Below are 135,969 nucleotides of genomic sequence, written 5' to 3' on the forward strand. Positions count from 1 at the left end.
TCAGACCCTCCCGCCCCACCCCTCCACCACCTGCTATTCTCTGCCCTCCCCCAATCAGCACCTCCAGACACTGAAGGGCTAATGCTGGGGTAGCAGAGGTGGGGCTCTAGGGTCATGAGGCTAAAGATAACCTTTAGCCCTAGCATGTCCAGGGAGGCCATGGGCAGATCCCTGAGCGCAGTCCCCCACCCCTATGTGCAGCCCTAACGTTCAAGGACATGGCCTCTGGCCTCCAGTGCCTTACCTTGGGGGGTAGTGGAGGAGGCATGTCCTCAGCAGGGGCGGGGCTGGAACACAAAGATGGGTCAGAGGGGTTAGGGAAGCCAGATGTGAGGGGGTGCAGGCCTGGGACTGGGGCAATATCCTTGGGTCAGGTTCCCACTGGGATTCCAGCATTCCTCAGAGACCTGATGCACAGACCACGGTGGAGTGAGTGAACCAGAGCACCCTGAAGCTGACCCAGGTCCTGGGGAGAGACGGGGCCTGGGCTGTGACTGGGGCTCAGGGTCTGGCTTTTGGGAAATTTTTAGGACAAAGGTCCAGGCTGAAGTTGAGCAAGAACAGTGGAGGATAAGGGCCCCAAAGTTCGGGTCAGAGGTCAGAAGAATATTCAAGAAAAGTTTGAGACTGGGGTGCCGCTGAAGTCCAGGGCTGAGGAAGAGGCAAGAAAAGGCCTGTGGCTAGGGTAGAATAGTCTAGAAGATTTTGGAAGAATCTGGGACACACCCGTGGTGAGTGCAGGTGGATGCTAGAAGTTGTGGGTCAGATCAAAGGCCATGTAAGAAGCGGAAAGAAAGTGTAAATACTGCATTTGGGTTTGGACTGGGATCCAAGGTTGGAGGAAAAGGGTGGAGGATGAGGTCAGCTTGGGTACCAGGGCTGCAGAGCAGAGAAGGTGGGAGGCAGAAGCATTGAAGGAGATGGGTTCAAGGTGGGGGTTGAGCCTGGGGAGCTGGGTGGGGGCCTCTCTTACATGTCCACGTCGTCATAGTCGTCGTCCGACTCAGACAGGTCCCTCCTAGGAAGTGACTAGCATGAGCTTCCAGGGGTGGCTTGCGCCATCCCAGCCCCATCCCCACCCAGGGTCCCCCTCACCTGGAGCTGCCGCTTTGGAAATCTGCAGGGGGCTGAAGGTCAGCCTGTGGGATGGGCACAGGGTCAGGCTGGCCTGCGGGGAGCGGCAGGAGAAGGGTGTGGGGAAAAGGAAGGGGGTCTCTCACCGTGTGGGTTAGGGGTCTGGTCTCCAGGCCTTGGAGTTTCCTGAACTCCATGTGCCGCCCTGTGTTGGGGGAGGGAGAGGAAGGATATCACCAGTTGGGAGCTGGGGGCTGTGAGAAGGATTTGGGCATTGGGGTCCATCTTTAGGATTGGGGGTCTTGGTTTGGGGATGTCAAAGTTTGGCACCAGGGAGATGGGACCAAAAGCGACTCCAAACAATCTGATTTCAGGGTCCACAAGAGTGGCCCAAGTCCTGACCCAGATTTCTAAGTTCAAACTTCCACTTTCTTTTTGTTTATTGTAAAGGCAGGCAGAGAAGTCTTGCACCTTCTGGTTCTCTTTCCCAGATGCCTGCAAGAGCTGGGGCTGGGCTGGCTGCAAGGAAGTGAGAACTTGATCTGGGTCTCCCATATGGGTGGCAGGCATCGAAGGGCTTCAGCTGCTACTGCCTCCCTTCAGCAGCTGGCATTGGAAGCAGCGCTAGGGCTGGCATCCACTCACCTACCCACAGAGGAGGCGTCTGAGGCCTCATGGGGGTGTGTGTGTATGAGGGGTTGGGTCTCTGGTCATTTTGTAGGCACTCTGGAACCTCATGGTGTGAGAGCTGGGATGACGGGTCTTTCTGGTTATTACAGGTCCTGGGGGTCCCCCACCTCAAGTCTTCTCTACTCACGAGAACAGTCTGCGTCTGGAATCCCCAGAGAGCTGGAGCGGTGGGTGGATCGGATCCGCCGTGGGATGGCTGGGGGCATCTGGGCAGAGGGGACAATCATAGGGCGCACAGCCCCCTAATTCTCACACCCCGTTCTCCCCGTTGCCCTCCATGCGCTCGGCGGTGTGCCAAGCACGCGGCCTTGGCGTCTCTCAGGCCAGGGCGAGGGGGCGCTGTCAGCCAAGGCTCACCTCGGGCTCGTCGTCCTCACTCTCACCCCCCAGCGGCCCCTTCCCGGGGTTCCTCAACTTGTCCAGAAGGTCTAGGATGAGGGCTCTGCTCAGCCCAGGCTGGGACACCATCTGATGCTGCAGGAGGAAGGGTGCTGAGTGAGCCGGGGCCGAAGCCCGTGGAGACCATGATTGCTGAGATGTTCTGGAGGATTCCAAGGAGGCGGGGTGGGGGGCAGGGGGCAGGGGAGTTTGGGGGATCTAGCGGGGACTTGTAAGTTCCAGCAGCTCAGGGGAACTGGGAAATCTGAGGGGACAGATCCCAGGCACTGCCAAGGACATAGCTCTGCAGAATGGCACCCCAAGATGACAGAACCCCAGAGGGCTTCTGCCCAGGAAACACTCACAGTGAGCATCTTGGCAGCACTGGGCCGTTTCTTGGGGCTCTTGGTGAGCGTGACCTTGATGAAGTTGTGGAAGGCGGCCGACCTTGGGGATGAGGGCATGAGGGGTCAGGCACCGCCCTGGCTCTGCCCCAGCCTTCTCCATCCCCCTGCACCCCTCTCCCCTCTCTTACCATTTGCCCTTCTCTTTCAGCCGAGGAGGCTGGTAGCCACTCTTGGTCATGAGGAAGAGGACTCTGGGATGCAGGGAAGGAAGTCAGGGCTCAGCACCCCCTACCATGGCTTTATGGGGAGTGGGGAGAGACAGCAGTGGAAGGATGCATTCCCCCAGGGAAGCCATGCACGGGAAGGCTCAGAAGGGGAGTTCATGAGTTGGGGGTTTCCAGTGGGGGGGGAGCTGAAGGGAGGTTTTTTTTTTTTTGCTGGTGGCTCCTGAGGGCTGGGCAGGGTCTCTGGGCAGCCCCCATCATCATCATCACCACACCTGCCTACCTGAGGGGGTGCACATCAAACAGAGGGGGCTGGAGCTCAGCCAGCTCAATGGCTGTGATGCCCAGAGACCAGATGTCACACAGCTCGTTATAGCCCCCCTTCAGGGCCACGGCGGCCACTTCCGGAGCCATCCTGGCGGGTGGAGGAAGAGGAGGCAGAGACCCTCAGAGAGCCAGCGGTGGCACAGGGTGAGGGAGGGGAAGTGGTGGGGCAGGGGACTATGTGCTGGAGAAGGACACTGAGGCAGGAACTAGTGAGGGACAGAAATAAGCAAGATGGTAGGAGGGAGGGAAATAAGAAGGGTTGGAGTCCAGAAGAGAGCCGTGCCAGGTAGAGAGACAGGCCATGGGACAGCTGGAGAGGCCCACTGGGAAGGTAGGATTGAGTCAGGGACCTGTGTGGGAAACCCACTGACTCCCACCGTACTCCCCCACCCCCAGCCACCCGCCTAATGCCCCTCACCAATAGGGTGTCCCGATGAAAGAGAGCCGTCTGGCCAGTGTCGCCCCGATCTGGGCAGAGATCCCAAAGTCCGCTGCAGGCCAGCAGAGGGAGAGAGGGAGAGAGTTAGTGACCTGGGGTCCCCTCTGTCAGCCTCCCCTGACCACCCCCAGCCACCTCCCCCGCCAGCCACGCTCACCCACTCACCCAGTCGGACCTCCCCAGCGTCATTGATAAGAATGTTGGCTCCCTAGGAACACGGGAGGGGCTTGAGCGGCAGACTCTCCTCTGTGGCCCCCTACAGTGTATCCTGACCCCCTGAGTCTCGTAGATGGATGGTGTCACCCCAATGAGTGTCCCAGCCCCCAGCGGCACCCCTGCCCCATCCCCACCTTGATGTCTCGATGGATCTTCTTCTGTGAGTGTAGATAGGCCAGTCCCTGGGGAGAGGGCAGGCGAGGGGACTGTGAGGGCTGAGCAGGGACGGGGGGCATGGGGTGGCAGGATGGGGACTGCAGGGGGGTTCTGACTCCACCCACCTCGCCCTCTAGGCCTCTCCTTACCTGCAGCACCTCCCGGCAGACATAGCTGATCTGAAGCTCTGACAGGGAACCCGTCACTGCAAAAGGGGTGTGTGTTGGGGGAGGGCCTTGACCCCCACCCATGGGTGCCTTCCGGGGAGCACAGAACAGGTCGGGTTGGGGGCAAGGGGAGATGCAGTGGCCATGCAGGGAAGCAGGCTGGAGGGGACAGTCCCTCAGGAGGCAGGGACTGTGTGCCAGGCACAGGTGACACAGTGGTGACACCCAGGCCTTTGGGGGGAGCACCGTCCAGGGATAGAACAGGTGGGTGGGGGTGGGGGAGGAGGGCAGGCAGCAGGCAAGACAGTGAGGGCACCGCATCACATGCAAGGTGCTCAGAAATAGAAGGAAAAAAGGCAGACAAGACAACAGGAAGTATGTGTGGGAAGGGTTACAGCACTTGCCACAGTTGGTCAGCAATGGCTATTCTAAGGGCTCAGCAGCCGTGTGGACCCAAGGCCTGGCCCTGGGATGGGATGGGAACGAGGGTAGAACAGGAACAGCCAGCTCAGGGGCGGGACGGAAAGCAGTAGAGTGCAAGGAGGGAGAGAGGAAGATGGTGGGAGGTGAGCTTGACCAGCCTGCGTAGGCTCAGACCTCCCCCACCAAGTGTGGAACACACGTGGTGAGGGGTGGGGGCTTCTCATGGGTTGGCTCAGGGGTGATGAGACTGTACCAAGAGAGGGCAGAGAAGGGGGACAGTTCCCAACTGTGGCAGACATGCTGTGAGGAGACAGCAGGGAGGGAACAACCCAGACAGACAGAAAGGGGGCAGAGACAGACCCACGAAGGGAGGTGGCCAGAGACACCCACCCCCTGCCAAGAACGGGACAAGCAGGCTAATCAAGAGATCAGGTCCAGAAAACGCAGGCCCACTGAGACATCCAAGAAAAGGCAGAGACATGAGGACCAAGCCGGAGGGTGGGGAGGGGGTGAGGGATAGGGGGCACCACCTGCAGAGTGACTGAGACTGGATAGGTTGTGGGAAGGCTGGTGGACCAGGCCTGGGAGCTCAGCACCAGAGAACAGCTTCCTTGTTTGAAAGGCCCATCAGAAAAATAGCTCCCACAGACAAACCCAGTGAGGTGGGGAGAGGTGTGGATATGAGGGGTGGGGAGGCGTCCAGCCCCCCTCCACCCCCTCCTCTAACCTTGGTAGATGTCCTGGAGTGAACCAGCTCCGCAGAATTCCATGCAAATCCAGAGCTTCTGCAGCCTGCAAGGGGTCACGGTCATGATCACTAACAGCAGCAAGAAGGTGGGGGTTCCAGGGAAGCTCCAGCTGGCTGTCCTGACCTAGTTCAGTGAGAGCCTCCACACCCACACCCAGGCACTGTCTCTCTCCCTCCCCTGGCCCACCCAAAGCGGCTGCTTCCATTCCCATTTCACAGAAGTAGAAGTTCAGAAAGGAAATTGTGCTCACGGGCCGCCTGACTTAAACCTAGGTTTTGGGGGTGTGGGACTCAGGCCGCAACCCCACTGCTATCTCATGCACACAAGACTGTGGAAGTATGGAGGAGGCAGGGGTGGGAGGAGGGCCCAGGGTGCTCTGCCTGGGGACCCCTGAAGTGTCTTGGGACATCTGGAATGTTAATCTGTCAAGGGACTTTGAGTGTTCCCAATATAAAGAGCCAGACGGTGCAATGGACAGAATGGCGAGGCCTGAGTCATTGGGGGAGCTGACTTGTGAGCGGGTTACTCTAAGACATCAACTGGGAGAGCCTGTTCTGGACTGGGGTACTCTGGTCAGAAAAGTGGGGTTCGGGAGTAGAGGAGTGCCCCAGATAAAGATGGGAGGTGCAGGATGAGCGATTAGGTCAGCAGGTGCTCCTCCACCCCCAGCCCTGGGCAATGAGAAGCCCAGCTCAGGGCGAAGGCTGAGGCGCGTCACCAGAGATAACTGCCATGGTAGGCCACGATGTTGGCGTGCCGGCAAGTCTTCAACATGAGGATTTCCTTCTGGAGGGTGGAGACATCATCGTCTGCAAATGGTGGTGGGGAGAGAAAGGCGGCTCTAAGGAACGCAGATGGAGGAGTCGGCCCGTGTGTGTGTGTGTGTGTGTGTGTGTGTAAGGGGCTGGGCAGCAGGGAGGGGGTCCCAGGCCCCTAGGCTCACCAGGCTCCATCTTCACCATCTTCAAGGCCACCACATCCCCTGACACCTTGTCCCGGGCCTTGTAAAGGGGAGGATTACGGTCGGAGGGGTTCCAGTTGTTCCCAGCATCCCTGAGCCAAGGCCGAGCCCTGGGACCCTCCAGCACCCCCTTGCTTGCTGGAGGCCTCACCGCCCCATCCCCGTCAAAGAACACAAGTTTCAGGGCAACGATCCGCGGAGGGGGGCTTCCTCACCTTGAAGACTTCCCCATAGGTGCCGCCACCCAGCCGGTGAAGCAGGTCGTAGTGGTCCCGGGGGTCCCTGTTGAAGATGTCGGGGTCCACGAGGTCCATCCCTGGGGGGCTGGAGCTGGGCCTGTGCCCAGGGGCCAGCAGGGCCTCAAGGCTCCAGCGCTGGCACCTCCCTCCCTCCCCACAAGCCCTGCACCCGCCTGCCTGTCTCTGTGGGCTGTGGCCTCCCCCTTCCCCACTCTCGCTTCCTGCCCCAGCTGCAAGCCTGGGCAAACGGCTCCACCCCCTGTCCCCAGGGCTCCCAAGGCCTGTGAAGAGCAGCCTGCCTAGGGACCCAGGGGACCCCTCCCTCTCTGGACACCCCCATGGCTCCGGACTAGACTAAATGAGATGCAAATGACCTTCATTGTAATCGGGTGGGGTGCACCCTAGTCCGCCCTTCCCCTGGTTCTGGACTGGTGGTGGAGTGTGTCTGGGGTTACAAGTCATGGTTGAACCTCTGCTGGGTGCTTAGAGGTGCCAAGTCTGGCTGTGGATGCCTGTGCTGTAGAGCTAGGCCTGCTCCCCTGGGGTGCAGAGTTAGACATGTGCATGCCTGGAGACCTATGTGCACGCGTGGATGTCCCCACGTGAGTAGCCACACGTGTGTATTCACGCGTGCAGTGTACAGTCTTGAATAACTGGAGACACCCTCAGAGAGGCAGAGTCCAGGAACCCCTGACCCCAGTCGCTTTGTGCATCCCCCTTCCCCTATTTCTGAAGCTGAGATGGAAGGTGGGGCCCAGGGCTCAGAACTTGAAATGGAGACTCTCAGGAGTCCAGGCTTGGGATTCGACCACGACCCAAAGGGAGAACTGCTACGTGCGTTCCGGCACAGCTCAGTGGGCTTACGATCGCGCGCGGGATGACGTGCACGCCCTCCAGCAGGGCGGGCTCGGGCCGCGTCCCCGGGAACTCATGCACGCGCGCCCGCGCGCCCGCGCGCCCGCGCCCCAGGCGAGCGAAGTCCGGGAAAAGCTTAGCTCCGCCCCTCCTCGCTTCACACAACGCGGCTGCGCCCTGGGGGAAGCTGAGTTTATTTTCTCGCTGCCCGCCCGGCTCGGGTAGAGCGAATGCGCAGGCGCCCAGAAGGCCTGCTGGAGGGCGGAGCGGGGAATAAATCACGTGGCAGCAAGAAAGCGTGGCTGCTCACGCCGGCGCCTGGCTTTTTGTAGCGTTTCAATACGTATTTCCGTTTCCGCCGCTTCCTTCTCTTCTGGTCTTGGGAGACCTCCTCCATTGAGCGTTTGAAAGTACCGGGTCCGGTGGCCGTGGTGGTGGTGAAGGCGGCGGGCGCCATGGCGATGTTTGAGCAGATGAGAGCGAACGTGGGCAAGTTGCTCAAGGGGATCGACAGGTGTGAGCTCGGCCGGACGCCGCCGGGTGGCCGGGGTGGGTGCCGGCCGCAGGGGCTGGGAAGCTGGCGGCAGGGGACGGCGTCCCGGGCCGGAGCTGGGGGTGAGGGGACTGTATGGAGCTGGGGTGAGGGGGCAGTGTCCCGGGCCGGAGCTGGGGATCAGGAGGTAGAGCCCCAGTCCGGAGCTGGGGTCAGAGCACTGGACGGAGCTGGGGTGAGGGGGCGGTGTCCCAGGCCGGAGCTGGGGATCAGGAGGTAGAGCCCCAGTCCGGAGCTGGGGTCAGTGGACTGGACGGAGCTGGGGTGAGGGGGCGGTGTCCCAGGCCGGAGCTGGGGGTCAGAGCACTGGACGGAGCTGGGGTGAGGGGGCGGTGTCCCAGGCCGGAGCTGGGGGTCAGAGCACTGGACGGAGCTGGGGTGAGGGGGCGGTGTCCTGGGCCGGAGCCCTGGCCCGAATGATGCTCGAAGCACAGGCTTGGCCCTTGTGTCCCGGGCGTGGGAAGGAGGGAAGCGCCGGTCCGTGTGCGGCCAGGTCCCCATGACGTGGTTACTGGGCTGCCCCTGCGGTGTGATCACCCTGGCTCGACCCTCTGCCAGGTACAATCCCGAGAACCTGGCCACCCTGGAGCGCTACGTGGAGACACAGGCCAAGGAGAACGCCTACGACCTGGAGGCCAATCTCGCCGTCCTGAAGCTGTGAGTATTTGGCCATGTCCACACCGGGACCCCAGAGCAGGAGGGGAGCTGTGGGGACTTTGGCTGTGTGAGGCTAGGAGGCTGAAGAAGGAGGAAGGGGGGATGGTTTTTATGTAGGGGTGCAGCGGGTTCGTTAACCTGTGATGCCAGCATCCTACATGAGCACTGCTTGGAGCCCCAGAAGCTGCACTTGGGGTGCAACTCCCTGCTGATAAACCTGGGAAAGCAGTGGGAGGTGTGGCACATGGTCGCCCACATGGGACACCCAGATGTTCTTCCAGGATCCTGGTTTTCAGTCCAGCCCAGCTGTGACTATCGCAGCCATTTGGTGAGTGAATTAGCAAAGGAAAGATCTCACTCTGTCTCTTCTTAGCCTCTGCTTTTCTTTTCTTTTTTTCTCTCTTTTTTTTTAAGATTTATTTATTTTTATTGGAAAGGCAGATATACAGAGAGTAAGAGAGATAGAGAGGAAGTTCTTTCATCCCATGATTCACTCCCCAAGCGGCTGCAACATCTGGAGCGGAGCCAATCCGAAGCCAGGAGCTTTTTCCAGGTCTCCCATGTGGTTGCAGGGTCCCAAGGCTTTGGGTCGTCCTCGACTGCCCCCCCCCCGTCCCCAGGCCACAAGCAGGGAGCTGGATGGGTGGGAAGTGAAGCTGTTGAGCCTAAAATCGGTGCCCATATGGGATCCCAGCGCGTTGAAAGTGAGGACTTTAAGCACTACTCTGTTCAGCCAGGCCTGCCTCTGCTTTTCAAATAAAAACTGTTGAAGATTCAGTAGCTACAAATGTGTGAGCAGGTTAGTGCATGAAGCTGATATGTAGTTTAGCAGAAATGCAGTCTGCAGTCTTGCTCTGCTGGCCTGGCTCTGTGCTCACCAGCCACGCACCCATCCGCTTGCTCTGAACTTGACCCCATGAATTCCTCTGCCATGTCACCCTCACCCCTGGTTTTGTGAAGTCAATATTACTATTTTTTAAGGCAGAGAGAGTTCCCGTTCACTCATGGACTCCTGGATGTCCCTGGCCCCTGGGCCTGGGGAATTCACTGTAGGACTGCCTGGTGGGCGACACAGGCCCATCACTGGAGCCAAGGATATGGCAGGCGGGGAGGCGGTCAGGAGCTGGAGGGTGGCAGCAGGGCCAGGCCCGTGTGGCCTTGGGGAGCCTGCCGGACCAAGCAGCTGTCGTTGCCGTGTGCAGTGCCCACTGTGCGGCTGTGTCTTTCCCAGCTGTCCTGTGGGTGGCCTTTGGGTTTCTCCCGCCTCAGATCTGTCTTGACCAGTGGTCTGCTGTATGTTTTTTGCGTGTGTGAGGCGGGGATCTGTGTGTGGACAAGCAGGTTGTCACTCTTGGGGACTGCTTACCACCTGTTGGCCACTGTGCCCGAAACTTCCTCTTTTTTTTTTTTCTTTTCTTTTAAGACACAGACGGCAGGATAGGGTCTTTTTTTTTTTTTTTTTTTTTTTTAATTGTAAAGTCAGATCCATAGAGAGGAGGAGAGACAGAGAGGAAGATCTTGCGTCCACTGATTCACCTCCCACGTGGCTGCAACGGCCAGAGCTGAGCCGATCCAAAGCCAGGAGCCAAGAACTTCCTCCACGTCTCCCATGTGGGTGCAGGGTCCCAAGGCTTTGGGCCGTCCTCCACTGCTTTCCCAGGCCACAAGCAGGGAGCTGGATGGGAAGCGGGACCACTGGGATACAAACTGGTACCCATATGGGATGCTAGTGTGTGCAAGGTAAGGACTTTTAGCCACTATGCTATCGCGCCGGGCCCCATAAGCTTCATCTTAAGTGGCTTCATCACCGTGTCACCCCGTGGCGCCATGTGGCAGTGATTCTTGTTGGCGAGAGAAGCAGCTGAGGCACCGAGAACTGCTGAGAATCATGCACAGTGTCGGGGCAGGGATGTTGACACCCAGGCAGGCTCACCCCCCTACTGTGAGCCTTGACCACAGGCTTGTGTGCCTGTCCTCCAGGGTGGCGGTGACAAGGTTTAACCCATCTCCTTGAGTAGAGCAGGACCCCGGAGGTTAGGGTGACACACCCCAAAGGGATTGTGGTGAGGCTGGAGACAGCCAAGCTCCCCACTGCTGCAGTGCGCCATCTGCCTGTACCTGCGGGTGCTCTTATTGCCATGTTTCATTTGCATGCCAGGTATCAGTTCAACCCAGCCTTCTTCCAGACCACGGTCACAGCCCAGATCCTGCTGAAGGCCCTCACCAACTTGCCCCACACTGACTTCACCCTGTGCAAGTGCATGATCGACCAGGCCCATGTATCCTTTCTGCTCGGGGCTGGGGCAGGGGGCAGTGGATGGGGGTGCTGAGAGCTCCCCAAGCAGGCGGTTCACTGCCCTTGTATGCCATGTGCCTGTTCTGGGCTTCTAGAGAGCTGACCCCTGCCCTCATGGACCCCTCACAGGAAAGCCACGACAGGCCTCCCACCAGTGATAACCCAGAATGGTGGGGACTGGGATGGGAGGGGCCTGGAGAACATATGTCAGCCTGCCTGGATGTTTCTGGAAGGCTTCCCGGGGAGGGAGTATCTATAAGATGAGTGCTTGGATACAGGGGCAGGTCAGAGGGATGCAGAGTCTGGGAACAGAGTCTGACCTTAGCTGTTGCTCAGAGGCAACGCCGCAGGTTTAGGGTGTGCTGGGGTGAGGTGGGCAGAGCATTTAACATAGAAGTGGCCAGATCTCTGAATGCTGCAGAGCCCCAGAAATTGTTAGTGGTGTGGGCATTCAGAGTAGATTTGTGCTTTAGAAAGAAGCCCCTGATGGTTCCTGCAGAGAATAGCAGGTGACAGGGTTAAGTGATGATTCTACCAGCCAGGCCCTTCGTTCACTCAGCTGCTTTGCTGGGGTGGACCTGGTGCTTGGCGGGCTGAGCATGCAGCCTTGAGTCACCTGGTCGCCCCAGTGGCACCAGACAGCAGTGTAGGTGGGCCCACGTGCCGAAGCTGTGTGTCCTTAACACTCGGCTCCTAGCAAGAAGAGCGGCCGATCCGGCAGATCCTGTACCTTGGAGACCTGCTGGAGACCTGTCACTTCCAGGCCTTCTGGGTAATGTCCCTCAGGGCTGGGGCCGTGACAGGGGGTCTGGGGTTTGGACAGCAGCTGCTGGGCTCTGGGCAGCAGTGTGCCAAGAGCAGGGGTGGTGAGCACTTTCTGGCAGCCCACTGGCCGCAGGGTCAGGGTGGTCATGGGCCCCCGTGTCCCAGCCTCTGACTGCAGCCTCCTTCAGCTGGTGGGACAAGGCCTGGCCCTCCGCCTCCTTGTTCCTCAGCACCCAGCTCCCCCAAACTCCCCTGGCTGTGTGGTCAGGTGGGGCCCACTTGGTTGGTGTCTGCTTTCCCAGTGACCATGTCTCGTTTCTGGGCCCTGCTTCCCACCCTGTCCTAATCTTTAGGTGGTGGTGGGGAAGCTGTAGAGGAAAACCTCCCACGCCACAGCCCCTCTCTGTCCTCTGCGTGACCTGGCTCACTCCCGTCATGCCCTGGACCACATCTCTATCTGTTTTCATCTACTTGAAAGGCAGAGTGATAGAGAGAGGTGATCCTCTGACCTCTGGCTCACTCCCCAAATGTCCACAGTGCCTGGGCCGGGCCAGGCTGAGACCAAGAGCCTGGACCTCGATCCGGGTCTCCCGCAGGGTGGTGGGGCCCAAGCGTTTGGTCGTTTGCTGCCTCCCAGGATGCATGATCAGGAGGTGCGGTGGCAGCAGCAGCAGCTGTCTAAACAGAGTAGCCAGGCCTGGAACCTGCGCTCGTGTCCAGTGCTGGCTGAGCGCACCAGGCCTAGTTGCTTGTAGCTGCTGTTCTCAGCGCCGTTCACACCCCTGTGTCATATGTGTGACCCTGGCTGTTGCCCTTGCAGCAAGCCCTGGAAGAGAACATGGACCTCCTGGAAGGAATCACCGGTTTCGAAGACTCTGTCCGCAAATGTGAGTCCTCGGGCTCCCTGAGGATGTGGGCAAGGAGCGGGGCTGGCAGCAGGGCCCCAGGGCAACCCCTCACCAGCTTTGTCTCCAACCACAGTCATCTGCCACGTCGTGGGCATCACTTATCAGCACATTGACCGCTGGCTGCTGTCCGAGATGCTCGGGGACCTGAATGGTAAGCCTCCTGTGTGTGTGGTTGGGGTGGTCAGGGGAGGCTGAGCCTACGTCAGCTCGGTTTTGAAGAATGGGGACTGATGCAGCTGCTTGCTGTCGGTCCCTGACTGGCTGTTGTGGACACAGGAAACATGATGGTGAGTGGTGACAGGATGGCATGGATTTGTCCTCCTGGGACTGGGCTGTGGGAACTTGCCTGGGACATGCTGTGAGCCACACTGTCCTGGAGGGGGCAGCCTTGAGCAGGTGGCCCAGGAAGCTAGAGTGGCTTACAGGCTGAGCTGACCTGTTCACCTGGCAGGCAGATGGGCAGGCAGATGTGGGGTCAAAGCCCACAGCAGCTGGGGCTGGGTCAATCCAAAACTGGTTGCTGGGAATTCAGTTTGGGTCTCCACACTGGTGGCAGGGACCTGAGTGTCTGAGCCATCGTTTGCCTCCCACGTTGTATGTGAGCAGGGAGCTGAATCAGCAGTGGAGTGGATGGAGCTCAGACCAGGCCCTGCTGGGGGATGTGTGCACCCGAGCTCCCTCCCTCTCGCCTTTCACACAGGTGGTTTTGTGTGTGTTGCTTTCAGTGGGTGCCACCTGCTGTTGAACATTGTGTTGGGTTTTGCACCTGTTTGGCAGTTTTTTAAAGATTTACTTATTTGAAGAAAGACACAGTGAGAGGGAGAGAGAGAAACTTCCAACTGCAGGTTCACTCCCCGCATGTCTGCAGTGGCCAGCTCTGGGCCCTGCCAAAGCCAACAGCCAGGATCTTCGCCCAGGTCTCCCACACAGGAAACAGGGCCCAAGCACTTGGGCCATCTTCTGATGCCCAAATGGGATCCCAGTGCTTGGAACATACTGCACGGGGGAGGGGTGCTTTCAAAGTGACCATTGACATTCTCATTAACTTTTTTTTTTGCAAAAAGGGTTTTTGTTGGTGATGGTGATGATGACATTGCAATCACCCAACCATTTCACATGGTTTGTGGGCGGGGGGGGGGGGACCAATCAGTGATTAGTGAATGCAAAGCAGGACTTGAACTGGGAGAGGAGAGATTCAAAATGAATGAAAGGACTGAAGCTTGGTGAGGGTGCCGGGTCAGGACAGCAACGCTGCAGGGCGCCCTCTGGCGGCTGCCTGGAGAATGAGCCAGGGCCTGAGCTGCACTGGGAGGTCTCCATGGGACCCTGTGGGATGGGGCTGACCACGGCCGTGTCCCCCGCAGACAGTCAGCTGAAAATGTGGATGAGTAAATATGGCTGGAGTGCCGACGAATCGGGCCAGATCTTCATCTGCAGCCAGGAGGAGAGCATCAAGCCCAAGAACATCGTGGAGAAGATAGACTTTGACAGTAAGTGGACGGGGTGCGAGGTCCGGGGATGGGGGTCTGGAGGCTAGGGTGGGCTGGGCGTGCTAAGGGAGTACGTCTCCTCCAGGAACCTCGTGGGCCGGGGCTCCATCCTGCTGCGTTCCCTACCCTCACCCGTGGGGTTGGCTTAGCTGGTGGAACTCTCACTTCCCTGTGTGCGTCCCCATCTCATGGATGGGAGACAGCAACAGCAATGACGACACACACAGCCATTCTGACGCTCACGTCCTTGGATCTCACGTCACACACGTGAGGCAGATGCTTCCACCGTCAGTCACTAACAGGAGGTGTTTCCGCTTATGGGAAAATGTGATCAGGAGACACGTTTGTTTCACAGAAGAAAAAGTTTGCCATTTATGTGGTGTTTTCATAATACACATTTTCCCTGAACATTTTTGTTTGCTTTCAAATTTGAAAAGCAGAAAGACAAAGAGCTCCTGTCCGCTGAGTCATTTCCCAGACATGCCCCCTGACGTCTGGTGTTAGACCAGACCAAAACTGGAAGCTGAAAACCACAGTGGGATGGGGGTGCAAGGGACCCAAGACTTTGCTGCCACCCTGGCACAGAAGGCAGCTGGGCCTGGAGCCTGGCACCATGCTGTGGAGGATGCGGGCACCTTCAGAGGCAACTCAGCCAGTGTGAGAGGCACCTGTGTACCGCCCCACCCCCATGCGCTTGTGCCTTCATGTAGGTCATGTGATACCCACCCCATGAGCTGCCCATGTGAAGGGAGCAGGGCCACAGCTCGGAACGTGTTCACTGTTAGACCCTCGTGTGGACATGCGTTGCCCTGACATAGCCCGCCTGATGGCTCAACAGAAAGCGAAGTGGACTTTGAGCTTGCATGCTGACTCCCCCTCTGCTGCAGGCGGGGGTGTCTGGGGGGAGAATGGGGTCCCCCAGCCATGAAGTTGTGTAACCATGGTGGGCCATTTTTTTTGGAGGCGGGTGGGGGGGGTGGAGTGTTTTATTTTTTGGGAAGGCAGATTTGCAAAGAGGAGAGACAGAAAAAAGATCTTTGATCCGCTGGTTCACACTATTATGTGGCCACAATGGCCAGAACAGAGCCGATCCAAAGCCAGGAGCCAGGAACTTTTTCCTGGTCTCCCACACGGGTGCAGGATCCCAAGGCCTTGGGCCATCCTTGACTGCTTTCCCAGGCTACAGGCAGGGAGCTGGATAGGAAGTGGAGATGAAACTGGTACCCATATGGGGCGCCGTGCTTGAGGGTGGAGGATTAGCCAGTCAGGCCACAGCACCAGTCCCGAGCCTGGTGTTTGATAGGAGCTGGGGCCACGCTGGGTTGTCTGGGAGAACCTGAGCTGAGGGGGCTGCAGAGGTGGGCCGCTGCCAGTGCTGTGAGCGACAGATGGTGCACACTGTCATGCTGTTGTGTCCTCACCGCCCTCTCTGGCCTGGGACACCCACATCAACTTGGAGTTTCCGGATTCAAGTCCCACCTGTGCTTTGGAGCCAGCTGCTTCCCGAGGCACACCTGGAAAACACTGATGACATGCTCGCTTCGGGTCCCTGTGACCCACATGGGAGAGCAGATGGCGCTTGCGGCTCCTGAGCTCTGTGCAGCCTCTGTGGAGGACGTAGCTGATGGAAGAACTTCCCCGTTCTCTGTTACTCTGCTTTGCAAGTCAATGGAAAACATGAGCAGACCCTGCTGAATGATAGCAGGAGGCGTGGTGAGCGTAGCGTGGACCCACCGTGGCACCTGGAAGAAGCTCCAGGGAGATGTGATATGAGCTGCCCAGGGTCACTCTGCCAGCGGCTGTAGGACAGCCATGTGAACTGCAGTGCCAGGGTGCCTGTTGTCTCCAGCTGCTCAGCCGGGTTGCAGTGTGCCCTCCTGGACTTGCCACAGCACACCTCATATCTCCCTCTCTTTTCCACAGGCGTGTCCAGCATCATGGCCTCCTCCCAGTGACTGGCAGCCCCTAATAAAGACCTGTCGACTTAGCCCTGCTGTGGCCTCCTCCCTGTTGGCATCTTCCGGAGGGAGCAGCTCTGGTTAACCCCCTCCACGACCCCCCCATGGGACTTCCTCCTTTTTTCTCTTCCTTTGGACTTCCTGCCCTGCCCTGTTCTGCCCTGCCCTGCCCTGCCCCCTCCTTCCTGGCCCTGCCCTGTTGGGGAGGGCAGTGGTGAGTCAGCAAGGAGGAGCGGGCTAGGAAGGGAAACCTGGCTGGGCTCCCCTGCCTCGCCCCACCACGCCTGTAGGCCCCAGGACGGGGAGGCCTCAGCTCTGCCAGCCGAGTCTCCCACCAGGGCCCCCTGTCCTTGGCTTGTGGAGGGCACAGGCTCAAGGTTGCAAGCCCAGCCTCCCCTACTGACTCTGGGGTTTAATAGAGGGACCTTGCCTGCAAGAGGGAATTACACCTCTTAAGCCGAGGGGGGAGGTCCCTCCTGCCCAAGGCCCAGCTCAGTGGCCCCCAGGTATGTGTGGCCAGCCAAGCACCCTGACTTTCATAGCTGGACCCCAAAGGATTGGTTGGAGGCCTTCTGACCAAGTGACCTGGGAGCCTGCTGTGTGCAGTGGCAGGGCTTGGGGACCACAGGGGGTGAGTACCTCAGCGCGACCCCAGGCACTTCCTGCTCATCCTGCAGAGGGGGTGCCCTCCTGCCCCAGTCACCCCACATTCCTCAGGAGCCAGGGTGGGGCACACGAGCTTTGCCCTGGTTGCCAAGGCCATGAAGGGCCAGAACTAGGAAGTATCCCAGGCCTGGGGACACAACAGCAGGTCCTGCTGCACTAGGCTGGGGGTTGGGATGGGAGCTGTTGGATTAGTTGGAGGCTCTCCTGTGGGTGGAGACAGCTTTCTTCTCAACCGGCAGATACCCTTCAGGCTGACACAACCTGTACAACTAGCTGTGGCTGCTTAGCAGGGGACTGGGAAAATGACCTGGAACAACTAGCCAGGTCCTAGTGGAGGCCCTCCATGGGAGTGACAGGAACCCAAGCACATGCTAGAGCTAGGAGGCAGAGCCAGAGAAGCTGGGCACTGCAATGTAGGGCAGGCTAGGGCGGGCTAACCACTTCACCGAAAGGCCCAGGGCTGGGGAGAGAGCAGACGGAGCCCCTGGCTGGGGAGAGGAACTGCGCCTGCCTGCATCCACCTCGAAAGCGCGGAGTTAGCCCTGGCAGACATCAGCCCGGCACTTGTGTGTCAGAAGTAATCACGCAGTTGAGGCAGCCTCCATGTCCCAGCCTGGTGGTGCCTGCTACTCCAACTGCTCGCGTAGGTACCGCCAGACATCGCCAGTGTCTCCACCTTCCTACCGGGACACAGCGCTGGGCATGCCCAAGCACTGCTGACATCAGAACCCAGCGTTGAGGCGATTCTGCCTGAAGGTTTGAAGGCTGCAAGGCATCGCCAACCTGAACTGGGCTGCAGTCCAGCCCTGGACCCCTTCTGCTGCCGCCGCACCCTTCAGCTGTCCCTGCACTGCACCAAGGGCTGCCTGGAGGGACCTCACAGCTGACCAAGGAAGACTTTCCCATTTTTTCCTACATTTATTTGAAAGGTGGAATTAGAGGAGAGATCTGTTCACTGCTTCACTCCCCGGATGCCTGCCATGGCCCAGGCTAGACTGACCCGAAGCCAGGTGCTTCATCTGGACCCCAAGCACGGGGTCACCCCAGGAGTGTGACAGCAGGGAGCTGGATCAGAAGTGGAGCAGTGGGACTCTTTAAAGACAGGTTTTTTTCTCCACTGGTTCACCCCCACCACTTGCCCTCAACAGTCAGGGCTGGGCCAGATCAGGCTGGGAGCCAGTGGCTGGCAGGGACTAACTAGTGCCACCACTGCTGCCTCCCAGGGTGTGTATTGCAAAGGTAGAGGCAGAAGCTGGGCCAGGCACCCCGATAGGGTGTGGGGGTGTGCCAGGCAGTGCCTAGTCTCTGCCAAACTGCTGCCCCCCTCTGAGGGAGTCCTGAATTGGAACCTGCACTTCATCTTGAGCCTTTGTTCTGGGCGGTTTCTCAGTGCCCACCAGGCTCAGAAAGGTTTAGTCAGCTGACTGGTCTCCAAGGCAGGCCGCAGGGGCTGTGGTCAGTGCTGGCATCCCATATTACCTGGGTCTTGTCTCCCTAAGCCCTTCCTGTCTCATCAAGTCCTCATAGTTCTTGGAACTCACCTAGAAGTCATGTTCGACCTGGCACGGTAGCCTAATGGCTCAAGTCCTTGTTTTGCATGTCAGCATCCCATGTGGGCGCCGGTTCCAATCCCGGCAGCTCCACTTCCCATCCAGCTCCCTGCTTGTGGCCTGGGAAAGCAGTCGAGGACGGCCCAAAGCCTTGGGACCCTGCACCCACATGGGAGACTCAGAAGAAGTTCCTGGTTCCTGGCTTTGGATCAGCTCAGCTCTGACCATTGCAGCCACCCGGGGAGTGAATCAGTGGACGCAAGATCTTCCTCTCTGTCTCTCCTTGTCTCTGTAGATCTGACTTTCCAATTAAAAAAAAAAAAAAAACTTAAAAAAAATCATCATGTTAATCCTATAAGCTCCACTTTCCCAGATCTTCCTGGTTCTCCCCCTTTAACAGGACCCTGGTCCAGTCTGGCCTCACTTAGACCAGAGCAGCAGCTTCCTCCGCCTTCTGTGTCACCAGAGGGAAGCTGCAAACCCCTGACTCACACCACCTCACCCCAGAAAATCACACCTTCACTTCCCATTGTGTGTACATAGAATTGAGATTTCTTCCATACGGCCTTGTCATGTGAAAGATATCTTCAGTCTGCTGGGTCACTCCCCAAACACACAACAGCTGAGGCTGGGGCTGGCTTGAAGCCACCTGCATGATGGACCTGAGGACGTGAGCCATCGCCAGCTGCCCTTCAGGGTGTGCATTAGCAGGAAGCTGGATCTGAGGCAGGGACCCAGGCTCTCCAATATGGGATGTGGGCATCCCCAGCAAGACTAGCTATGGTGCCAGGTGCCCACCTCCACCCAGTATGTGTTAGAGCTGCTTCATTTCCTCTGCAGTGGAGACGTGAGGCCACAACAGTGACCCCCCACAAAACCCCCCCGGCATGGGCCTTTATTAAGGACGAGACATACAAGAGGCATCGTGCATAAATCTGTGAAATGATGCTAAGGAGGGGTTTATCAGAAGCCCCTGCTTGCCACACCTGCCTGCCAACACCACAGTGCCCAGGATCCCATTCAGAGTGCTTCTCTTCCAATCCAGCTTCCTGCTAAGGCACCTCTGGGATACAGTGACAATGGATCAAGTGCTTGTGTGCTTGCACCCTCATGGAGACCTCAATGGCTCCTGGCTTCACCCTGGCCCAGCCTTTGCTGTTGCAAGCGTTTGGAGAGTGGATCAGCAGCCAGAAGGTCCCTCACCTCCTCTGAGCACTGATGGGAAGCGTAATGTGGACCAAAATGGAGCAGGGCGGGGTGGGGTGCAACCTGAATTATGGCCCGAGTGGGGCCATGGGGACTGGGTTTTTGGGCAGAGTGGCCATTCAGGGGGTCGTGGAGCACCAGGACCTTGAGCCTGGAGCTTGCTGTGTTCGAAGGGACAGTGTGGAGGTCAGTGAGTGAGAAGAGTGGGGGAGCTGTGAAGGAACTGAGGACCACAGCAGGAAGATCTGGGTCTGCCTGAACCCCCAAGACCCTAGGCTGCTCAAATGCTGGACTGCAGGCCGGCGTTGTGGCGTGGTGTGTGAAGGGGCTGCCTGACGTGCAGCTGGTGTCCCATATGGGCGCGAGTTTGAGTCTCAGCTGCTCCATTTCTTTTCTTTCTTTTTTTAAGATTGTTATTGCAAACTCAGTTATACAGAGAGGAGGAGAGACAGAGAGGAAGATCTTCCCACTGATGATTCACTTCCCTAGTGCTGCGCCGATCCCAAGCCAGGAGCCAGGAACTTCCTCTAGGTCTCCCACATGGGTGCAGGGTCCCAAGGCTCTGGGCCATCCTCCACTGCTTTCCCATGCCACCAGCAGGGAGCTGGATGGGAAGTGGAGCAGCTGCGATACAAACTGGTAGCCGTATGGGATGCTGCCACGTTCAAGGCGAGGACTTTAGCTGCTAGGCTACCACACCGGGCCCAAAAATATTTTTTTAAATATTGATTTATTGGGGAGGGGGGAGAAGAGATTTTTTTTGTTGTTGGAAAGTCAGATTTACAGAGGATGAGAGACAGAGAGGAATATCTTCTTTCTGCTGATTCACTCCCCAAAGTGGCTGCAAACAGCCAGAGTTGAACTGATCTGAAGCTAGGAGCTTCTTCTGGGTGTCCCAAGTGGGTGCAGGGTCTCAAGTCCTCGACAGCTTTCCCATGCAGGGAAGCTGGATGGGAGGTGGAACCCCTGGGACACGAACTGGCACCCATATGGGATGCTGGCACATGCAAGGCGAGAACTTTAAGTACTAGGCTACCGTGCCCATAAAAGAAATTTTGAAGAAAGCAAGTTGGGCTGGGCCAGGCTGGAGTGACAATTCCATCTGGGATGGAGGGACGTGAGGCATTCCTGGCTCCCAGTGACTTCTCACGGGAAGACCTGCAAGGCCCAAGGTGGGCCAGGGCAGTGTGGGCGGACCCGGCCCCCAACAATGGTTTGTGTACATGTAGGTACAGTAGGTGCTCAAGATGTGTGTATGGGGGTGTTTGGTATAGTGCCCACCCCAAGCGCAGGGCTCCTCTGCCTTGTGGTGCAGCTCCCTGCTCGTGAGCACGCTGGGAATTAGCAGGTGACTCTCGAAGTCCTTGGGACCCGGTGCCCACGTGGGAGACCTGGATGCAGCTCCAGGCTCCTGGCTTCCCCCTGGCCCAGCCCTGGCTGTGCGGTCATCTGGGGAAAGTGAATCAGTGGGTGGAAGAGCCCCTCTCCCTGCCTCCTAATGAAAATGGAAATAAAGAAGGGATTTTAAAAGACAAACTTCAAACATCCCCTACCTCCCCAGCCAGCATCACCTTGGAGCCTGTGCTGGGTATTTTATTTCTATTTCAGTTTACACTTGGCTTTCCCCCATAATCCCAGAATTTTCTTTCTTTATTATTTTTTTGCCATTTATGTTTATTTGAAAGACATATTTTTACTGAGCGAGGAAATACAAAAAGCGATCTTCCATCCACTGATTCACTCCACATATGGCTGCAACAGCTGGAACTGAGCCAATCCGAAGCCAGGAGCCAGGAACTTCTTTGGGTCTCCCACGTGGGCACAGGGTTCCAAGGACTTGAGCCATCCTCTACTGCCCTCGCAGGTCACAAGCATAGAGCTGGATCCATCCGGGTTCGAACCGGTTGGTATGATGGAATGTCGGCTTTTGCAGGTGGAGGTTTAGCCTGTTAGGTCCCCGCTCCGGGTCCTGGAGTATACATACTTTTTAGAATTCTGTTGTCTTTCTTTCTTTCCTTTTTTCTTTCCATCCAATGGAGAGAACCCGCGTCATGAATCATTCATTACTCTGGCTCCGCCCACGCGCGAGGACGGGCGCGTTCACGCGAGGAGGGCGCGCGGCTCGTCCACGAGATACACGGGGGCGCGGACTTGCAGGTTCTGCGCAGGCGCCAGGAGGCGCAGGGACTCGGGAGCGCGCGTGGGAGGGCGGCGGCGGCGGCGCTGCGTGCAGGCGTGGCGGGCAGTGCGCAGGCGCGGGGCCGAGAGCGGGCTGAAGCTGCTGAAGCGGCGGCAGCGGCGGCTCCAGCAGAGGGGCGGGAGCTGAGGCGGGCGCGGACGGGCTGGTGGGCGAGCAAGAGGCCGGCGGAATGGTGGACTACCACGCGGCGAACCAGTCGTACCAGTACGGCCCCAGCAGCGCGGGCAATGGCGCTGGCGGCGGGGGTAGCATGGGCGACTACATGGCCCAGGAGGACGACTGGGACCGGGACCTGCTGTTGGACCCGGCCTGGGAGAAGCAGCAGCGCAAGGTGCGCGGCCCGCGGGCCGGACGGGCTGGAGGGGGCTCTCCCGAGGGCGCCGGGAAGGACGGTGGAGACCCCGAAGGGGAAGGGAGCGCGTGCGATGGGGAATCGGCGGTGGTGCTGGGGTGTGGGGGGCAGTCCTGAGACAGAATTGGCGGGCCCGGGATGGGGGAGGGAGCCCTGGAAAGGGAACGGCAGAGCTTGCGGAAGGAATTGGAAGCTGAAAGCCAGGATTGTGCGAGTCTAAAGAAAGGGATCGGGAAGGCTGGGGCCGGGTGCTGGGGGGAGGCTGAAATGCAATTAAGGGCTGAGGCCGGGGTTGCAGGGTCAGAACGCCTGGGGAGTGCTGAGCGGGTTGTCCAGGGAGGGCATTCGTGGGCCACGGTGAAATTGGGGGCCTGGGGGGTTACGGCATGGAGGGGTTTACTTGCAGTGCAGAAAGGCCCGGAGGAAGATGTGCAGTCTGGGGAGGGTGAGGATGGAGTCGGGGTGCCAAGGGAGGGATTGTAGGGTCTGGGGAGGGGTGGGAGGGCCGGGGAGGCTGGTAGCAGGAAAGGGCTGAGATGTGTGAGGACAAGGGGTTCAGGGCGTGGGTTAGGGGATGCTGTGGCACGGTTAGGGGCAGGAGAGCACCAGGTGTGACCGGGGGTGGGAGTTAGGCACCTGTGATTGGAAGGAGGTGAGGTGAATTTGAGCAGAGAGGAGGAAGAGGAATTGGCAAGTGCTGCAGAAGCCCACGGGAGGGAGGGGGGGTTCGGAGGCTGTTGGGGAGTATATAGAAGGAGCAGTGGGAGGTCGGGGGAGCCCAGGGCTGTGTAGCCTGGCAAAGGTGACGGAGCTGGAATGGCTGGGGTGGGAGAAGGGTAGCTTAGGAGGGGTCCCAGAAAAAGGGTGAGCAGATGGCTGAGGGGATTTGGGAAGGGGCCTAAAGGGTGTCTGTGTTCCTGTGGCCCTTGGGGTGTTGGGACCCCAGAGTGGAAGGGAGATAAGATAGAGTGGGAGGCCTAGGGGAGGTGCTGGGGGGTAGGGTGTGTGTAGGAAGGGAGGCTCTGAGGGGGCCCAGCGAGGGCGAGGCGGAAGGTGCAGGTGGTTAGCATTTTGGAGTGCTGGACTTTCTCCCCAGGTCTGTTACTGACCAACCCTGTGGCCTTGGCCCAGACCCTTTGCACATACATGGGGTTGGGCTGTGGAGAGCAGCCCCAAGGACTTGGGAGAGGGAGTCTGACGAGGCTTTTCAGGGCCGACTGGGTGAGGGGTTGGCGCCGTCAGAGTGGAGCTTGACTCGGTGCTGCCCACGGGCAGCCCGATGTTCAGCCGAGTAGCTGTTCTAGGCAGCCGAGGTGGGGCCTGGCTTAACCTTGGGGGGAATGAGCAGCTGCAGTTTCCTCTTCGGTTGTCGCTGGAGGGGCAGCGGCTTGGCGGGGAGGGGTCCTGGGGCTGGGCTACCTGACAACAGTTGGTTTTTTAAGGGGGTCCTGGGGAGGTCCCGACTCTAACTCCACAGGAATTTACTGCCTGAGGCCGTGCCAGGCTGGAAAAGGTTGGGGTTGCCAGGAGACTTTGGAGGGTTGGGAGGGGGAATGGGGCAGCCGCTTGGTCTGTGATGATGCCTGCAGTGCTGGGGCAGGGACCCCTTCCGGCCAGCCGATGAAGTCGGGGGATCTCCTTGCCCTTCCTGTCCTCTGCCCCTCCCCAAGTGACTCCTGCTAGCTCATTTCCACTCCCTTCTGGCTGTTGGGTGTGGACAGTTCTGCAGTTATAGTCTCCTTTGCCTGTAGGGCAAGGCTGGGGCACCACCATTCAGGGTCTGGGTGGAACCAGGACGCACAGGAACCTTGCGTGTGTCATGTTCCCAGCTGTCAGCGCCTCCCCTCAGGGCAGGGTGGGTGAGGTGGAGGGCAGGGGCAGCCCACAGGGTCCCACCTCTCACTTCTCAGCAGGTACCAGCCTCTCAAACGTCCTGCTTTCTACCTGCTCCTACAAATATTTACACTTGGCCATGTTTGGGGAAACGAATGACTTCACCTCTGCGCCCTTTCCTGTCATAGGGGAGGGATGGAAAGGAGTATAGGAGTGTGTTCTCACCAGACACACACGCTACACACACGCATACCCACAGCCTGGGCTCTTTCCCTGGAGCAGTGGTTCCATTAGTGAGTGACCGGTTGTGTCCCCGTATCCCCCAGGCCAGCCCGTGGCACAGGGCTAGTGTCTAGTACATCTGTGAGTGTCTCCTGAATGGCTGTAGGTGCTAAAGGTGGCCTCCAGTGCCCCTGGGAGCAAAGCCAGGATTGTACCTGTTCGGCTGGGGGATGTGTATGTGGTATGTGTCCCACTTTGACCTGGAAGCCCTTTGCTCTGATGCTTGGGGACCCCCTGTGACCCAGGCATTATTGAATAACTAGTTTATGCAACACATTTTTTTTTTCCATGGGAAGCCTTGAAGTGTACTCTGGGAGGGTGGCCCAGGACCAGGCTGCTGTTGGAGTGAATTCTGGAGCCATTCTAACTGGAGGCTGCCGTCCCCTCCTTGCTGGTGTCTGAAGGGGCCCCAGATGGCCCTGCCACTGCCTGCCTCTCCCAGAGCTTGCAGAGTGAGAGGACACACTTGTTAAGCCCGCGTGTTTGCTGGGCCTCTGGTTCAGACTACGACCTTTGGTTCAGGGTGTATTGGTTGTGAGTTAAATATTTGAAAGTTCTGATGGTGCTATGGTGGTGTTTTTTTTCTGTTTGTTTTTTAAGGCTAATGATGGAGGCCCCCCAAATAGCCATCTGTTATTTTCTGCTATTGTTCTAATTGCTTGCCCCTTAGGATCTGGCTAGACTAACAGATCTTTAGCAGTTTTCAAAATTGAAGAATGTACTTCCCTGCCCGCCCCCCCCACCGCAGCCAAAAAAAAAAAAAAAAAAAAAAGCAAAATATAAAGGTAACCAAACCGAACTGTCACCCAGAAATAAGCTTGTAGCTCTCTGAGGGGGCAGGTAGACTGGGGGGAAGAGGGTAGGGAAGCCTGCTGGTGTGCTTTGTGGATGACTGGTTGGTGCCAGCAAGTGGCGCCGGCCACTCTGCCTAATCTTGGGCGGGCTAGGGTGTGGGCGTAGGGTTTGCCCTCTGCCTTTGGAAACAGGCAGCCTGGTTCCGGGCCCACACAGAGGAGGCCGCTTTGACAGTGAGAGCTGACTCACCCTCCAGTTGGACCCAGAGGCTCCCATGTAACGGCAGCCAATGGCTTGGCCTTAAGTGAGTGTGGAGAAAGTGTTGCAGGAAAACAAGCCAGGGCTGTGTCTAATACCCAGGTGCTGTTACAGTCTGAAGAAGTGGGGGAGGGAAGCTGGTTCAGGTGTGGCCTGGTCCTCTCAGGTGTCCCCCCCCAACCAGATGGCCAGGGAGGAAGGGCAGGCCTGGATGCTAGATTGGGGCCGGGGTGGGGGGCAGGCAGGCACACCTAGCCCCATAGCCTCCTTCCGTGGAGTTCACCAAGTGCGTGGTGTGTGTTACCCGGAAGCAGGGAGGATGAGCCAGATGTGAATTGATTTGGGAAGGAAGGCCCAAAGATGGTTGAGAGGCTTCTGCTCGGCGGAGTCACAGTACGCTGGGAATAGAACAAGCCTCTGATTGGGTCCTAGGGTTCCTTTGCTGTTGCCCTGACTTTTCTGTAGGGGAGAAATAATTAGGGATTAGCTGTTGGCTGCAGTAGCACTTGGCCATTCAGGAGTTCGGAATAGCTGACATTTCCCATTTATCGCCTCTTGGACGTCGAGCCTGGCTGTCAGCATTAGCCTTCATTCCTTCACTCACTGGTGTCCGTGTAGGTCACACTTGGATCGTTTCCCTTAGTCCTTCCGCTGCTGCCTTTATTTTTACGTTTAGTTTACAGAAAAACAAAAACAAAACCGCTGCTCATGTTACTGGCAGTTTTTTCCTTTCCTTTCCTTTTTTTTTCATGGAAATAAGAGGCAGGTGATAGCAAGTTGGTAACTCAATGTGGTAACTGAGGTGGGACAGAAGTGTGTACTTGAGCCAGATACAAACACCATCATCTGTTGGAAGTTTGAAAGAAGTCTTTATGCTTTGGGTGGGTCCGGTGCTCCAGATTCTGTCTCCTCTTGCATGGCTTGAAGCTTTGAAACATCAAAGGAGTTACAAGGAAGCTGAATTTTATAGTGTTGGCAGTGTTGGCGCCAGAATTTGTTATAAAGTATTTGAAAGTAGCACAAGTATCACTTTTCTTCAAGAAATTTTGTAAGTTACATTGTAGCCGCTATCCCAGACATCCAGGAGTGTAATGGTTCAGTGAGTCAAAGGGAAACAGAACCATTCTAAATTCTAGGGCTGTTAAAGGTGGAATCTTACTGTTGGGGGTGGTGCTAACTTGCTCGGACCGTGGAGAGAGGTATTCCCTTGGAATATACACGTGAAGTCCTCACTGTTTGGGTCACTCGGAGAGTCCGGTGGCCATTCTCGGAGATGTGATTTGCTGGAGTGTTCTGTAAAAGCCAGTGGACTAGATTTGCTTGGCCTTTGACGTTTGCCACCTGTTGCTGTGTTGGCTTCTGCCTTCCCCCGCCCCACCCCAAGAGCAAAGACTTGGGATTTCGCAGCCAGAGCAGGCTCCCTGCACTTGTCTCTAATTATTCCACACTCACCACACTTTTCTACCCTTAACACCTTTCTTAAGTCAGTTTACATTTTTGTTTTCAAAGGGAAATGGATAGGAGTATGGTGAATGGTAAATCCTGCTTCTCTGGCCATAAATGGAAGAAAACCACCAAAGTAAACACATTAGAGGCAAAATGGTGGAGCTGGGATCTGGCAGGGTGCTGTTGGCCTGAGGCCTGCCCCTTCTGTGACTGACAGGTGTAGGTGAGGCGCCGAAGACCTCGCCAAGACTTCTCTTTGAAGTCTTTTGTTTACAAGAGAATCAAAGGGAATAACCTTCATTGCTGCCTTAATTCAAGGTTTAATGCAAGGTGTGGATAATTCTTAAACTCTCCCCTGTGGCTGGAAAAAAAAAAAAAACCCTCTTTTGACCTTGACACTTTCTAGCCGGGAACACGTGTTCCTCCTTGCTTTGTGGCTTTGTGCTGTGGCATTGAGTTGACATATCGCTCAGGACTGGTTGAAGCCTGATGCCCCCCCCCTTTTTTTTTCTTTAAAGAGATTTGAAAGTGTTGTAGAGATGGAAGGAAAAGGAAAGTTCTTTTCATGCACCAGTTCGCTCTCCACGTGCCACAGTTGGCCTGGGCTGGCCCAGGAACCTGGAACTCCCTCCTGAGTAGCCAGGGGCCCAGGTACTTGGGTCATCTTTCTGCTGCTTTTCCCAGGTGCATTAGCAGGGAACTAGATTGGAAGTGGAGCATTGGAGCTGGAATTGGCACATGCTTGGGATGCTTCTGTCGGGGAAGAGCCCCCACGTGTTTGGTCTAGTGGTTAAGATGCCCACCCAGTAGCAGAATAGCCGGATTCAAAGCCTGACTGCTCCAGCTTCCCGCTGTTGTAGACCCTGGGAGGCAGTGGAGACAGTGCAGCGGATTGGCTCCCTGTAATGCAACTGGGAGACCTAGCCTGAGTCCCCAGCCCTGCGCTGTGGGGCTTTGGGGAGTGAGCCAGCAGACGGGAGGACGCTGCTGAGGCTAGTTCACTCCTTCCCTCCCTCTGAATTTCAAAAACAAAAACCAGCGCCTGTTTTTTTTTTTTTAATGAAGCCAGGCATGTTGTAAATATAGCAATTGTGGGTTTATTTCTTGCTCTGTTTAAGGCCCCAGTTTTCTTACACAAACAGGGCTCCATGGATAAAGCACCCTGCTACCCCCTGTCTGGGCACTTGAACCCTGGGTTCTGAAAGAAAAGTGGTACCCTCCTACTGAATTAAGAAAGGCTTATTTAAATGTTTTCCTTCCTAAGGTGAACAGACCCAGGGCTTTGTCCGCCAGCGGCCTGGGCCTCCCCCCAAGTGGTTGGAAGTGGCAGTTACAGCCCTGCTGAGCGCAGTGAAGTCGACTTGGGAAATAGTGTTGCCGGTGTTGCAATGATTGAATGGGATGAGAAAACATGCACAGCACAATGGCATTTGTGTCTTCGGCTTCAGGCAGGAATAAAGAAGACATTGTGGTTTGTTTTAGGCTTTTTTTAAAGGCCACCCGCACACCCCCCCAACCCCGGCAGAGGTGTGGGGCTGAGTGATGGCGCTTGCTGCTTTTAGAGTGGGTTTCTCTTTTCTTCCCCCCCACCCCTGCTTCCTGCAGGGAAGTGAGTGGAGACCCTGTGGAAGGCAGGTAGGCACACCTTTCTCCAGCTCCTGTACCTGAAGGTCTTGGAATCTCCAAGAAGTATAAGGTAGTTGCCACATGTTTTAGTAACTCCGGTTCCTGTTTGAAAGAATGTCTTAATTTGGAAGAATGTCTTAATCACCGCGTGCTAGAGAGAGCTGCATTGTCCCTGCCTGCCTCGCTTCCGTCTGTCTGTCTTGGTGGAGAAGGCCAGTTTGAGGTTAGGAGAGAGATCGTGGAAGGAACTTGCCCATGATTCAGCACCCAGTCACGCTGTGGAGTGGCGTGGCTCGAGAGCGTGTGGGTCCACTGCTTGCCTCAGCGGGGGCTGGCTTTCCCAAGCTGGAGGCGACCCCAGCCGACGCTCCACAGCGAACACGTCAGTGCCCCAGGATCTGGCCACCCTGGCTGGGTGGGTGTGGAGAGGGTTGAGTTGATGTCACCGCGGAGAGCCAACTGCTTTACTGTTTTGGGGCAGTGCCGCCACCCCAGAGGCAGCACTGCTGGTGGACGCTGGTGCTCCTGGGCAGGAGGAAGCAGCCAGGTGTCCCTCAGGGGGAGCTATGGGCCACTGTGGCCACGTGGGTAGGGTGCCTCTCTCCTAGCCTTAAGAGTTGGGACCAGTCTGGTGAGGAAGGGAGTGCGGGTGTGCTTGAGAGGGGGAGCAGAAAAAGGAGAGAACTTGTGAAAGGCTGAGCATCCCCCCCCTTGGCATTGTGGCCGGGAAGTTGCTCTCTGTCTCCACATTTTGAGCCAGAATCTCAGCTATGTGACTTCTTAATAGCAGGGCCCGAGGCGCCTGCATCTTTTTGCCTGCTTCTGCAAACAAAACGAACTCAGGTTTCCAGGGAGTTCCATGCACAAGTAACATTAAAAAAAAAAAATCCATGTCCTTCCTGCCCACTTCCTGCTGCACACCCCCTTGAGAAGGTGAGTGTGGTCACATCCCACTCTGTGCCTCCTGGAAACTGTTACAGAGCGCTTCCCTGGCTCTCACTGTCATGGCTTGCGTTTGGAGGGTTGTTTCGTTTTAAGATTTGTGATCTTTTAGTCTGGGCCTCTGAAATTCAAAATGTCTGGGAGCAGTGGACTTGCCGGGCTGGTTCCGGGACTGTTTGTAGAAATGGCCCCTTCTGAACTAACCACTCATGATTCAGGTTTCCACGTCCTGGAAGGCAGCCAGGTGGTCAACGGCACCGCCAAGCAGTGGCTTTTTTTTTTTTAATCACTTGAGCTGCACTGACTGGTAGGGTCTGACATTGTAGTAGGAGGTGCGTTAGCCCCCCTCACCCTCTCCCAGGTCTGCTGGTGTGTGGGGCGGAGGAGGGTGGTGGTGTGGGGGTTGCCATCTCGGCTGGTTTAGGCTTTTAACTCCTCTTTCCTTTTGCTCTGTTACCTTCCTTTAGCTCCCTGAGGAGGGACAACCTGTGGAGAATCTGTAGGGATGATTTGTCCCTGAGTCAGGGCCCCAGGCTGCTGCTGGGAAGGGAACAGCCTGAGGGATGGTACACAGCTTTAACTGTAAAAGTGGCAGACCTGGAGTAGCTACCTTTGACTTGAGAAAGTTCTGGGCCTGTTTCATAAACAAACTCAAAAGCAGTTCTTTGCCAAATACGGCCTGCTCTCGGGCTGTGGGGTTAGTCTGGGAGACAACTTTTCTTGCCTAAGAATAAATACATGTTCCTATCAAACATTCCCTGCATAGTTGAAACATGAGACTGTGAGCGGTTCAGGCTCCGAGGGCTCAGTTTGGTCAGGGAGTGAGGGTCTTTGGGGCCAGCCAGTGGCCACTACAGAAGTCAGGTGACCTGGCCTCAAGTTATCCTCCGTCTGTTCTACACGTTCTTGATTTGCTTGCAGGCTTCTGGGAGAGACAGACAGTATGGATAGTATCGTGTGTGGGAGATGCGGTGATAACATCCTGCATTTTGTGCTGTGGCAGGCTCCTCTTCGAGCCTTTCACGTGGATTGATATGTGTATGCCCGGGAGGCAGTTGGCGTTCTTACAGAGGACAGGTGCAGACCTGGGTCCCTGGACGTTGAAGCCACTAGCCTGGGTGGTACTTTCAAGATTTGTGGCTTTCAAGTTCCCACTCTTCATTTCCACACTATTGCTGTAGGCACGAGGCTGGGGCTGGTTTTATGGGAGAGGGAACAGCACAGGTGTTTCGGGGGCATGGAATAGTCCCAGCAGAGGTGGCTTTTGGCTGTTCCCGGAAGAATGAGAAAGTGAGACCAGGGCTGTTCGAAGCAGAGGGAACCCATGTGTGATGGCCTTGAGGAGTAGAGAGGCCAGAGTGGCAGAGCAGGGTGTGAGGGAGAGGGGCGCCAGGGTGGTCTGGGGTCAGCGGGTGCCACCAGGTGCTGGCTCCCTTCCTGCCAGGGTCCCTGGACAGGCCTGGGAACAAACCAGTGATCTCCATGCAGCAGGCACCTGTGTCTGATGAGCACGTTGGCAACTTCCTAGGCTGGCGTTGGTTGGCACTGTGTGTTGAGTTGACTTTGGCTTTGTCATGTGGTTCTCCTGGAAAACTGAATGGTTACCATGTGGACACAGTCCACTCTCTTCTTGTCCCGTTGAGAGGCCACTTCTACCTTGGGGAATGTGGGATGCCTCTTGACAGAATGTGCACCTGTGTGCGTGTGTGTGTGTGTGTGTGTGTGTGATTGCCCTCTTTGAGGTCAGAAGCCAGGAAGCCTAACTTTGAGCTGGCTCTGGGTCCACTCCTCCACCCTCAGTGTTTCCTCCTGGTCTCCCTCAGTTTGGTGGGGTCAGAGTAAGTTCTGGCTCGGACAAGAACATACAGCAGTCTTTAGGTTTCCTGTCTGGGCCTCTTGGCTTGCTGTATACGCACCCCTCCTCCTCTCCGGAGATCGCCCCAGGAATACCCCTCTAGCTCCTTGGATTCAAGGCTCCCCGCGTGGAGGCAAGCTTGTCAGACTTGTTGTGTAGCTTTTACCCAGGGAGGGAGGAGCAGCAAAAGTGGTAGAAAGTTCTGCTGGTCTGACGCTCCTGTCCCGCCCGCACAACACCCAGGGAGAGGTTGAGCAAAGCGGCCACCACAAACGTGGGCTGTGGTGCTCTCTGCCCCACCCTGTCCTGGATGGAACCATAGCAGAAACCTCTGCTGACAGAATGGGGGTGTCAAGGATGTGGAAGTGTGCTGGAATGGCACCTCTAGCCCAGCCATCAAATAGAAGGCCGCACTTCCATTCTGGCTGCACGCTCACACAGACTTGTTAAATCATTTAAGTAGCCTTATGTAGGGGGATGGGGAAGGAGACAGGTGTGTGTGTGTGTGTCCCCATAGGGGATACAGAAATAAACCACCACCCCCCCCCTTTTTTTTTTTTTTAAGATTTTTTGGGCCGATGGGATGACCTAATGGCTAAAGTTCTCACCTTGAACGGCGCTGGGATCCCATATGGGCGCCGGTTCTAATCCCAGCAGCTCCACTTCCCACCCAGCTTCCTGTTTGTGGCCTGGTGCAGTCGAGAATGGCCAAAAGTCTTGGGACCCTGCACCCGTGTGGAAGACCTGGAGGAGGTTCCTGGCTCTTGGCTTCGGATTGGCACAGCACCAGACGTTGTGGTCACTTGGGGAGTGAATCATCAGATGGAAGATCTTTCTGTCTCCTCCTCTCTTGAAAAAAAAAAAACTTTAAAATCTTTTTTTTTTTAAAAGATTTCTTTTTATTGGAAAGGCAGATTTATAGAGAGGAGGAGCCAGAGATCCTCCATCCACTGGCTCAATCCCCAAATGGCCATGATGGCTGGAGCTGAACTGAGCTGAGTGACCTGAAGCCAGGAGCCTCTTCTGGGTTTCCCACGTTGGGCGCAAGATCCCAAGTATTTGGGCCATCTTCCTCTGCCTTCCCAGGCCATAGGCAGGAAGCTAGATGAGAAATGGAGCAGCCAGGGCATATGGGATAACGACGCTGGTGGTTGGAGGATTAGGCAATTGTTGAGCCACTGTGTACCCCCACTCCAGACTCTCTCTTTTTAAAACTAATTCAGAGTGGGAAGAAACTCTAACGAATGGAGCGATGTGCTGGGCGTAGTTTGGAATGCATGTAAGCTTCCCTGGTGGGTGGCGCATTGTGCTTTAGCACTGCACTGAACCTGCTCCAAGTTGTTTAGCTACCTATAGAGAGGTCTTCTGGGGTGGGGGTGGGAGAGCACTGAGCCACCTCTTTCTGTGCCATGGTCAGGTTTGGAAGATCCTTTTGCACAGTCGCCAGCGATCGCCACTCAGGTCACAGCATCAGGGGCCGCCGACCAGAGTGGGTCTGCGTTTTGTAGCCAGCCGGCTTCTCATGTAACCTGAGTTGAGGCTTCGTGGGCCTGGGAGTCCGGCGCTCAGGTGGAAACATGACCGCCAGGGCCAGCCAGCAGCCCTCACGGGGGCCCCTCTGCCAAGCGGTGCTCCATCCTGAGCCTTCGGGGGGATGAGAGAAACTGGAGACCCGGCCCATGCTCTTGGGGAGCTCACTGCATAGCTGGGGGGAGAGCAGAACCGCAGGAGACCTCAGGAGGCTCCCCGCGCCCGGGCGGCGGGGCCGATCATGGAAACGTTCATAAAGGAGGTGAGTGTGCAGGAGGGGCATGGTGGGCAGCTGTGCCCTGGACAGTCCCCCCACCCCACCCCGCCGCCAGCTGCCGCTTTCCGGTGGACCTGCTGGCCCCCACTCCAAGGAGCACCATCTCTTGGGAGTTTCAGGTTTGAGGGGTAACTGAGCTGAGTCTAGGAACCCCGGGTTCTGGGGCCAGATCCATTTACGGGTCCTGCACGGTGTCACTGCTGTGGTGGCTGGGCCAGACTCTCTTCTCCCCTGGGGTGGGCGGTGGGGGAGCTCTACTCTCCTTTGCATTGAGGGACGTGTGCTTTCAGTGGGTGACGGGACGTCTTTTCACAATAAGAAGGTTTTGTGCAGGTTTTGGAAACAGGCACAGAGATTCTCCGTTTTGTCCATGTGTCCCCCCAGTCTTCGCACCCCAACAGCCTCCGCATGTGTCTTAGGCTGCATGTTGGCCCCTAGATCTGCAGCCACTGCACACCAGGCCTAGCTTTTCTGTCCTGGGTCACAGACATAAACGGGGCCTTACTCCTACAGCCGGCCGGCTGGCAGGCCCGCTCGTGCATACCGGCTGCCTTCTGCCTGGAAGTTTATTGCCTGCCAAGCCTGGCTTCCAGGTGCTAGCCTTTAAACAAATGCCTTAGCCTTGGCTTGGGGAACTTACGAGTGGAAATACTCCAGCATGTTGACTCATTCAGATACCTAGAGCCATATGTGTAACTGGAAGACTGCAGAACTCTGGATCCACACTCCCCAAACTGACACACTAGAGCCGCGGAGATCCCAAGGGTGAGATCGGGGGTCGGGGACGGGCAGCCTGATCAGCCGGCACCTCTTGGTGTAGACACATGGCGGTGATGGCGGAAGTTGTGTGAGACTCAGCCCTTGCCTGGGACGGTTTGCCCCGAGAGGTTTGCTAGTGCTGGTGAGGGTGGCCAGTGCCTCCTGGGCCAAGCGGGAAGCTGAAGCACCACAGCCGTGGGCTGTTGGCCCTACTGATTGCCAGTCTCTTTTCCACCTCATGAAGGTTTCCGGAAGGTGGCAGTCGGCCTACCTTCAGTGTTGTAGGGGCACTAAAGAGGTGGATACCCTTTGAGCACCTGAGACCCATCGCTTGTGCTTAGGGCCTATGTTACTTTGCCCCCATCTGAGAGCAGTTTCTGGGGAAGATGTTGCTGGATCATTCGCACCAGATCTTCCTTCACTCCCCCCCAGTGGCAGGTGCTCTGCTGTGGCTTAACATGGCTTAGTCGCCAGCATCCGGCCCACCCACCATATGATAGGAGGTGTCTCAGATGTCACTGGGACCCAGGCTGTCTCGCCTGGCCACGGCAGCTGCAGCCTGGGAGGTGACAAGGGCGCCTGTGGAGGGCTGCTTTCAACACTGGCATTCCCAGGCTTGGTAGCGGTGGCAGAATCAGAGCGGCAAGAGGTGTGGCACTGAAAGGGGGCCCAGGCGGAAGCATGACCTCTGGAGGGAGGCAACCTCGGGCTTGCCATCCCTTCTTGGCCACATGAGCCTGGACAAGGGTCCTACTGAAAGGAGCACCCCACAGGGTGATTTGTGGACCCAAAGGAGATGAACTGTGTGTAGGATACACCTGGCACACAGCGTGGTGCATGGTGTAAATGCTAAACAGTTATTTCTGTGACTCCCTGACCTGTGTCCAGACGGGGTCTGCTGCCTGAGTCCCCCCCATCAGAGGAGCTGACAGGGCCTGCTGCCCTGTGGAAAACACGTGCCGGCTTTCCTGACATTCCAGGCCCTGGGGAGCAAGCCCAGCCTAGCCAGCAGCTTCAAAGAGCATCCTCTGGCAAGTGGCAGCCTGTGCTGGAGCTGTGAGTGACACAGTGTAGTGTCTCCTGGCCTCCTTAGAGGCCATCTGGGCCTCATTATCTAGGAGGTGGCTTCTTGTTTCCGAGTGTGGGGCCCTGAAAAGCTTCGTGTCTGGATGAGCCGTGAGCGGTGCCAGGAGAGCTCTCTCAGTGGCTCGGCTTGCTTTTCAAGTGTGCTGTCAGGGAGTCCCCGTCCTTGCGTCTGCTTTCCCATAAAGCAAAAAAAACAACAAAATAAAACTCCATCAACTTGAGTCCAAATCAGCGCACAGCCTAGTTGGGTGCCTTCTCTTCCAGTTGGTAAGTGAGAGTGGAGACCTTTGATGCTTCCCACGGATGACTCCCCCCAAAACAACCACCCAGAAGCGCTGTCCAGGGCAACGGGGGGTTGGTGCGAGGTGTGTGGAGCCAGGCTGACATGAGCGGACTTCCCATAGTGATTCTCACGCCTGCTTCCATCCTCTTGTCCTCCTTCCTCACAAGTTCCCCCCCCTTTCCTGGGGTCACTTCCTGATGCCATTCCTCAACTTAGCCCCGGTCCCCCCCACCCCCAAGCAATCAAATCCACAGCCTAATAAGGCAAAAGAATGAGGAGAATGTCCGCCTCCCAGCCTCTCCCCTAACAGGGAGCAAGCCCACAGCAAATTTGGAAAATGTTACAAGGGAGTGACAACTGACTGGGAGCTGGTGGGGGGGTGTTGGGGATGTGGAGGGGGATGGCACAGCCATTTTCAGGAGCTCCAGTCATTGGCAAGCAGATGGGACCCTGAGGGAGGGCCACCCGGTGTGCATTTTCCAAATCGGGCTGTTGACACCCTTCTAAGCACAAAAAAAAAAGTGCATGGGAAGTGAGTGGCTGAGTCAGCTGCACCTCCAGTTGTGGGATTTGCATGCCAGGAGAACAGGGAGTCCAGACACACCGCGTCCGCCTGCCATGGGAGCCGCGGGCTCACACAGATCCCCCACGTCAGTCACCACGGGCCCCGTGCAAATCCATACGCTTCCGGCCTCCGAGATGAGCTGTATTCTTTCCCTTGACTGTGTCAGGGTTCAGTTAACCCGGGTGTTAATTAAAACTTGTCACCATTTAAAACAGGACCCCCCAGAAGCCTGTCACCCTCCTACATCACTGTCCCAGACAGATCAGCCCTCTCTGAAGCTGGTTCCATTCTGCACTGGGGGTGGGGTGAGGGCGGGGAGCTGGTGCTGGCTGGGCTAAGCCTGCGTGTGTGTGTGTGTGTGTGTGTGTGTGTGTGTGTATGTATGTATGAGAGATGGTATTATGGCTGCCTGGGCCCAGCATGTGTGTGCTCAGTATGTGTGTGGCATGGTATGCTGGCTGGGCTAAGCCTGTGTGTGTGTGTGTGTGGCATGGTGTGGTGGCTGCCTGGGCCCAGCCTCTGTGTGTGTGTGGGGGGCAGGCAGGTATGGTGTGGTGGCTGCCTGGGCCCAGCCTCTGTGTCTGTGGTGTGGCATGGCGTGCTGACTGCCTGATCCCAGCCTGCTTTGCTCTGGAAGGTCAGGCTTGGTAATTAACCTGAGCACTTGGGGGAGGGTGTGAAGGAGAAGGTACGAAGTCTGGGGATGTGCCCAGGCTTTCAAATTGCTAATTATCAGCAAGCATGAGGTCATCTGTAAATACATCTAATTCTTTAGCTTGTAATTAAGGTGCTCATTAAAAGTGCTGGAAAGTTGTGTTTTATTTTTTTTAAACAGAGAAAAACACAAAAAGCCTTTGTTTCACCCTGACAGGATGGCTTGCAGCCGCTGGAGGACTCCCTGCACAGGACTAGCTTCCTGTCTTAGGAGCCTGTGCAGGAAATTCACTGCAAACAATATTGGTGACCCTGCCAAAGAGGCAAGCCTGGGGTGATGTCATGGCCCGGAGCGGTCCGGCCAAGCCTCTGGCCTTGGTGGAGGGGGAGTTGGTGGAGTTAGGAAGTGTTTGTGTGTGTGTCTGTGCCGCGGTCTCCAGGGGAGGCAAATCCAGCAGCAAGCCCAGCCCTAAGAGATCACAAGGTGTTGGGGGGTTGGAGTGTGAGAGCAAATCTTGAGCACGTTCTTAGCTGGACCCAACCTCCCTTGTTTTTCTGAGTTAAAAATCCTCTCTTACTATTTGTTGCCTTGCCAAATTCTGCTTTTTGCAAGATGACCATTTCTGAGCCTTTTCTCCCCATTTAGTGCTGGTGCCTGGTTGTCACAGCGTGGCGTGTGCGACCCCGGGGGCCGCATGAAAAGTGAGGCACGAGGTGTGGAGACTGGCACCCGTGACTAGTTGGATGGAGCTGTGGCTGCTAGGCAGAGTGTGTGGGAAACGACCCTTGCTTGGCCAGGGAGGTGGCTCCTGGAAGCTCTTCATCTTCCCTCATACCTCCAGGAACTGTCTGGAGCACCTCTGAAAGAAGGGCAGACTTCGCTGCTTGTCATTTTTCCACTGGCTGGAAGTCGAACAGAGAGGCATAAACACAGTCTTAAAATGAAAGCAACAAAAATAAACTCAAAGCAGCCCAGCGTGCAGACACGAATGCAAACTATGCAGGCTGGCTTGCTATTTATACGGCAGAAGGCTGTCATCCGATCCAGCCTTGTGTCTTTGGAGGTGCCTCTCCTCTTCCTTCGAATTCCAAATAAACCACGAGCGATTACTCAGATGGGCTTGTAATGTGGTGTCCTGTTTCATGCTTTGCACGGTGCCGGTCCCTGATGCAACCAGTGGCGTCTGAAATGCTAATGCAGGGTCCCAAGGCAGTGCTCCCTGCGCCCCTCCATTGCTTCAGAAGGAAGTGAGAGGATTAAACAGGAGCACCGTGCAAGTTTCCTGTTGTCTACATCCTGTGATGGTTTAATAGATATGTTTTAAAATTCAGCTGATGTGTATTTAGGTCAGACGAGTAAGAGAAAACCGTCCCAGCCCCTGTCTGTGCACAGTTGCTTTCTGGGAGGGAAGCTGGATGGTGAATTCCGTGGTGGAAGTGAGCCCAGTGCAGGGGTGACACATGGAGGTGGGTGTTGCCTGTGGTGGATCGCTGACCAACTGGCCCACGTAGACCCCACTGGCCCACGTAGACCCCACTGACTCTAGCTCCCTGGGCTTGGAAACGAGCGTTCCAACGTGCTGGATAGGGGTGCTTCCAAAAGGTCACAGAAAAAACTGATCAAGAGACAAGTTTGTTTTGTTAAAAATTTAGAGGGGGCGGGCCTGGCGGTGTGGCCTAGCAGCTAAAGTCCTTACCTTGAAAGCCCCAGGATCCCATATGGGCGCCGGTTCTAATCCCGGCAGCTCCACTTCCCATCCAGCTCCCTGCTTGTGGCCTGGGAAAGCAGTCGAGGACGGCCCAATGCATTGGGACCCTGCACCCAGAAGAGGTTCCTGGTTCCGGGCTTCGGATCAGCGTGCACCGGCCTGTTGCGGCTCACTTGGGGAGTGAAACATCGGATGGAAGATCTTCCTCTCTGTCTCTCCTTCTCTCTGTATATCCGGCTTTCCAATAATAATAAAATCTTTTAAAAAAAAAAATTTAGAGGAGGGCCTGCTGTGGTGGCCTGGTGGCTCGGGTCCTCGCCTTGCCTGCCCTGGGATCCTATGTGGGTGCCGGTTTGTGTTCCAGCTGCTCTGCTTCCCTTCCAGCTCCTGCTTGTGGTCTGGGGAAGGCAGTTGAGCACGGACCCAGAGCCTTAGGACCCTGCACCCGCATGGGAGACCTGGAGGAGGCTCCTGGCTCTAGTTGCGACCACTTGGGAAATGGACCAGTGATGGATTATCTGTCTCTGTTTATCCTTCTCTTCTCTCTGTGGGACTGGCTTTCCAATGAAAGTAGATAAATCTTTATATATGTATATATTAAAAAATTTAGGGGGAGAGGTGGTGCCCAGTGCATTAGCCTGGTGGCTCAATCCTCGCCTTGCATGCTTTGGGGTCCCATATGGGCACTGGTTTGTTCACTGGCTGCTTCACTTCCTTTCAAGCTCCCTGCTTATGGCCTGGAAAAGCAGTAAGGACGGCCTAAAGCCTTGGGATCCTGCACCGATGTGGGAGACCTGGAGGAGACTCTTGGCTCCTGGCTTCAGATTGGGTCAGCTCCAGCTGTTGTAGGCACTTGGAGAGTTAACCAACAGACTGAAGATCTGTGTCTCCTCTGTATATCTGACTTTCCAATAAAAATAAATAAATCTTAAAAAAATAGTTTTAAACCCAGGCCCAGCTTTTTCATAATATGTGCTTCTGTATGCATGATTTTCAAAAATTTTTTGCACCAAAATCTCTCTGGAGTTTTTTTGTCAGTAGGCTTTTGGAGTTCCCTCGTTTGTGTCTGAGAGCTTGGTTATTCCAGGCTTACTGCCCTCCAAATCGCCCTCTAGGAGACACTGGGCTATTGGTTCGAGGTTTGCGATGTTACAGGCTGCCCAGGGCTGGGGGTGTCGGTCACCTTGGGATCTAGCCCTTTGTCAGCCCTGCCCCTACACTCCCGTCACTGGCTGAGGACAACTTGCTGGAAAAGACTGACACATCCAGGGGTGGGGAGGGGGCTTGAAGGCAACATCTCCCAGCCAAATAAACCAGAGTTTGCTGGTGTCCCCCTAAGTCAGTGACATTTCAGATTTCCTCATAGGAGAGGATTTGGTGGCCCAGCTGGGCCTGCAGTGGGTGGAGTAGGAGAGGGACTTGTGCGCTATTTTGACTTAGGTTGTGTGTCCTCCTGTGTGTTAGGGTGCCGGGGAGGAGCTGCTGCCAACGGTAGTGGGTGCTGGGTGGCAAAAGCCACAGCCACTGCCTAAGAAGGAGGTTGCCTGCCCCAGGTTTGCTGGGGCTGTTGCTTGTTTCAGGCACTGCCTTGGTGCCGCAGGACCCATAGTCTGTGTGGTAACCACCAGGAAACGGAACCCAGTGGCCCCAGGAAGTTGGTAAAGCAATTACCATGTCTTGACAAACTGGTAACTGTGCTAGGGCTGACAACTTCCTGACCTTGGCCCTGGAATTCAAGGATAGCGTCCCTTGGAATACTGGCTTGCTGGCTTCACAAGCTGAAGGCTCCTTGGGCAGCTTGAGGCAAGAATTTGGGGAGAGGCAGTGACAGCCAGAATGTGCTCAATGTATGGAAACTCTGGGGCTTTTCTGATCTGCAGTGGAACTGGCTGTTGATGAGGCGCTCCAGCTGGGAAGTGTTGGCAGCCAAAGGGGGTTGCTTCTGGTGTTGCTCACATTCTCCTGACCACTCCTTTCTCTTCCACTGGCCCATCCGGGTCTCCTCACCCACCATTTGGAACTGGTGTCTGCTAGGTTCCTGGGAAACTCTTGTTTCCCCTCGTGGGACTTGGCGGGGGTCACAGTGCTCAGCACAGGAGCATTGAGGGGGGCAGGGGAACCCCTGGAGGCTGATCCGGGGCAGCTCCTTCCTGGTGGGTCCGCTTTTCTCAGGGAGGGAGGTCCTGTCATTGCTGTGTCATTGTCGTGGTCGTCGGAATGGATGTGAGGGCTCTTGCTCCTCTCTGCCCCACCCTCGGGGCTCCGGACTAGGGTCCTAGGTCACCAAGGACTGGGTGAGGTAGCTTGGGGAGGGACGAGGGCAGCCTCTGCTTGGCAGCAGCTGATTGGCCACCCAGGTGGCAATGGGGACTTCATGTTAAAAGAATTTGGAATTCTGGAATTTTTCCGAGAACAGTTAATTCAACCTAAAAGCAACAAAACCAAAACCCCTGTAGGCCATGCAGAATGGGACCTGTGTGGCGCCAAGAACTGCCCGTTTGTGAGCTCTGACCTTATGTAGCTTGGTCCCGCCTCTCCAGTCTCTTTCCTGTTGACTGGCACTTAAGCCTCTTACTAGGAGGGAGCGAATCCAGTGGTCTGTGGTTGCTTAGCAACAGCACTGGCGGGGGGGGGGTGACCGGGGTGAAAGGCAGCAAGGAGTCTGCCTTCTGTCCTCTGGACTCTGCCCCCTTTCCCATTCAGATTTGACTCGTATCTGGCTCTCTGCATATTTCTGTGAGCAAAAACAGTGGCAAGTTTTCTGTTTGCTTTAGTTAGAAAGCCTGAAGCGCTACTTAGCTATAGAGGCAGCTGTTCTGTACACACGATAGTAACCCAGTGAGCAGAGCCCACCCTTCCCCCCCACCCTTGGAAAAGAACTGCCAGTCACAGTTGGCATTCTGGAGCAGGTGTGCACAAAGACTTTAGGACTGGTCACTGCAGTGTGACTTCTGGACAGTACTGGCCATCAGAAGAGCCCGCAGCGCTTGTTACTGGTGAGAGTCCATGGACTCCAGGAAAGTGGGTTAGAGTCGTCATACTATATGTTGGTTAACTTGGGGCAAAAAAGTAAACACTTGTTCCTGAGAAATTCACTGTCTCCCCCTCTCCCCAGTCTCTAATGGAGTCCCCTGGTGATTGGATTAATAGCCCTTCCGTCCTTATCAAGCTTTGCATTTGGAACCGTATATCTGGGAAAAGCCAGGAAACTCCCCCGAAGGCAGTGCCCTCCTCGGGAACCTGTCTGTGCTCTGTTGCCGCCACACTGCTTTGAGAATTTCCTGGCTCGATTGTTTTCTCAAGCTGGCCTTGAGTCCTTCGGGGTTTTATTCGTGTGCCTTGAAATAGCTGGAGGAAAAATGGTTGTTTCTCATTGCTTCTCTGTGGAGGGAGAGGGTGTCCGACCCAGAAGCACAGCTGGGCCAAGGAGACCTACCTGGCCCCAGCACCATCTTGCTGCTCCAAGCTGAAGAATTGTTTCATTTGTTTGAAAGGCAGAGTTACAAAATATAGATTCTGTCTGTTGGTTCACTCCCAAATGGCTGCATCAGGTAGGTGTGGGTGAGGCCAAAGTCAAGAGCCAGGAGTTTCCTCTGAGTCTCGCACTTGGGCCATCTTCCCCTGCTTTCTGAGGAGTGTTACTAGGGGCTGGATCACAAGGGCAGCAACCAGGACTTGAACCGGCTCCCATATGAGAGGCCAGCATTGTGGGTGATATCTCAACCCATTATACCACAATGCTGGCCCCTGATCTGTGTCTATTTGGGGGCGGGGTGTAAATTAGGAATGAATGGAGAAAGAAACTATGAATTGTGGAGAGGAGAGAGAGAAAACAACAGATTGATAAGGAAGACAGCTGTGCTCTTTTTTTTTTTTTTAAGATTTATTTATTTTTATTACAAGTCGGATCTACAGAGAGGAGAGACAGAGAGGAAGATCTTCCATCCGATGTTTCACTCCCCAAGTGACTGCAGCGGCCGGTGCTGCTCCGATCCAAAGCTGGGAACCAGGAACCTCTTCCGGGTCTCCCACGCGGGTGCAGGGTCCCAAGGCTTTGGGCCGTCCTCGACTGCCTTCCCAGGCCACAAGCAGGGAGCTGGATGGGAAGTGGAGCTGCCGGGATTGGAACCGGCGCCCATATGGGATCCCGGGGCTTTCAAGGCGAGGACTTTAGCTGCTAGGCTACGCCGCCAGGCCTGACAGCTGTGCTCTTGAAATCATCTGGTGGGTGATGGTCCCATTTTGCACGGCTTACAGGGTTTTTTTTTGTTTTGTTGTTTTTAAGTTGAATTCATTGTCCCCAGAAAACTCCTGATTTCTAGCTTGTTGTAAAGTGAAGCCTGGTGGATGGAGGGACTGGAGTTGCCCGTTCAGTGTGTATCAGGTGTTTCTCCGGGGTAAAGGGATAATGAATACAGTCCTTGCAGTCCTGGTGAAACCTACAGCCTGGTGAGAAAGCCCAGTGAAAATCTCCAATACATGGTGCGTCCTCAACTGTGGTCATTTCTGAAGAACCTGCTGTCGCTCAGTGGGGGATGTCAGGAAAGGCCTTCCTCTGGTAGTGATTGCAGGGTGAGAAAGAGCCAGCATGGGAGAAGGGAGAGAGTTCCAGGCAAATGTTGTTTCCACCAACATTTTTGTGTGCCAGGCACCGGGAGATTGAGCAGTGAGAAAAGGCGGCAGACCCATGGCGGACCCGTTGAGTAGATCCCCACCACGGAAGGCTGCCTCTCTCGACGCAGGGACAGATGTCGGCACTTGCCACCTATTTTTTCAGCTTAGCTCCACCTTGCAGAGCAGGAATTGGGATTCCAAGAGGCCACCTGACGTGCCTCAGGCCACCTGGCTGGTCAGCTGACAATCGTGGGCTCATCTTTTAGATTCTGTCTCCGCAAAGGCAGCCTATGACTCTCCTCCCCTCTGTTCACACTGCTGCTGTTGGGACCCGGGGGTTCATGTTGCTCTCTTGGCTTCAGGCGCGGGGTGACCTTGGGTCCTGCAGATGGTGTATGGAGCGAGGAGGGAGGCGGTGCTGCCTGGGCCTCAGGTGTTACCTTTTGCCCTCGGCCCCTGAGACTGAATGACATCCCAGGGCTTGAGATTGGAGAGCTGCATGGCTCTCCCGGCAAGCCTTCTGGGTTGAGTCTGCCTATATATGGCCAAAGGCAGGTGATGCCAGTTGTTTTCTGTGTTGCTGGTGGGAGGCGCCCGGCCACATTCCTTTGCAGACAAGCACAAACTAGATGTTTTTGAGATGGAAGATCTTAAACGCAGCCAAGGAATTAATCCTGGTCTGAAAAACATATGGCGGGAAGTACAGCCCACCTGGCTCTGGGTGTGCCTTGTCAGCTCAGTCGCTTTTTCAAATAAGCCTGGAAATCGGTCTCTGGAAACAGGGATCAACTCTCTAGCTGTGCTCTTGAAGGCTGACCACAGAGGCCTCCGCCTATCAGCAGGGCCCAAGTCCGTGTTGCAATCGCGCGCACTTTGGTTGATGAGGTGCTGAGCTGAGGTTTCGGCCCCTGTCACAGGGTTGGCTAGTGAGAGGTGAGCTGTGGCACAGTGCCCCAGCTGGGGCGGCTGTCACTCAGCCAGGAAGACTCATGTCCATCAGGGCCCTGCCACTCAGCGCCCCCAAACACTGCAGGCTCTGATTCTTAACTTGGGATTGCCCGGATTTGGAGCCCTAACAAGGGGGCAGTCGGGACCAGGCCATCTTCCTTCCCCTAGGAGAACTCAACCACAGAACAAAGGCTGTGGGACAGCCTCGAGTTGGCCACATTTGAGCCCAGCTGCTCTCCGAGGGTCCGCCAGTGCTGTAGCCGCTTCCTCGGCTGGTGCTGAAAGGGAACCTTGGAAGTAAGAGTCCTTGTTCCCAGTCATCCCAGACCCTGGGGTGGTTGCAGTCCCTGGGGGTTAGAGGCCATGCCCTGGTGTTTCTGGACAGGAAGGCTGAGCCAAGAGATGGGGCATCTCATCTGGCAGGTTACAGCAGACCCTTCTGAGGGAGGCTGGGGGCACCCCGCTGTCCAGGCATAGAGGCTCCGTAGGAGGTCTGCGTCCTGTGTAACAGAGACCTCCGCCTCCTTCCGTCTGGGCAGCCTTTCTCAGGGTCTCGGGACCGGATGTGGAAGGTAAACAGGCAGCCTTTGCTCTTTGCACAGAAGGCCTGAGTTGTAGCTTTTCATCTCAGGAAGCCCCAAGGTCCCAGTGGGTCATTGTCCATTAGCAAGCTCACAGCCAGTGCCCTGTTCCTGGGGGCCAGGCACCCTGCTCCTTAGAGTCTCACTCAGTGCCAGGCCCTGTTCCTGCCCTCTCTGGTCACAGTCGCTGTGTCCCAGGCTCTGCCGCCCACCATGTCCTGTTCCTTCACACAGATCCTCATCCCTGCTGTCTCCCACTCTGGATTAGCCTGTGTTCGTTCTTCCTTTTGGTGCCCTCACTGTGGTAGACTGATTGTGGCTATCCTGTGGTCACACTGTCGTCCTCTCCACTTCTCCTCCGTCTGATCCTGCTTCACCCTTCATGACATCCAGGCGGCTCTGAGGGCCGTGAGAGAGCCGAGGCCGTTTTGTCTGCTGGGCCTTCCCCACCCCGTAGGTGCTCCATACATAGAAGTGGACTGAGCGGAGGAAGGCTGAGCCACCCGCCCGTCAGCCGTCAGCCGGAGCAGACCTGCCGGTCACTCACATGGCCAAGTGTGAGTGTCTGGGCAGCTGCTGTGCCTGGCGTTTGGGACTCCATGCGCCAGGAAAGGGGGCGTCATCCCTGGGGACAGCAGCTGTCCCAGCTGAGCTCTCCATGTGGCCCTCTGACTGGGAGACACGGCGGGCAGCTCTTGGAGCTGGCAGAGGAGGGACACATCCCCATGACCTGAGGTGCCAGGAGAGGGGCTCATGGTCATGGCTGTGTGGCTCAGCCAGGTGTTCTGTGCATTTACAGGTCTGGGCTGTGGGGGCAGGAAGGCCCTACCCTCAACAGTGTGGCTGAAAGAACAGGCCTGTTTTAGACTTTCTCTTTTCATACAGAAATTGCTACTGCTAAGTAAAGTTACATAGCAAGAGGGATGGTTTTGGAAAGTGTTCTGCTTCTAAGGATAATGAAAAGCTCAAACCACCCGGTGCCTCCCCGGAACCTGGCTCCCCATTGTCCGTGTTCCTTCCCGGGCTGAACCCTGAGGCAAGCAGGAGTGGCCAGGGCTGCTCATTTGTTACGGAGCCTTGGCAGAGAAATGAGGACCAGCGAAGTCCAAGGGGGAAAAAAGGGGTACATGGAGTGCTGGAGCAGAATCTGATAGCTCCTGGCCCCCGTCGGGCCATGGGACCCAGAACGGCACAGCCACCCCTTCCCTCACTGCCGTCTGACTTGGGCCTGAGCTTTGTCTGCCTTGTCTCGCCACACCTGCTCCCCTGTCAGGGGTGACCGCTTCGTGCTCGCCGGAGTCCTTGCCCCTGGGACCTTCACTCCTCTGTTTGGGAGACAAAACCTGAGACTGTTTCCCCTTTCAAATACAACCTTGTTCTGCAGGGGAGGAGCTGAGCAAGAAAGAGCTGGCTTGTTCCCATGAAGGTAGTGGGTGTGCTCCAATACGCCTCCAAACAGGGCCCTGTGTTGCCGGGTAATGCAAGAAGGGATGTGGTGGGAGGGTGGGAGAGTCCAGCTTTTACCTTGGAGCTTTGGAGTCTTTGTCTTGGAGGCAAATGGAATGGTGCCGTGCGGCCTACGGGCTGGGCCGTGTCCTGGGAAAAGGACTGTTTGGGCAGTGGCTTGGGGACTCTTGAGAGATGGTGTAGCCTCCACCTGCCCCTGCGTGCCTGCCTTCAGAGAGCTCCAGGGTGGCCCTCCTCCCCATGCTGCTCGCTGTCTGACGCACTGCCTGCCCACATCACCCTGAAGGCCTCAGGCCTCGGTGTGAAGGTCTCTATGTGCTTTACTACCGTCTGTTACCCGTGATACTTCTGACCTTGCCCTGAGAGCAAAGCAGAAACTGCCCCTGGCTTCCCCAGTGTGACAGTCCTGCCCGTTTCTCCAACTCCTCCTGCTCATCCCTGTGTCTTTGAATCTCTTCCCTCACGGGGCAGTTTTGCAGTGCACCTGCTTCCCAGACGAGCATATCCAACTCCCCTTGGTCCTAAGTCTTTCAGCTGGGGATGCCACCCACATCCAGTCCTGATCTACTCGCCTCTCTCCCTTGTGGGACTTACTTCCTGGAGGAAACTTGTCTTCACCCTCCATACCCTACCACCATGTCCCCAGTGCCAGTGCTATGCCTGATCCATAGCCGGTGCCCAGGGCAGGTTTGAGTGAGGGAAAGAGCATGTGTGTTTGATCAAATGACTGGGCTTTAGCCTGTGCCTGTATGCCTGGTGGTCATCTGTGTGTTAGCAGGTCCCTCTTCTGGGGCTGCATGCTCAGGCTTGATGTCACCCTGGCCACAGGTCACCTCCTGAGCCTGGCCCTGTGGCGGGCACCAGGCCATCTTCTCCCCGGAGCCTGTTCATCCTCCTCTGACCCCGGGCAGACTGTGGAGGTGGCTGCCAACCACTGTGGCTGTTTGACTTTAAACTGGGGACTTAATGCACTCTGTGAGGATGGCTGATGGACAGGACGTGCTCTGGCGTTGGCCATTGCCGTTATCTGTGTCCAGCGCTCCTGCAGTGTGGCCGCCTGCCTGACTTGGCTGTTTGTTTGGTCTCAGTGACCTCTCGGTTATTGTTTTTCTTAGACTTATGTCGTCATCAGGTTGCTGTGAGAAACCTGTCCCATGCCCCACTGTCCAGAAAAGCAATCATTGAGCTCTTGTGCCCCAACTGGTACCGCCGTCCCCTGCTGCTTCCTTGGGGGCCCCTGGACGTGTGTGCTCATGTAGATCTTGTCCTTGCTGGCCTGCCGTGTAGACATCCTTACAGGGCACCGCCTGTTGGCATGGCGCTCCTCTTTCAAGGCAGGGATCGAGTGTCACCTGTCCTCACTGTCCTGACCCCGCGTCACCCCACCCTGGATGACTCCTGTGTCCCTCTCCTCCCAGCCTGTCTCCTCCCCAAGGGCAGCGCTGTGTGTGCTGCCTACACTCTGGGTTGTGGTCCTCTCTTCACCTTTGTCCCCTGAGGTGGGAAGCTCCTGGAAGGCGGGTTTCAGCTTAGCAGCTGTGTACTTTAAAAAGCTCCTCCCCCACCTGTCATTTAAGAGCGCCTGGTGCTGAGAGACTAGCTCCCACTGACAGGATGATGACCTCCGTTGGCACCTCTGCAGTGGAACCAGGTGGCTTTCTTCTTGGTCTCCCCATCTGTGTCGGGTTTCATCTGTGGGCACCGGGCCAGGCAGTGGGAATGCAGTGACATTTGTCCTCGGGGAGGTTGAGATGCGTCTTCCCTCTGTTGTTGCCCCTTAAGAAAGGAGCAGGCCCCAGCTGGCTGTGACTGGCACAAGTGTGGTGTGGGCCCCACTGCCCACCACCCACAGAGCAGTGCGGCTCAGAGGCACACAGGGGAGGCCCCTTGTTAGTCATCCTCGGCTCTCTCCAGGGGGCTTCGGGGGCTCCTCAGAAGGGGCCACATCCATTTGGAATGGATTTGGCGTGGAAAGTTGAAGATTTAAAGCAGATTTTTCTCAACATAGCAATTGCCTCTCAAATGGAGTCTGTTGGCTCTGCCAACAGAGATAGGTTAGCTGTTGGGCTGAAATCCAAGAACAGGACCCTCATCCTCATCGGCCCCCCCCCCCCCCCAGGGCAGAGCACCTTCAGGCGCCTCCTGGAGCGACGCCCACGCCTCCAGTGAAGGTGGCATCCCACCACTGCCACCTTCGTGTGAGGTCTGTGTGTCCCTGAGGCGGATGGCAGGGCCTTGCCCTGGACGCAGCTGTCTGCCATTTGATGCTGGGGACCTAATGGCTGGAGGTGACAGTCTGTGGTGGGGAGACTGTTCCTTCATGGCATGGCCTAGATCTGCCTTCCCTGCTGGGACCCTGCACGAGGCCAGCGTCCCATGCTCCCCACGGCCACAGTGTGAGGTGTCCTCACATGGTCCATTTGATTGTGCTGTGCCCACCTTGCCCCAGCCCAGCCCAACCATACCTCTGGCCCATCGTCCTGTTGCGCCCGGCACTGCCTCACCTCTTTGCTGCTGAATAATTGCCGCTGGCTAGAGTGCAGGCTTCCTGCAGGCAGGAACGTGTATCCCTGTTTTAACACTGTGCTCAGAAAAATAGGAGACATGTGGCGGATGCCCGGTAGAGTTTTCATTGGAACGGATGATGTGGGAGTGGCTCAGGTGGAGGATCCTCCGCATTGGGGAGCCTCGAGGCCAGGCTGGGATGGGTGTGGACGTATGCGTATGCCCTGGTCTCTGGTTCCCCTGGTCTCTGGTTCCACGCAGGCCTGGTGTGCTCCCCTGCTGGCCCGAGAGGCCCTTCCAGCCTGGCCCTTGCCTCCCTGCTCTCAGGCTCCTCAGGGGCAGGGCTCCCGGAACCCGGGCAGGACTTGGTGTTCAGCTTAGCCTGAAATCAATTTCTAGGCCCTGCCTTGAATCAGGCCTCCTGCCATGGGTGGGAAGGAATGATACAGGCACTCTGCCTCTGGGCCCCCCACCCCTCCTCGGAAAAGCACACAGTGGTGGTCAGGCAGCACCTTTGTTTTCTGAGTCACCAGGCATGAATTGTTATTTCCTATACTCTGAGAGCGGCCCTTTCGGGCGTCTCCCAGTCACAGGCCGGGAAGTGATTTGATATCGGGTCAGCTAACGCGCTGTACGCTGTATACTGTCGTGTTGGAATCTGTCATTGTACCCATATAAGGCAAACTCCTTGGGTCACTTTTTACCTTGGCAGAATCCCAGGAATGTCAAGGTAAGCAGGCCACCTCAGCATAGCTGATTCTCACCCGGTCACCTGACGTGCCCTCCCCCGTGACTCAGCCTCACTGGAGCCCGTCCCAGGCCTCCTGCGGCTCCCCAGGGTTCCTGGCACCCCCAGGAGCCTCCGTCAGGTGTGTCTCCTGGGCCTGCCCTGGCCAGCAGTGGACTGGGAGGGCAACTCTGGGGAGGTTGGTTGGCGGACCGCAGCTCTGTCAGTTAGCAGCCCTGTGCTATCAGACAGGTCACTCCAGGGTGTAGAGCCTTGTCTGTAAAACTAGAGCATGCAGGGTAAACCCTGGCTCACCGTGTGTGCTCCTAAAGGTGGATGGTTTGTGCAGTTTTTTTTTTTTTTTAGATTTATTCGTTTTATTACAGCCAGATATACACAGAGGAGGAGAGACAGGAAGATCTTCCGTCCGATGATTCACTCCCCAAGTGAGCCGCAACAGGCCGATGCGCGCTGATCCGAAGCCGGAAACCTGGAACCTCTTCCGGGTCTCCCACGCGGGTGCAGTGTCCCAATGCATTGGGCCGTCCTCAACTGCTTTCCCAGGCCACAAGCAGGGAGCTGGATGGGAAGTGGAACTGCCAGGATCAGAACCAGCGCCCATATGGGATCCTGGGGCGTTCAAGGCGAGGACTTTAACCGCTCGGCCACGCCGCCGGGCCCTGGTTTGTGCAGTTCTTTTGGAGTAAGCCTTTCCCCAGCTGGCTGGAGAAGCACCTCTTGCGTCCTCTGGTTAGGGCTGAGTGCCCTGGTGGCTTCAGTGAAGTGGCACCCAAAGTCCTCCTTGTCGTCCCCCCCACCCCGGGCTGTCATGAGAGTACTCAGGATGGGAGAGATACCACCCCCACCCCTAGAGGATCCCTCCCCTTCTCACTGCTGCCTCATCCCCTCCACCTGCCAGCCACCCAGGACAGGCCACTCCTCCATAGCTCCAGGGCCTAGAGCCAGTGCACCACGAGCCCTTTCCCCTCTGACGTCACACTGCCGCTGGAGACAGCCACCCCTAGGATGCTGTGTGGTTTGGCCAGGTCTTAGCCCCAGCCCCAGGCAGGCTTGTGGGTGGGGCAGGCCGGGTGAGCGTCTAACACTGTCGCCCTCCCTGGGCAAACGGTTTCACCATTTTTAATGGAGCAATTATGAGTCACAGGTTTCAGTCTCTCTGGCTGGGGCCTCCCAATCCTGTAATTACTCTTTAGCCTCAGAACCTTGTTCTTTTTTTCTTTTTCTTTTTTGAGCCTCCAACACACAGGGGTGACCATGTCGTGTGTACAAAGGGTCTGAGATAGGCTGAAGATGGGAAAAAAGGCCTCCTCAGTTCAGTGTCTTTTTCCCAACCGAATCTTCGCTCCATGGCACCCCAGTGCCAGGGACTTGAGCCAGGGCCAACTCATGGCAGGCGGAGGGCACATAGAGAGCGCCCAGCAGCTCCCGTCATTTCTGGGCAGACTGTAGGCTCCACCGCCTGGCAGCTCAGGTCTGGGCACCTCCCAGATGGACTGATGGCTTCATTCACTTTGCCAGGCCAGGACCCACCAAGCCCTGCTAGGTGCCAGCCCAAAGGGAGCCATGCTGAGCCTTGGCAAAGGGCAGCTTGGCTGAGGACTGTTGCCCTGTTCTCCGTTAAGAACTCAGGGGAATCAGCTAGACAGAAAAGTGCCCCCCATGGTCCCTCAGCGGTGCCCTGATCCTGTAAAGACCTGAAGAGCGACAGCGGCTCATGTCTGAGCACTGCCCACGCATCCCCTGAGTGGGCTGGGAGCACATTTTTCCAGCTTCCTTGACTCTGCCTCCCCCAACTCAACTCCTCAGTCTGCTTTCTTGGGGCAGGAGCAGGCCCTGACCTGGCCACTTGGACTAGGCCATTGAGTCAGAACTCCCTGCAACAGGAAGAGGATTGGAAGGAGTTTAGTTGTCAAACACAAAACCCCCTAGTGCTTTGAAAGATCGTGCCTAGCCCAAGCTGGGCTGGCTCACTCTCACACCAGCAGGGAACAAGGGAGTACAGGGAGACAACACAGGTGTTAGCCGTCCTCTGCGTGTCCCAGCCCATGGTACTCCACCCCTCAGGAGGTCTGCTGGGCAGCTGGGGTGTGTAGAATGAGCACTTGCCTACTGAGCGCCCCGTCCGCTTCTTTGTTGTCAAATGCCAGTCTGGAAGATCAAATCCTTGGGCAGATTTGTTCAAAGTGAAAGGTTCATTCTGAACTATGGCGCCTGCTGAGAGTTCTGGCTGCCCAGCGTTAAGGTCGGAATTGGCTATCTCCTGGAAGGATCAAAGTTTAAGCCAGGCGATCTTTAATCTCCCACTCACGAAACCCGAGCTCCTGAGCTCGGCTGTGAGCACTGCAGGTAAATGAGGTGTTTGTAGTTCACACCGGCCTGTTCTCTGGGGTAAAGGGCCCAGCGCGCCCGATCATTTCCCAGCAGGATGCCAGGTGGGGCCAGCGGAGGTGGAGGACAGGACCTCGGCTCCGGAGCTGTCCTCATTTAGAAATCGCCTTTTGGGAGTGGAAGTTTCCTCATGTAAAGAGTGGCTGTCAAGATGCAGGCCTCACGCGTCTCCTCTTCCTGCCACTTGGCTCTGTGTAGAGGGCCAAGTGCCCCTCCGCCCTCCACCGTCTTCCTGTGCAAGTGGGCTCCGTGGGAGCAGCCGGCTCTCTGGAGTGTAATCCGAGCAGTGTGGGTGGGTTGGTTGGTGGTTTGGTTTTCCATGTGTAGGATGGTTCTGGAAAAGTCTGAAGACAGAGACTGGCTCCAATCGGCGCCACCCAGCCCTGAGCTGAGCACCCGGTGCCCTACTGGAGTTTAGCTACAGTCCGACACATGCAGTGGCAAGGCCTCTATAGTTGACCTGAGCTTCAGGAATCGGATCTATTCACCTTGTGGGGATGGTGAAGCAATTGGAGGTTAAGCGCAGGCACAACTGGGGAGTCACTCGTGAAAATGAAAGCAGTCCTTCACCTCACACTGTGTAAAAACCACCTCCAAAGAGGTGGATGACCAGAGTGTTAGAGCTAAAACTGTGGGAATGCTGCCTGGCGCGATAGTGTAGTGGTTGAGGTGCTCGCCTTGAACGCACCGGGATCCCATATGGGCGCCGGTTCTAATCCCGGCGGCCCTGCTTCCCATCCGGCTCCCTGCTTGTGGCCTGGGACAGCAGTTGAGGAAGGCCCAAAGCCTTGGGACCCTGCACCCGTGCGGAAGACCCAGAAGAGCTCCTGGCTCCTGGCTTCGAATTGGCACAGCTCCAGCTGTTGCGCGCTCACTTGGGGAGTGAATCATTGGATGGAAGATCTTCCTCTCTGTCTCTCTCCTCCTCTCTGTATATCTATCTGCCTTTCCAATTTAAAAAAAAATGAGAATGCATAGGAGAAAACCCAGGTACACATCTTCTTGACGCTGCCTCAGACAATGATTTTATGGGTCATGACAGCAAAAGCAGAAGCTACCAACGGAAGAGACTTCATCAAAATTCAGAGTGATTTTGCCTCAGAGGACACTTAAAATTCACAGGAATATTTGCGAATTGTCTTAGCTATTCTAGTATCCCCAAAATATAAAGAGCTGTTACACCCAATAATAAAAAAAATTACCCAATTAAAAATTGGCCAAAGAGTCTAAATAAAGGTTTTTCTTGCAAAGATAAACCAGTGGAGGACAGACTTCTGACAGGATGCTTCTTCAGTCCCTAGAGCAAATCCAGATGTTACTACACGCGCAGTTTAGTAAAAGCCGTAAGGTGGTACCCGGTGCTGCCAGGGCCATGGAAACGAGTCTCCCCATCGGTGGCGAAAATGCCTCTTAGGGAAATAGTCTGGGAGTTCTTCAGATTAACTATACAATTACTCTGGGACCCACCAGTTCCACTTCTAGGTTCGTACCCAAGGCAATTGAAAGCATATCCACACAAAACTTGTACATGAGTGATTTATAGCAGCAGTGTTCCTAATAGCCAAAAATGGAAGCAGCTAAGAGATCCATCCGCTGGCAAATGGAGGGATCAAAATTATTGTAGCCATACAGTGGATTAGTATTCAGCCATACAGAAGCTCCATGTCCTGTTGTATGCTACAGTGTGGGTGACCTTGAAGACCTGCCCAGTGACGGGAGCCAGACTGGGAGGGCATGGAGGGTGTGAGTCCATGTATACGGAATGTCTACACGGCACTATAGAGATAGGACATAGGTGAGTGGCTGCTTACAATGTTGGATGGAAATGTTCAGGAATTTAAATTAGTTGATGACAATTAGTAGGAGTTTGTAAGTATATTAAAACTTGGTTTCACATTTTGGCAGGGGGAATTTAAGATTTATTTTTATTGGAAAGGCAGGATTACAGAAAGATCTTCCGTCCACTGGATCACTCCCCAATTGGCTGTAATGACTAGAGCTAAACTGATCTGAAGCAGGAGCCTGGAGCTTCCTCCAGATCTCTCACATGGTCCATCCTCTGCTGCCTTCCCAGGCCATAACAGGAAGCTGGATCAGAAGTGGAGCAGCCAAGACGTGAACCAGTGCCCATATGGAACATTGGTGCCAGAGGCAGAAGCCTAGCCTAGTGTGCCATGGTGTTGGTCCCCAAACTGTATTTTTTTTAAAAGATTTATTTATTTTTATTGCAAAGTCAGATATACAGAGAGGAGGAGAAATAGAGGAAGATCTTCGTCTGATGCTTCACTCCCCAAGTGACCGTGCTCACTTCGGCAGCACATATACTTCCCAAGTGACCACAGTAGCCAGTGTTGCACCGATCCGAAGCCAGGAGCCAGGAGTTCTTCTGGGTCTCCCACACGGGTGCAGGGCGCCAAGGCTTTGGGTCGTCCTCAACTGCTTTCCCAGGCCACAAGCAGGGAGCTGGATGGGAAGTGGAACTGCAGGGATCAGAACCGGCGCCCATATGGGATCCCGGTGCGTTCAAGGTGAGGACTTTAGCCGCTAGGCCACCGCACTCGGGTCCCCAAATTGTATTGAATGGAAGCACAGGCCTACCCATAAGGTAGCGGCTCTGCTGCCTTGTGTTGGTGTCCCTCACTGTAAACAAGTTATCTCACAACATAGTGTGCGTGGCTGGGAGCTTCCTGTCATTCGGTACTGTTATGACCAGCTTAGCTTCACAGGCTTCCAGTTGCCTCTAGCCTTCAGTACACGGCTGTAGCTCGGTAGCAGTAGGTTCTCCCGTGTAGCCCAGGTGTGTGACCGCTGTGTGGTATCTGTGTGAAAGTCACCTGGCAATGGCTTTCTCCCAGTGGATCCCTGTCATTATTTATTATCTTACAAGGAAACTCCCAGGTAATTCTAAGGCACAGCCAGGGCTGAAGGATCTCTAGGAGCCCGCAGAACCCAATCTGGTCCTTGCTGGTCAGGTGGCAAGGCCAGAGGAGAGGAGATGAGGGGAGCGGCTTCTGTTGCGCACTTCCTGCCAGGCAGATGTGCCCAGCCGTCAGATGCTGTCCTGTGGCATTCTCGGAGCACACGCATTCTCATCTACTAGGGCACAGAGAGGGCGGCTCCCCAAGGCCACACACACGCCAGGACCATGGCTGGTGCTGATCCAGCTGTGGAGCTCTTGTCCTGGAGTGCCAAGCTTTGCCCAGCACCCTATGTGCACTGGTGTCTGGAGGGTTCGGCCCTGCTCCTGGCAGCCTTCGCAGGCCTGAGGAGGGCTCCCTTTTTGTGCTGCGGGGCAAGGTCCCCCTTGGCTTGTCTTGTGAAAGTCTACAGTCTGTGATTTCTTTGTGAATGTCTAAAGGCAAGGTAGCTTTTGTCTTTTAAGTAATGATCCTTGCTGATACAGAGTGGAGTTAGAAACCAGAGAGCCCTAACTTCCTTCTAGGCTTCTGAGAACCTGCTGTGTTCACATAGCACTCCAGGTACGGTGTCCTGGAGCAGAACGGCCCTCTGGTGGAGCATCTGGCACTCTTAGCGGGGAACAGGTTCCGAACAGAGAACAGTTTCTGAGAGTAGAGTGTGATATGGGCGAAACAGTGGTACAGTGAGAGCCTGGTGGATGTGGTGGAGTCTAGGCAAGGCCTTCTGGGTAAGGGGGATGGCAATTGAGGCAAGTCCTGGGTGATGAGAGAGCCGTGGAGGAACAGGAGAGACGGAGTACAGCCCACACCAGCCTTCATAGCAACATGAATGCTCACTGCCGCCTCACGGGGGGCTTGGTTGAGGCCAGAGCCTCTGCTGCTGGGAGGGTGGCCAGACACGCAGAGCCTTTGGAATGCCTGCAACTCCATTCTGCGGTATTTATACCTCTCCTCCAACCAGGAAGTCCGAGATTTTTCCTGCAGGCTGAGAAAAGTCCGAATAAGGCAAGCTCAGACCAGGCCACGAACAGCATTCCATGTTTCACTGTAATTGCTTTCAAATTGGGCTGTGTCGTCATGGGGCAGGCACACACAGCGTGGTCACCGTGCCCCCTGGCCAGGGGTGGGTCCTAGCTGGGCACAACACTGTGTCTTCCAGCCGCAGGAGTAGCTGATGACCTATGCCGTACCATGCTGTGCTGGGGGACTGGGGGGGGTGCTATCTCCTGTACCCCACTTGTCTGATTTGGGGCCATGTCAGCCTGATCTGACACCTTCTCTCTGCCTGGGCCCTGGGTTTTGCCTCCTAGAGTCCGCTGTTGGCGATGGATTGGCACAGCCGCTCGCCCAGGTGGAGCTCACAAGCTGTTCTAAAGCATCACACTCCCCGTGCTAGAGCAACGGCCTCCTTGCCTGGGCAACTGGTAACCCAGATTCCAGCAGGCCTGGGTTGCCAGGCCCTGAAAGCGCCTTTATAGTCAGTGTTGAAGCCCAGGGTCCCGGGAGCAGTCTCTGCTTTCAGGAACTGAAAAGATGCCCCACTGGGGCTCGGCCTTGCCCGCGGCCTAGCAGCAGCCTGGGCGATGGACGATAAGGGCGGACTCCCGCTCCAGGAATAAGTAGCTGTCCCTCCCCTGTGTCTGAGCTCCGGACACCCTTCCCGAGGACCTGTGGAGGCAGGAGCCATGGGCAGCATCAGAGGCCACAGCAGGCAAGGTGGGAGTTCAGGAGGCGGGACGGCGCCCCAGCGGAGCAGCAAACCTGACACGGTATTTCAGAGGCGAAGCTTGGAAATGCCCAGGACTCCAGGAAGCTCCGTGGGCCCCGGGGAGGCTGGCTATGGCCGACTTTAGCCAGCCCTGGGCCTTGTACTGCAGGGTCAGCTATTGGCCTTGGTGTCCTGCACAGGGGTGGGCAGCCTGGGACAGCTACAGCTCCTCCTGGAATCTTGCTGAGTGTGGAGCCAGTGGGATCCACAGACCAATTCTGCTCGGTTCTGAGCTTCTTGGATTCACCCCTGCGACCCCGGCAGTCCTAATAGGAAATTGGGAGCAAAGGGAAGGTGGGCCTTTGCAGTGGGGCAGCAGCCTGGCCTAGCACCCTGCTTCTTTGCTGCCCAGCACTGCTCATTGCCATGCTGAGTGGTCACCCAGTAGCCCCTGGGCACTGCCCCGGAGTTGGGGAGGCGGTTCTACCTCTGTGGGTTGGAGGAGGGGCCCTGATGAATGGCTCGTTAAAGTCCCACTGCTGCCACATTCCCAGATGCTTAGGTCACCTCTCAAACAATGTCTGTCATTCATGCAACCCAGCCTCCCCACATCCTGGCTGCTGGGAGGGTCCCTGTGACACAGGAAGTACTTTATGACCAGCCATGCCAGGCCCCTTCCCGCAACACACAGCAACAAAGCGGGGATAGCCCTTTTGTCCCTGAGCCTCTCCTGCCCCAGGTGACCCCGACTGAAGATGAGCCACAAGGTCTCTTTCCCTTTCCAACCACTCTCCCTGGTCCCATCACGCCCTGTGCCACTATGGCAACCAGTGAACACTCCAGCGAGCGCCTGCAAGCAAGGGCAGTCACTGGCTCTTCTCTGTTCATACCTTTCCTCTCCACCCCACCCCCCAGATAGGTGCAGGATCCCTTCAGGGGGGCAGCAGTAGGCAGGCCAGGAACTTGGGGTACAGCTGGGGCCTTTGATGGTTCTTGTTTTCTGCCTGGGCATCATGGAGTGTAGGTTCACTGAGTGTTGGTTGTGTAACCCTGCCAAGTTGTATATCTGCTCCCTGCCTCAGTGTCCTGGTCTTGGGTGGGAGGTTTCAGAGGGACCAAGGGGTGCAGAGCTGGCAGCTGCCATGGAAGCATCTTTAGTGTGTGTGTATTTGTGTCCGTCCGCCGCCTCCTCGATACTGGACAGGCGAGTGCATCGAATGCCTTTCAGGTGAGGTGCTGGGCATACAGCCACACGCAGCTGCTGGTCAGAGTTGAGATGAACCCTTTCTTCTTTGCCGTCGCCCATAACTGGTTTCTCCCAGATGATGTCGAGGCATTGAGTTGGCATTTTCTGGGCGGGACTGGCATCCCGACTGCCAGACCCAGACTTGGACCCTGCGTGCGCCTTCCTCTTCCTGCCAGAGGGAACCACTTCCTTTCGGGCTCTTTCCTCCACAGTCTTCCCGCTCATCACGCCTTTCCCCTAAGCATGCTTCTGTGCCCTCCCTGCCTCTCCCCAGCCGGGCTGGCCCTCCTGCGAGAGGGGAAAGGCCCCCATGCGCTCATCTCACTGGCATCTCTGTCACACAGCACCCAGGAACCCCTGGCTTGGAGTCCCACTTAGTGACAGGACGGAAGCTCCTGTCACCACGTCTCTGAAGGGTTGAGTTAGTGACTGCTTGTCAGATGAGAGTGGACTGGCCTCGGGTTGTCACTCAGCAGGCACTTGTTGAGGGAGTGACTGTGTCCCCAGCCCGGAGTGACCAGGACATCAGGGAGCAGTGGGGCCTGGTCTGTAACAAAAGATTTCTGCTGGTGGAAGGGGTGTGAAGGGGTGCTGGAGGCCTCTGTGTGAACCCCTATAGGGCACGTTTTAGTCTAGGCCAGGATGGCAAAGGAAATACTTAGGCGGAGTGTTATTTTGGGAGCAAATAGAGCAAACTGAATTCTTGCTGCATGAAGGGTTGGCCATCCGCGGGTAACTTGTCTGCACGAGTGGCCCCCTCATCTTGCGTGTTTTCTGTGCCCCTGCTTGGGGCCTTGTGCGTGTCTGGGGTGTCTGCTCACCTTCTAGGAAGGGAAGACCAGACTGACCCAGGCATGGGGTTCCCCAGCCTTACGTCATGTGGAGACCAGGCTGAGATGGGCATGCTCCCAGGCACCTGCTCTGTGTTCAGTGTGGGGCTCTGTCTGCCTCCAGTCAGTGAGACAGCACATGGCATAGTTACCGTTTATTTAAAAATAGGCCTGCCTTTGACACATACGTAACGCCAAGCACTCACGGTGTGCTGGGCGCAGTGCTGAGTGATTTACCAGCACCCTTTTGTTTAATCCTCATCTTAAGAGGAGAGATTATGATCCCCATGCATCACCCAGGGAGTCAGGGCTTGCTGCTTGTCTGAGGCCATGGCTGATGCTGGAGGTAGCCAAGGTGGAACTCGCACCCGGCTCTCTGTGACTCCCCCCGCCCCACGCACACGGGCCAGGGCTCCCATTTGCGACCCAGAGAAGGTGTGCAAAGGTTGGACGTGGGTTTGGAAGGGAGCTAGTACTGTGGCCACCGTGTGAACAGATGGGACTGGGCGAGGTTCCTTAGGAGCCTCCACAGGCCCAAGTTGGTTGTGTGGTCTGCAGAGGGTCTCCTATGATGCCATGTTCTGTCCAAACCACTGGGCAGGCTGAGGGGCTGTTCCTGTGTCTGCTGAGGATTGGGTGGGAAGCAGCAGCGTGTGTGTGAGTGTGAGAGATGTTTTAAATGCATTTCCCACCTTCAGCTTAATCTTCCAGAACAACTGCAGGAGGAAGGATCTGATATGCTCATTGGACAGAAAGGAAACAGGCTTCAGTAAGCAAAGTCAGCTGGTTGGAAACAGCGAGTGAGCCAAGGAGCTGCTTCTCAGAACTGGGTTCATGCACCTACAGAGCGTGCAGGAATTGTCCCCGCTGGCCAAAGCAAAGAGGGCGCCTATAGGACGTGTGTCCAGCCCTCCTGCACACCAGGGACCCAGCTCCGGGTCCTCAGCAGCACCGGAACTGCCCTCTGCCTCAGGTTGTGAGCTGTGGCTTGGCCACTTCCTGCCTGGCCCAGACTGCTGCACCCCTTTGGGCCAAGGAGGTGGACTGTGCTGCGGGCATGGCACAGGAGACGTACTCGTGGGCACAGCACGGCACTTCTGTTGAGATGAAAAATAAGTAGGTGATGCCTCCAGGGAGAAGCATGGGTGGTGCGACAGGTGGAGCAGGCAGGGGCGCCAGGGAAAGCGCTCCGTGGAAGCCTTGGGCAAGGAGGGGAGAGACCCGACCCTGCAAGGTGTAACACTGCCACTTGCTGAGTGCTTCCACCCACCCTGCACAAGCTGCGCCCTGAAGTCTTTGCTGACCAGGACTCAGCACGAAGTAGGTGTGAGGAAGCTCGAGTCACCTGGCCACAGAAGTAGTGTAACCGTTGTCCTCAGCCCGGTCTTTCCGACTTTGCAGTGAGGTGGGGGATGTGGCCCTGCTTGTGGTCCAGTCTCTAGGACAGTGACAGGCCTGGGGTAGTCAGGAGAGGCCCAGAAAAGGTGCCCGGATGGGATCCATGCCACGTTGGGCATGGGGAAACCCGGGACACCTGCATCCTGCAGGGCTGCCTGTCGGCTGCTGGTGGAGGACTCAGCGGTAACTTCTTGGTGAGGTGGAAGCAGGGCAGAAGCCTCCGGAGTTGAGGAGGCCAGCATCGCGCAAGCAGGAGGGGTCTCCACTTCCCAGGCAGCTGAGCTTGCCACGTTGGCAGGGCATGGCACGGGATGGGGGAGTCTGGCTGCCTCTGCTTGCCCCTGGTTGGGCTTGGAAGGAAGCCCTGAGTGGCATTCCACACTGTGGTGCAGTGTGCTAATTAGGTGGCGTCTTTGTCTGGGAGGGGTTTATGTTGAGGCTCCGAGTGAGCAGGAATGGTGACAGTTGTCAAAACACACAGTGCCTGGCCAGAGGGTCCATGGAGGCCCCTGGTGCCCCACATGGCCCCCGCCTGCATCCTTGTGGTAGAATGTGCTCTCGCCCATCCTGGCCATCTGCCTGCTTCTGCGCCAGCCCCTGCAGATGGAGGAAGCCAGGCAGGGCGCAGGGGGCTCTGTGAGAAGCTGGGGCTTGGGGCTTTTCCCAGGCCCTGCTGCAGGAGGGGGCAGGGGCTGCTTCCCCAGCCAACGGCTGGGTGTGTGGGCGGAGACTGAGCTAGGTCTCAGTGGCTCCCTGTCCTGGACTTGCTACTCTCCCTGTTGGTGAGTGGAGGTTTGGGACTTAGGCTTCTGGTATGGGGCCCTACATACCAGAAAACCCCTTTCACCTTCACCTTGCAGCTGACCCTGCTGGGGTATCTGCCTCCTGGCCCTGCTAACATGCATTGGGCCTTAAGATTTGAAAAAATGAGATGTGGAACGTTCTGCAAGAGTGAGAGAGGCCAAGGTGTTGGGGAACGCGTCCCCGGTGTTTCAGGGAACAGCTTGGTGCTGGGTCACCCAGCTCACAGAGAGGCGTGAGGAGACCCTGGCTGTTGGAGCGGCTCGTCCTTTCCAGCTGTCCTCCTGTCCCAAGCCCTGGTTGTGTGCTGAGGGTGGGAGAAAGGCAGCCACAGCCTCCACTTGGGGCAGCTGGTGCTGGGCTGGGAGCCATGGGCTGTCTGGGTAATGAAGGACTCGGGGTGTGTCACCCAGAGAGCCCACACTAGACTAAGGCAGGCACCTGCCTGACGGATGGGTCCCTGGCCCCAGCATCCTGTCAGGGCTGCCTCGTGATGGTGCCTTCCTCCCACGTTAGGTCCCCACACGGCAGGAGGGAGCACCTGCTGCAAAGCTTGACAGATTTGGGGTCAAATCCACGCCCTGCCTGCCCATCGCTGCCTGCCCAGGTCCTTGGAAGGGTCCGAAGGAGTGTTGCTCCGAGGGCGGCGTCCAGGGCCTGGCCATGAGCAGGGACCCACCGAGGTGGTGGCTGTGGCCTGGGGCTTTAAGTGGAGCTTCCCAGCAGGCCGGTTCACCCTGTATGCCGCCCTCTGCTCTGCCTCCCAGACCTTCACAGCCTGGTGCAATTCCCACCTGCGGAAGGCCGGCACACAGATCGAGAACATTGACGAGGACTTCCGAGATGGCCTCAAGCTCATGCTCCTGCTCGAGGTTATTTCAGGTGAGGTTCTCGCCAGCCCTGGGGCACCCCTCCACCTGGTGAGCCGGCGCCCAGGCACAGCAGCCCCTTCAGGCGCACCCCACCACGCCGCTGACCTCGACTACAGAACTGACGTGTGGAAGGGGGGAGGCGGGGGCCAGGGCAGCCTGGTCTGGGAGCACAGCGGAGATGCCAAAGCGTCCGTCGCTCTGAATGCCCCTCCTCTCCACACGCATCTCAGGGGAGCGGCTCCCGAAGCCGGAGCGGGGCAAGATGAGAGTTCACAAGATCAACAACGTGAACAAAGCGCTGGACTTCATCGCCAGCAAAGGCGTCAAGCTGGTCTCCATCGGGGCAGAAGGTGAGCTGGGGCCCACGCTATGGGGGCTCTTGCCTGGCTCCCAGGGACAGCACCCATGTTTCTGGACAGGATGGCTTTGTTGGCATTGCAGCCCCCCAGGGAGCTCAGGACCCCAGTATGTGTGCAGTGGCTGCCCTGGGTGAGACGTGGGGTCTCCCCACCCGCCTGCCAGGGACAAGCTGCTGTTGGTGCTGCGGGGTGGGAGGGGAGGCAGTAGGGGATGACTGGGACTTGAACCAGAGCCCCTACATCCTCTCCTCTATTGGTCTCAGCAGTCAGGCCCGGCCGTACGACTGTCACTTCTGTGCAGGGAGCCCCTTTTGTCACTGGGCTCTGCCTGGCAGACTCAAGGGGACGCCATTGCCCAGGGCTGAGAGAGCCTGGCCTCTGACCACTCAGGCCCACCCCCAGGCAGTGGGCTGGGGCAGGACCCCAGGAAGAGCTCCCAAGCGCTTCAGGAGATAAAGCAAGGCTTGAGGGAGCCCAGAAACCCGCCTCCTGCAGCCTAGACTCCCAGTCCTGCTCTCCAGTCAGACAGCCATGTTGTCCCAGCTTTGAGAAAAACAAAGAAAACTAATTGCTGCTAATGACAGGGCTCCCAGAGTTTGGCCAAGACTTGAAGCCGGAATGTGTGTGCCGAGTTCCAAGGCCCTGCCCCGGCCCGGGACCTCTGCAAGATGGGTGCCAAGCCTTGCATGCCACGGTCGAGGTGGTTGGTGTTTGTTTAAAAAGAAAAAAAAAATCAAAACTCCCAAATTCCATCAGGCCCTGAGATTTTCTGTCCTTGCATGGTCTTTTCCCCTGGGCTGCGCTCCAGCCTTCTGCCGCGCACAGCTGCGTTTATTTTGCTCCAGTGCTGGTCTTGTAAATACAGACGGGTTAGAGGAGGGGCCCCCAGCAGTCGTCGCTTTTCATCTGGAAGAAAATTCTGTGCAGACGTGCCGTCTGTTCACGCTCCATCTCAGCGACCCCCGGTCCCTGGGAAGGAGCTGGAGGACAGCCTGGGGGAGACACCGTTCCTCGACTTCGAATACCTGAGAGCCATAACCCCTGCTGCTGCCTGGACCGGCAGTGGCGGGCCTCACCATGGGGGTTGGGAGAGACAGCAGAGCTGGAAGCAGCTGACGGACGTGTCCTGGGAGAAGCAGACTCTCCCAGGGCCCTCTGCGGCCAGTGTGCACCTGCAGCAGGCTGGCACAAGCCAGGGGTGGAGCTGTGGCATGGCCTTCAGCTTGTGCCCTGGGAGGTCCACAAATTTCTCTAGACAGGCACTGCTGCGCCCTGAACTGGGAATGGGTAGGGCCCAGGCAGCCGCCTGGCCCTCTCTGCCTCTGAGAAGCAGTGTGCCTCCCCTCATCCTGGGAGCCATGAGCCTGGTGTCCATCCTGGCAGCTGCTCCTCCATGGTGAACAGAGCCCATTCCTGTCCTCTGACAGTGTGCCCTGGGAAGGGGGCCCCGTCGCCTGAGATATCCCACTCTACCTCCTCCCAAGTTAAGTCCTGTTCCCAAATGTCAGAGGAAAGGTGCCCTGCAGTGTCTGTCCTGCACCTGCGCTCTACAGTTGGCCTTGAACTTGTGCCTTCTCCCAGCCTCTCCCCTCAAGTGCCCATACCAGGGGACCCCTTTAACTAGTTGTAGTCCCACCCTTTCTTCCAAGGAAGACACAGTCCAGCCGAGGCATTTACAGCCCTGAGCCAAGGCAGAGGGAGCAAGGCCTTTTGTCGGGGAGTTAGGAAAGCCATTTGCAAAGGAGGCCCAATCAGGGACCCTTAGGATACCTGCCTGTCTGAGAGGAGAGGCAGGGAGTGCTTTGTGGACAAGCCTAGAGTGCTGGCCAGACACAGCGCAGATTAGGGCAATGGAGTGGGACCAAGGGAGTTCCCCCCAGGTGTGGAAGCCTTCAGCAGAATGAGGGGACACAAGTCTTTTTCAAGTGACAGCCTCTGTGTCAGGAAGAGAGGCATGGTACCCTTGAGGGGGGCGGTGACAGGGGCCAGAAGAGCTGGGTGTTCTCAGAGAGCTGTGGTGCGCACATGGCCACTGGCTGAGGCTGGGACTGGCCGCTCAAGGCACAGAATAGGGAAGGCTGCAGGGCAGGCCTCTGAGGCCAAGCCACCAGAGGTGCTGGCGCCTTCTTGAACCAGGAAACCCATGTATGGGGGAGGCTGAGGCCCGGCTGCAGTGTCCTTGGTAACTAGCTTCCAGGTCTCCTGCCGGTGAGGTGAGGCCCGGGTGGGGCTGGGGGGCTGCCTAGGGTGGGCTGAGATAGGTATCCTGGAGTGACCACCCTGTCTCCCCACCCACGTCCCTGCCTGCAGAGATCGTAGATGGCAACGCGAAGATGACGCTGGGCATGATCTGGACCATCATCTTGCGGTTTGCTATCCAGGACATCTCTGTGGAAGGTGAGACGGGCGCAGGGACACACGCATGCACACAACCCCCACTCCCATTGGCCTTGCCCCTGGAGCTGGGATGAGCTAGAAGGAGGCCTGAAATTCTGCTTCCCTGGGGTAACTCACAATTGAACTTGACCACAGGAGCAGTTACTAGTGCCTGCTGGATCAGGTTGCTGGTGAAGAGAGGCCCTCCTAAGCTAGCCCCGCCTCCACAGCCTCTTCTGCCTCAGATGCTCACCCAGAGACAGACCCACCTCACAGACCCACCCTTCCCTAGGGAAGGTCCATTCGACAGCCCAGCACCCCAAGTCCTGAGCCAGCCGGCCCTCAGAGTTGGTCATGGGTCCGATTCTCCTCACCCAGCACCCCTGTCCTCAGGCTCTTTATTTACGAATTTACCTGAATTACAGGGATTCCCCAAATAGCCTGCAACTGTTTGAGCTGGCTTGGCTGAGGCCAGGAGCTGGAAATTCCATCCGTGTCTCCCATAAAGGTGGCAAGGACCCATCCCCGAGCCCTCACCTGCTGTCTGCTAGTGTACATAATATTAGCAGGAAGCTAGAACTAGCAGCAGAGGCAGGACTTGCTCGTGGGCGCTATCATAGGGAATGTGTGTCCCAAGGGACACATTATCTACTGTGCTCACCACCCTCCTCCCACCCCCAGCCTGGCCTATGCCTCCATCAGCCATGAGCCCATGCATGCTGGGTCAGCGCAGTGACCAGGACAGCTGTGTTTCCTGCCCTTGAAGAAATGTCAGTAAGGGGACAGCCATGGGGCAGCAGAAGGCTGCCTGGCCTCTCCATCCCATTCCCTGAGACCATGGCCAGAGCTGGAAGACCCCAAGTAGCCCAGGCCTAGGGCTCCTGTCCACAGCTTATTCTTCATTCTGCTTACAAGAGGCCAAGGCCAGTGTCAACGGCCAGTTTATCAGTGTGTTCTGGAGGGCAAAGGCACAGGCTTTGTGGCCAGAGGAGGGGGCGTGGGCTCAGGAGCCAACACAGCCACTTTCTAGCTGCCCTGGGTAGGTGGTTTCTTCTTTGGCCACAGTGAAGCCAGGCTGTGTGTGTTAGCAGAGGGGTGGGATCCAGGTAGAAGCCGTGCACGTCTGCTGTTCCTCCCTCTTGGGTTCGATTTGAACCCTGAGCCCGGGCTGAAGGGACTGCGCGGCTTGGGCTGGAGTTTGAGGTGATGTCCATGGTCCTCGTGTGTCTTGCAGAGACCTCTGCCAAGGAGGGGCTCCTGCTGTGGTGCCAGAGGAAGACAGCTCCATACAAGAATGTCAACGTGCAGAACTTCCACATCAGGTGAGGTGGGGTGGGGTGTCCCCGGACTGCCTCCTCCCCTCACTTCCTCCCAGGACCCGAGGTGCTGCATTTTGTCCCTTGGTGTGCCACTGGGTAGTTAGTAGCTTGCGAGTGATCCGTCCGGCAGTGGCTCTCTCATGTATCCCCTTCCTCTTCCAACTGGCTGGCTCTCTTGTACTGGCCGGTTGTTGATGTATTCTGGGAAGGGCTGTCCTGTGGGTGCTGCTGCTGCTTCGGGGCGGAGAAGTGGCCAACACGCTGGGGTGTACACTACCTACCTGTCAGCCATGGTGTCCTGGGGAGAGGGCAGTGCTGTATAGGCCAGTGGACGGGACAAGGCCTTTCTCAGGAGCTGGCATTGAGCTTGACCCAGAAAGAGCCAGTCTTTGGAGTGTCTCGGAGTAGAGTATGGCCAGGTTCAAGTGTCATCTCGGGGGAGTTGATTTCCTCAGAGACCTCAGGCCAAGCCGTGTCCTGGCACTGAGGCAGCCTGTGGCATGTCCCTGCCTGCATCAGGCTGGCAAGGCGTGGTGTTTCCACAGCACTGCAGTGGGCCAGTTACAGATAGAAGGGGCTGCTCCTGCAGCAGGCGTGGGTACAGCAGCCCGAGGAGTGGCGCTGCTAGTGCCCCGCGCCCCGCAAAGACAGACTTCCTGTCTGCTGGCTCTCTGCCCGCACGCCTGTGGCAACCTTGACTGGGCCACCTGGTGCCGGGAGCTGAGATTCCAGGTCACAGCTCCCCTGAGGGTGGCAGGGTCCCAGCCACTTGAGCCGTTTCCCTGCTGCCTCCGTGGCACTCAGTAGCAGGAAGCTGCGATGTGTAGTGGAGCACTCCAGCGTGCGGTGCAGACAGCTCCTGAAGCAGCCTAGGCAGCAAAGGTCACCTCTGCAGTCCCCGGTTTACTGGCACAGAAACTGAGGGAACAGATTTGGTGACTTGTCAGCAAGTGGAAGTGCAGCACTTGCCCGGTCTGGCTCCAGAGGTCACTGTCACAGCCACTCTCCTGCTTCCTTGTGCCTGGCGCCCACCAGCCCTCAGTAAATGGGCATTAAGACTTGCCATGAGTGCCCAGGTGCTGCACCCCTACGACACTGAGTGCCCGCCTCACGAACTCTGCCATTGCATCCACAGCTGGAAGGACGGCCTTGCCTTCAATGCCCTGATCCACCGGCACAGGCCCGAGCTAATCGAGTATGACAAGCTGAGAAAGGTAAACATCCTGTACCCTGCACGGGTGGCTCCCAGGTCCCCTGGAGCTGATGCTTGGTCTCCGGACTGCCATCCCCATGGCCGTGTGTCACCAGCCTCCAGAGTCAGAAATTCTGGCCAGATGCTCGGGCCGGGGGAGCCTCTGGCCAGCTTTGCCCAGGCCTCTGCATGGCAGCTGCCTCTGCCTCCCTTATTCTCCTACGGGCCATCCCGTCTCCCTTCGTGGGCATTGCTGGCAGCCGGGGTTATTCTAGGGCAGGCCAGCCTTGCCTTTCAGCACCCATTCCTTGACCCTCTGGGTTCTGGAAATATCAGTGGGGAGAATAAGAAATTCAGACCATTCATGCTGGCTAGCACTTCCCCTGTGAAATTCTCCTCCTCTTTTACTGAAGTTAGTTTATTTGCTTGAAAGCCACCGAAAGAGAGATACACACACACTTGTGTACTTGTGTGTACACACACACACAAGCAGAGCTTACATCCACTGCCTTACTGCAATGCCTGCAGCATTCATCCTGCTGTCCCCTGTGGATGGCAGAGCCAGCACTGATACAGCTGTTGAACCTACTGTACCACATCGCTGCTCCTACTCTCCTCTTCTCATTTGCCTGTACAGAGCATGTGTGACCCAGTCCCTGGCCTCCAGGGCCACCCAGCCTCACGGGGAAGGCAGGAGAGCGGTGGGCAAAGCAAATCAGCTACATAAGGCCTTGCACATACACTTGGGCTCCAGGGCATTGGGGCTGAGCACAGGTCAGACGGGCACTACAGAGGAAGGGTGGAGCCAACCCCCTGAACTGGGGTGACCAGGAAAGGCCATGGGGGAGGGAGTGTCATTTCTTGGGGGAGCACCAGCCTATTCGTGCCAGAGAATGTGAAGGGGGCTCTGGCTGGAGATGGGAGGAAGGAAGTGAGGAGGGTTGGGATGCAGAGCCTTCTAGCAGGGAGTCCCTGTGGGCAGTGGCACTGGGACAGGGTGGAGGGACATTTGAGGGGTTGGGGTGTGGGAGCTGGCCGTGGGTCTGAGGCCTGAGGGTGGTGGGAGATTGTGGGAAAAGAACGCACCTGTTTTCTGGAGCAGGAGAGGTTTTGCAAGGCATTCCTGTGATTAGAATTTTTATACAGGGTGTGTGCCCCATCTGCCCACTTGGCACAAGTGGTTCAGGGAGGACCTGACAGACCCTCCCTGGCACCCCCCACTCCAGCCCAGCCCCTGGGCCCTCCTGCGAGTTAATCCTGACAGATTTCTTTCTTTTTTTTTCTCTCCCTGCCTCCACCAGGATGACCCGGTCACCAACCTGAACAATGCCTTTGAGGTGGCCGAGAAGTACCTCGACATCCCCAAGATGTTGGACGCAGAAGGTGAGTGTGTCCGTCTGCTCAGTCATGTCTCCCGGGGCAGCCTTGGGGAGCCGGAAAGGCTGAGCAAGTCTCGGGGCAGCCCGGGACAGTTATGTCGCCTGGGAGCCGGTGCTGGACAGCCTCGGCTGGCCACATGTCTTCAGGAATGGGGAAGGATGGAAGGGGTGGGAGTGGGGAGATCGGCCCCCTGGGGGCTACATGTCAGGCCACAGCCCAGGGGAGGGCCGAGGCGGCCGCCAAGGGCCGCTGGCTCCAGGCTTCCTGCACACCACGCGGGTGTCCCTTCCTTGCCTGCAGCCCGCCAAAGTGGAATATTTTGTTTTTTCCTTTTCCGGCTTTGTTCCATTTCCCAGCCACATACCCGCCCTGGCTGGGACCTGAGGCTCTGGCCTGTTTGCTGGCACTTGCACTTGACTGTCCAGCTGCCCCTTGAGGCCACTCTTGGAAAGAGGAAGTGGCCTGCTTTCAAGTCCAGTTCCCACAGCCTTGGCCTTTGCAGAGACCATGGGGGAGGGAACGGGCCCATTCACAGGTGTCCCGGAGCCGTGTGTGAGGGTCCATCCCCAGGGATGGCCGTGGCTCCACCATCATCAGCCTGTGGATCCCGCCAAGCGGCAGCTCCCGGCCTCCCGGCCCTCCCTTGGGCAGTTTAACCCTTGTCGTTCACTTACAGACATCGTGAACACAGCCCGGCCCGACGAGAAGGCCATAATGACCTATGTGTCCAGCTTCTACCATGCCTTTTCGGGAGCGCAGAAGGTACCAGGCAGGGCCAAGCCGGCCCTCCGCACCGCCACTACCCAAGCAGCTGCTGCCTCTCGACTCCCATGCTCGCCTCATTTCTCTTGCAGATAGTAGCGGGCGCTCTCCGACTGGAATCCAAACCCCTGCCTCCCAACACACACACACACACACACACACACACACACACACACACACACACACACACACACACACTTTCTTTCTCCTTGGTGTCACTGCTCTCAGTAAAGACTCACAGGGTGTGTGCCAGGCCCTGGGGGTGCAGTAGTGACAGAGTCAGGCAAAGGGCTCTGCTCTCCAGGGAGTTTATGTCACCAAACCACATTGTCTCAGGTCCGGGGTGGCCTCAGGCAGGGCAGCCACGACAGGGGTGAGCTAGAGTTGCCTGGTGAATTCAGTGGCCAAGGTGCTGCATGCAGAAGCCAAAGCAAGCGCAAAGGTCCTGGGGCCGGAACAGGCCTGGGGAGCAATGAGGGAGAAGAAGCCGTGCGGGCCATGCAGGACAGCCATCACCTGGGCTGTGTTCTAAAGGCCTTGGAGCAAAGCTCACAGGTGACCGTGTGTGACATGGTCCTCTGTAGATTTCCAGAAAAATCAGTCAGCATGTGAGCCCTCCCACTAAAGCCAGCTTCCTCTGTGGGGCAGTGGTTAGTCTGGCTGCGCAGCAGTTAGAAGGGGTCACTCTTCATTCCCGCCCTCGTGCCCCCACTGGGCCACACGCCGGCAGGACACAGCCCGCGGGCCTGAGCTGGGGCCTGGCTTCCAGTCGAGAGTGAGCGCTGTTCCTCCCGCATGAGCCTGGGCCGCCCGGCCTCCACCTGCGTCTTTCATTCTCTCCTCCCTCTCTCTCTCTCTCTCTCTCTCTCTTTCTCTCTGCGCAGATATTGTGGGCACTCTGAGGCCAGATGAGAAGGCCATCATGACTTACGTGTCCTGCTTCTACCACGCTTTCTCGGGGGCTCAGAAGGTGAGCTGGGCGGGCACACTCCCCACCGCTGTGGCTGCCATCCTCTCTGTCACCCTGTGTCACCCTCATGTCACCACCATCTCCATCTTCGGCTGGAGCTTCAGCCACGCTGTGGGCCTGCGCAGGCCATGAGCTGAGTGCTGGTGTAGGAAGACGAGCTGGCAGAGGTTTCCCCATGGTTACAGGGCCCCAGTGCTCCCCACAACTTGGCCAGCACTGATCCCAGGCCCTTGAAGTGCAGTCCACTGTGTGAGGAGGACACTGGGGGGCCCAGCATCACAGCAAGTGCAGGGCAGGGAGTTGGCCTCTCGGCTGTCCTGCTGCCCTCTTTCTGTGACCCACAGCAGCGCTGCCTGCCTACTGTGTCTTGTTGTCCAGGGAGCACCGGCCCTCCCACTCCTCCCTGCAGCCCCCTGGCCTCCCTTGGGACTGTACCTGCTTACCCAGCTCTCCGGCACCATGTCATCGGGAAGCTGAGTTGCTGCCGTTCCCAGTGGCACCCCTCACTCCTCTGAGCCGCCCCATGCAGGCCGGGCATGTCTGTTGCCTCTCTGGTCCCCCCAGATGTCTTGGGCAGTGAGTGGCACATGCCTGCCAGCTTGGTCCTGTTAATGGTGGCCAGTTGGCAGACAGTGATCATCCTCAAGGCTTCACCCGCACAGCAGGGTTCCTTGAAGCCCCCCTGGGTGGGCTGGGTGTGGCTGGAGTGCAAAAGCAAGAGCTGTTCTAGCATTGTAGGGTGCAGCACACTTGCTGCCCTCTCCAACCCAGGGGCCACGGGGCAGGCAGGGCTGAAACAGGGCCTGGCACCTTGAGGGCCCCATCAGTGGTGGGGGAGTTCTTGGGGCCTGTGGGCTTGCCCTGCCCGACCCCCAGCCAGAGGGTCAGTGCCACGGCCACTTCCCTCTACTGGGCACAAGTGGAGCCGGTACTGCTTGCAGAGGGTGGGCACCACAAACCCCACTATAACAGAACATTTGTCAGGGGACTCACCTCCTTGGGGGCCCCAGGCCAGCGTCCCTGGTCCCACTTTACCCTCGCTGACTGCTCACTTCCACCTGGAAGGCCCCTGTGTTTGGCACTGAGCGCCTGCCTGGAGGTGCAGGGAGGCCCTGAGGGCCAACAGGAAAGCCTGGCCGGAGAATGAGGCCTGACAATCCCCCCGTGCCCTTGACCCAGGTCTCCTAGAAGGGAGGCAGCACAGGCCAGGCTGTCAGGAGCCTACCTGCCCACAAAGGAGTGCCCTGGGCCAGGGGCCTTCTGCAAGGCCCAGGCCGCCCTCCCTGTGGCCCATTCTCCAAGACCCTGCCACTCTTCAGAGGGTGTACCCCGGCTCATGTTGCCTCATACACCCCTGGAGAGCCCAGTACCAGCGCCGAGTGCCCGGCTTGCTAGCTCCCCTGTAGTCACTTCATTCACGCATTCATTCTGAGCACCTGAAACACCTCTGGCCCAGGGCTGCTGAGAGGCTCTGAGCCTGTGGCATCTGTGCTGACAGCCTGGAGCCCACTTGTGTTCTGCGCCCTGGCTCTGCTGCCCTCCTGCTGTTGGTGCTGGTGGATTTTGGCTGAGGTCTTGCATGGCGCTGCCTGGGGCCCTCGCAGGGTGCATGCAGGTGGCGGCGGCTGCCACAATCTCCCCAGCTGTCCCCGCTGGTGGGGGTGCCTGCCGTGAGCCGGCTCCCGAGCACTCTGTTTTCCTTCCCCATCACTCTGTAGACCCTCTTGACTCTCTCTGTTCCTGTTCTGTTGCTGTTCCAACTCCTCTCGGAGCCTTTCTGTGCCTCCTGAAAGGTACCTGCAGTCCCCTCGCCTCGAGTGGCACTTCCTGTCTTCTCCGCACCTCACCCCGGCCCCCCAGCAGGAAGCAGCAGGGCAGGCGTGGGGAGTTGTGGGTCAGAGGCTGGTTCCCCACCCCCATGAGCTTGGTGGCAGTGCCTGTGAGGGGAGGAGGAGGAAGGGGCCCACCGTGCTCTGCCTGGGCCCAGGCCACTGGGCTCCTCTTGGACAGCTGCCCTGCTCTCGGGCCAGGGTAGGGCACAGGCAGGTCCAGCACCCAGGGCCCACTGTGCTAGAGCTTCGCTGCCACTCTTGCCTTTCGTCAGGGATGGTGTACAGGATCATGGGGCCAGCTGCTTTCCAGGGCCGGGCCTGTGAGGAGAGGGAGGGTTGCCAGCCCCTGTCGGCTCTCACCGCTGGCCCATCTGTCAACACAGGCCGAGACTGCCGCCAACCGGATCTGTAAGGTGCTGGCCGTGAACCAAGAGAATGAGCATCTGATGGAGGATTATGAGCGACTAGCCAGCGACGTGAGTAGGGGCTGAGGGCCGACTGCGCCGCTGGGTCTGTGGGACCGTCTAGACAGATTGCACCCTGTGGAGTTAGGCCAAGGCAGTGTGACCTTTCTGTTTGGCCTTCAAAGGCTAAGGTCAGACTGGTGGTCACCATGCCAACTGACCCCCGGTGTCTAGAGCATGAATACAGCCCTGGTCACTCACTGCCTTGGAGCTACCCAAGAGCTTTTGGAACAACCCTGTTCTAATGCCCTGTCTGGCCCACTGCTCCCGAGGTGCATAGAGGATGCGGGCAGGACTGAAGCCTGTGCCAGCACCTGCTTTATGGCTGGACCTGCTGGGTCTCCACGAAGGAGGCTGTTGGGCTGCTGGCTCCGGAAAGAATCAGACATGCCCAGCAGCCAAGCTTCAATGGAGGAGGTGGTGGGAGGCCATAATTTTCTGCATTTGTTTTTCAAATGTTAGAAATCAACACGGTTGGAGCTCTCAGCCATAGTTTGAGCACTGTCCTAGAGCCCCGGGTCCCCGGGCTTTGCAAGGTCATTGGCCAGGAAAACGTGGCAAACCATTTGGCTGCCAGCCAGGGTGGCCACCTTCCTGTTGTGCTCAGGTACAGACATTTTAGACAGCCAAAGTCTGCGACACCAAGACAAAGATGTGTGCTCGTCCTCTCGCTCTGCCAGGGAGGGTATTGGGCATTGCTGCAGAATGCTCAGCTCACTGTGCCTTCCTCACCCCGTCAGAGATCTGAACAGCTCCTTGTCTGATGTCACTGTTTAGTCTTATATGCTAGACCCTCTGGGCCCGTGCTGGCCGCCCCAGGGTTGGCCGACCTGCCCTCAAGGCACCCACAGAGTGCACCTGTTGGTCTTGAGGCAGCGGGGGCTTTCTGAGGAAGGTGTTTGGAGCTGAGCATCAGAAATGCCAGTGATGGGAATCGTGGGGTGGTTGGGCTGGCGAGCTGGGGAGGCTGTCCCAACCACCCTGCAAAGGCTGCTTCCCGTGGGCCCGCAGCTGCTGGAGTGGATCCGGCGCACCATCCCCTGGCTGGAGGACCGCGTGCCGCAGAAGACCATCCAGGAGATGCAGCAGAAGTTGGAGGACTTCCGCGACTACCGGCGTGTGCACAAGCCACCCAAGGTGCAGGAGAAGTGCCAGCTGGAGATCAACTTCAACACGCTGCAGACCAAGCTGCGCCTCAGCAACCGGCCCGCCTTCATGCCCTCTGAGGGCAGGATGGTCTCGGTGAGCAGGCCAGAGGGCCAGCGGTGGGGCATGGTGTCGGCCCACTGCATGACCCCACAAACTCTCATGGGCACTCTTGATGAGACTGGGCATTGGGGTGCAGGGGCAGGGTGGGGGTTGGCCCTCACTCCAGGATCACCAAGCACCCAGAAGGTTTTTAGCTTGTGGCTTCCATTGCCCCGCCCATGGTGCCCATCTACTTCATTCATTCCCCCCATCCAGTTCACACCAAAGGACTGAGTGCATCTGAGTGCAGAGCAGGGCACAGCCTGGACCCCAGCCCGTTTCCCCAGACTGTGTGTGTGTTCACCCCGGGGGCAGGCAGCCCCTGCTGGTATCCCTGCTCCCTGTGGCAGCCCTGCCCTCTCTGGTCCCCACAGGACATCAACAATGGCTGGCAGCACCTAGAGCAGGCCGAGAAGGGCTATGAGGAATGGCTGCTGAACGAGATCCGCAGGCTGGAGCGGCTGGACCACCTGGCTGAGAAGTTCCGGCAGAAGGCCTCCATCCACGAGGCCTGGACTGACGGTAGGCTGGGGCTGCACATGTCTCCTGGCTCATACCTGGCGTGTACATGCACACACACACGACCTCTCCTGTGTCCTGTTGGTGTCTATGACATGTGGGTCGGCGGTGTTCTTTGGGCTCTCCTAGCCATAGGCAGCCAGGAGCAGTTAGGGGCCAAGGGTCACTGCTCTGGCCTGGGGTCTTCTGCTAGGCCCTTTGGTGGGTCATCTGGAACACAGCTGAGCCCAGATCATCTCCTTAGGGGCTGACCCTGTGCCTGTCCACTCGGCCTGGGCTTTCCAGTGCAGGGTAGGTATGTGGGACAGGGCTGTCCCATCGCTGGCACCTTGTGGCCATGAACTTCACCCTGCACAGCCCATGCTGGATGGATCTGTGTTCATCAGCACATTCCTTAACGGCAAAGCCATGGAGCCACTGCCGGTCCTGCTGCCTGCTCTGCCAGGTGTCCCTGTGTCACATGGTCCACCCCAGGAGCTCCTCTTTGCCTCCTTCCCAGGGGCCCAGCACCCTGCAGGATGGCACCTATTTAAAGGGCCCTGCCCCGCCTTTTGCTGGCCCTTTATTCTCCATGTTAGCCCATTCGGCTGTTCCCAGCAGCAGCTGCCAGCCCCAGGTGGTAGGTATCCTATGTACCAGGGAAGGAATGCAAAGGGAAAGAAATGGAAGTGGGCCTGGGCACCAGGTGTGGGCTCCTGCTCAGTCCTCACCCGGGGTGTCCACGCAGGGAGGGGGCGTTGGCCCAGTGCTGTCTTATAGCAGGAAGGGAGCTGGCCTGTAGTTCCTCCCTTCCTGCAGTAAGTGTCTTTGTCCCAGTCCTGGCCCTGTGCAGGGTTCCACAGAGGCAAGGCCCCGGCCCAGGAGCTCTCAGGCCAGTGGATTTGCAAGGACCCTTGGGCATATAAGTGGGCATAATGGTACCTGTGTCCCCCACTCACACCAGGTATTTCATGCTGCCACCTGTGGGTCACATCTCTGGCTATACGTCTGCCAGTAGGGCCACTGTCCTGTGTCATAAGCTGGCCCTGCTCACTTACCTAGGGCTTACGGGGTGTTGGTGTCATGGCTGGGCCTCTCCTCCCTGGGAACAACTCCAGGGCTGGCTTTCACCCGAAAGCATCTGGAAGTCAGCTCACTCTCCAGTCTGAGCCCGACTGATTCAACAGCCTCAATGTACCCTTGCCCCACCCATGCCTACCTGGTCACACACCTAGTGACAGGTGCTCTGGCCGCTGTGTCAGCCCCAAGCCAGGCCAGCCCCCCTCATTCCCAAGGCACAAAGCCTCTGTCTTCTGAACCACCAATTATGAAAGGCAGCAGGACAGGCTAGCATTGCGGTTCCTCTGTCCTCCATGGGCCACAGAGGACAGTCCCGGGGTGGGGCGGAGGCAAGCTAGGTAAGCTGCCCTAAGTCCGTGCCCTTCTCACCAACCCGTGTGGCATGCTGGGTGTGAGGTTCGTGTGGGTGCTTCTCAGGGGGCTTGGGTTGTCCCGGAGGCAGCCAAGCCCCGGAACCCCCTTTCCTGAATCCCAGGCAGCTTGTAGGCAGCTCCGCCCCTCCAGTTCCTCTCCCTGTTGAAACTGCTGAGGCGGGGAGACGCTACCCTACTATTGCTGGTTCCCACCCTGGGGAGAGAGCAATTTGGAGGAGGGAATTGCAAGCTTTGCCGATGTGGTTAGGCCTTCTGCCCTGGGGCTGGGGCGGTGGAGCTCACGGAGTCCAGCTCCTTGGCCTACCCCCTGGCCCGCCAGTGCCAAGCCTTATCCTGGGGGCAGCTAGGATGTGGACGGTGCTGGCCCCGCCGCGCAACTCCCACTGCCTCCCTGCGCCCTCAGGAGCACATGGTGCCTGGCATGGCATTATTACAGAGATGAAGGGACAGGCCCAGAGAGCTCTGCCCACTGTGCTGAGTGGGAAGTTGCGGCCAGATTCCCCAGGGTAGGGCAGAGGACAGCATCAGGGGCCCTTGGGGCCCCGGGCTCCCCGCAGCTTGGGCAGCTGTGCCGTGCCCTGAGTGCACTTCAGTCCCTCCCCTGCTGACAGGACCTGCTGGATGAGCCAGCTCCAGGACTGGTGGCAGGGCCTCGTGACAGGGTCCGCTACACTCACAGACCCCTGGACGGTGTGAGGACACGGAGGTGTGTGTGGGAAGCACTGGGGCCAGGCACCAGGGCACCACCCTCCAGAGCCTGGTGTTGGACCTGCTTGCCAGGGACCGCTGTCCCACTCTCACATCTCCTGTCCAGACAGGACACGATGGTTGGCACACACAGTGTACCGAGTGGGTGTCTGTCTCACTCCACCTGTCCCAAAGTGTGTCTCAAGTCCATCCAGGAGGATTCCTAGAAGGCAAGGAAGAAGGTTCTAGAAGTTTCTAACCCTTCATGGTACCATCCTCGACAAGGTGGGGGTTTGTTTCCTCTTCTTTGCCTCCCTTGTTGAGACTCATGCCCTGCCCCCCAGGGAAGGAGGCCATGTTGAGGCAGCGGGACTACGAGACGGCCACCTTGGCAGACATCCGGGCCCTCATCCGCAAGCACGAGGCCTTCGAGAGTGATCTGGCCGCACACCAGGACCGCGTGGAGCAGATCGCGGCCATTGCCCAGGAGCTCAAGTACGTGTGAGCCTAGGTGCCCTGCCCCATGGCGGGCTAGCCACTCGAGGCCAGCCGGTACCTTCACCCTCCTCCCTTGTAGGACGAGAACCAGAGGGGATCTAGCCTGGCAGGGATAGTCCCGGGGTCACAGGGGCTCCCCTCCAAGCAGGCCCCAGCCCTGGGGGTGCCAGCCTCCCAGCCATGCCTGCCCACGGGAATCCAGCCGCACACTGAGCCCTTTGTCCTGCGGCCCCTTCCCTCGTCCGTGCGGAGAATGTGCTCATTGTGAGAGCTCCCCGGCGGCCGGCTCCTTTGCCCTCCCTTCCCCACCCCAGTCGGATAAACTTGTGCACACAATTAGTACACTGAGCCTGCAGAGCCAGTGAGCGGGGCCTCGTTCTGCCAGCACCGCGCTGGTCGGCTGCAGGGAGGGCCCGGGAGCAAGAGGCCCAGGCCATTACTTCATGGAAAATCCACAGCCCTGGAGGGGCGGCGGAGCTCCCAAAATAGCCGTGTACTCAGAAATAGGCTGGGCAACGGGCCTGCCCTTTCTGCAGACGCCCCCTCCCTGCCGCGGCCCACCCCACAGCCCTGCTCCTGGTGCTGGCACCTCGCCCAGCCACAGTAGGCACTGCCCACGTGCTCGGTGGGGAGCCAGAGTGCTGGGAACCTGAGACCCTATTTGGCCCATTTGAAGCAGCCCCCAGGGACCCAAAGCTGTCATAGCCAGGCCAAGGGGCGTAAGGGCCCTGGGCAGACCCCTGGATGATATGGTCAGAGAGGGAATCCCAGGCACGCTCACTTCTCAGGCACTGGCTAGCAGCCTTGCAGGACCTGTTACCCTGAGACGCAGGTGTCCCCAAAGTGGCACTGGGGGGGAATCGGGGGATTATGTGCCTGCTGTCCCATTCGCTGGGCCCCCTGGTGGCTGGTCTCAGTGGGAGCAGCAGCTACCCAGGCCCCTGGGGCTGCCATGTGCCCACCTGCTCCATGTGAAGGGGAGACCCCAACACAGAGGCCAAGGGCTGGCCAAAGGTCACACTGTTAGCCAGGCCACCAACCCTGGAGCCTCTTTTCGTCCTTGCCCACTGCCCACCCCCAGCTGGCTCACCTGTACTCCCCTCTCCTAGCCAGGCCCCAGCGTCAGCTCACACATGCTCCCTGGGACCCTCGTGTGAGAGAATGTGAGACTTGGGGTCTGGGGTGGGGAGCAGCTGATGCTCCTGCAGCCTCCGTCATGCAGACACCGGGAGCCCCCTTAGCCACAGGCAGAACTGGACCCTGCAGGTTCTGTGCACATGGGCGGGTGAGAAAGGCTGACTGATACAAGAGGAGGCAGCCAGTGCTGCACAGTGCCTGCCGGTGCCATAGTGGAAGCTGCCTGAGTCAGGATACAGTAACCTCTGTCTACCTTGAGGCCAGGAGACACACTGGGCATTTTCTGGAGAACAGCCCAGGGCTGAGCGGAGGCCACTACACCACCATTTGCCTTTGAAACCAACACACTTTTCCTCAGTGCTTGCTTAGCGTGAGGTTGCAGACTGGTCAGATGTTGCTTCTCGATGCCTCGCTGTTGCCATGTGCCTGCCAAGAGAGGCGCTACCTGTAGTTCACATGTACTGATCAACCAAGGCCCATGTGACCCCATCCCCAATTCACAGGCGAGCAAACTGAGGCTCCAGAATAGGGAATGTTGAGGTTCACCTAGATGAGAAACCAGAGTCAGACTCCAAGACCCCTGAGGGGAGCAGCAGGGCCCAGCCTGGCTGAGGGCTGCATGCTGACAGGGTTACCTGGGGGGTGCTGGGGTCTGGCCCATCCCTGTCTGTGCCCATTGGGCCTCATTGCTGTCTGTCTGGCCACAGCGAGCTGGATTACTACGACTCCCCCAACGTCAACACCCGTTGTCAGAAGATCTGCGACCAGTGGGACGCCCTTGGTTCTCTGACCCACAGCCGCAGGGAAGCCCTGGAGGTAAGGAGGGCGCAGTGCACACCCTGGGCTCCCAACCTCTCCCCAGCTCCTCAGTCCCCTGCCAGGTGCCCCCACACTCCTCGGCTGACCGGCTATGTCTCCCTGCCCCCGCGCCCCAGAAAACAGAAAAGCAGCTGGAGACCATCGACCAGCTGCACCTGGAGTATGCCAAGCGGGCCGCGCCCTTCAACAACTGGATGGAGAGTGCCATGGAGGACCTGCAGGACATGTTCATCGTCCACACCATCGAGGAGATTGAGGTGTGCCCCGCCCCCTGCTCCCCAGGTGCCCTGGTGGGGGACGGCTGCCCCTCACGGCTGCTCTTCTCCCACCCAGGGCCTGATCTCGGCCCACGACCAGTTCAAGTCCACCCTGCCCGACGCGGACCGGGAGCGAGAGGCCATCCTGGCCATCCACAAAGAGGCTCAGCGGATTGCTGAGAGCAACCACATCAAGCTGTCGGGCAGCAACCCCTACACCACCGTCACCCCGCAGATCATCAACTCCAAGTGGGAGAAGGTGGGCGGCGCCGGGGGCAGAGGGTGCAGGCCGGGCTGGCAGGGTGGGGCGGGGACTGTCCTGACCCTCCTATGCATTCCCCAGGTGCAGCAGCTGGTGCCCAAGCGGGACCACGCGCTGCTGGAGGAGCAGAGCAAGCAGCAGTCCAACGAGCACCTCCGCCGCCAGTTCGCCAGTCAAGCCAACCTCGTGGGGCCCTGGATCCAGACCAAGATGGAGGTGAGGGTGCCCTGCGAGGCGGGCGGACAGGTGGAGCAGCCATGGCAATCGGCTGTGGCCGCCAGCTCCAGTGTGGTCTCTCAGCTGGGCCTCAGTGGTCCTAATTCTAAAGTGGGGATGAAGACAGTCCCTCTGTCCCCTCAGCAGGCACATCCTATGTGGACACTGCAGTATGACAGAGTAAGGTGGCCTGAGCCCCAGCCCTGATCGGGCCTGTTAGGAGGCAGCTCCAGTCACAGCTGCCTGCAGGCTTGCTGTGTGCCCATGCCAGGCAGGGCAGCCTTGAGGCCCCGTGCCAGCCCTTGTGTATCTGTGCAGAGTGAGCGGATGGGGCTGCCCATAGACAGGGGCACGAGGCGTGACATCAGCATCTGCCTCCTGCTGTGACAGACGGCCCTTCCTGTGCCTCAGTTTGCCTATCTGTAGGCTGGGTGCATCAGAGCCCAGCAAGGCCAAGAGCCCCTTGTCCCAACTGCTTTGGCACAAGAGGGCCAGAAGGGGGTAGCACCTTTCAGAATGGGAACCTCTTGGGGAATGGCCAGCAGTGGAGAACCTCGTGGGAAGGGCTGGTGGTGGCGGGGGTTGCAGCCCTGCCCCTGCTGAGGCCCACCACCTTCTCTGCAGGAGATTGGGCGCATCTCCATCGAGATGAACGGGACCCTGGAGGACCAGCTGAGCCACCTGAAGCAGTACGAGCGCAGCATCGTGGACTACAAACCCAACCTGGACCTGCTGGAGCAGCAGCACCAGCTCATCCAGGAGGCCCTCATCTTCGACAACAAGCACACCAACTACACCATGGAGGTACCGGCCCCTCCCCGCAGCACGAGGCTGCTCCCCGCACCTCCGCCCCACGCCTGCGGTGGCTCGCCCGGTTTAAACTTGATTGAAAAGATGAGATCAGAGCATCTGCACAGCGTTAAGCTCTTCCATTGCCATGACGACGCCCACGGGGGATTTGGGGGAGCTTCGGCGTGGGTGGGCAGCCACTGCCCTGTGCATAGCTTGAGATCAGCCAGCCCCGACCTGGATGTCACCCCATGCCAGCCACCTGGGTCCCATCCCAGAGTGGGGAGGCCTCTGCGAAGCTTCCCTGCAGATCCTGGCACAGGCCCCACGGCTCTGTCTCCCAGAGGGAGACCATGGTGTGCCCAGGCAGGGATGAGGTGTGCAGGAGATGGGGCTGCAGTGAAGCCTGTGCCCACTGGCTCTGCCCTCCCCAGCACATCCGCGTGGGCTGGGAGCAGCTGCTCACCACCATCGCCCGCACCATCAACGAGGTCGAGAACCAGATCCTGACGCGCGACGCCAAGGGCATCAGCCAGGAGCAGATGCAGGAGTTCCGGGCCTCCTTCAACCACTTTGACAAGGTGGGTGGTTCCTTCGGCTGCTGCCGGCCTGCCCGGCCTGTGTTTGTGCCTGTGTATTCCTCTGGTTACTGCACATGGGCCGGTAGGGCATGGACCACACATGAGGGGATATGCACCTGCCTGTCTGTGAAGCCTGGCAGCCGCTTGGGAGGGTCTTAAGTGCCGGCGTTCTCCCCGGTGCCCAACCCACCCTATGCCTTGAGGGCCAGGGCAGCTACCCCTTGCATCCCTGTGGTACAGTGCTGGGATTTGGGCCTCAGCCCCACACCCCCCGGGAGGGGGCCATGCCACCACCTACCCCACCCATCATCTCGTCCACGTCGCCTCTAACTCTGTTTCCCTCCCCATGTGTCCCCCGCCCTGGGTCTGCACGTGACCCCCGGCCCTTCTCCCACATCTGTTCGTCCGTCCGTCCGTCCATCCATCCGTCCGTCTGCCTGCCCACCCGTGGCCTGGTCTCCACTCCACCCCTCCCGCGCATCTGTCTTCGATGGCCCCGGCAGGACCACGGTGGGGCGCTGGGGCCCGAGGAGTTCAAGGCCTGCCTTATCAGCCTGGGCTACGACGTGGAGAATGATCGGCAGGTATGCGTGCCAGGGCCAGCAGACTGACATTAACCGCTCTTTCTCTCTCTCTCTCCTACTCTGTCCTTCCCCTGCCATCATGTGTGCCATTTCACTGGCTCTCTTGCCGCCTCCCTGCCCTCCTCGTGTCTCGCTGGACACCTCCCCCTTACCTGCTCTCGGGGCTCGCCCCTGTCCTGTCTGCCCGCTGTGCGCGTGGGGCGGCCCCTCTGGCCTCCTCTGCTATGGCTGCGTCCCGGGAGCAGAAGCAGACAGGCAGCATGGACGTGGATGACTTCAGGGCTCTGCTTATCTCCACAGGATACAGCCTGGTATGCGGCCTCGGCCTCCCCCGCCACCGCTCCCGGCCCCTGCCGCCTCCCCCTCCTCCGCCCTCCTCTTCCCACCTCCTCCTGGCCCTCACTGCCTGCACAGCGTCCATGTCCTCGGGGACACTCCTCCGCTGCACCTGCTGGCCTGGGGTCCCTCCGACGACCCTCCTTCCTTAGAAGTCTCCAGAGAGAGGGCGCTCTCGCCCCTTTCTCCTTCTCTTTCTCTCTCTTCTTTCTCTCTTCCCCACATTCCAGGACTAATTTGAGAGCCTGGGGCTGAAGGGCAGTGGAGCTCAGCTGCCCACTGCCAATGACCACGGGTGGGAGGACATGGAGGGGCCCTGCCAGACCGGCGATCAGAGGCCGCTGCCCCTGCTGGGAAGTGGGTGGAGACACATGCATGCTGGTGGTGGGCTCAGTCCTCCCAGCCGTTCTAAGGGAATGCGTTGTTCTGGGTCTGGCCACCCTGGCTGGCCATCCCCACTCACGGCCACCTGCCCTCCCCCACTCCTCACGCAGGGTGATGCTGAGTTCAACCGCATCATGAGCGTGGTTGACCCCAACCACAGTGGTCTCGTGACCTTCCAAGCCTTTATCGACTTCATGTCGCGGGAGACCACGGACACAGATACAGCCGACCAGGTCATCGCCTCCTTCAAGGTCCTGGCAGGAGACAAGGTGAGCCAGGGGTTGCCAGGAAGGGCTCCCATGGGCAGTGTCGGCTGCGAGGGGCCAGGGGGCATGGCTCAGATTCCCACCCTGCCCTCCCCCGACAGAACTTCATCACAGCGGAGGAGCTGCGGCGAGAGCTGCCCCCTGACCAGGCTGAGTACTGCATCGCCCGCATGGCACCCTACCAGGGCCCAGACGCGGTGCCTGGCGCCCTGGACTACAAGTCTTTTTCCACAGCCCTGTATGGCGAGAGCGACCTGTGAGGTCCCCAAGACCCTGAGCACCCCCTCCCCATGCCTCCCGGAGGGGCTGGGGAGCAGCACCCCTCTTCTGACTCTGTATCTATGCAAAGCACTCTGTCAGTCCTTCTGGGGGTGGGCAGGTGGCCAGGGAGGGGCTGGGGCGGGCTCTCTCCTCTCTCTCTGCGGGTTGGCCAGCAGGGCTGCCATAGCTATTGGGGTGGGTTGAGGGCTCCTGGATCTGGGGAGTGTAACTGGTGGGGCATTGTGCTTTTCTAACCCACATAAGGACAGCGGAGTTGTCCCCCAACCCCCACCAAAAAAAAAAAAAAGCCCCTCCATGCCCTGGGGACATCCCTTCACACCCAGGCCACAGCCCCACGTGCCTTGTCTGGGAGCTGCCCAGCCCTGCCAAGGGGCCAGCAGAGGGCGCCACAGCTACTTGATGGGACCAGGTTCCCCCACACCTCCCTATCCTCAAGCCCCCCCAGCTCCATCCTCCACTGACATGAGGAGAGGGGCCCAGCCCAGCACCCTCTTTCTGCCATGGTGAGGAAGCCGTGGTCTCCTTGCCCCCCTGGCCTCACTTTGTCTGGACTCAGATTCTCTAAGGACCAAAAAAAAAAAAAAGGAAAAAAAAAAACTGGCCAAGCAAAAATGTAAAAAATTCACCAAAAAAAAAAAAAAAAAAAAATTCACAAAAGCCAAAAAAAAAAAAAAGCTTTCAGAGAATTACTATTTACTTTATTAACTTACGGATTTATTATATAAATATATATTCACCCAGCAGCGTCTCTGCCGCCTCCCCTGCTCTCGTAATGAAGACATAGCTGACTGGCCGCCCCTCCCTCCCCGCCAGCTGTGGGGCCCGGGCCCCGCGACCCTCGCTGAGGTCGAAGCAGGCTGCCGACCTGGCTGCCTGGTAGTGATGGTTTTGCTCCCCCTTTATTATTTTTTTTTTTTTTTTGAGTTTTTTCCTGATTGGTTGTATTTTCTTCTTGGTTTCTGGATAAACCACCCTCCTGGGAGACACGATAATAAACGTGTAATATTTTTAAGATGGATTCCTGCAGCGCCCTCTGTCCCCACGTCTTTCCTGAGTGAGGCAGGGCACACCAGCCCGGACCCTCCACTCCGGTGAAGGGTGCAGCTGGGGACCAAGGCATGTGGCCTATGCAGGAGAGATGCAGCCATGCCCAGGCTGAGGGCCTAGGAGAAGGTAGCCACCTCCATCCACTGTGGGAGACAAGGAAGAACGGCGTGTTCCACGCGGGGACCTCCCACAGACGAGCCCCCCTCACCATCCGGCCACATGCTTACCTGTCTGTGGGTCAGGCATACAACTCCCTCACCGCCGTCCAGGTGCTGGCTGCAGTGGCCTATGCAGAGGGGCCGGTGAGTGCCACCCCACCCCACCCCCTGGCACCCCACCTGACCCCGTGGCACTTACAGAAGATGTAGGTGAGCTGGGCCACGCAGGACACAAAGCGCTCGAAGTCCACGCGCAGCCGGCTGTCCCGGTAGCGGCTGGTGAGGGCCTGGGTCAGCTGGTTGTTCAGGTGGAAGCCTAGGGGAGGGTGGCTTCTCAGCAGCCACGCTTCTACCCAGGGGCGCAACTGTAGGCCCCTCTCTTCCCTTGTCCACTGCGTGGGGCCTAGGCCCGGCGGCTCCAAGACGCCATGTCCTCGGGCCCACAATCTCACAGGCAGAGGTTCAAACCCACCGTGTGCTGTGTAGCCTCATCACCCATGGCACAGCCCCCTGGTTCCTGACACTCCCAGCCCAGCGCCCTCGGGGCAGCGGGCAGAGCTGCCACAGCGGGGCCTCCTCGCTTCTAGAGCTACCTCACCACTGCCTCGTGTGCTGTCACCTGACCTGTGGCCTGCTCTGCTCGTCTTGGGGTCAGCGTGACCCTGTAGGCCATAGGACCTGCCCCATGCAGTTCTCCTCCTGTCCTTGGTCACTGGGGGCAGGGGTACTGAACCCAGGACCAAGGAAACACCTGGCCAGGCGGGCCACCCCATTAACCATGGCAGAGAGAGAGAGCAGGGCTACCCCAGCTCCCAGGAATCCAGAACCTTCCCCCACGCTGCCCTGGGGCCCTCAGGCATCCACTCCCAGAGATCCTCCCCTCCAGACAGCCCCCAGCCACCTCTTCTCTCAACATGTGCTCCACCCCCAGCCCAGAGTCCTCTCCTGCCCCCCACCCTCTCTGGGCCACCTGCTTTCTATCAGGAACCATCAGCAAAGCCCAGGGGACATGTCTGAGAACAGGTCTTCCCACCATGGCCACCCAGGACCCCGTCCACACCTGCAGCGTTCAACGCCAGCCTCAGCTCATAGGAGTTCATGGTCCCAGAGGCGTCCTCATCGAACTTGTCAAACGTGGCCTGGGCCGGGAGGTGGCAGTCAGCCTTGCCCCCACCCCAGGCACCTAAAGAGGCTTGCAGGAGGCACCTGCAGCCAGGCAGCCTGAGTGCCCAGCCCAGCTCCCTGCCAGCTGCAGGCCTCCACTTGCCAGTCTGTAGCAAGGGCTGGGGCTGCCCACTTGGAGGGAGGGAAGGGGTGGAGATGGGGCCTGGAGCTACAGACAGTACTCCTGACCCCTGAGCCAATCAGCATCCTGAGGGAGGCCACACCAATGGGTGGGGCAGATCCCCTCAAGCCACTGTCTGGTGAGCCCATCCCTGCCCCCAGCTCACCTGCCACCTAAGGAGGTGACCCCAGAGCTGCCGGAAGGAGTGCAGGACGAGGCCTTGCCCATGCTGGGGAGGGGAGGTTGAAGTCAGTACCTGAAGGGGAGATAAGACCCCAGCAGCCTCCCTCCCCAGGCCCAGCCTGTGTACCCCAAAACACCGCAGCAGCTGCTCACACGTTCTGAGCCCGATCTCTCTGGGGGTCCGGCCGTTAGCCCTGGCTACAGGAAGGAAATGGTGGGACATCCTGTGTACCAGCCAGCCTTGCAGGTCACCCACCCTAGAGACAGATGCCACACACAACCCGGGACCCTGGAGGGGAGATGCCGTGGGGCGGGGTAAGGGTTCCCTACGGGCTTACCAGGCTCCAGGGCGATGCTGAGCAGGGTCTGCAGCTGGGGGGCACTGAGCTCTTCCCCCTGCTCGGGGCAATGGCACCCCAGGAAGCCCTCAGCATGGCAGTGTAGCCAGCTCAGAGCTCCCAGAGCCCCAAGGGGTCAGGGTGGGCGAAGGAAGTGCTGGACTTCCACAGGAGGCAAGAGAAAAGCCAATGAGCGCGCCCAGAGAGGGCACACACCTGGTGTGGGCGGGGGTGGGGTGAGAGGAGTGGGAGGGCACACACCAAGCAGAGGCCCTGGGGCAGGACCAAGCTGTGAGCGTTTCCCTAAAGGTCTTGGGATGTGAGGAGCGGGGCCAGGCCCTAGGCAAAGGAGGTGTGGGGGTGACTCCAGGCGGGTGGCACCTAGGCAGCACTACCCCTGCCCACCTACCTCACCCACCAGCTCCTGGAATAGCAACTCCAACTCCAGCATCATGGACACACAGGGGACCTGTGGGGTGGAGGGAGTTTAGTTCCTTGGAGTCAGCCTTGTGGTGTCATGGGTAAAGCCACTGCCTGTGACACCCACTTCCTTGCCAGTGCCCCACCAATGTACCTGGGAGGGCAGTGGAGGCAGGCCCCAAAGCCTTTGTGCCCCTGCCACCCATGTGGGGTACCCATCTCTGGCTGTGTAGTACCCAAGTCTTAGAGAGCCGCTTCCTATGCCCTTTGCCTCCAGCCTCACCATGAGGGCCTCCAGGTCAGCGCTGATGATGTCATCGATTTCCCTGAAAAAAAAAATGGAGGGGAATGGGGCGGGTCACCTTCCAGCCCCCGTCAGTCCTTTCCCATGGCGGGGCAGGGCTCACAAGGCTGTGTGGTGGCGCTCGGAGAAGATGCGTAGGGTGAAGTCGGCCTCATCGCCGGCCTGGGCAGCACTGGGCACCACTAGGTAGTGGCCAGGGGGTAGGCGGCAGCGGCGGCTCACATCACGGCGGGCACAGAAGACCGAGCGGTCGGCTTGCAGCAGCCGGGGCAGGAGGGCACGGCTGCGCGGGGTGTCCCAGAGGCCCAGCAGCTGGGGTGGGGGGAATGTGACCACAACCGCAGGGCTCCCCACCTCCTGATCCGCAACCCCCCGCCTTGGGCTCCCCAGCCTAACCTGCCTGGTGCCCAGCACCCGACTTGGCGCCCACCAGCACAGGCGGCCAAGCCCTGGGACTGGGACCCCCTCAGAAACCCACCTCCTCCGGAATCTGCAAGGACCAAGAGCGAGGGGGAAGGTCAGGAAGGTCTGTCCACACCTCTCAGATCCCTCATTGCCTCTGGACTTTATCAGACTGTCCCCTGGCCCTCCTGTGCCCTCGCTGCCCTCACTGCCCTCGGGCTCTGCCTGCATCTGACCCCAGCCCAGCCCCTCACATTGTCCCTGAGCTTGCCTGCAATGCCCTCTGGTCCCTCAGCAGCCCCTCCTCATCCCACCCGGTGGTCCCTGCACCCCACCCAGACCTTACCTGGAACACGTGGAAACCCACGGTGAGGTAGGTGAGGCCCTTGGCCCTTAGGCACCGCCGGTTACGCTGGATAAGCGACAAGAGGACTGTGCACTTGGGGGTGCGCCCACCCCTTGCTGGGCCCCCAGCTCCTGCCGCCCCCCAGCCCCCCCAGGGCCCCTCGTCCTCGTCATCCTCTTCATCCGGCTCCAGCAGCGTCAGCCGGAACTGGGGGTTGGTCCAGAAGGTTTCTGATGGAGGAGGAGGGCACGGGTTACTGCACCTGCCATGGCGCCTGACTCCCCATGCCCCTGGCCAGCCGGCTTCGCAAGTCCCCTCAGGCCTCACCAGCACCGGGCTGGCTCCCGCCCGAGTTGAAGCCGCGTACCCAGCGGCCTTGGAAGGTGTTGACATGCCAGGCGCCTCCTGCAGGGCTGGGGCCCAGCACATCCGGGCTCAGCGAGCAGATCTGTACGGTGTTGAAGTGGTGTAGGAAGTCCTGCAGCTCCATCCTGTGACGGGCCAGAACCCCGAAACGACCCCTGTCAGAGTGCCCCCAGCAGCCCCGCGTGTTGCCAAGTAGCCTTCAGCTTCCAGAAATGAACCCCAAATCACTGAGCTCTCCAGATTCCCCTACCACCCTCTGCACGGCTTCTAAGGCACACCACCCAGCACCAAGACTCACAGACTCTTGTGAAAGGCAACTTAACAAGATGCCTCCCACCCCCACGATCCCACCAGATCTCACAAGATGCCTGAGCCTGGCTCAGTGGCCACCCTCAGTCCTCCCAGGACCACCACTCCAGGGTCCTGCAGGAAGTCTGAAGGAAAATGGAATAAACAAGCTTATTTTGGTGCAAAAAAAAGTTTGGACTTCATGACTTCTGGTAATTTACATCTTTATGAACTTTGCTATAAGTATGGATTTTTAAAATTTATTTTGTACCAAAATAGACTTGGTTCCATTTTGCACACTCCAGGGGATGGCCTCTTGTCCCGCGTGGTGTGGGCAGCTCCTCCCAGCAGGTCATGGCCCACAGCACTCACCAGAACTCGCCGTCCTCCTTTTTCACCAGCAGGGCGTCTCGCCACTCAGTGGGGAGCGAGTCCCAGCGGGGGCAGCTGCAGACACTGGAGTGTGAGGGGTGGCCAGGTCGAGGCCCCCACCAGCCTACCCCCGACCCCAAGCCTGGCCCCATCCCACCTGTCACTCCAGGCTCCCGTCCATTCCACGCGGCCCCATGGGTTGCGCAGCCGCAGCAGCCGCACCTTGGTGAAGCCCAGGGCCACCTGAGGGCGGCACGGTCAGCAGGGGGACAGGGGACACCGGGACCCTCCTTACCACACCATGGGTGGAGGCTCACCTTGTGCGTGCCCGTGACTGAATATGCGTGTCCCCTCACCAGCCCGTCTTCTGTGCGGTACTCGCCCCGGTCACTCTGGGTAGAGGCCAGGGGACAGTGAGGCAAGGTGCAGGAGGAGAGGGTGGCTGCCTCCCCAAAGCAGGCTTCAAACCAGAGCGCTAAGCTGCAGGGGTTAGCAGGTGAAGGTGGGAGAGAGAAATGAGGCAGAGCTCGGAAGGAGAGAGACCGACATTGCAAGAAAAAGATCCAGAACCCAGAGAGAATGAATGAGGAGAGGACTAAGTGATGACTGGATGACTCAGACCAACTCAGTGACTACATGACCTGGGTCACAGGTCATCAGTCAGCCTGGGAACTCAACTGAAAGTTGAGATGTGGTGGCAGAGTGGGTTAATTGGCCATCCCATCTTGGAGCACTGGTTTGAGTCCTGGCTGTTCCACTTCCCATCCAGCTCCCTGCTAATGGGTCTGGGAAAGCAGCAGAAGGCAGCCAAGTGCGTGGGCCCCTCCACCCACCTAGGAAACTGGGATGGGGCTTTGGCCTGCTCAGCCCTGGCTGCCGTGGGCTTTGGGGAGTGACCTTGTGGAAGAGGGATCGCTCTCACCTCCCCTCCCTTACTTTCTCCTCCTTCCCTCTTCCTGATAGTCTCTGCTTTGCAAATAAATATATCTTAAAAAAAAAAAATAAAATAAAAGAGGCCTCCTTCTGGGCAGTTTGGGCCCCTGGGACAGAGGGACCTGCAGCTACAAGCCCCTGCTCAGGCCTGCGAGTGAAGCTCGGCCACAACCAGGAATCAACATATTGAACACCTGGATCCAGCTGGGCCTGACACTCAAGATGGTCAGATGTCCTCCTAACTCACTCTAGTTGGACCCCAGAGGGACAGAGACACACACGGACAGAGAGAGAGAGAGAGGGAGGAGGGGATCCCAGTGGCAGCAGCAAAGGGAAGCAGAAGGCAGTCCTGCAGCAGGCACCAGGGACCCACGATGCAGGTGTCCACCAAGTCCGGGAGCACTCACCAGGGCAGTGGCCCCCACGAGGGACTCCTTGGCCAGAGCCTGGCGCAGGACAGAGAAGAGGCCCGGGGTGTTGTGCCTGAGATAAATGACCTCGCCCACGCCACCCGTGAAGTCCACAAAAGCTTCATTCATGTGGCCGCCACGCATCACCTCATAGGAGCCATGGAGCCTGCGGGGGTGAACGCCTGAGGCCGCCCGCCAGCTGGGCCCTGGGGTGCAGGGGTGGGTGGGCTGTCACGTAGGCCACAAGCGCCACTGGGGGAGTGGACCAGGGCATTCGTGGGCTGGATCAAAAACCCTGAGATGAGTCCCACAGTGGGGCAGGGCCTCGGGGGCGAAGGACTGGAGAGCCCCAGGGTATTTGGTGGGGAAGGCTTGGTTTTCTCTGTGTCCAAATACCCTCTGTGAGGACCCCTGAGGACCCCAACAGCCAGGGTCTTGGGGCCCAGGTGTTTGGGACTTGAGAGACCCAGGGCTTCCAGGCTGGGACTGGGACCTCTGGGCTGGGGTTGGGGGTCCTGGGTTAGGGCTCCTGGACCGGGCCGGCTGCTCACTTGGCGTAGGCCTTTTCCAGCAGTGGGGCCCAGAACTCGTTGCGCTGAGCCGAGCGCACAAACATGAGCTTCCCCTCTTTCACGGGCAGCCGGTCGTCCACCACCACGTCCACCCAGCGACCGAACTGCCAGAGCTGCAAGAAAGCAACGAGTTGGGCTTGGCAGCGTGGCCTGGTGGCTAAGGTCCTCGCCTTGATCCCATGTGGCCGCTGGTTCTAATCCTGGCAGCTCCACTTCCTCTCTGTCTCTCCTCCTCTCAGTATATTTGACTTTGTAGTGAAAATAAAATAAAGCTTTAAAAAAAAAAAAAAAAGAAAGCAACGAGTTTACCTGCAGCTTCCCCTAGTCGCACCCTGGACCCCTCCCCATGGGGTGCAGGAGCCCACCCTACCTGGAAGTGGAAGACCCCGGCATAGCCATTGCCGAAGCTTTGGCCCGGGGGCACCACCCGGCGCAGGAGCCGCGGGTGCAGTGTGAGGGAGGCGGCAGCCGCCAGCAGCCAGCAGTTCCCTGGAAGAGTGTGCAAGCCAGGGCTGAGTGAGGGGAGACTGAGGCACGGGGGTTGGGGGAGGGATGAGGGGCAGGGAGATGGGGAGACCTAGCCACTTGCGGCCCTGGGAACTCACCGAGGCGCCCCTGACACACATCCGTCCGGCTCATGTCTTCACAGATGAACTGGGGCTCAGCACAGAACTCCTGGGGGGCAGGGGGTACCAGGTCTCAGATGGCAGGAGGTCTCCATCCCAACAGCCCCACTCCGGAAATGGGGCCTCTAGTCCCAGAAGGGCGCGCAAAGCTGGAGATGGACGTGTACCCTGAACCCTGGGCCTGAGCCTGCTCCCAGCTGGTCTTATCCCAGCCCTCCCCTCGCCCCGACCCTGGGGTGCAACCCAGCCTCTTCCCCCACCCTCAACACTGGGGTGCAGCCCAGCCCCTCCTCCACTTTACCCTGGAGGTCCAGCTCCAGTTCCTCCCTGCCCCTGCCTCCTGGGGCAGGAGTCCACCCCAGCTCCTGTCCCCGACTCTGCGAGTTCAGCTCCAGCCCCACTTTACATGCGGCCTCTTCCATTCCACCCCTTTGGCCTTCTCCGAGTCTGGTCCCAGCAGGTCATAGCCAAGGGCATCGGGGCCAGCAGAAAAGTAGGGGTCGCAGAACAGCATCCCTGAATCCAAGCACGAGGCACGAATTGCCTCGTAACTCTGGCCACGGAAGAGCTGTGGGCCTCGGGCTCCGACCACTGCCTCATCATCCACCAGTTGGATGGTGACCCTCCTGCTGCTGCCACACGCCATCTGGACGCTGACCTCCCAGCTGGCCCTCAGCCCTTTAACGGCCTGAGTCACAGGGGGCGGGGCTGAGCCCTGATGGGGGGTCTTTAGGAGCAGCCCATCCTCATTAATGCTAATTGCTGGGTAGCAGAGCTGGGGCGCAGGGACGCCTCTGCTGTGGTTTCCTCCCTGGGGCGTGGGGCCCTCAGTTGTGGCCAGGGGAGCAGCTTAATGGGCTTGGCCGGCAGCAGGAGGGAAGGTGGGCAGAACAGAAGGAGGACTGGCCACGCTGTGGGAGTACCAAGAAGGAGGTCAGTGAGGGGGGTACATCTACCTCCTTGTGTGTCCCTGTGGGGACTGGCAAAGAGGCACAGCTCCCTGGGTGTCTCTGTCCATCTTCCTTCTCCAGCCTGATTCTTAAAATTTATTTGAAAGACAGAATTACAGAGATAGAGATCTTCCATTTCTTGGTTCATTCCCCAGATGGCTGCACCGACTGGGGCCGGGCCAGGTCAAGGGTAGGAGCCTGGAACTCTACCTGGGTCTCCCGTGTGGGTGCAGGGGCCCAATGCCCTGGGCTGTGCTCCGCTGCCTTCCCAGGTGCAGCAGCAGGGAGCTGCATAGGAAGTGGAACAGCAGGGCCGTGACACGGGGCGTGGACAGCAGCTAGGCCACATCGCTGGTCCCTCTCCAGCCTTCCGGGCCCCCTGGGTTCTCCTTAGGTTTCGCCTGGATCTCCCTTCTGCCTTGCCTCCTCCTGGGAGTCCGCCCTGCACCCATCCCTGCCTGTCCCCCACCAAACACACACTCAGGCTCCAGCTTCTCCTTCCTGGGGGAGGCTCACCCCAGCCTGGCCTCTGAGGCGGGGTCGTGGGTGGAGTCAGGTTGTGCACCTGCAGTGCAGGAAGCCGGAGGGGGTTCCTACTGCGCTCACCTGGTCCATCCACCTGCGCTCAGCTCAGGGCTCATGCTCTGGTGGAGGTGCTGGAAGACCCAGGGGAAGCTCACCAGTGCCTGTCCTACATCCCCCGACCCCAGCCAGGGGTCTGCAGCCCAAGTAGAGCCCAGTCACCTTGGGGACACTCGGGGGTCACCCACCTGTCCCGTCAGACCCAACAGGTATGGTCCAGGACCTAGTTGCGGTTCCCCTTCCTGTGAAATTGGTGAGGCATGCCAAGCCGGGGCCTGCACCTGCTAGCAGTGAAGGCTTTAGGCCTCGGTTCGAATCCCAGCTCCACTGCTTGCCCCTGGGCATCCCTGGACGAATCACTTGACCTCGCTGCTCTAAGGGTTCCTTGTCACCACCACCACGGGGGCCTTGAGAGGTCTCCCCAGGAAGGCTGTTGTGAGAAGCAACATATGGGTGCACCGAGAGGGGATGGTACTTAGGCAAGGAGCGGGTGTCCTGGGGGTCCTCCCTTGCTGGGTCTGCTGCCTGGGACTGTGCTGTTTGACACTTCCAAGGCCACTTCTGCCTGTGTCTTTGCTATCACTGCCCAAGGTCACAGTCAAAGGTCACAGCCCTCCCCCCTCTGCACCACTGACCACAGGAAAAAGTGACCCCAGGAATGACCCTGGGCCACTCCTCCTCACTGCACCCCCTTCCTGGGCTGCCAAGCTATAGGGCTCCATTCACATCCCTCCACCATGCTACAGGCCATGCCCAGGCCCCCCTCTCCCTCCTCACACTCCTTGCCCAGCTGGCTGGCAGTAATGAAGGGCACATGTCAGCTACTTTACCAGTTCCGCACCACTTCCTCTTTCTCAGGAAGCAGCACCCCATTTTTAAATGTATTTACTTACTTGTTTGTAAAGGCAAAAAGAGATCTTCCAACCATGGGCTTACTCCACAAATGGCTGAGACTGGTCCAGGGCTGAAGTCAGGAGTCTCCCATGTGGGTGGCACAAACTCAAGCACTTGGCTTCCCAGGCAGACTAGCAGGGAGCTGGATGGGAGGCAGAGACAGGACTTGAACCTGGGGTTCCCATTTAGGATGCAGGTATCCCTATTGGTGGCTGAGCCTGCTGTGCCACAACTCACGCCTTCCATCATGACTCGGGGGACCCTCTAGCCCCTATTCTCAAGCCTACCTGCTTCCACAGGACCGGCCCCAGGCCCACAGGGATGGGATCTGACCCCAGAGCTGCCAATTCAAGCACAGGAGCCTGTGATCACTGCCCCTGTCCCCCAGCCCAAAGTCCCTGAGCTCCTTGCAAATCCTGGCAGGAGGGCTCTGCCATGCCAGTGCCATCTGTCACTCTGTATTTCAAATACAGTGAAAATCAATGCATAAAATTTAGAGTTTCAGAACTGAAAACGTGGGGTGAGGGCCAAAGCTGTAGTTCAGTGGGTTTGACTGCAGTCAACCAGGCCAGCATCCCACAGGACCTTCCATTTGAGTCCTGGCCACTCCCTGCTAATGGACCTGAGAAAGCAGTAGAAGGTGGTCCAGGGGCTTGGGCCCCTGCACCCACGTGGGAGAGCCAGACGGCGACCCTGGCAGCCATCTTGGGAGTAAACCAGCAGATGGAAGACCAGTCTTGCTCTTTCTCTCTGCCTCTCTGTTAAGCCTTTTAAATAAATACAATTTTAAAATGTTAACTCATGCTCAATAAGCTTCATTTACAGCCCCACCTCACTATTCCCACTATCAAAAAAATGTCTAAGACATTGTTCCCCTGGCAACAACAGCACATCAACGCCTGTCTCTAAAAGCTGCAGCTGGGTGGGCATTGCCCCCGCTGAGATGCCCCATGGCATGGTGCCTCCCATATCACAGTGCCTGCTCACCTGCCAGCTTGACTCTGGATCCTACTTCTCTGCCAGTGTGTATCCTGGGGAGCAGCAGACAATGATCCAAGTGCATAGGCCACAGCACGCACACGAAGACCCGCAAGACGCTCTGGCTCCGCCTTAGCTGCTGCAGAGCCACCATGGATTCCAGAAAGCAGCCCAGGAGGAAACAGACACGGGGAGGTTGGCTCCAGGAAAACGTGGGGCCCTACTGCCAGGTTCAACTTCACCTGTTTCCCCAGGATGGGAGCACCCCATCCCTCCCAGCACAGTCCCCCTCCTCCTGGGAGGAGGGAAGCATCAAGAGCCTTTCCTACCAGCTCTATTTTCAGACCAGGGATGCTCTCCCATGAAACTGTTGAATTGAGCCCGGCGGTGTGGCCTAGCAGCTAAAGTCCTGGCCCTGAACGCGCCAGGATCCCATATGGGCACCGGTTCTAATCCCGGCAGCTCCACTTCCCATCCAGCTCCCTGCTGGTGGCCTGGGAAAGCAGTTGAGGATGGCCCAAAGCTTTGGGACCCTGCACCCGCATGGGAGACCTGGAAGACACTCCTGGCTTCAGATCGGCATAGCAACGGTCGTTGCGGCTCACTTGGGGAGTGAATCATCGGACGGAAGATCTTCCTCTCTGTCTCTACTCCTCTCTGTATATCTGACTTTCCAATCTTTAAAAAAGAAATAAATAAAAGAAACTGTTGAACTTATCTGGACAATAAGATGCTGGACTCTGCATGGTACATGCTCGCAATGAGGGAATCATGACTGGATATGAACTATGCTACTGCAACAATGCGGAGGAATCCAACGGGGGGTGGGCAGGCCAGGGGGAGGGGTTGGGCGAATCCCAGAGTCTATGAAACTGTGTCACAAAATGAAAAACAAAAAATCTCAATGTGGATCTAATAAGTGGGCTATGGAATGGCTGGGCTTTGTTTTGTTTGTAAGGCAGTGATTTTAAATATTTTAATTGTGAAATTTTAAATCACATAGGCAAGAGAGGAAATACTCTTAAAAGTATAATTTGTTCTTCACTGTAGTTGTAAGGGACCACCTGTTAGTTTCTGATAACTCCTATCACAATTTTGATTGATATTGTATTGAATTATTGCTTAATTAGGAAGGGATGCCTGTCTCTATACCGCCTTTTCATCTTTCAAATGATGTGCCTTTCCATTTTTTAAAGATTTTTTTATGTACTCAGGTTTATAAACGAATTCTGATTTTTCTAAGTCAAAAGTCTGAGTTACTGTATCCCTGATGGTTTCTTTTCTTAATGAAAAATATAATAGTACCATATTCAATGGATATTTGAAGAGTTCATATCAGGTGTGTATTGTGAAAAGGTTATGCATGGATTTAAAAATTTGGTGACCCAAAATAAAGTTTTTTTTCAAATAGTGTCAAAAAAAGAGCCTTCCCTATGTTCTGCCTTCACAGATACATAAATACAAATGAATAAAAAAACTAAAACATTTAAGAAAATATTTATTTATGTATTTGAAAGGCAGAGGGCGAGAAGTCTTCCACTCCCTCAACGGCCACCACTGTCTGGAGTCTGGAGCTTCTTTGTGGGTGGCGGCCAGGGCCCAAGTGCCTGGATCACCCCCCGGCTCTCCCAGGGCATCCGAGGAGCTGGGTCGGAAGTGGAGCAGCTGGGACTCGAACTGATCCCCTCTTAATACTATAACCTGAATAACAGTCACACGTAAAACCCTCCTCAAGGTCATCGGATGTTGTCTCATCAATGTTGTCCAGCTCCTACCCATGGATTCTCCAAAGGCCTGGGACTCCGTGGGCATGGCATTGGCACAGGAAACTAGCTGTAGGACCAGGAGGCTGAGGCACCGAAATGCTGTTAGAGTCAAAATGAGGATGGGCCTGGCATGGTGGCCTAGCGGCTAAAGTCCTCGCCTTGAATGCACCAGGATCCCACATGGGCGCCGCTTCTAGCTCCGGAAACTCCACTTCCCATCCAGCTCACTGCTGGTGGCCTGGGAAAGCAGTGGAGGACAGCTCAAGGCCTTGGGATCCTGCACCCATGTGGGAGACCTGGAGGAAGTTCCTGGCTCCTGGCTCTGGATCAGCGCAGCACCGGCCATTGCACTCACTTGGGAAGTGAATCATTGGACAGAAGATCTTCCTCTCTGTTTCTCCTCCTCTCTGTATATCTGACTTTGTAATAAAAATAAATAAATATTTAAAAAAAGATGAGGAGGCCGGCTTTGTAGTGCAGTGAGATCATCTCATAGAGGCGCTGGTTCAAGTCCTGGCTGCACCACTTCCCAGCCATCTCCCTGCGAATGCACCTGGGAAAGCAGTGGAGGATGGGCCAAGCACCAGGGTCTGACACCCACGTGGGATGGAGTTTGACTCCTGGCTGGCCCAGACCAGGCTGTTGTAGCTGTTTGGGGAGTGAGCCAGTGTGAGGGCTTTCTCTGTTTCGTATCATCTCTGCCTTTCAAAGAAAGATTAAAAAGCCCACAGATCCAATGCCAGGGTGCGTGCTTGGGCGTGAAGCCCACCTGGTGTGTGTCTCAACAGGGGTGGGGCAGGGGGGCCCAGGAAGCTGAGCCAGCAAGCCTTAAAGGTGCCGGCAGGCAGCCACCCAACCTGTCCGCCAGGTTCATCTGAGGTGAACCTGGCCATGACCTGTTCCGGTGGAGGCACCACCACTGCACAATCTTGCTGAACCAGTGAGAGACCACAGCCCCAGGCCAGAAGGAGAAGGGTGGAAGGATTTTTCTTTTGTTTTCTTTAATGATTTATTTTTCACTTGAAAGTCAGAATCACAGAAAGAGGGTGAAACAGATCCCTCACGTGCCAGCGGACTCTCTCAAAGCTCCCAAATGCCAGAGCTGAGTCAGTCCGAAGCCAGGAGCCAGGAATTTCTTCCGGGTGTCCCACGTAGGTGTAGGATCCCAAGGGCTTAGACCATCTTCTACTGCTTTCTCATGCCACAAGTGGGTAGCCAGATCAGAACTGAAGCAGCTGGACTCAAACTGGCACCAATATGGGATGCCAGCAGGTGTAGGATTAGCCCGCCACACCACTGCAGGAGGGCAGAGATGTGGAGAGCTCCCATCCCCTGCTCCCATACCCCCACACGCCTGCAACCACCAGGACTAGGCCAGCCCAGGGTCAAAGCCAGGAGGTGGGAGCTCAGCCCAGGTGGCTCACAGGGCGGCAGGAAACTGGCCGCTTGAACCATCACCACTGCCCCCAGGGTGGACGCAAACAGGAAGCTGGAGTCAAGGGCTAGAGCCAGGAATTGAACCCAGACACACTGATGTGGGATGTGACATCCTGCCTGGATCTCTACTGCCCTGCTCACCACCAGCCCCTGGAGTCCTGTGTGCTCCCCCTTTGTTTGAACGTTCTAGGCTACCAGCTTGACCCACAGCAATTCAGGATTTGAGGCTGGTGCTGCGGTGTGGCACACTAATCCTCTGCCTATGGTGCCAGCATCACCATATAGGCACCAGTTGAGTCCTGGCTACTCCCTGCTCATGGTCTAGGAAAGCAGTAGAGGATAGCCCAAGTTCTTGGGCCCCTGCACTCATGTGGGAGACCCAGAAGAGGTTCCTGGCTTCTGACTTTGGGTTGGCTCAGCTCTGGATATTGCAGCCATTTGAGGAGTGAACCAGCGGATGGAAGATCTTTCCTTCTCTAATACTGCCTTTTAAATAAAAATAATATAAATCTTAAAAAAAAAAAAAAAGAATTCAGCTTTAGCATCCATGACATTAATAAGCCACAAAATAAGACCCCCTGCTAGCCCTCAGTGTGCTGACTGGCTACTCCCAGCCCTGAAGCAAGCAGCCTGGACATGTGTCCCTCTGTAGGATGTGGGTGGTCCCAGCACGGAACTGAAATGGCACACATGTGTCTCTCTGTGTCACAGGCATGTCCCGAGACCGGGAGGTGCAGGTGCAAGGCTTTGGGGGCCGGGCTGCACACCTCAGCCAGGGAGGCGGGCCAGACAGGGAAGATGGTGTCCATTGAGGGTGAAGGAAGCTGCATGCAGGCCGCGGGCCCTGGCACTGCTGGTCCCGGTGCCCCGGAGGGCCAAGACCTTCAGGGAGGCTGCCCTCTAGGGCAGAGGTCACGATGAGGCTGTGTTTCCCCGGTGTGGCCCTTGAATGAGCCAAAAGCAGCCCGGTCCCAGTGCGGGGGTTACCTCACTGGCTGATCGGGAGGCTACACGTTCCGACAGGACCCCAGGTTATGGAGGTGGCACAGTGGACAAGGCCAGCTGTCTTCTCCGTAGGGCTGTGACAGCATCATGGAGGCCCCGGTGGGGCCTAACTCCTGCTGAATCGCTGGTTTGAGTCCCAGTTTTCCATTTCAAATCTAGTTCTCCGTGGATGCACATCCTGGGAGGGAACAGAGGATGGCCCAAGTGCTTGGGTCCCTGTGGGAGACCCGGATGGAGTTTCTGGCTCCTGGCTGCAGCCTGGAGCAGCCCCAGCTGCCACAGGCATTTGGGGAGTGAAGCAGAATGAAAGATCTTTCTGTCTCTGCTCTCCATAAGTCCTTTCCAATACAAATAAATCTTTTTAAAAAGAAAAAGAAGAGAGACAGACAACATTGCGGAGTAGGTATAAGTACAGGGTCCCATACCAGAGTGCCTGGTTCAAGTCCCAGCACTTCCACTCCTGCTTGTGAACCCCTGGCAGCAGCAGGTGAAGGCTGAAGGGGCCGGGTCCCTGCCGGCCGTGTGGGACACACAGACAATCCTGGCTCTGGCTTCAACCTGGCCCGGCCCCAGCCACGACAGACACTTGGGCAGTATTAGAGCAGCTTTGGAAGATTTCTTTGTCTCTTTCTGCCTTTCCAATAAAATGAAAATAATTTTTAAAAGATTTATCTGAAAGTCTAACTCAAAGAGAGAGGAGACAGATGCGTCCAGTCCCTGGCTCACTCCCCACGTGGCTCCAACGGCCAGGGTCGGGCTGACACCAGGAGCTTTTTCTGGGTCTCTCACGTGTGTGCGGGGGCCCAAACACTTAGTCCATCCTCTGCTGGTCTCCCAGACCATTAGCAGGAAGCAGGATGGGAAGTGGACCAGCCAGGACTCCAACAGGTATTCATATAGGAGGCGGGTATTATGCATGGGCATTTGATTTTTAATGCCATGAAGCCAACCCCCAAAAACACATTTTAAAAGAAACCGAAAAACACTGGAGGAATTATATTAAAATGGCCAAACTTTCAACACAAAAGAAGGTAGTGAAGAGAGGAAAGCCAAACAGCAAAATGGCAATGTGAGCGTAACACACCAACATGAGCATCACACCCCCCTCCTCAGGAGCTGCCCTGCCTCCCCGCTTCCCGACTCCTGCAGTTCTCGCCCTGCTGGCACCTCTACCAAACCATACCGGGGATGGGAAGTCGCTTCTCAAGCCAGGTCTTATGGGTCACCCCAGCAACGGGCCGGGGCATCCCGTGGGGTAGCCAGTGGCCTCTTGACCCATCCTTGGCACTGACAACAGGCGTGAGACCCCAGAGACTCCTCCTGCCAACAGCCACACAGCTTCTTAGGAAACCTTCAGCTCAGAGTCCGCCAGCGCCCTAAAGGACCCCACGTAGGCCAGTGCTGTGGCACACAGGGTGAGGTCATCACCTACGACACACGGCGTCCCATAGGGGCCCTCGCTGGAACTCCGGAGGCTACACTTCCGATCCAGCTCATTGAGGACGTGCCTGGGAAAGCAGCAGCAGCTGGCCTAAACGCCGAGGACCCTCACCCACGGGGGAGACCCGGAAGACGCTCCAAGCGCCTGGTGTTAGCCTGGACCAGGCTTTTGGGGAATAAAGCAACAGATGAACAATCCATACCTCCACTCTGTGTAACTCTGTGTTTCAAATAACGAAAGAAGGACCTGGCACAGTGGCCTAGAGGCTAAAGTCCTCGCCTTGAACGCACCGGGCTCATATGGGCGCTGGTTCTAATCCCAGCAGCTCCACTTCCCATCCAGCTCCCTGCTTGTGGCCTGGGAAAGCAGTCGAGGACAGCCCAATGCTTTGGGACCCTGCACCCGTGTGGGAAACCTGGAAGAGGCTCCCGGCTTTGGATCGGCGCAGCACCAGCCTTCGCACTCACTTGGGGAGTGAATCGTCGGAGAGAAGATCTTCCTCTCTGTCTCTCCTCCTCTCTGTATATCTGATTTTGTAATAAAAACAAACAAATCTTTTAAAAATTTTTATTTATTTTTGTAGGAAAATCAGTTATATAAAGAGGAGGATAGAAAGATCTTGCATCCGCTGATTCACTCCAAGTGGCCACGACAGCCAGAGCTGAGCTGATCCAAAGCCAGGAGCCAGGAGCCTCTTCCAGGTCTCCCATGTGGGTGCAGGGTCCAAAGGCTTTGGGTCATCCTCCACTGCTTTCCCAGGCCACAAGCAGGGAGCTGGATGGGAAGTGGAGCTGCCAGGATTAGAACTGGCACCCATATGGGATTCTGGCACGTTTGGTGAGGACTTTAGTCATAAGGCCCAAGAAAGAAATCTTTTAAAAAGAGAAACAGAACCCCACAGTAAATGGGTGAGGGTGCCCCTGTCCCTGTCACCCTGTGGACACAGCCCAGGGGCAGCCACCTGCTGCACCCCCCTCCACCAGCCAGAGAGCAGGCCTGTGTGCCAATAAAACTTTACTGAGGGACCTGAAACTGCCATTGCACACAACTGCAGTCATGAAACACTGCTCATCTCTCCAGACTTTTCCCCAGAGCTATTCTTAGCTGGTGAGCTAAGTTCAGCAGGAAGTGGGGGTGGACCTGGCTCCTGGCCTTGGCCAGCCAGCCCCTCTGCTGCATGGCTGGAATTCCAGGGACAGCACAATGGAAACTTCCCGAGAAACCCAAGGCCACACCACCCGGGAGAGCTACTCCCAGATCCCAGAGTTCAGAGTAAACAGAAGTTTCCCTGGTGCTGGATGACTGCTATGCATTCAGAGTTTAACACATCTCAGGGGATGGCACTGTGGCACAGCCGGTTAAGTCGCTGCCTGTGTCCATATGAGCACTGGTTGGAGTCCTGTCTGTTCTACTTAGGATCCAGCTCCCTGCCAGTGCACGTGGAAAAGGCAGCGGTTCAAGTGCCTGGGCCCCTGCCACTCACCTGGGAGACTCAGAATTCCAGGCTTCTGGCTCCAACCTGGCTCCCAGGCCCTGCCGTTTAAGTCATTTAGGGAGTGAACTGGCAAATGGAAGATTCTCTCCCCCCCCCACCCCCGAAATTCACTCTTTCAAATAGAAACATTCGGGCCCAGCAGCGTGGCCTAGCAGCTAAAGTCCTCACCATGAACACCCCGGGATCCCATATGGGCGCCGGTTCTAATCCTGGCAGCTCCACTTCCCATCCAGCTCCCTGCTTGTGGCCTGGGAAAGCAGTCGAGGACGGCCCAAGGCATTGGGACCCTGCACCCATGTGGGAGACCCAGAAGAGGTTCCAGGTTCCCAGCTTCGGATCGGCGCACACCGGCCATTGCGGCTCACTTGGTGAGTGAATCATCGGACGGAAGATCTTCCTCTCTGTCTCTCCTCCTCTCTGTATATCTGACTTTGTAATAAAAATAAATCTTTAAAAGAAAAAACAAAATAAAAATAAATAAATCTTTTTTAAAAAAATAGACACATTCATCTTTTTAAAACAATGGGTACAGCTGAAAGGCTAAACGGATCACTTCACAGTGGAACACAAGCTTCAGCGTGGGATGCCAAGCTGTGTACCTACTGTACTGCCCATGCCTGCTGGACCCCAGCTCCTCCAGCCTACCATCACCCCTCCACTACAGCAGGGATGCGCTCTGCAGGATGGACCACAACCTGGCTGGGGGGCCCCATCCATGGATGAAAACCTCAGTGAGAAGATTCTAGAAATGCAGTTATGTCAAGGATGCTATTCCCATGGTTACGACAAAGATGCTGCTGGGCACCTCCAGGCCTATGACCATCTTCATCCTGTCCACGGATTCATTGCTCTGGTCCCTGGGGAGAGCCTTTGTGGCTGATCTGCCTGACTACAGGATGGAGGCATGGGTCCCCAGAGAACCAGAGTGACTTGTGAACTACTAATGGCCACCTGGCCATCCGGCGGCTTGGGTTGGCGCTGTGATGTAGTAGGTACAATCGCTACCTGCAGCACTGGCATCCCATGCAAGCACCAGTTTGAGTCCTGGCTGCTCCACGTCCGGTCAACTCCCTGCTAATGGGCCTAGCAAGGCAGCAGAAGATGGCCCAAGTGCTTGGGTACCTCAGGAAGCTCTGGCCTCTTAGCTTTGAATCTTCCCAGCTCTGGCCATTGCAGCCACCCGAGGAAGTAGTTGGTGGATGGAAGGGCTCTCTCCCTTTTATATAATTTTTTATTAAGATTTTTTTTTGAAAGGCAGATTTACAGAAAGAAGGATAAACAGAAGGGAAAGGTCTTCCATCTGCTAGTTCACTCCCCAAGTAACCACAACAGTTGGAGCTGAGCCAATCTGAACCAGGAGCTTCACCTGGGTCTCCCTTATGGGTGCAGGGTCCCAAGGTTTTGGACCATCCTCGACTGCTTTCCCAGGCCACAAGCAGGGTGGGTCAGAAGTGGACCAGCAAGAAAAACAAACAAACAAACAAACAAAGAAGTGGAGCAGTTGGGACTAGAATTGGTCCCCATATGGCGTGCTAGCACCACAAACAGAGGATTAACTTGTTGAGCCACCATGCCAGTCACACAAATGTATTGTTGTTTTTAAGTAAAAAAAAATTGAAAACTAGCTTCCAAAGCACCACCCTGCTCAGAACAGCCCAGTGCCATCCTGCCCTCTCTTTGGAGCTCCTAATTAAAGAGGCTGAATGTTTTTAAAGACATTATAATTGCAGAGTGCCATAGCCCCATTTACAGAATTGCTGGGACACCCAGGTAGACATTAACAAGGATCCAGGGGACACGGGCCCTGGCGGCCAGGATGCCCTGGCACCAACACCCAAAGAACAACACAGTAGACACGGTGATTTAAGCCAAACTCTCCCGCACAGGTGCTTTGCTGGGCTGCCAGACAAGCCGCCCTCCACAGCTTTGCAGCAGTGAAAGCCACAGGAAGGATGCTGAGGGAGGCTGTTCCGCTGGGAGGTTACCAACCTGGCTTGGGCTGCAGCATCCCTGTGGAGCACCTGGCTCTCACTCCTGCCTCCTGCCAATGGGCCCCAAGATGATGCCAGGGCTGCCCGGCTCCCAGCCTTGGCTCCAAAACCAGCCCTGGCAGGTACTGAGGAGCGAACCAGCAGGTAGCTCTCTTTCCCTTCCTCTTAAACACACACACACACACACACACACAATTACAGCATGATCATTAACCATACTGGAATTCAACCAGCAGCCAGCCATGAAAACGAATTCAGGAAATCTGTATCCACGTGTTGAAGAAGAAATCCAAGGAGAATTTAGAAAAATCCCTTAAGCTGAATAAAATGGAAACATGGCATATCAATATATAAAGCTATAAATGACTACTTTCGTTGCATTGACTGGTTCACTCGTCAAATGCACATGCCTGCCAGGGCTGGGGGAGATGGAGCCGGGAGCCAGGGACCCCATCTGGGTCTCCCAGGGAGACGTCAGCAGGGAGCTGGGGTCCGGAGTCAGAGCCAGGCTGGGCACCCGGCACGTGGGGATGGCCCGTGGGCCTCTCAGACACGAGGCTACACGCCCCCTGCCCCTTCCCGGTGTCCAGCAACTGTGTGAGCCTCTCGTATTCTCCCTTCAGTCTAGGCTTGGTTCATGTGTATCTACTATAGATTTATTTTTCACTGCACCTACCATGTGCTTGCTTTGTTCTCATCAGAGACTGAACTCCGGGTTTCACTGGGTTTTCTCTGTGGATTTTATTGTATTTTTTTTTTCTATCTCTGTGGATTTTCTCTTGCCTCTTCCACAGACTTCGTCCAGATCTCAGAGTTGGGCTGAGTCCTCCTCACCTTCCTCTAAGACAGCAGCTGAAGCTTCTGCCTTCAGGTCTTCCTAATCAGAAAGCAAACCTGTAAACTTCCCTCTAACTACTACCTCAGCCCCCACCTGCCCAGTGCACCCCCAGATGGCGACAACAGCCAGGTGAAACCAGAAACTCAATTAAAAAAATTTTTTTTCATTATAAGGGAAAGTAATGACCAGGTTTAAACCAATAAGTGAAGGGCTTTGATGAAACAAAGACATCCCTAGAAAGCCACAAATCACCCCAAGCTGACTCAGGAAGAAATAGAAAAGATCGGCAAAAGTGTAACAAGAGTAGAAAAGGAATGAGGAGGGCCTGGCATGCTGGCTCAGGGGCTAATTCCTTGCTTTCCTGTGAGGGATCCCATATGGATTCTGTTTTATGTCCTGCCTGCTCCACTTCCCATCCAGCTCCCTGCTTGTGGCCTGAGAAAGCAGTCAAGGACGGCCCAAGGCCTTGGGACCCTGTACATGTGTGGGAGACCCGGAAGGGGCTCCTGGCTCCTAGCTTTGGATCAGCTCAGTCCGGCCATTGCAGCCAATTGGAGAGTGAACCTATGGATAGCGCCCTCTCTCTCCCCTTCTCTCTATGGATCTGCCTTTCCAATAAAATAAATAGATCATAAATATATAAAATATAAATATTATACTTGAAAATACAATATGTAAATGAGTATCTATAAATGTAAATATATAATAAAAATAACAAATAAATAGATCTTAAAAGGCGGAGGGAGAAGCCAGGACACGAGCCAGCATCCATGTGGGATTCCGTTGGTGATCTGATCCACTATCCCACGGCACCAGTCCCCACACACGATCTTAATAGGTGTACAACAGATGAAGACTTGTCGAGGAGTAACAAGTGACAGTGTGGAGTTTTCATTACCAAACTCATCTTTTCCTGAACAGTTTGAGAATAAGTCACCCCACCATGCTATCCTTTCCTCTTCAAACACCCGAGTGCTTTCCCGCCAAGAGATACAGTCTCCCACAATCCGACAGACACAGGACATCAGGCAACTGACACGGCCATCTAACCCGAGACCCCAGCTGCCACTCAGCAGGGGCGCTGGGAGGGAACGTGTCCCTCTGTTAATTTAGCTAATCGACAAACCCTCCGCTGCTGGTCCATTCTCCCAAGGCCCAGAGCACTGTGCCTGGGCAGGGCAGAAGCCAGGAGCTCCCTCCTGCAGGTCAGGCACCTCGTGGGCGACCGTGCATCAGCCCTGCCTTCCGAGATCAGCTTTAGCAGGAAGCTGTGGAGCCAGGAATTACATCCAGGCTCTAAACCCCAGCGCACAACGGCCTGAACCGCTAAGCTCAACACTCATCACTTGTAAGCTTTTCAAAGTGGTGCCAAATACTTAACAGAGGAATTAGGAAATACAGGTTGTTGGTTTTTTTCCCCCTAGAGGCCCCACTCAGGGAGGAGAGCTGACCACACCACAGTCCACCTTCTCCACAGCCGGGCAGCAAGGGACAAGTCAGGAGAGCGCGAGAACCAGGTGACCCAGCCTGGGAGGTCAGTGTAGGGAGGAGAGTCAGGGAGCCACCAGCCATGGCCAGGGCGGCGACTCCAACGGCGGCCACCAGGGGGAGACTGCCGCCTGCTGTTTTGAGTCCACGCCCAAACCAGGAGATGCTGCAGCCTGGGTGTTGCTCCAGACCCACACCCAAGGCAGTCTGACCAAGGTGGCCCAAGGGTGGACGCCAAAGGGGTGCGAAGTGGCGCACACAGGGGCAAAGCCAGGGTGCATCACAGTCCCAGCCTGGGAACCCCACGAAATAGTGAAGTGTCATGACCCCAGAGTCCCAGGGCGGCAGGGATGCCCGGCAGCACCCAGGGCCTTGATGGTTGAGGTGGTCAGGTGAGTCGCGCGGAGGATCCCGCATGTTCCTCAGAGCCCGGCCTGGGTTGTGCGATTGAGGACTTGTCAGCGCAGGGATCAGCACTGCAACCGAGAGAACACGTTGCCCACCGAACCACTTGGACATCACCAGGGCTGAGGGACCATGGGGTGGCAAGGAGGAGATAGACAGGGGGAACGGGCCCAGGGACGCTCCACCACGTGGGACAAGGCACCAGGAAGAAGGGGGCTCACCGGGACTGGGTGATGTCCATGGCAGGGGGCACCTGGGGAGGGCTGAGCGGCTCAGCCTCCAGGAGGCCGGCAGATCAACCCCAAATCAGGTTCCAGACTCCACAAACCCAGGGGGCCCAGCAGGCAAGCCCTGCTCTACTAGAGCCCCCAAACCACAAGGGAATCTCGCAAATGAGGTGCAGGTGCCCACGCGCCCCAATCCGGCAACGGACACACTGCAGGGGACTCACCTCTCGGCCGAGACCAAAACCTTCAACATACGAAGGGACACAAACACACACGGACACAATTGTCCCCGGTTTACATTTTATTCGCCGCCCTGGCAGCTCCAGCCACACCCGAGTCCGCTCAGAACACGCACACCGAGGTCAGCTCCACGTCCCCGGCCACCTCGAGCTGGCGCACGCTGGCCGGCGACACGCGGTGGCGGAAGTGGTGGTACTGCGAGTCCCCGACCACGGCCTGCGGGACAGGGCAGGGCTGGGACCCGCGCAGCGACCCTCGGGGCCCCGGGGAGGTGGAGGGGGGATTCACTGGACCCTCAGAGCCTCGGCTTCCGCGGCAGGAATGCGGGGCGACTCTGCGCCCCACCCTCGCCGCGGGCTTCTCGTGAGCGCCGGGGAGGGCAGCTAAGGGGGCACCCGCAGCGTACCGATCCCCTGACCCCCATCAGCCTGGACGCCACCTCCAGCCCATCGGGTCCTCCTCAGGTGGCCGCGCCCAGGGAGCCTTGCAGTCCACAGCTGCGTTCCCGCCCCCCGCTGGACACCCACCCTGGGGACCCAGGCTCTCCTCTCCTTGGTCCCCGCCCTGCACTGCCCGTCGCCTGGGGGAGCTCTGCGGGACACCCGGTCCCCCCACACCAGCAGCAGCAGCAGCAGCAGCAGCAGCGCCACACCTTGTAGCCGTCACCCGTGACGATGAGCAGCAGCTCGAAGGGCTGTCCGCGCCGGAAGGGCAGCCCCGGGCCGCGCTCCTCCTTGCCCCAGGCGCCCTGCGCCAGGTTGTTGAAGACCACCTCGGAAGTGTCCAGCCGCGGGTTCAAGTGCAGCGCCGCGTCGGCGCCCTGCTCCTCACTGCACAGCAGATTCACGTGGAACCTGCCAGCGGCCAGGGCGGGGCCAGGTCAGCCACCCCAGCGAAGCCTGCGACCCCGGGCTGGGGGGCTGGGGGTCTCCCCACTTCCAGGGCACTCTCAGGTGCCAGGGCAGTGTTACCCTTGGCACACACCAGGGCTGCTGGCTGGGCACCTCGCCTCCAGGATGCTGGGAGTTTGTCAAGGGGTACCAACGCCTGGGGGCCTGACGTCCCCACACCCTAAATTCCCAGGATGGTTTGATGAGGTCTGCAGAACCCAGGTTGCCCTTGGGATTCAGGGCTGCTCCCCTCATCTCACAGACTCTGGGAACCAGGACACAGGGAACCATGCTGCCCACATCCCAGAGTCTTAGGGAGAGGGGCCCTGCTGGGCTGCCAAGGGGGAGGAGGCCTCTGGGCTGGTCTTGGAAGAGCAGGAAGGGCCTGGTCTGCTAAGACCCTGGGGGCAGGGATGATTCCAGGGTCCCTTCTCCACCCAGGAGCAACAGGGTTCAGTGGAGCCTGGTGACCCCCAACTGGCCCTTGGGAGGCTCGGGTCTCACCTGCCAGCCTTGTCAGGGACGACACCCCGAATCCTGAGCACATTGCCTGCCTGGACGCCCTCGGGCAGGGAGGTCTTGTGGGGGACGCTCTGCCAGGGGGGAGATGGGCCAGGTCACCAGCGAGACCGGGGGGGCGGGCAGGGGGCCAGGGGGCCGGGGAAGAGAGGGGCACGTAGGAAGGGTGAGAGACAGAAGGGAAGGGGGAGGCTGGGGGAGACAAGGGAGGCCCCTCGGAGAGTGCCCCACAAGACCACAGCACGGAGCAGGGGACACCCAGGCTGGGCAGGGTCCAGCTGAGACCACAGCCCACATGGGCTCCCAGTGCCCTCCCAGCCAGGCTCTCCCCAGACCCCAGACCTCAGGGCTGTCCAGACCCTCTAATGCCCCCCACTCCACCCTGCACACTCACAGAGCTTCCTGACATGGTGGAGCCGGGTGTGGACAGTGGCAGTGGAGGCCGCGAGATGGCTGGGGGCCTTAAGTACAGCAGAGTGGGGCTGGTCCCCGTGACTCAGCCCGCCCTCCCCACCCTCCACCCACGCCTGGCACAGACCCTGGCCCTGGGGCAAGGCGGGCACAGCTGCTGCGCTGCCACCTGCTGGGTCCTGCTGCTTCCTCCACAAGGATCTGGGCCCCACATGCCTGGGGGCTCACAGCACTGGAGCCCCCTCGCGCTGCCGCCACACTGAGAAGTATCCTTCCAGCAAGGGCAGGAGCCAGCTCTACCACCCTTCCACCCTTCCACAGGGTCCTCCAGCTCTGTGAGGCCCAGGCAGCTTGGGACCCATGGATCAGCGGGGCCACTGCCCCAGGACCCTCTCCCAGCCCTGCCCAGGGCCTAGGACACATGCCTGCAGTGCCTCTTGGTGTGTCTGTACTGTCCCTACCTCCATCACCAGCTCCCGTGGGGTTCAGCACCAGGGGCCCGGCTCAAAGGGCCCTGCGGGTAGTGGACACTCACTCGGGTAATCGGGTAATCGGGGGCTCAGTCAGATGGAAACAACCCTGACTGTGTCCAGGAGCTGCCCGACTGGTCCTTGTGTTCACCCCGCCCCACAGCCTGGGCACTCATCAGCCCATTTTACAGATAGTGCAAAGTTTGGCTTCAGTGTGACATGCCCAGTTCTGCACCTGCAGTGTGAGTCCTGGGTCCTGCCTCTGGTTCCCTATCAAGAACCCCTGCTGTCCTCTCTGCCAAGGGGTAGAGTGGGGTGAGGTGCAGCTCGTGTGTGTGTGTGTGTGTGTCCTGGCACCCACCTCTGCTCTAGGCAAGAATGGAGACAGAGTGGGGGACCTGCTGCCCAACCCCCACTCCAAGGTTGCAGAGCCCCCAAAGTAGAAAGAGAATTCCAGGAGGTGGGAGTGGAAGGAGCTGAAGGATGTTTCTGGAAGATGGTGAGGGTAGAGTAGGGGAACTGAGCAGACACTGCTCCCAGCTGCGCCCCCATTGCAGGATCCAAGCCCCTCAACCCAGCTCAGAGCCCCATTCCTGCCCCACCCAGCAGGTGGCAGTGCCTGGGGCAGCTCCATGCTGGGAGTGGGAAGTTGGGGTGGAGACTATAGGTAGGCCTGATTTGCCCTCCATGCCAAGACCTCCCAGAGCCCTGCTCCCTCAGCAGGTGCAGACCTGTGTTGTGGGGAGCAGAGCTGGTCGGGGGCAAGGTGCCTGTCTCGTGCAAGCACCCCCATACTGTGTGGAATAGCTGGGTTCTGGGAGCTGGGGCCCCTCCCTCTTCCCACAGAACTGTCAGTCACTCAGGAGCTCCGCCCCCTCCCACCCACTCCCGTCCTGATTGCACTACCCAAGTCTCCACTAGCAGCCACCTGCAGGCTCTGGCTTGTCTCTGGGACCCGCCAGATGATTCCAGACCATTTCTTATCAGTGAGCAGTGGGTTCTGTTCTGGGAACCATGGCTGTTGCACCCTGAGGGACTCGCTCTGCCTGGTGCTGTGAGCAGGTGACGGCACTGCTAAGCTCAGGGACGCATGGGCACTTCTGCATTCCTGAGCCACTCGCTAATGCCCTATTTCTAAATGCACTATTCGGAGCAAACGCCCTTTCAGCGAAAGGTGCAGAAATGAGTGCATGCGACGCCCTCCCCACTCTCCCTCCCTGGGCACGGACCACATAGCAACCCCTGCGCCCACGAGGCCACTGCCACCCTGAAGAGTCTGGAAGCACGGCCTTCCGCTCACCATGACCAGGTGGCAGCCTTGCCGAAAATCCTGAAGTGGAAAAGCACCAACTCATGAGGCAACCTCCACGGGGAAACTTTTCCTAAACTTTTATACAGCTGCCAATTCACACTGTTCTGTTTATTATTCATATTATTTCTTTGAAAGGCAGAGTAGGCAGACATGGACAGAGATCTCCCATACGCTAGTTCACCTTCCAAATGCTGGCAGTACGCAGGGCTGCACCAGGCTGAAACCAGGAGCCTGGAGCCCCCTCAGCATCTCCCATGCAGTGGCAAAGACCCAAGAGCTCGAGCCTTTCCCTGCTGCCTGCCTGGGTCTGCATGGAAGCCAGAGGCAGCTGGGAAGGGAAGGAGTCGCTCCAGCACGGGACGCGAGTGTCTTCACGCGCACTGTGGTGGTTGGGCCAAACATCCATTGTTGGTTTTCTTTGTAATACAGTGTAACATATGTAACACAAAACTTTTTAAGATTTTATTTATTTTTATTGGAAAGTCAGATATACAAAGAGGAGGAGAGACAGAAAGGAAGATCTGTCGTCCACTGATTTACTCCTGCAACGGCCGGAGCTGCACTGATCTGAAGCCAGGAACTTCTTCTGGGTCTCCCATGTGGTTGCAGGGTCCCAAGGCTTTGGGCCACCCTTAACTGCTTTCCCAGACTACAAGCAGGGAGATAGATGGGAAGTGGGGCAGCTGGACAAGAACTGGCACCCACATGGAATCCTGGTGCTTGTAGGAGGATTAGTCAACTGAGTCACTGCGCCAGCCCCAGAGCTTATTATTTTCAAATGTATGGCTCAGACACAGGCACTTGGTATAGCATGTCAGGCCAGCATGTGATGCCCAGCTCTCACATCCGAGCATCTGGGTTCTAATCCCTGCTCTGTTGCCTAATGCAGTTTCCTACCAATGCACACCCTAGGGGGCAATACAGGATGTTCTAAGCAGCTGGGTGCCTGCCACCCACATGGGAGACCCAGATGGAGTTCCGGGCTTCTGTCTTCCATGTGGTACAGCCTCAGGTGCTTGGCCAAGCAGTGAAGCCTCCCACATTGGGCCGGTCCTATGGCACAGCACATTCAATATTCAGTGTCTGAGCTCCTGTTTCAGTCCTGCCGTGTGGCTTTCCATCTGGCTCCTGCTAACACTCCCGCGAAGGCAACGGAAATCGGCCCAAGTGCTTAGGTGCCTTCTACCCTTGGAGTTCCGGTCTCCCAGCTTCCATCAGGCCTTGTACCGGCTATTGCAGCCATTTGGAAAGTGAACCAGGAGACGGAAGATCTTTTTTTTTTTTTTTTAATTTTTATTTGTGTGAGTGTGTTTTGGGAGATCTCTTTCTTGGCTGCTCTGCCTTTTCCAGTCAATAAATCCTTAGGAAGCTCCTGGGTCCTCTCTGGGAGTGCTCGGGCTCAGTTGCCAGCTCCCCATCCAGCCTCCTGCCGTGTAGACAGCAGGCAGCAGATAATGGCTCAAGGACCATGGGAGGCTAGGATTCAGTCCATGGGGACACAAGGAGTGTGTGGCCATGCCTCCTCTGGGTCTTCCATGTGGGTACAGGGTCCCCAAAGCTTTGGGTTTTCCTCCACTGCTTTCCCAGGCCACAAGCAGGGAGTAGGATGGGAAGTGGAGCAACCGGGATACAAACTGATGCCCATATGGAATCCTAGTGCATGCAAGACAGGGACTTTTAGCCCTTAGGCTACTGTGCCAGGGCCAATAATTAGTATTTTTTTTTAAAGATTTTATTATTATTGGAAAGCCGGATATACAGAGAGGAGGAGAGACAGAGAAGATCTTCCATCCAATGTTTCACTCCCCAAGTGAGCTGCAACGGTCCGGTACGCACCAATCCGATGCCGGGACCAGGAACCTCTTCCGGGTCTCCCACGCGGGTGCAGGGTCCCAAAGCTTTGGGCCGTCCTCTCCTGCTTTCCCAGGCCACAAGCAGGGAGCTGGATGGGAAGTGGAGCTGCCGGGATTAGAACCGGCGCCCATATGGGATCCCGGGGCTTTCAAGGTGAGGACTTTAGCCGCTAGGCCACGCCGCCGGGCCCTAGTATTTTTTTTTTTTAAGATTTTGTTTATTTGAAACGCAGAGTTGGAGAGAAAAAGATCTTCCTTCCACTGGTTCATTTCCCAAGTGGCCACAACCACTAGAGCTGGGCCAGGCTGAAACAGGAGCCTGGAGCTCCATCTGGGTCTCCCACAGCCTTGGGTCACTCTGTCGCTTTCCCCTGTGCACGAGCAGGAGCCCGCTCAGAAGCGGAGCAGCTGGGACTTACACCAGCGCTCATGTGGGATGCCAACCCTGCAGACTGTGCTGAAGTCGCTAGCTGGGGCCAGCATTGCAATATGCCGAGCTTCCCGAGAAAAGTTCACACACTCAACACAGGAAAATGCTCCCTCGTGGTCAGCAATCCTGCGAGGATGTCTGTCGTCAAGAACGCCGACTGAGCAGGTGCTGGTGAGGCCGTGGAGAGCTGCGAAGGCTCACTGCCCACCACGGAAGTGTGCGATCAGCCAGCTGCTGCGGCAAGCAGTCCTCATTGCACATGTGTGGGTTCACCCCAAGGCCCCCAACCATCCCACGAGCCAGAATGTCCCCATGATGAACGATCGCATTCACTCGCATGGAAGCTCTAAGTCCAACTTTCAGTCAGGTGAACATGCAGTGGAGGCTCAGGGGGAGACCAATACGAACCCACCCCGGGCAGGGAGTGTGTGGCGCAGCCCCAAATCCACGGGGACACGAGTCTGCACAGGGTCTCCCTCCTGCCTGTGGCCAGGCCTCCACCCCGGGCCCAGGAGCGAGGCACACCCCAAATCCACAGGGACACAGGCCTGTGCCCAGGAGCGAGGCACACCTCAAATCCATGGGGACATACACCTGTGTATAGGGCTCCACCCCAGGTCCAGGAGCGAGGCGTACCCCCAAATCCACAAGGACACGAGTCTGCACAGGGTCTCCATCCTGCCTGTGCCCAGGAGCGAGGCGTACCTCAAATCCATGAGGACACACGCCTATGTACAGGGCTCCACCACAGGCCCAGGAGCAAGGCGCACCCCAAATCCAAGGTGACACAAGCCTGTGCACAGGGCTTCCCTCCCAGGCCTCCCGTGCCCAGGCCTCCGCTCAGGTGGTCCCTTGCTCAGATTCCTGAAAATCTGCTTTATCACAAATGGATCCTTATGGGACAGAAGCTGTCAACCAACACCCAGAGAAGCATCACTCCTTGATGTTCAAATTATTCAGAAAATGCAGAAGGAACTCAAGTGGCAGCCGACTGATATCAGCACAAAGTCATCCGCTCCTTGAGGCACGTCGGCATGCAGGGGAGTGAACAAAGCGGCCGGACGGGTGGCGACACGCCACGACAGCAGCCGCCGGCCAGAGCCGCCCACGCCTGGCTCCACATGAAATGGATGATTAGTGGTTGCCAGGGGATAGGAGGAGGGGACAATGGGAGTGGCTGCTAATAGGTACAGGTTTGGTCTTTCTGGGTGGGAAAGGATGATGAATTTTCCAGAAGCTGATTGTGGTGCTCCCTGTGCAATAGGATGACAGCACTAAACACACTGCATTGCGCATGTCAAGTGAATGAATGCACAGTGTGGGAACTACACCTCAGGAAGTGTAATTTTTTTTGGGGGGGGGAGGGACCACTAGTTAGAAGGCTTGAGGAATGGGGGAACGTGAATGAGACAATTGTTTCCAATCTTTTTTTTTTTCTTCCTGTATGTGGAGGAAGGGAGGAGGGGGCCGCTCCCAGCAGCCTAACTGCATGAATCCTGGAGATGTTGCAATGGCCACTCAATGTCATCCTAGGGTCCCCAGTGTACAGCATGTTCCGAAGGCACTTTTGATGGTTCTTGTTGATTTCATCGCTCCAAGGTTGAAGAAATCCTTCCAAGGTCCACTGGCTCACACAGTTCTCCTTAGAGTCTCCACCCACCCAGATACTTGCTGTCAAAGCTGGACTGGGAGAGTTGTTCTCTCTGTTCTCCCCTCCACGGCACTAGACGTCCTCTGCAGGCCTCAAATGACCTGTCATGCCACCCATGTGCGCCTGGATATGCCACCCACCGCACAGTTTCAGCAACTGAGGAAGGCCAATTCCATGATCAGACCACAGATCCTGTGATTTTTCCCCTTGGTTGGAGTTCTGAGACCAGCGGTCCAGTAAGGGAGGTCCCCAAAGAAACTTCACCAGAGGTGACCCCGGATCCAATTCCTGTTGGTCACCTTCTTCAGTCTACACTCGTATACTGGTGTTTGCAGTCGCCCAGTCAGTGCTGTTCTTAACCCCATCTCATATGCAAACCAATGGATGCTGCAGCCAAGCCCAACCTTATCCACCATACACTTGTGCCTCATGTACACCAGCAAGAACTGCAGTCTAGTCAGAGTGACTCCTAAAACCTCCCACCAGGCCTGCTGCAAGCCCTGGTTCCTGTGTATGCTGGTATGTGCACCAGACTGGTCCAGTTGGTCCTGTATCCTATCTAATTCTTGTATACATCGATGGGTGTTGGAACCTAGCTCACCCTGATTGACGCCACTATCCAGCCCACACTTACGCTGGCAGGTGCCAGCCTGTCTAGCCAGGTCACCCCCAGCCCTGGTTCTCCATGCTCACCAGTGGAAGCTGTAGCCCATAAGAGGGGTGTTCAGTTTCCCTACTGGGCCTACTCCCAGCCCCAGATCTTACACTTTCCATGAGTTACTGTGGTCTAGCCTGACAGGATTTGCCCCTGTCCTAGCACTTGTCAGATGATGCTGCAGCAAAGCCCAAGCAGCCTGCACTTGACCCAGCCTGGCTCTCCCTCTATCTCAGCGCACATGCAGGCCAGTGGGTGTTGGAGCCCAGTCCAGCCAGGTCCATCCCGAGTCCCAGCCCTAATGTGAACTGGATGGTGCTGTGGCCCAGCATAGCCTGTCCTGCTCCCAGTCCTAGATCTCACGTCTGACAGTGGGTGCTTTGAACTGGCTCAGGCCAGCCCACCCCCAGACCTGAGCCACACATGATGCTGGCAGGTACTATAACCTGGCCTGGTCTGGGCTGCTGGCAGCCTCAGTTCTTGTGTTCACCTGCAGGGATTGGGTCCTGACAGAGGAGTTCCCCTGTGAAATCCAGTCACAAAATGGAGTCACTTTAGTTCAGGCCTGCATAAGTTTGCTAACCTGCTCTTTCTACGTCTGTACAAAATGCTTTGCCAGCTTCCCACTCTTCGGGCCAAAGCACAGGGAGTAACATGCCCTGCCAACAATCCTCAGTTTCATGAATTAATATTGTAAGATCTGCTTCCCCACTGTTCTTATGGCTGACTCCTGTGGCAGCAAAATTCACCTGGTTCCCATAGCTGTATAACTCTCTCACTCTATAAAAACCCTTGTAACCCTCATCCCGAAGTCGCTGTCTGGAAAGGAGAGCTGACCCCAGCCGGTTGGTCTGTTTACCTGCCTGTTCAATAAACTTTGCTGCTTTGCAGAGTTGTCTGGGCTGTACTTCTTGGGGAGAGGCTTGGGTTGGATGCAACACCTCAAGCTCCTCTATCAAGCCACCTCCCAGTCGCAGATCTTTCTGGGCCCAGCCTGACTTGGCCCTCCTCCTGTCCCGGCAGGTACAGCAGCCTTGCCCAACTGGCCTGCACCTATTCTGGCTCTTACTGTTGTGTGCGACAGTCCAGTCCCACCTGGCACTCCCCAAACCCAGCTTTCGCATGGCTCACTAGGTGCTGAGACCTAGTCAGCTTGTCCTACATCCGCCCTGTCTCTCATGAGCATTAGTGAGTGCTGGAGCCTAACCCAGTCACACCCCAGGCCCAGTCCACATCCATGCCAAGGGACACTGCAGCCATGTCCAGCCCAGATTGCTACCACCATTCTGGTTCTCATGTTCATGAGTGGGAACCTCTTCCCAGCCAGGACGTCGCCTTAGCTCCCTGACCAGGTTTACTTCCAGCCATAGATCTTGTACATGCTGGTGGTTACTTCGACCCAGCTCAGCATAACCCATCCCCTGGCTTGGCCTTTGCCTTCAGATGCTGCAGCCTGGTCTTGTCTGGCCAGCTCCCAGTCCTAACTCTTGCTGGTAGGTGCTACAGCCTAGCCCTATCCAGCCTGTCCCCATCCCTGGCTTTCATGCAGACTGGTATATGTATAGCCTAGCCTGGCATGGCTAACATCCCATCCTGGCTCCTACACATGCCAGTGTTCTACTGTTTGGCCTGGCCTTGCCCAGTCCACTGCCCCAGAGCCAACCCACACACTTGCCAACAAGTGCAGCTGCCTTGCTCAAAGTGACCAATACTTAGCCCTGATTCAATTGCTCACCAGCAGGAGCTATGGCCCAACAGGGGAGTTCCTCAAGTTCTCCCACAAGCCCACTCCCAGACCCAGATCTCATGTATGCCAGTGGGTACTAGGCTCTTACCTGGCAATAGTCTGTTCCCTAGTCTCAGCCTTTGTGTATGCTATTGGATGTTATGGCCCAGCCTGCCCCACTACCAATTCTTGGATGTGCGTGTGGGTGCTGCAGTCTAGACCAGCCTGGCCTGTTCCTAACCCCAGTACCTATGAATGTTGCAGAGTTCCATACGTAGACCTAGTCTGCTCCGTCCCCAGGACTAGCTCTTGAGCAAACCAGTGGATATTGCAGTCCCATAGACGTGAGCCCACATACTCTCCTCAGAACCTGCCCCTAAGACGTGACTCTCTCACATGCTGGTTAGTGTCACAGCCCAGCTTAACACAACCCATCCTCTTTTCCAATACTTACTGTCAGGTACTGTGGCTCAGCTCTGCTGTGTAGGCCCCATCCCAGCTTTAATGTGTGCCAGTGGGTGGTGGTGGGTGGTAGTCAATATCAACCAGCCCAGCTCTGGTCTCTCACATGGGTGGGTGCATTGGTCTGACCCAGAAGGGTCCTTTGATTTCTCTCCTTGAAACCTCTGCTCTCAGTCCCCCTGCTTGCCTTCAGAAGTCCCGCATAAGGGGTCATTCCTCACCTACAATGTACTCCCTCAACAGTCCCCCTCCCACCCCCTTCGCTGACCAATTCACTGCTCCCACAACTGCAAGCACATGAGTTCCCCAGCCCAGTCTTCTAGCAGGGTGGCGTGCTCACCTAGAGCCCTGCATGCCCACCTGGGAATCGAAATCCAGTCCTCCAGCACACATGCCAGCCTAGGACCCCTTTCGCCCACCCAGGATCCAAGCATGTTAACAAGTCCCCAAGCCCAGTCCACTAACTCGTCACACCAGCATGTCAGCCTGGAGCTCTTACCACTCCTCCCCCACCTCTGCCCGCCTGAGATCCAAATGTGGGCAGGAGTTGCCAGGCCCTCTCTGCTCCACTGGCCCCAGGGCAAGTCCCCAATCCCCGTAGTCCACCTGGGTGCTGTTGGACGTTAATTTCCTTTATGTTTTTTTTTTTTAAAGATTTATTTTATTTTTATTACAAAGTCAGATATACTGAGAGGAGGAGAGTTAGAGAGGAAGTGGAGCTGCCGGGATTAGAACCAGCGGCCATATGGGATCAAGGCGAGGACCTTAGCCACTAGGCCACGCCGCCAAGCCCCTTTATGTTTTTTTTTATTGTATTGTTGACAATCTTTACATAGTTAATTACGGTAAAAGGTTCAGGGGCTATAGGGAAGTGGGTAAGACTATTATGTCCAGATTGTTCCCTTCTTGCATCTGAGGTAAAGAGGGATATTGAGGGAGAAGCCCCACCCAGTTTCCCACCCTCCCCAAGTCCCGGATGTGGGGCATGCTCTGAGATACTTGCTCAAGTGGTTTTAATAGTTCTCCAGTTATGAATTGCTGCCAGTTTCGCCACTCCCAGCTCGATGAAGTTGTTGAAGAATCCACTGATTGACATAGTCCATCATAGAGTCTTCATTTGCCCAGTATTTAGCTGCCAACATATAGCTAAGGTGGTTGATTGACTTGTTCTTTCTTCTGTCTTTTCTTGGCTAGGGTTCTGAGTCCAGCAGTTTGATTGGGGAGATCTCCAAAGAAACTTTGAGGTATTCCCAGACCAGATTCTTGTATGTTCTAGCAAGCACAGGGCCCAGCACAGTCCATCTCCACAATCAGCTGGTGGTTGCAATTGCTGGGTTGGTTCTGTTTGCACTGGAACCAATGGGCGTTGCAGTCCAGCTTGGTTCTGCCCAGCACATACTCAGCCCTCACATCAACCAGTGGGAGCGGCAGCCTAGTCGGGGCGACCCACAATAACCCCCACCAGGCCCGCCCTCTACCCTGGTTTGCCAGTATGTATAGCAGACTAGTCCAGTCTGGTTAATTCTTTTTTTTAAAGATTTATTTATTTATATTGGAAAGGCAGTTCGGATTTATGGAGAGAAGAGACAAAAAGAAAGATCTTCTATCTGTTAGTTCACTCCCTGAATGGCCAATGGCTAGAGCTGAGCCAACCTGAAGCCAGGAGCCAAGAGCTTCTTCAGGGTCTCCTATATAGGTACAGGGTCCCAAGGCTTGGCCATCCTCGACTGTTTCTCAGGCCACAAGCAGGAGCTGTATGGGAAGTGGGGCCACTAGGACACGAACTAGTGTCCATACAAGATCCTGGAGCGGGCAAGCTGAGGACTTTAGCCACTAGGCTACTGAGTCAGGCCCCTGCAAGTTAATTTTTAAGCTGATAATTTTCTATGGGCTGCAAATGATACTATGTGTATCTGAATGGGGTCTGGCACAATGTCAGCTCTGGGGTTGGCATTATTATGATTATTATTAGCCACAATAGCTTGGGCTGGGCTGGCTAAAGCTAGGACGCGGGAGCTGTACCCACATCTCCCATGCGGCTAGCAGAATCAGTTAATCTGGGTGACCCTGTGTTGCTTTCTCAGACATATTAGCAGGCATCTAGATTCAAAACAGAGCAGCTGGGACTTGAATCGGCACCCTGTAGAAGGCCCATGTTGCAGGCAGTGACTTAAATTTGTTTCCCACAGTACTAGCACATCTCAGTGTTTTAAAAAATGTTCTCCCTGGGCCTGGTGTGACAGCCTAGTGGCTAAATTCTCACCTTGCATGTGCTGGGATTCCACACGGTTACTGGCTCATGTCCCAGGGGCTCCACTGCCCATCCAGCTCTCTGCCTGTGCCCTGGGAAAGCAGTGGAGAACAGCCCAAAGCTTTGGGACCCTGCACCCATGTGGGAGACCCAGAAGAAGCTCCTGGCTCCTGGCTTTGAATTGGCTCAGCTCTGACTATTGCAACCACTTAGGGATTGAACCAGTGGCCGGAAGATCTATCTCCTTTTCTCTGTATATCTGCCTTTCCAATAAAAATAAATCCTTTAAAAAGTTCTCCCTTATATTTGGGGGTTTAATTTTTTAAAAACAAAAAAAGATATTTAGATATTCATTTTAAAGGCAAGCTTACACAAAGAAGGAAAGACAAAGAGAGGTCTTCCACACACTGGTTCCTTCCCCAAATGGCCGCAACAGCTGCAGCTGAGCTGTTTTGAAGTCGGAAGCCAGGAGTTCCTCCCAGCTCTCCCACATGTGGCCTGAGCCGTCCTCTGTCGCCTTCTCAGGTCGTAAGCAGGAGCCGTATCAGAAGCGGAGCAACCAGGACATTAAGCAGTGCAAATACGGGTGCCAGCACTGCAGGCAGAGGAGCAGCCTTTTATGATATCACACTGGCCTGGCTTTTAAAAATAATTCATTATTGGGCCTGGCGCAATGGCCTAGTGGCTAAAGTCCTCGCCTTGAACGCACCAGGATCCCGTATGGGCACTGGTTCGTGTCCCAGCTGCCCTGTTTCCCATCCAGCTCCCTGCTTGTGGCCTGAGAAAGCAGTCGAGGTGGCTGATGACAATTGGCTCCTAATTCTCCCTTCCTGGAATTCCTGGCCTGAGGTTATTTGCTGCTCCATGTAAGAGTGTTTCCCAAATAAACTGGAACTGCTTGGACAGAACCCCTGCCGTGTCCGTTTCTCTCGCCTTGCCAGGAGGCTGGGTGGTGGGCAGCAGGCTCACCCCAACAATGGGGTACTAGAGGAATCTGTGGGGAAGACCCTGCAGGTCCCCATATGGGATGCCAGCATCCCAGGTGGTGGCTCTACCCTCAGGCTGCATGCAGCCCCTTCCTAAGGGTCCCTGCTGCTATGTGATGCGGAACAGAGATATGGGGTGGGGGGAAGAGGATGCAAAGAGACCTAGAGCAGGGCCTCACACAATAGCCTAGTGAGGCTAAATCCTCACCTTGTATGTGCTGGGATCCCATATGGGCACTGAATCATGTCCTGGCTGCTTTACTTCCCATCCAGCTCCCCGTCTGTGGCCTGGGAAAGCAGTCAAGGACGGTCCAAGTCCCTGGGACCCTGTACGTGTGTGAGAGACCCAGAAGAAGTTCCTGGCTCCTGGCTTTGGATTGGTTCAGCTCTGGCCATTGTGGCCACTTGTGGGGTGAACCAGAAGACAAAACATCTTTCTCTCCTTCTCTCTGTGAATCTGATCTGCATTTCCAGTAAAAATAAATCTAAATAAATAAGACTGAGAGTAGGAACCAGGTTTTGAGACAACCCACCCTCATGGCTGCAAACATAGACCCTGGAGAACTGCTACAGCCTGACAGCATCAATCCGCCTTGAAGACCCCCTTCCTCTGCTCTGAGAACCCCCACCCAACCCATTACACTGAGGAATTAAACCTCAACCAAGGGGCTGGTGCACTGGCTCAACAGGCTAATCTTCCACCTCCATGCTACACCCTGTCCGATAAGGGTGCCAGTTCATGTTTCAGCTGCTCTACTTCCAATCCAGCCCTCTGCTTATAAGGCGACCCTGCACCCATGTGGGAGATCGGAAGAAGCTCCGGCTGGTGCGGCCATTTGGACAATGAACCAGGAAATGGAGGATATTTGTCTCTCTCCGTAAACCTGCCTAATAGAAACAAATAGCTCTTTAGAGAAAAAAAAAGTGGAAAACTTCATGCGCACATCACTAGTTTCAATGTAGGAAGTTTTTATATATATATATATATTTTTTTTTTTTTATTGTATTGTTGACAATCTTTACATAGTTAATTACGGTAAAAGGTTCAGGGGCTATAGGGAAGTGGGTAAGACTATTATGTCCAGATTGTTCCCTTCTTGCATCTGAGGTAAAGAGGGATATTGAGGGAGAAGCCCCACCCAGTTTCCCACCCTCCCCAAGTCCCGGATGTGGGGCATGCTCTGAGATACTTGCTCAAGTGGTTTTAATAGTTCTCCAGTTATGAATTGCTGCCAGTTTCGCCACTCCCAGCTCGATGAAGTTGTTGAAGAATCCACTGATTGACATAGTCCATCATAGAGTCTTCATTTGCCCAGTATTTAGCTGCCAACATATAGCTAAGGTGGTTGATTGACTTGTTCTTTCTTCTGTCTTTTCTTGGCTAGGGTTCTGAGTCCAGCAGTTTGATTGGGGAGATCTCCAAAGAAACTTTGAGGTATTCCCAGACCAGATTCTTGTATGTTCTAGCAAGCACAGGGCCCAGCACAGTCCATCTCCACAATCAGCTGGTGGTTGCAATTGCTGGGTTGGTTCTGTTTTCAGCCCCAACTACCACTGGAACCAATGGGCGTTGCAGTCCAGCTTGGTTCTGCCCAGCACATACTCAGCCCTCACATCAACCAGTGGGAGCGGCAGCCTAGTCGGGGCGACCCACAATAACCCCCACCAGGCCCGCCCTCTACCCTGGTTTGCCAGTATGTATAGCAGACTAGTCCAGTCTGTCCCACATCCCATTTGGCTCTTACACTTGTCAATGGGTATTAAAGTTTAGTTCCATCTAACCAGCTCAACTATCCAGCCCTCACGGATGTGGTTGAGTGAGTGCCTCTCTGTCTAGACACCCCAGTCCCCATCCTGGTTTTCATGCCCTCCAGTGGGAGTAGTAACCCAAGAGGGAGAAGCCCACTATTTCCCTCCCGGGTCTCTCTCAATCCCGGTTTATGCACTCTTCGGGTGGTTCTGTGGTTTGACTTGACAGAATTAGCCCCCAGTACTAGCTTTCGCCAGCTGATGCTGTGGCTAAGCCCAAACAACCCTCATCCACTCTAATTTGTGCTTACACCTTCAGGAATAATCTGCCCAGCCTGGCTTTTTTTTTTTTTTAAGATTTATTCATTTTTATTGGAAAGCTGGATGTACAAAGAGGAGGAGAGACAGAGAGGAAGATCTTCCATCGGATGATTCGCTCCCTAAGTGAGCCGCAACGGCCAGTGCTGCGCCAATCCGAAGCCGGGAACCTGGAACTTCTTCTGGGTCTCCCATGTGGGTGCAGGGTCCCAAAGCTTTGGGCCATCCTCGACTGCTTTCCCAGGCCACAAGCAGGGAGCTGGATGGGAAGTGGAGCAGCCGGGATTAGAACCGGCGCCCATATGGGATCCTGGTGCATTCAAGGCGAGGACTTTTAGCCGCTGGGCCACGCCGCCGGGCCCCCAGCCTGGCTTTTCCCTGATCTAGTCCGCAAGAGGCACACAGGTGTTGTAGCCCTGCTTAGTCTGGTCTGTCCCCATCCCAACCCACGCTCTCCAGTGGGAGCAGCTGACGGCGAGGGGACCAGCCCCTTAAGCCCCCTGCTGGCTCTACCCCCTCCCTTCCTGGTTCTCACGCATGCTGGTTGGGTGCTGCAGTCACATCCAGTACAGGCAACCTCACCCTGGCATTCCATATTGTGCACTGGTTTTTGTTGCTACCGAACCTGTCTCGACCCACATTCTGTTCTGGTGTTCGGATTTGCCAGTGGATGACATAAACTGATTCAGCCTGGTCTGCCCCCAACCCATGTCAAATGTATGCCAGTGGGAAACTTTCCTTGGCCTATTTTGGGCTGTTTCCTATCATGCTTCTTGTGCTTACCTGCAGGGACTGTGTCCTGCCAGAGGAGTTGCCCAGACTCCTCTATCAGAACCCCTCCCAATGCCAGATTTTGCACATACCAGGGGGTCCATGAGCCAGACTTACTCAGTTCACCTCCTGTCCTAGCAGGAACAGTGGCTTTTCTTGGCTGGCTTTCAACCGATTCTGGTTCTTGCTGTTGGATGTTTCAGCCCAGCCATGGCTCGTCCATACCCACATACAGCTCACACATGGCTCAGTAGGGGTTGAGACCTAGCCTAGTCAGTTCCACATCTACCCTGGTCCTCCAGGACACCAGATGGTGTTGGGGTCTGGTCTGGCCTGGTACATCCAGTCCCGATCCACACTAGTGCCATGGGAGACTACAACTGTTTCCTAGTTAGAACGCAGCCCCCATTCCAGCACATGCGCCCCTTGGTGGGAACCTCAACCCAGTTAGGGTGTCCCCTTAGCTCCCCAATTGGGTCTGTTCCCGGCCGTAGATCACACGCCTATGGTTGCTCTGACTCAGCTTGGCTCAGTCCCTCACTTGTCCTGGCCTCTGCATTAGACACTGTGGCTTAGTGTCCTTGACTCATGTAGACTAGTAGGTGTAAGAGCCTAGCTCGGCACAACCTGTACTCCATCCTGGTTTCTAGTTTCACTTGTAGGCTAAGGTTTGCTCAGTCCTTCCCAGTACATCCCGTTCCATTACCAATTTACACATTAGCCAACTATTGGAGCTACTCTGCCCAACTGTCCGACTCCCAGGTCTGGACCACATGTTCACCAGCGGGAGCTATGACTCGCCAGGAGAGTTTCCCAAGTTCCTCCACTTGATCCACTCCCAGACCCAGTTCTCATATATGCCATTGGGTTTTAGGCCAGGTTCCAGCATAGTCTGGCCTTCCATTTGGCCTTGTATGAGCTGGTGAATGTTGCAGCCCGGTCCACCCCACACCCTATTCAGGATGTACATTCGGGTGCTGCTGCCTTGACAAGTCCAGACTGTTGCGGGTTCCTTTACCTGTGACTGATGGCAGGCTCCTTGGTCACACCTAGCTTAGTCCAAAACCACCCAAACTCTTGAGCTTACCAGTGGGGCTAGAATTTCCACAGGGTGTGGCCCACACATCCCGCACAGAATCTACCCCCAGATATGGTTCTCGAGTGCTAGTTAATGTTATGACTCTGCCTAATGTGACCCGTCTCCTGATCCATCATCATGTCAGGTAAAAGGATATCCTGCTGCTGGACAAGTCCTGAGCCTTAGCTTTTGCATGAACTGGTGTTCACTGCTCAGCATTGTGTTTTTTGGTTTTTTTTTTTTAAGATTTTATTGTTATTGGAAAGCTGGATATACAGAGAGGAGGAGAGACAGAGAGGAAGATCTTCCGTCCGATGATTCACTCCCCAAGTGAGCTGCAACGGTCCGGTACACACCAATTCGATGCCGGGACCAGGAACCTCTTCCGGGTCTCCCACACGGGTGCAGGGTCCCAAAGCTTTGGGCCGTCCTTGACTGCTTTCCCAGGCCACAGCAAGGGAGCTGGATGGGAAGTGGAGCTGCCGGGATTAGAACCGGCGCCCATATGGGATCCCGGGGCTTTCAAGGCGAGGACTTTAGCCACTAGGCCACGTCGCTGGGCCCACTGTTCAGCATTAAGTGATCACAAGTTTTTCAAAGGAAGAGTTACTGCCATTGGGAATCTTTAGGATTGACTCAGATCCCAGAAGCACAGTGGGATCAACCTGGAGCTACCTAAGCAGCGATTCAAACAACCAATACCCCAGAGCTCCCCGGCTGGGCGGCCAGCAGGCAGAGCCTAGCGCCAAATGGCGAACTGGCCGCCCAGGGACAGCTCACCACATGCACATGGTGGCTGGAGTCGGGATCCGAGCAGGATGCCCCATCCTGAAGCCCACCAGCAGCCTCCTGGCTGCTGGAAGTTTAAATCCCCAGGCCCAAGGTCACGCCCCTCCCCAATCCCATTCACCGCCCAATGAGGGTGGTGGGTGGGCCCCGGACCTACCCAGTCACGGAGACTTACCCCCTCGGTGTACTCACCCCGAAGGAAGCAGCCCCGATCCCAGGCAGGCCCAGGGACAGCTCACCACGTGCACATGGTGCCTGGAATCGGGATCCGAGCAGGGTGCCCCATCCTGAAGCCCACCCCAATGTAGGAAGTCTTACGAAGGAAGTGACAGCAGATAGAGGTCGGTGAGTGCTCCCTGTCACAGCGCCTCACTGTGGTCACCACGGTCCTCACACCCGCTCCTCTTGCCCCTCCCAGTGCACCTGCAGCTCTGGCCACCAGCACAGCCAAGGCGCCCAAGCACGGATGCATCTGGCTCCCAGTATGGAGTTTGGAGGGAGACCCAGTCCTCCTCATTGTGCCCAGACATGGCTGTGCTAGGCAACCCAACACATGGCGGTGAACGAAGATTCTCCCCGGGGACGAGGAGAAGCGGAGACCCCCAGGAGAACTCACCAGAGAGGAACGCAAGGGGCAGCTAGAACAGAGAAGTCCACTTTCCCTGCTCTGTGTTCCCGGGGGGGGGGGATCATCTGGGACTTGGTGGACACAGAACAGACGCCCCTCTTGGGACCTGCACAAGTCCTGATGGTGACAAATCAACAGCCTGTGCTTGAATTATTTCCCCCAAATTTTCTGAACAACTTCCTATCTACCGAATTTTAAAAACGAGTGCAAAGACCCCCTGCACAGGGGAGTACCCGAGCATCCCTTCTCTCAGGGGCCACTGGAAGGCAACAAACAGCATAGTCCATGGCTTTCATGCCCCTACACCTCAGCGGGCGTTTCTGAAGAGTAAGGCCTTTCCTTTTCTCTCACATCAGGTCGCTGGAACGGAGAGGGTGGAGGCAGGACTTGAACCTAGGGACTCATGTGGGCTGCAAGTGCCCTGAGTGAAGCCTTCACCGCACCACACCACACCCCGCCCCTGGCACATCATTCTGGATGGGAACACTTCATAAACACTCCATTTCCCAGACTCTCAAGAAGCTGCAGTCACACGTGACTGGGCTGCAAGGGAGAGGAACCTGAATGACAGGTTTGGGATGGAGATGCGTGTGGGAAGCCCTGGTGGTGGTGGTGGCGGCTGGGTGGGCTTCCTGTGGCTCGGCCTCCTGGCTCTGCAGCATGGAGGCGCCTCCCATCCGCCCTTCCCCAATCCCCTCTGCTGTTTCCGAAAACTCCCTGGGCGCCCAGCACCTCAGATGTGAGAGCAGGGCATCGGTGACTCACCCCATCACGTTCTAGCGAGGCTGCACTCAGACCTGGCCAGGCCATCGGAGGCACGAAGAGCTGCAAGAAACGAGACCAAGTCAGTTCTCAACCACCGGGTGTGACGAGGATGAATGGTATCAGCCAGGCACCCCTGTTGCCACCCCCCACACACCACACTCCCCTAGCTCTTGCCATGAGGGTCCTGGCCAACTGCTCAGAACTCTAGGACCTGGTGCGGTAGCCTAGCAGCTAAAGTCCTTGCTTTGCCCACTCCAGGATCCCTTATGGACACCAGTTCTAATCCCAGCAGCTCCACTTCCCATCCAGCTCCCTGCTTGTGGTGTGGGAAACAGTCGAGGACGGCTCAAAGACTTGGGACTGAGAAACCTGAGTCAGGATCCCAGCCACTTGCCCTTTACTCCTTGCTAACCTCGGTGTTTTCTGCTTTGCTTGCTTGGCCGGGCGGGGGGCGGGGGGCGCTGACAGGTCACACAGGCAGAGCACTCCTCAGGCAGGAGCCCCTGGTGTGCTTTTTAGGTAAGACTTGCTCACTACCCCACAGCCCACCAGTCTGTACTATTTGAAAGTTGCTCGCTTCAAACCCACCAATAGAAGCCTGGCAACTTTCTCTTTTTAAAAGTTAACAGTTAAATTGATCAATCACGAGTGTGTAATTGTGTGAACTGGCCTGAAGTGTATAAAAACCCTGTGCTGTCCAACCTCGCGGCCCACCCCCACTCCTGCTGGGCTGGGAGACGGCTGGGAGTCCAGGCCAGCCTGAAAAAACGCCCTTATGCGTTTGCATCGACTTCAGACACCTGATGATTTGTGGGGATCTCAAAATCTGGGTACAACAGGACCCTGCACCGGCATGAGGGACCCGGAAGCAGTTCCTGGCTTCAGATCCTCTCAGCCTCAGCTGTTATGGCCAAGTGCGGAGTGAATCATCAGATGGAAGATCTTCCTCTGTCTCTCCTTTCTGTATCTCTGACTTTCCAATGAAAATAAAATAAATTTTTTTTAAAAAAAAAAGAGGGCCCGGCATGGTGGCCTAGTGGCTAAAGTCCTCGCCTTGAAAGCCCCGGGATCCCATATGGGTGCCGGTTCTAGTCCCGGTGCCTCCAGCTCCCATCCAGCTCCCTGCTGGTGGCCTGGGAAAGCAGTGGAGGACGGCCCAAAGCTTTGGGACCCTGCACCCGTGTGGGCGACCCAGAGGAGGTTCCTGGTTCCCGGCTTCGGATCGGTGTGCACTGGCCATTGCACTCACTTGGTGAGTGAATCATCGGACGGAAGATCTTCCTCTCTGTCTCTCCTCCTCTCTGTATATCTGACTTTGTAATAAAAATAAATAAATCTTTAAAAAAAAAAAAAGACAGACTGACAGACAACTCTACCTTCCCACCATCTTTCACTCTTTTTACTGGTCATAAGTAAATGAAGGCATTTCCTCTAGGCAAGCCCCGCGTGAGGCTAGCAAACATGACGATACCCCAGGTTGAGTGGACTTTTAATGTCTGCTAACAAAATAGTTGAAGCCACACAGGCACACCAGACATGGCTTCAGTATGTGCTAACACTGGGCCCAGGCTGCTTGAGGCTGGATGACCAGTTCAGCAAAGAGCTGTGGTGGGCTTGACTTTCAGCACCTTCAATCTCAGAAGTGCTTTCCCCAACGTGCAAGCTAGCAGGAAGACTTTTCAAAGGAGCAAGGGGAGCAGGAGAGGTTAGGACAGGAATGGGTCTAGCTGATGGGCGGTCAGGCAGGTGTTTGTCCTGACACACCAATCGGGGCAGTTTCTTTGAGATGAAGCTCAGCTGTTTATAACAAGAGGCTGGGAATTCCATCCTTAACAGAGGTCCCAGAAAGTGAGCCCCGAATTCTTAGGGGACGCCTGTTGAGTATGTCTTCTGCTCAGCCACGAGATGAGCAGTCAGCTTGTGTTTGCTCTGCACATGGAAAGGGAGAGAGAGAGACGCGCTCAACAGGTTGCAGGGTCAGGGTGGCTGGGAACCACAAGTGGAGTGATGGACAGGTGCCATTCATCCACAGCATCCTTGCTCAGGGAGGGGTGAATCCCGCCCCACCCCGCCCCCATCATCACCCCCAGGGCCTGGTGCTCCTGAGTTGTTCACTGAGAGACCTAAGAAGTGAACTGGCCATGGGACCACTTCCTGTCTAGTACCTCAAGAATGGTGGAATGTGCCCGGTGCGGTGGCCTAGTAGCTAAAGTCTTTGCCTTGAATGCGCCAGGATCCTGTATGGGCGCTGGTTCTAATCCCAGCGGCCCTGCTTGTGGCCTGGGAAAGCAGTCGAGGACGGCCCAAAGCCTTGGGACCCTGCACCCGCGTGGGAGACCTGGAGGAAGTTCCTGGCTCCGGATCGACACAGCACCGACCGTTGAGCTCGCTTGGGGAGTGAATCATTGGATGGAAGATCTTCTCTGTCTCTCCTCTGTATCTCTTTGTAATAAAAATCTTAAAAAAAAAAAAATGATGGAATGAGGGCCTGGTACGATGGCACAGTTGCCTGATTTTCACCATGCAAGTGCCAGGATCTCATATGGGTGTTAGTTTGTGCCCTGGCTGCTCCACTTCCCATCCAGCTCTAGCTTGTGGCCTGGGAAAGCAGTCGAGGATGGCCCAAAGATTTAGGACCCTGCACTCACATGGGAGACCCGGAAGAAGTTCCTGGCTCCTGACTTTGGATGGGCTCAGTTTTGGCCGTTGTTGCCATTTGGGGAGTGAATCAGCAGATAAAAAATCTCTCTGTAAATCTGATCTGCCTTTCCAATAATAATAATTTTTTTAAAAGTGATGAGATTAGTAGCCAGGACAGGGAGTGGGCTTGTTATCAGAGAAGAATCTAGAACCAGAAAGAACAGCCTTTATCGGGACTCCAGGATCAAAGCATCAAATTTTGCTCTGGGAGATCAAGGGTTATGAAAGGAGGGATCCCAGACCTCTCCTGCCTGGGTTTCAGGGTTTCCTGCCCCACCCTCCTGCTCTTGGGTGATAGCATCAGGTGCAGAGAGCTCTCACACAGAGGAGACCAGAGAGAACACACCACGATGAAGAACCGATAAAAACTGCCGTGTCTTGGTTTTTCTCTCCCACTCCTGGGAATTTAATTCTTCTTCGTAATAGGTTTCTCCTCCCTAGAGAGGACTAACATCTCCCAGCTCCCTAACCCCACGGGAGTGACTCAGCAAACACACCACCACCCCTTCCCACACAGGGCAGGCACTCCCCGGCATGGAGGAGCCAAGGACCTGGGCCAGGGGGTGCCCTCCCGTTAGGCTCCAAGCAGGAAGGCAGATTCATAAACGTGCCCCAGCCACTCCCACCTCGCACGTGGACTGCTGTAAGGCCCACCTTAAAGGCCTGCAGGTCAATGTTGAGAAATTTGTCACTGTCGGGGAAAAGGGGTGTATTTATAACAACCCACAGCCCCATCTAAGGAGGTTTTCAAACCCTCATGAACATTCCCACCCAACCAACAGTGGAATCAGCTGGGCTAGTCAAGGCCCTGGGTTAGGCCGGCCAACCAGCAGCTGACAATCAACTTGATCAGCCCAGTGGGGTTGGCTGAGGTGTGGGTCCCCAAGGTGTAGGGCTCCAAGCTGGGACTCCCAACACAGGATCTGTTTTTTTCTGTTTTGCTTTGTTTTTCAGAAAGACACATGAGAAACTGAGGAAAAATCTCTCTTTCTCTGCCCTCCTAAAGGGGTGAAGACCCTAAAGGGGCCCCCTTCTGGGGACTCCGAAGCGAGGAAATTCAGATACTGCCACCCCTTACTGCATATCTCACTGTGACATAAGACTCACCTGCAACAAAAAATAGGGGGCCAACGTTCAAGCAAACCAGGATGGACAAGGAGTGTACGCCGAACGCAGAGCACCACAAGCCCAAATGTGCAGACGCGGATGGGGAGGCCTTTATGGGGTTGGGGAGGCCTTTATGGGGTTGGGGAGGCCTGGTCACGTGCCCTCCCAGTCTCTGGCTCCTCCCCTTCAGCGCCCGGTGTTCTGCGCAGGTGCTGTTAGTTGTGATTCTGCTATCACACCTGGGAAAGCAGCCCCAGATAGCCCTCGTGCGTGGGGTCCTGCACTCAGGGGAAACCCAGATGGAGCTCTGGGCTCCTGGGTTTGATCTAGGCCAGCCCTGGCTGCGGTTGGTAACTGGGGAGTGAACCAGCAGATGAAGATTTATGTGTCTGTTTCTCAGTTGATTTGTCTTTCAACTAGATGCAACTAAATATCCACTTGAAAAATAAATCTTTGACTGTACGGTGTGTAAAGAATGAAGTACAAGCAGGACAGGCTGGCTACTCCCACTGTCTCCTTTACTTGATCTGAGTAAATAAATATGACTTTCCTTTAGCAGCTGCCACTTGAGACTGATAATTTGCAGCCACTCTAAGCAAACCAAACCCTTGTGTTTACTAACGAAATGATTTATACCGTGTGTAACCAAGACCCCTGCCCACCTGCTTCATGGGGGAGAGGCAGGAGATAGGATGCCAAGAGCGTATTTCACCCAACGGCTGTGAGACTGACATGATCCTGGCTCTCGGTCCTTCCAAGCCCATGTATACTTATCCATGTTGTCTCTTCCAGAATTCACCTGTTTCTGTAAAGTCAGCAGTCATGCCAGGACTCCAGCCATTTCCAGCAACTGCTGGAAAACCTCTAGATCTGTTAGCAAGAGACTTTGATTTCCTAGCTGGGCAGGGACAATGCTCTGGCACACCCTAAAAAGTTACAGAAGCTGGACCTTCCTGCTTCACCTCTCATAGAGTAAGGAATGAAAATGAGGGAGGGAAGGGGGAGGGGGCAGCCGAGGAGGAGCTGCCTCCCTGCTGCCCTGTCCCACCCACGCTTCCCTCCCCCCAACTTTGTGCTCCCAGAAAAAAACACAATCCCCAGTAAATCACCACCCAGAAAGGGTGCCAGCCAGATCGATCGACAGCATTGCCCACAGTGCTGCAGCCTCGCACTGGGCACCTCCTGGTCTGTGTGGAATCGTGAGGAGGCAACCAGAATCCAGGACCAGCCTGGAGATTAAAAATAAGTCAGCGCCGTCCAGATGGGCAAGGGAGAAGGGTAGGTTACAAGCATCTGAATGCAGCATCCCCTGTGGCCTCCTGGAGGAGATGGAGACCTTTGTTATAAAGGATCTTCTTGCAGGAGTTGGCGTCTGGCCTAATGGTTAAGAGGTCCACCTGCCACATGGGAGGACCTGGGGTCAATTTCTGACCTTGCTTTTGAGTCCAGCGCAGCTGATGCTGACTCCGGGAGGCGGTGCGGACGCCTCGTGTGCATGTTTGGGTTCCTGCCATTCACACGGAGACCTGGCGTGGGTTCCAAGGTTCCCGGTTTCATCCCCAGCCTAACCCTGGTAGTTGCAGGCATTCAGGGGAATATACCAGTGGATAAAAGAATTCTGTGTTTTTAATGAACAACTTTTGGAAAGATATGTTTGGGACTGTCATTCCACTCCCAGCAATATACTCTCAAATAAAAAATATGTGCTCACACCAAGAACTGACCATGATTTGTTACATCAAATCATTACTCATTATATATATATATATATATATATATATATACACACAACAAACCAAAAAACCAAAAACCTCACGAGCTTCCTTTAGAGGAAGAAAATTTGGCCTCTTTGATCTCAGGGTCCCAGCTTGACCGGAGATTTAAGAGAGAGATGAGACAGTGATGGGAACGCAATGTTTTCCATGACGTAGGGAACCTCACAGGGAAACAAGAGGGGCCGGCACGATGGCTCAATTAACTGATCATCCACATGCAAGTGCTGGCATCCCATACGGGCACTGGTTCATCCACTTCCAGTTCAGCTCCCGGCTTATGCTCTGGGAAAGCAGTCGAGGACGGCCCAAAGCCTTGGACCCCCACACCTGTGTAGGAGACCCGGAAGAAGCTACTGGCTCCCGGCTTTGGGAGCAGCCGGCTCAAACACAGCTAAGAAGGCGGCTGCAGGATCCATTGCAGACAGCTGAGTTCCATTATCAAAAAATCTCTTCCAGGCTGTCTCCCTTGATTTCCCTGACATACCTGAAAATCAGCTTCATTGCCATGGACTGGGCTCATCGTTTTTCCATGCTTGACTTGTAGTTACCCTTGCCACCACCACCACCACTGCCACCCCCCTTTTTAAAAAAGATTTATTGATTTTTATTGGAAAGTCATATATACAGAGAGGAGCAGATACAGAGAAATATCCTCCATCTGCTGGGTCACTCCTCAAGTGGCCACAACGGCCAGAGCTGAGCTGAGCGGAAGCCAGGTGCTTCCTCTAGGCCTCCCACGTGGGTGCAGGGTCCCAAGGCTTTGGGCCGTCCTTGACTGCTTGCTCCGGCCACGGACAGGGAGCTGGACGGGAACTTAGGACTGTTGAGACATGAACTGGCGCCTACATGGGATGTAAGGCGAGGACCTAAGGCATTAGGCCACTGCACCGGGTTCCTGCCCTTGTCCTTTAAAACAAAACAACACAAACCCAAAAACCCTCCTTGTTGGTTTGGTGTGCTAAGTGAGGACATTTTCCCCTACGGTGTCAGCTTCTTGGAGTCAGTCCTTGTCTCTGGCTCCGGACCGCCCAGCAGCCAGCAGCAGGGGCCTATGATGCAGGCTCACAAACCCTGTGAGTGGGTCAGAACCCGCTCAACAGCTCCATCAACTTTGTGCTGTTTATTGGATGGGAAGGTGGTTGAGAAACACCTCAGGCTCACTGTAGAAGTGCCAAGTCTGGGTCCATGGGCGCACATGCAGAAAACTGGTCGCTTACCTGAGGAATGCGGGGAGTAGAGACTTACTGCAAAGTTCGCGGCAAGGAGCGGCCATTGCTGAGTCCCCAGGCTTCCTGTGGAATTAGGGGAGGGGAGGAAAAGCGGTCTTAGAGATTGAAATTCAAGTTGGGAGGTGTCTAACAGCTTGTGCCTGTGACATTTCTTTGATGGGCCAGTGAGGCTGGACTCTCTAGAGTCTATGAGGGCCAGGTGGGCTTGGTGGGCCTGGAGTCTATGAGGGCCAGGTGGGCTCAGTGGGCCTGGAGTCTATGAGGGCCAGGTGGGCTCGGTGGCCCGGTTGTATAAATGATTGCTGCTGCCGCACACCTGGAATTCCCCTAAGCAACCACACACTACTCAACAAGGTTTCCAACTTTTTCTTTTCTTTCTAAAATGTATTTACTTGATGGGGTTGGTGCTGTGGTATACTGGACTAAGCTTCACCAAAGACTCCAGCATTCCATATGGGTTTTTGGTTTGAATCCCAGCTGCTCAACTTCCAGTCCAGCTTGCTGCTTGTGGCCTGGGAAAGTAATGGTGGAGGGCCCAAGTCCTTGGGACTCTGCACCCATGTAGGAGACCCAGAAAAAGCTCCTGGTTCCTGGCTTCAGATCAGATCAGCTCTGGTTGTTGTTGCCATTTGGGGAGGGAACCAGTGAATGGAAAATTTCTCTCTCTCCTTTCTCTATATATCTTCCTTTCAAATAAAAATAAAATTGATCTTTTTTAGAATTCTGTTTGCTGGATAGGCAGAGCTAGAGTGGGGTAGGGGAAGATCTTCATGCATTGGTTCACTCCCCAAATAGCTGCAACAGCTAGGACTGGGACAGGCTGAAGCCAGGAACCTGGAATTCCAACATGGAATGCAAGTGCCCAGGCACTTAGCCCATTTTTGCTGCCCTCCCAGGGAGTAGCTGGATGGGATGTGGAACAGCCAGGATTCGAACCAGCCCTGCTAGTGACTGCCAGAGAGAACAGGGATGGGCAGCCCATAGGGCAGATGTACCACTGCTTCAGCTGGGCAGATCCCCTTGACAAAGCACAGACAAAGTCACAATGGTTTAGGGAAAGGAGAAGCTGGGTCATGTTCTAACCCTGTAGGGGCTTGGATTCAAAACTCTGCCTCACAACAGCACACTGAGCTGCAGATAGCAGGTGCAGGGAAGGAAGAACCCCGCAAGCCTCTGGCACAAGGCAGCACAAGGCAGCCGGAATCGCACCAAGGTGCAACAACCCCAGGCCCCAGAACAGAACTGCTTTTCCCACCAATGGAGGGAATCACTTGGACGATGCCCAGAAACAAGCCAGGGCCTGTAGGTGACTCATAATGGAGGCCTAGACAGTGCAACCAGAACAGAAACAGAGCAGAATGGGAATGAAGAAGCAGCAGCACGGGATGAAGCAGGGAGATGGGACGGAGCTTCCAAAGTGACACATCAAGATGGGAACCCATAACTCTACACAGTGTGGGGTGCTTGCAGGAGACAGGTACCTGCCACCCAACCAGCTCTGCTCCCCACAACACAGGTCTGCACCTGTTGAGGGAACAGTGTCTGGGAGGCCTTGACAAGGTGGAGGTCACAGACGACCTGGATCCAGTCTCCACCCCACCTTTCCCACTCCCAGCATGGAGCTGCCCCAGGCACTGCCACCTGCTGGGTGGGGCAGGAGTGGGGCTCTGGGATGGGGTACAGGGTTGGATCCAGTAAGCGTACACCTGGAAACAGTGTCTGCTCAGTTCCCCCACTCCACCCTCACCATCTTCCAGAAACATCCTTCAGCTCCTTCCACTCCCACCTCCTGGAATTCTCTTTCTACTTTGGGGGCTCTGCAACCTTGGAGTGGGGGTTGGGCAGCAGGTCCCCCACTCTGTCTCCATTCTTGCCTAGAGCAGAGGTGGGTGCCAGGACACACACACACACACACTAGCTGCACCTCACCCCACTCTACCCCTTGGCAGGGAGGACAGCAGGGGTTCTTGATAGGGAACCAGAGGCAGGACCCAGACTCACACTGCAGGTGCAGAACTGGGCATGTCACACTGAAGCCAAACTTTGCACTATCTGTAAAATGGGCTGATGAGTGCCCAGGCTGTGGGGCGGGATGAACACAAGGACCAGTCGGGCAGCTCCTGGACACAGTCAGGGTTGTTTCCATCTGACTGAGCCCCCGATTACCCGATTACCCGAGTGAGTGTCCACTACCCGCAGGGCCCTTTGAGCCCGGCCCCTGGTGCTGGACCCCACGGGAGCTGGTGATGGAGGTAGGGACAGTACAGACACACCAAGAGGCACTGCAGGCATGTGTCCTAGGCCCTGGGCAGGGCTGGGAGAGGGTCCTGGGGCAGTGGCCCCGCTGATCCATGGGTCCCAAGCTGCCTGGGCCTCACAGAGCTGGAGGACCCTGTGGAAGGGTGGAAGGGTGGTAGGGCTGGCTCCTGTCCTTGCTGGAAGGATACTTCTCAGTGTGGCGGCGGCGCGAGGGGGCTCCAGTGCTGTGAGCCCCCAGGCATGTGGGGCCCAGATCCTTGTGGAGGAAGCAGCAGGACCCAGCAGGTGGCAGCGCAGCAGCTGTGCCCGCCTTGCCCCAGGGCCAGGGTCTGTGCCAGGCGTGGGTGGAGGGTGGGGAGGGCGGGCTGAGTCACGGGGACCAGCCCCACTCTGCTGTACTTAAGGCCCCCAGCCATCTCGCGGCCTCCACTGCCACTGTCCACCCCTGGCTCCACCATGTCAGGAAGCTCTGTGAGTGTGCAGGGTGGAGTGGGGGGCATTGGAGGGTCTGGACAGCCCTGAGGTCTGGGGTCTGGGGAGAGCCTGGCTGGGAGGGCACTGGGAGCCCATGTGGGCTGAGAGGGCAATGGGAGCCCATGTGGGCTGTGGTCTCAGCTGGACCCTGCCCAGCCTGGGTGTCCCCTGCTCCGTGCTGTGGTCTTGTGGGGCACTCTCCGAGGGGCCTCCCTTGTCTCCCCCAGCCTCCCCCTTCCCTTCTGTCTCTCACCCTTCCTACGTGCCCCTCTCTTCCCTGGCCCCCTGGCCCCCTGCCCCCCCACCCCCGGTCTCGCTGGTGACCTGGCCCATCTCCCCCCTGGCAGAGCGTCCCCCACAAGACCTCCCTGCCCGAGGGCGTCCAGGCAGGCAATGTGCTCAGGATTCGGGGTGTCGTCCCTGACAAGGCTGGCAGGTGAGACCCGAGCCTCCCAAGGGCCAGTTGGGGGTCACCAGGCTCCACTGAACCCTGTTGCTCCTGGGTGGAGAAGGGACCCTGGAATCATCCCTGCCCCCAGGGTCTTAGCAGACCAGGCCCTTCCTGCTCTTCCAAGACCAGCCCAGAGGCCTCCTCCCCCTTGGCAGCCCAGCAGGGCCCCTCTCCCTAAGACTCTGGGATGTGGGCAGCATGGTTCCCTGTGTCCTGGTTCCCAGAGTCTGTGAGATGAGGGGAGCAGCCCTGAATCCCAAGGGCAACCTGGGTTCTGCAGACCTCATCAAGCCATCCTGGGAATTTAGGGTGTGGGGGCGTCAGGCCCCCAGGCGTTGGTACCCCTTGACAAACTCCCAGCATCCTGGAGGCGAGGTGCCCAGCCAGCAGCCCTGGTGTGTGCCAAGGGTAACACTGCCCTGGCACCTGAGAGTGCCCTGGAAGTGGGGAGACCCCCAGCCCCCCAGCCCGGGGTCGCAGGCTTCGCTGGGGTGGCTGACCTGGCCCCGCCCTGGCCGCTGGCAGGTTCCACGTGAATCTGCTGTGCAGTGAGGAGCAGGGCGCCGACGCGGCGCTGCACTTGAACCCGCGGCTGGACACTTCCGAGGTGGTCTTCAACAACCTGGCGCAGGGCGCCTGGGGCAAGGAGGAGCGCGGCCCGGGGCTGCCCTTCCGGCGCGGACAGCCCTTCGAGCTGCTGCTCATCGTCACGGGTGACGGCTACAAGGTGTGGCGCTGCTGCTGCTGCTGC

The 135,969-nt window shown here is 56.8% G+C and overlaps 6 protein-coding genes across 12 annotated transcripts in view; 3 read left to right on the plus strand and 3 right to left on the minus strand.

The window, feature by feature from the left end:
- MAP4K1 (mitogen-activated protein kinase kinase kinase kinase 1) overlaps positions 1–6,560 on the minus strand; it is a 15,765-nt gene extending 9,205 nt beyond the window's left edge. Inside the window, exons 1-17 of one of the 2 annotated variants that reach the window (XM_058674426.1) lie at positions 6,367–6,560; positions 6,134–6,191; positions 5,909–5,999; positions 5,169–5,233; positions 4,001–4,056; positions 3,830–3,877; positions 3,645–3,687; positions 3,459–3,531; positions 2,997–3,128; positions 2,678–2,740; positions 2,508–2,589; positions 2,122–2,238; positions 1,892–1,970; positions 1,221–1,279; positions 1,096–1,139; positions 974–1,018; positions 245–287 (exon numbers count right to left, since the gene is read on the minus strand). In XM_058674426.1, coding sequence (XP_058530409.1) covers positions 245–287; positions 974–1,018; positions 1,096–1,139; positions 1,221–1,279; positions 1,892–1,970; positions 2,122–2,238; positions 2,508–2,589; positions 2,678–2,740; positions 2,997–3,128; positions 3,459–3,531; positions 3,645–3,687; positions 3,830–3,877; positions 4,001–4,056; positions 5,169–5,233; positions 5,909–5,999; positions 6,134–6,191; positions 6,367–6,465 — 1,197 coding nt within the window. In that variant the 5' untranslated portion in view covers positions 6,466–6,560. The remainder of the gene's footprint in view (positions 1–244; positions 288–973; positions 1,019–1,095; positions 1,140–1,220; positions 1,280–1,891; positions 1,971–2,121; positions 2,239–2,507; positions 2,590–2,677; positions 2,741–2,996; positions 3,129–3,458; positions 3,532–3,644; positions 3,688–3,829; positions 3,878–4,000; positions 4,057–5,168; positions 5,234–5,908; positions 6,000–6,133; positions 6,192–6,366) is intronic. The other variant, XM_058674425.1, reaches the window with a different exon arrangement.
- Positions 6,561–7,524: 964 nt separating this feature from the next.
- EIF3K (eukaryotic translation initiation factor 3 subunit K) lies at positions 7,525–15,901 on the plus strand. 2 transcript variants are annotated; one of them, XM_004595080.3, is made up of 8 exons: positions 7,525–7,759; positions 8,357–8,455; positions 10,614–10,734; positions 11,449–11,523; positions 12,337–12,403; positions 12,498–12,575; positions 13,789–13,914; positions 15,838–15,901. In XM_004595080.3, exons 1-8 carry the CDS (start codon positions 7,701–7,703, stop codon positions 15,867–15,869), a joined length of 657 nt encoding a protein of 218 aa, XP_004595137.1. In that variant the 5' UTR covers positions 7,525–7,700; the 3' UTR covers positions 15,870–15,901. The 2 variants fall into 2 exon arrangements, with proteins under 2 accessions (XP_004595137.1, XP_058530749.1); XM_058674766.1 differs by lacking the exon at positions 7,525–7,759 and adding an exon at positions 8,737–8,783 and having other exon boundaries at positions 8,362–8,455.
- A 5,627-nt stretch (positions 15,902–21,528) lies between these two features.
- On the plus strand, positions 21,529–81,989 carry ACTN4 (actinin alpha 4). 5 transcript variants are annotated; one of them, XM_058675178.1, is made up of 22 exons: positions 21,546–21,825; positions 60,666–60,780; positions 61,001–61,120; positions 63,440–63,526; positions 64,740–64,827; positions 65,960–66,038; positions 67,318–67,399; positions 68,073–68,158; positions 71,344–71,436; positions 72,436–72,666; positions 73,047–73,194; positions 75,656–75,806; positions 77,654–77,762; positions 77,882–78,022; positions 78,099–78,281; positions 78,366–78,500; positions 79,125–79,304; positions 79,724–79,870; positions 80,374–80,454; positions 80,700–80,765; positions 81,285–81,443; positions 81,542–81,989. In XM_058675178.1, exons 1-22 carry the CDS (start codon positions 21,664–21,666, stop codon positions 81,698–81,700), a joined length of 2,802 nt encoding a protein of 933 aa, XP_058531161.1. In that variant the 5' UTR covers positions 21,546–21,663; the 3' UTR covers positions 81,701–81,989. The 5 variants fall into 5 exon arrangements, with proteins under 5 accessions (XP_004595139.1, XP_012785236.2, XP_058531161.1 ...); XM_004595082.3 differs by lacking the exon at positions 80,700–80,765 and having other exon boundaries at positions 21,529–21,825; XM_012929782.3 differs by lacking the exons at positions 68,073–68,158; positions 80,374–80,454 and adding an exon at positions 69,043–69,128 and having other exon boundaries at positions 21,545–21,825.
- Positions 81,990–82,301: 312 nt separating this feature from the next.
- CAPN12 (calpain 12) lies at positions 82,302–90,511 on the minus strand. Its single transcript, XM_004595084.2, has 21 exons — positions 90,179–90,511; positions 89,752–89,821; positions 89,517–89,635; positions 89,126–89,259; positions 88,572–88,740; positions 87,549–87,623; positions 87,389–87,474; positions 87,232–87,306; positions 86,533–86,696; positions 86,206–86,435; positions 85,936–85,947; positions 85,561–85,769; positions 85,437–85,479; positions 85,143–85,202; positions 84,734–84,791; positions 84,523–84,593; positions 84,379–84,441; positions 83,988–84,066; positions 83,127–83,243; positions 82,997–83,055; positions 82,302–82,912 (listed from the first exon to the last, which is right to left on the minus strand). The coding sequence occupies exons 1-21, from the start codon at positions 90,416–90,418 to the stop codon at positions 82,886–82,888; spliced, it is 2,160 nt and encodes a 719-aa protein (XP_004595141.2). The 5' UTR covers positions 90,419–90,511; the 3' UTR covers positions 82,302–82,885.
- Positions 90,512–105,564: 15,053 nt separating this feature from the next.
- LOC101521827 (galectin-7) lies at positions 105,565–125,287 on the minus strand. The gene is made up of 4 exons (XM_058674684.1): positions 125,224–125,287; positions 106,904–106,992; positions 106,162–106,363; positions 105,565–105,725 (listed from the first exon to the last, which is right to left on the minus strand). Exons 1-4 carry the CDS (start codon positions 125,266–125,268, stop codon positions 105,612–105,614), a joined length of 450 nt encoding a protein of 149 aa, XP_058530667.1. The 5' UTR covers positions 125,269–125,287; the 3' UTR covers positions 105,565–105,611.
- Positions 125,288–134,749: 9,462 nt separating this feature from the next.
- Positions 134,750–135,969, plus strand: part of LOC101520375 (galectin-7) — a 1,796-nt gene continuing 576 nt past the window's right edge. The window contains exons 1-3 of the mRNA XM_004595085.2: positions 134,750–134,764; positions 135,115–135,203; positions 135,744–135,945. Coding sequence (XP_004595142.1) covers positions 134,750–134,764; positions 135,115–135,203; positions 135,744–135,945 — 306 coding nt within the window. The remainder of the gene's footprint in view (positions 134,765–135,114; positions 135,204–135,743; positions 135,946–135,969) is intronic.

Source organism: Ochotona princeps, chromosome 16 (genome assembly GCF_030435755.1).
Source record: "Ochotona princeps isolate mOchPri1 chromosome 16, mOchPri1.hap1, whole genome shotgun sequence".
NCBI classification, from domain to species: Eukaryota; Metazoa; Chordata; class Mammalia; order Lagomorpha; family Ochotonidae; genus Ochotona; species Ochotona princeps.

Excerpts from the sequence above, each read along its gene's own strand:
- ACTN4 (XM_058675178.1), top strand. The coding sequence starts at position 21,664 with ATGGTGGACTACCACGCGGCGAACCAGTCGTACCAGTACGGCCCCAGC. Across the intron at positions 75,807-77,653 it reads GCCATTGCCCAGGAGCTCAA|CGAGCTGGATTACTACGACT; the intron begins GTACGTGTGAGC and ends GTCTGGCCACAG. Across the intron at positions 79,871-80,373 it reads CCTTCAACCACTTTGACAAG|GACCACGGTGGGGCGCTGGG; the intron begins GTGGGTGGTTCC and ends TGGCCCCGGCAG.
- EIF3K (XM_004595080.3), top strand. The coding sequence starts at position 7,701 with ATGGCGATGTTTGAGCAGATGAGAGCGAACGTGGGCAAGTTGCTCAAG. Across the intron at positions 11,524-12,336 it reads GTCACTTCCAGGCCTTCTGG|CAAGCCCTGGAAGAGAACAT; the intron begins GTAATGTCCCTC and ends TTGCCCTTGCAG. Across the intron at positions 12,576-13,788 it reads GATGCTCGGGGACCTGAATG|ACAGTCAGCTGAAAATGTGG; the intron begins GTAAGCCTCCTG and ends TGTCCCCCGCAG.
- LOC101521827 (XM_058674684.1), bottom strand. The coding sequence starts at position 125,268 with ATGGCCTGGCCAGGTCTGAGTGCAGCCTCGCTAGAACGTGATGGG. Across the intron at positions 106,993-125,223 it reads CCTCGCTAGAACGTGATGGG|AGCGTCCCCCACAAGACCTC; the intron begins GTGAGTCACCGA and ends CCCCCCTGGCAG. Across the intron at positions 105,726-106,161 it reads TCACGGGTGACGGCTACAAG|GCCGTGGTCGGGGACTCGCA; the intron begins GTGTGGCGCTGC and ends CCTGTCCCGCAG.
- CAPN12 (XM_004595084.2), bottom strand. The coding sequence starts at position 90,418 with ATGGCGTGTGGCAGCAGCAGGAGGGTCACCATCCAACTGGTGGATGAT. Across the intron at positions 84,792-85,142 it reads TCCAGGAGCTGGTGGGTGAG|GGGGAAGAGCTCAGTGCCCC; the intron begins GTAGGTGGGCAG and ends TGCCCCGAGCAG. Across the intron at positions 84,594-84,733 it reads CAGCATCGCCCTGGAGCCTG|CCAGGGCTAACGGCCGGACC; the intron begins GTAAGCCCGTAG and ends TCCTTCCTGTAG.